This window comes from Dipodomys merriami, unplaced genomic scaffold (assembly GCF_024711535.1).
Source record: "Dipodomys merriami isolate MVZ:Mamm:240054 unplaced genomic scaffold, mDipMer1.0.p SCAF_384, whole genome shotgun sequence".
Lineage (NCBI taxonomy): Eukaryota > Metazoa > Chordata > Mammalia > Rodentia > Heteromyidae > Dipodomys > Dipodomys merriami.
In genome coordinates, this window is record NW_027205426.1 from 531,581 (window position 1) to 652,716 (window position 121,136).

Below are 121,136 nucleotides of genomic sequence, written 5' to 3' on the forward strand. Positions count from 1 at the left end.
CCGGATCCCCTCCTTCCCGGGACCCCCTCCTTCCAGGTACTAGCAGGGCTGGGCTGGGCCCAGCTGTTTCCTAGCTGAGAAGGGACAGGGCTGTGTTTGCAGTGTTTGGGGCTTGAGGTTGAGGTGGGCGGAGCACTGCCCACCCCCGCCCCGCCGGTGTCTTGGAAGTGTCAGCTCCTGGAAGCCGCTCGGACCCAGCAGGCCCAGCCGGCCCGGGGGCTCTTTCTTCCGTTATTTATTTTTATTTATTGTCAGTCCTGAGTCTTGAACTCGGGTCCTGGGCGTGGTCCCCGAGCCTTTCCATGCTCCAGGCTGGCACTCGACCGCACGAGCCGCAGCCCCACTCCAGGCTTTTTCTGTGTGTGGTGCTGAGGACTCGAACCCGGGGCTCCCTGTGCTCCAGGCAAGCGCTCTGCCGCCGAGCCGCCTTGGTCCTCCTGCCCAGGCTGGCTTCGAGCCGCGGGGACTCCCGCACCCCCAGCTTCCGCGCCCCGGAGCTCAGACGGTGCCGCGACAGTGGACAGAACCCGGGGACGCGCAGGCGCAGACGCGCGGGAACGCGCTCGAGAGCGCGCCCGCCGGGAGGGGCCTGGGGACGCGCGCGGCGGCGGCGCCTCGGGGCGTGCGGGGTGGTTACGCGAGCGCGCGCGCAAGCACGCACGGAGGCTCCCGGGGCCGGGGGCGCGCGCGGAGCCCGGTCCACCTTAAGCGCGCGGCTTGCGGGGCGGCGCCCGGCGCCGCAGCCAATGGCGCTCGGCCTCAGTTTAAATAGACGGGGCCGCCCGCGTCCGCCCGCGTCTCCGCCGTCAGCCGCCGTCCTCCGCCATGTTGGGGTGCTGAGGAAAACAAGCGCCGCTCGGCCCGGCTCGGCTCTCCCGCGGCGCCTCGTCCCGCGGCGCCTCGTCCCGCGCGCGGCCCGCACTCGGACGGGGCCAGGGTCGGCGCGCGGGCGGCCGATCGGAGCGCGGATCCGGGGCTGCCCCGCGCGCCCCGCGCCCTCCCGGGGCCCCGCAGCCCGTCCCGGGTCCCGGGCCCCGCGCCGGCCCCGCGGCCCCGGCGGCCATGTCGGACGTGCGGGTGTCCGGCGGTAGCCCGCGCCTGGAGCGCGCGGACGCGCGGACGCCCGCGCCGCCCAAGCCGTCGGCCTGCCGCAACCTGTTCGGCGCCGTGGACCACGAGGAGCTGCGCCGGGACCTGGAGCGGCACCGCCGGGAGCTGGAGGCCGCCGGCCGCCGCCGCTGGAACTTCGACTTCCGCAACCACCGCCCGCTGCACGGCCGCTTCGAGTGGCGCGCGGTGGAGCGCGGGGCGCTGCCCGACTTCTACCTGCGCCCGCCGCGCGCGCGCCCGCGCCCCGCGCCCGCGCCCGCCAGCCCGGGGGACGGCGCCGGGGAGCCCGCGCCCGACGCGCCCCAGCCCGCCGCCGCCCGCAAGCGGCCCGCCGGGGAAGGTGAGGCGCGGCCCGCGCCTCCGTGAGGGGCCCGTCCGTGCGGTGTCTTGTCTGTCCAGTGTCCGTCCGTCTGTCCGGTGCCGGTCCAGTGTCTGTCCGGTGTCCGTCCGTCTGTCCGGTGTCCGTCTGGCTGTCCGCTGTGCGGTGTGCGTCCAGTGATCGTCCGTCTACCCGCTGTCCGTGTGTCTGTCCGTCCCTGGGCGGACAGCGCTTGGCTGGAGAGACCCGGCTCTCCTGCCCTGGGTGCTGGTGGTGGTCGTGAGGTCGGATCCCAGCCGTCTCCGCCCCGTCCCCGCCTCCCCTCCCTCCTCTCCCTCCCTCATCCCCCCCCCTTCGGCCTCAGGTTCCTCGGCCCAGAACAAAAGAGCGCACCGGGAGGAGAGCGGGGCCGGGGCGGGCGGCGCCCCGAGCGCGGACGCGGGCCCCGCGGAGCGGACCCCGAGGAAGCCAGCGCCGCGCAGGCCCACGACGTAGACCGGGTAAGGGCGGGGGGAACCGATCCCGGGGCGCGCTGACCCTAGGGGGGTGCCCCTGGGGCATGCTGATCCCGGGGTGCGGTGATGGGGGGGTCGTCCTGACCCCAGAGGGGGGCGCTGACCCCGAGGCGCCGCCCGCCGGCCCCGGCCCCCGCGGGGCTCTGCGCCTCAGCCCTGGCGTCCCATGGAAACAGCCAGGCCCCCGTGAAACACGGGGTCCGGGGCGCCCCAGAGCTCGTGTTTGCAGAGTGAACCCCAGCATTTAGCCCGCAAGTGGGGGCAGGCGGGGCACCCGGTGAGCTGCAGTGCGGGGAAGGAAGGAATCTGCATTAAAATGGGAGAGGGAGAGCTGTCTGGGGAAGTTCCGCGCTTCTCCGGGTCGCCCTGGAGCTGCCAAGCAGAAAGACGTCGGACCGGCCAGCCCGGGGGTCGTCCCCCGGGAGGCCCCGCCGAGCGCGCCAGCCGGTCGCCGGGGGGAAATGATGGCAAAGGTGGGGACAGGCCCGTACCGAGGGAAGCTTTTCTTTAGCACCGGCAGAAGTCACTGGAATCATTCAGCCCCAAGTTGATGTGCCGTCGGAGGTGATCAGACCGAGGTGATCAGACCGAGGTCTGGGCAGCGTGTGAACCCCGTAGACCAGGCTGCGACCTGCTTTTCCCTTTCAGAGGGTCTCAGCAGCCTCTCGAGACTCCCAGTGAGGAGAGCGGCCGGAGACACGTGTAGACCCCGTCGTCCCTCCGGGAGTGCTGGGCTCTTGGGCTTCTTTGCCACCCACACCTGGCGGCTCTCAGCGCTGCTCCCAGTGCCCAGGGAGACCCTCCATCCCAACAGGAGGTCGGGCAAGAAGGTGGACCCCTGCCATCCTTGTTGACTTCTGCCACTTGTGGCCTGGCTGGCCAGAGCCGCGTCCCCTCCGGGTTTTAATGGCACTGTTGGAGATGTTTTTTAGTGGTGGTGCCAGTTGAAGAATACTAGAAACTAGAAACGGCCCTCAGGCCTGTGTAAAAACTTGCATGAGTATGCTGTGCACAGGAACAGGAAATTAGAATGTTTTTCAAGAAGGGAAGTTAGAATTTTCCTTCAGAGGTCTTTTATGGGTTATGTTTTTGAGCATTATTCAAAGTCAGGCAGTTAGACTACTTTAAAGTGTTAAGTATCTGAATTTTCTACCCAGATTTGGGGGGGGGGGTGTCAAGTTGGGCTTGAACTCAGGGTCTGGGCACTGTTCCTGAGCTCTTTTGCTCAAGGCTGGCACTCTACCACTTGACCCACAGCTGGCCTTCAAGTTTTTGGTGGTTTGTTGGAGGTGAGAGTCTCACAGGCTTTCCTGCCCAGCCTGGTTCTGGACGGGATCCTCAGATCTCAGCCTCCTGAGTAGGATTACAGGCGACAGCCCTGGGCACCAGACTCCAGATCCCAGATTCTTCAGGGGTCTTCCCCTCTGCACTCCCGTCCTTTGGAGAGGAATTGTTCTTGGTTGTGCCAGGCTGTCCTGTGGCTTAGGAATATTTTGACCATATCCCTGGCCTTTCCACAGCCAAGAAACGTCTTCCCCGCATCCCTGGACGTCCCCCTGTGGGGACAGGGCAGGACGGCCTGCCCGCCCAGCCACAGCTCAAGCAACACCCAGGAGAGAGAGAGAGAAAAAAAAAACCATGAAAGACTGGAAGATTTGAAATCGGACAAGTTTTAAAACAAACTCCCCAGTGGCAAAAAAAAAAAAAAAAAAAAAAGAATGTACTTGACTGGAAATGAAGGCTACTGTTGCAACCTCTCCCTGATTTCTTCCTCCTCTGTTTCTTTTGCAGAATCAAGAAATGTTTCCTTGTTAGAAACATGGCGGCTCAAGCCTGGAAGAGGCCTGTGAATGCTTTTTGAGACATATCGCTGACTCACAAATAAGCACTGAACAAGAGTGGACAGGGAACACTAAGTTACCGGCCTCTTCTGCCTTGAGAGGCTCTACCGCCGCCTCCAGCCTCAGATGTAGCATCATGCAATTAGGTTTTGCCTTATTTGCTTCTTTGTCCTACCTGTGTACATAGTTTTTACTTTTTATGTAGCACATAAAACTTTAGGGGGGGGGCGGGCGGGGTTGGGGGGGTGGAGATCTTGCTTCCATTTATAGCAAGGACAAAAAAACATTCTTGACTTGCAGAGAGGCAGTTTGGGGGAAGGGTCTGTTTTCCCTTAAAGATTTAATCATGTCCCTTTTGGGGTGAGAATCTGAGACTTTATTTAAAAAAAAAAAAACAAGATTTGAACACTGGCTTACAGAGAGTTGCTCTGTATTTGTATACAAATCCTGCTCTCATGTGGGACCTGGGAGGTTTTCCAGTCCTTTTACGTAGCAGCGAATGCCTGAAAACAACAAAAAGTCCGCCTTAGTGTGCCTTTAAAATTGGAAGTCACCCCTTCATTTTCCAGCAGTTTGGTAAGAAGCCAGGTAGTTGGAGGCATAAAATCTGGTTGGGGTGTGTGTGTGTGTATGTGGGATTTCTGAATGTTGACAACTGACCCTCTTTCTATACATTTGCCAAATTCGTTGGGGAAATTTTAGTTTCCTTTTCACTCTGGCTATCCTCAGTTTTTATAGCTCTGTACCTTTACACACACAAGAAAGAATCTTCCATTCCATGCTCCTGGTTCTGTTTGATTTGCCCACGGGCAGGTGGCTGTGTGGACGTTTTTCAGGAGGGCAGGGATGGCGCTCTCTATATGTGCCTTCATGTTTTTGTAGGAGACAAAATCATTTCATTCCCAGTGGACCTGTACATAACTGTAAAGACACTGAAAAATTATACTAACTTATTTATGTTACAAAGAGATCTCTTTAAAAAAAAAAAAAAAAGAATCTAACCAATATACAAGCCAAAGTGGCAAGTTGTGTGCATTTGTAAATGCTGTTCTGGGCAGACTAGGCCTACTCCCCATTTTTTTGTTAAATAATATGGCTGTGCTTAAAAGATTGCATACTGAGCCAAGTATAATTTTTTTGTAATATGTGAAAAAATGCCAATTACTGTTACACATCAAGCAATCAATAAAGAAAACTTCTGTAGCTACTTGAGTGGACAGCGAAGCACTTGCTTTCAAATGCACCCTGTCAGGTCAGACTCTGTTACACAAACAGGCGAACAACAACAAAAACGGGGGTCCGAAGATAATCAGCACTAGCTGCTTCCCTTACCTGCAGACAGAGCTCCTGAAGCAGAAAAGCCATAAGAACGCAGTGTGGAGTCTCCACTAGTTAGAATGCTTCTTAGCGCGCCAGGGCCACGGTGGACTGAAAATGAAAGTAAGTCGCTGACGTCTAGGGGTGTTGAGAACAGAACAGCCGGCGGGACCCTGCCTAGGCCCTGTCCCCCTGCCCCTCTACCCCCTCCCTGTCCAGGCCCTGCCCCCTATCCAGCCAGAGCACCCCCACCCCCCAGAAGCCGCCCTGGGCTGCCCACACTCACCTGGGGCCTCCTGGTCAAATGTCACCGGGTAAAAACCCCCATTTCTGGGTGTCCTGCTTAGATGTCGCCGTGTCCCCAAAAACCTAGTTGCTGAGAATATACCAAATCGTGCAGCCAAGATCATTTTTATTCATTTAAAGGGAAAAAGAAGCCACCAAGCTCCTTAAGGTTAGCTTTACCTGGCTGACCCCTGACCCCTGCCTTCTCTAGGGAAAAGATAGAAGTCGCCCTTGGGGAGGGCGGGGGTCACAGCCGGCCCCCTCTGGGGACCCCACTACCCCCCAGGTCATCCGGGGACCCCACGGCCCCCACGGATCCGGGCTAGGGAAGGGGAGGAGTTGGGGTGGGAGGGGGACACAGCCTTGTCCCGGGGCACCCGGACCCCCTCCCCGAAACCACCGCCCCGGCTCCGGGGCCCCACACGCCGTGATCCCCACCCGCGCGGCCCCGGATGATCGGGGAGCCCCGATGATCGAGGGGGGACGTGTTGGGTGCGGGAGCCCCGGATGATCGGGGAGATCATGTTGGGTCCGGGAGCCCCGGATGACCGGGGGTGGGGGGGTCGTGACGGGGCCGGGCCGGCCGGGCACTGTACCGCTGCAGCCCGCTCCCAGCGCTCGGCCGCGGCCAGCGAGGCCAGGCGGGCACTCGCTGCGCGTGCGCAGGCCTGGGGGCGGGGCTTCTCCGTTCCCCCTGGGGCGCGGGGCGGGGCCAGGGGCGGGGCCTCTCGGTTTCCCCAGGGGCCGAGTTGGGGGGGGTCGCAGCCCCGCCGGGGCCGCGCGGCGGCGGCCGCACTTAAGGTGGACCCGAGGCCCGGTCGAGGGCGGGAAGACGACGCGGGGGCGCGCGGCCCCGCCCCGCCCCGCCGCTCCCGGACCCGCGCGCGCGCTCGCGGTTTGAATTTTTTATTTTTTTGCCGCTGGTTTTCTTGTTTAAAAAACAAAACAAAAAACACACACCGCGCCCTGGACCACGTGACGAGTTCTTTGGCCTCCCAGGGGAGGGGAGGATGGGCGGGACTTCGACACCAGGCTCCGCCCTCGTTTCCTGGGATTGGGAGAAGGGCGGGGCTTCTGGCGCAGGCTCCGCCCCGCGCAGCCACGGGGACCTCGGGATTGGTGGGTGGGCGGGGCCTCGGCTGCCAGCCCCGCTGATTCGCTGGTTCTCGCCTAGCGCTTTGCTGCCCGGGCTGCTCGTCCACTTCGAACTTTCCTCTGGTTTGCAGGAGACGGAATCGCAGAGACGTTTGCGTGCAGGCTGGCTTCGAACTGCGGTCCTCCCCATCTCAGCCTCCTGAGGGGCTAGGAGTAACGATGCTAGCCACCGGTGCCTGCCAGCGTCACAAGTTCTGGATCCTGGGGCCCAGTTTTTCTTCAGGTCTCATGCTCTGCTTTTGCGGACATTCACCGCAGCAGCGAAGGAGCTACTGTTCATTTTCCTGCCTATTTCTATCCAGCCCCAGGCCTCACTAAGCCCTGTAGGACTTGGGAGGAGTGTGCACACGTGTGTGCATGTGTGTGCATATGAGCATGTGTATGTGTGCACATGTGTATGTGTGCACGCGTATGTGTGTGTGCGTGCTGTGTATGTGAATATGCATGTATTTGTGTGTGCATGTGTGTACATGCATGTGTGTGTGTACATGCGTGTGTCCCCAGCCACGGCCACAGCCACGAGGCGGGGCTCCTGGTCTCCATGGGGTATGGTGGGGGGGGGTGCTGTGAGCATCTGGGGGTGAATGCTGAGCTGTCTCTTCCTGGGGTTCAGAACTATCACCTTTCCCTTATATTGGCTGACCAGATTCAAGGGGCACAGAACTTTCAGCCAACAATTCCCGTCTTTTGTTTCTTGAAGTGCTGGGTTCAAACCCAGGGCCTGGCACATGCTAAACAAGTACTCCACTGTCCAGCCACATTCCAGTGCCTGCCTTCCCTCTCCTTCCTTCCCTCCTCTCTTTTTCCTTCCTTGCTTCCCTCTCTCTGTCTTGTTTTTTTCTTTTGAGCCCATGCTGACCCCAAACTTAGTCCTCCTGCTTCAGCCTCCTCCCAAGTGCTGGCATTACAGGATTGCAGGCATGCCCCACCACACCTGGGAAAATCATGAATTCTTCACCTTTGGAAGGAGACTTCAAAAGAGAGATAATAGCCAGGCACTGGTGGCTCACGCCTGTCATCCCCACCACTCAGGAGGTTGAGATCTGAGGATCACGGTTCAAAGTCAGGTGGGCAGGAAAAGCCCTGAGATTCTTATCTCCAATAAACCACCAGAAAACTGAAAGTGGTGCTGTGGCTCAAGCAGTAGAGCGCCAATTTTGAGCAAGAAAGCTCAGGGATGGCAACCCAGGCCCAGAGTTCAAGCCCCAGGACCAACCAAAAGAAAAAAGAAAAGAAGTATCTGGAGGATTTTTGTTGTTGTTTTGAAAACAGGATGGGGCACAAGCACCCTGTGCTGGCGGGTCTGGTCAGAGCGGGGAGGCTGGACTAGGCCCCCAGCCTTTGGTTGGCAGATTGTGGCCTGGGCGTCTTCTTTGGGTGGGCTTAGGCAGGCCCGGGAGCCTTCCCTCCCTGGGGGCCCTTGGGGGCCCTTAGTCCATCCCCCCCAACCCCCACTCTTTCCTCTTTGGTCTCCGCAGTCCCTCAGTGCTTCAGTGGTGCTTCTTGCTCCGGTGCTGCTCTTCCCTGGGCAAAACTGTCAGCATATGGCTGGGGGGTGGCTCAGTGGTAGAGTGCTCGCCTCATATGCTTAAGGCCCTGGGTTTGATTCCTCTGCACCACATAAGCAGAAAAAGCCGGAAGTGGCGCTGTGGCTCAAGTGGTAGAGCGCTCACCTTGAGCTGAAGAGCTGAGGGACAGCGCCCAGGCCCAGAGTTCAGGCCCCATGACTGGCCAAAAAAATAATAATAAAACAAAAAAATGTCAGCATGTGAAGGACTGAGAGCAACACTGAAACCTCACACGTGATATGGGGGGGGGGGCTGTGGGTGCCATGTGGCCAGCCAAGCCCAGGACCTGGGATGCCTGCGTTGTTTTTTGATTTTGGTCAGTCCTGGGGCTTGAACTCAGGGTCTGGGCTCTGTCCCTGAGCTATTTTGCTCAAGGCTGGCACTCTACCACTTGAGCCACAGCTCTACTTTTGGCTTTTACTGGGTAGCTTATTGGAGATAAGTCTCACAGACTTTCCTCCCCAGGCTGGCTTTGAACCTGGATCCTCAGATCTCAGACGCCCCAATAGCTGTGATGACAGATGTGAGTTACAGGCACCCGGCTCATAGCCACCTTTTTTTTTTTTTGCTTTAGTTACTATTATTGTTGTTGTTGTTGTTATTTGGATAGCGTTTACTTGGGCCGGCCTCAGCCCATGATCCTCCTACCTACAGCCTCCTGTATAGCTGGCGTGACAGACATGGACCACCATGCCAGGCTTGTTGGTCAAGACGGTGTCTCACTAACGTTTTAGAACCACAGTGCTCCAGATGTCCACCTCCTGGATAGCTGGAATTACAGGGGTGAGCCACTGTGGGTGGCCTTTTGACACCTCTCCCAGGTCTTTACACCTCCTTCTCCATACACCGGCAGCTGGGGGGGAGGGGCTTCTGTGACCTGCTGGGTCTGTGACCTCCCCCCCCCCAACAGCCCACATGCAGACCCGAGGGGGAACTGAACCGGAGGAGGAGGGGAACTGAAGATTGGATCCTGGCTTATCTCCACAACTCCCTTAACAACAACAACAGAACCCTCTGTGTGGTTTGAGTGTGGTCTGGGGGTGGGGTGATTGGGGGGGAGCGGGGCGCAGGAGATGAGGACAGGGATAAGGGGGAGGGCTGGACCCAGGGGAATTCCCCCTCCCCAGGACACAGTAGCTATTTGAATGGTAGGTGCTGAATGCTCAGTACCATGCATTTTCTGAGGTCTGGGGTAGAGGGGGAAAGGGGATCCATTACCGCCCCTCACCCCCGCAGGCCTCTGGAAGGAAAAGAACGTTTGTTACCTGCCAGGCCTAATCAGATGGGACTGAAATACAACTCACTGGGTACAGCAGCTGCAAGGTCTCCAGAAGAGTCCCAGGCTGACTGGCTGGCAGCAGGAACAAAGATCCCATCCACACAATCCCAAGGCCCGTCCTCCCCAGAGATCACACGGCCCCTCTCCCTCCTGTCACAGCAGAAGGATTTCATTATGGTTGAAGCAAGGAGCCCGGGGTGGCTCACGCCTGTCATCCCAGCTACTCAGGAGGCTGAGATCTGAGGATCACAGTTCAAAGCCAGCCCGGGCAGGAAAGACTGTGAGACTCTTATCTCCAGTGAGCCACCCAAAAGCCGCAAGTGAAACTGTGGCTCATGTGGTAGAATGCCATCATGGAGCAAATAAACTTAGGGTTATGAGTTCAAGTCGCAGTACTGACATAGACACCAAAACCCCCCTCATTTCCATGGCTACAGAATACAGCTGTGAAGCCGAACTTTAGTCATTTGTGGCAAACCTAACTCCGACTTCCCTGTCAATAACGTATTTATCACCCCGCGCAGTCCACAGACCAGGGCAGTGGTGACCACATTTATTATCTACAAAGTCTTGAATATTATCATATTATCTTCTCAGCTCCTCCTCCAGCTCTGTTGAAGAAAGGCCACAGGCAGCCGGTGGCTGCGTTATTTGGCTCAAATCTGCAACAATTTCCCTACCAATTCACTCTCTCCCCACCCCCATGTGTCCCCTGATTCCAAATACTGGGTTTGATTTTGAGTTCTTTTTTTCTTTTGTTTTTGTCTGTCCTGGGTCTTGAACTTGGGGCCTGGGCGCTGTCCCTGAGCTCTTTCACTCCAGACTTGTCTTCTACCACTTGAGCCACAGCGCTACTTCTGGTTTTCTGGTGGTTCATTGGAGATGAGAGTCTCATGGACTTTCCTGCCGAGGCTGGCTTTGAACCACGATCCTCAGATCTCAGCCTGAGTGGCTGGGATGACGGGCAGGAGCCACTGGCCCTGGCTTGAGTTGGAGTTCTCTGGAGTCCTGGGCTGCGTGATATTTACTGAGAAACCACCATCTTCCCAGCACAGCTTTTCTCCGTTTGAACAAGTCAGCTGCACACAGTTCCCAGAGCCCTGGAGCAGCTGTGTGGAGGACGGGCCTTGGGGCTGTGGAGCCAGGGCTGGGTTGGGGACTGTCACCGCTAATCTCAGGGGAGCCTGATCCTCCCCGGCTCTGTCTGGCGATGGAACGCGTCTGCCCCACTGTTTATTGAAACGTGATCCCCCATATCTTCCTTCACGGTGTCAGTCAACACAGAAGCCAGGCCAGCTCAGTCTGGAGGCGCCTCCTTATCGCTCCATGCCTCAGTTTCCCCCTCAGGCACGGCGGATGGGATGGTGTCACTTTCTGAAGGGGCCTGGGGAGAAGAGAAATGGCAGGAACCGCTTGGTGACTGGCAGTGGACTTTTTGTGTGTGTTTGGCGCTCTACTTCTTGAGCCACAGCTCCTCTTCTGGCTTTTGGTAATCGGCAATCAGTCTCATGGACTTTCCTGCCCAGGCTGGCTTTGAACCATGTTCCTCATATCTCAGCCTCCCGAGTGGCTGGGATGACAGGTGTGAGCCACGGGGGCCTGGCTCGGTAGATGCTTTCTGAGGGTGTTTGATGCTGAGGTGTGGGGGGGGGGGGGGGGGAGGAAGGGAGGCAGCGCCCAGGCCCAGAGTTCAAGACCAGGCAAAAAAGAAAAGAAAAGAAAAGAAAAGATGCATTTTCCTCATGGACATCTTGAATGGAAACCCCTTTGTACAACTACTTAATGATAGTAATAAAATAAATAACAAAAGGATCTTAAAAAGCAACTACTTAATGATAATAATAAAAATAATTTTATCCGGGTGCCAGTGGCTCACGCCTGTAATCCTAGCTACTCAGAAGGCTGAGATCTAAGGATCAGGGTTCAAAGCCAGTCCAGGCAGGAAACTCTGTGAGATTCTTATTTCCAATAAACCACTAGAAAACCAGAAGTGGCGCTGTGGCTCAAGCGGTAGAGCGTCAGCCTTGAGCTGAAAAGTTGCGGGACAGCGCCCAGGCCCAGAGTTCAAGCCCCACAACGGACAAAAATAAGTAAATAAATAATAAAAGTAAAAATAATTTAAAAAAACTAAAAAAACAACTTCCCAACTCCAGGAAGGTAAGGTGGGCAGCGCCCCCTGAGCGCCCTCTCCCGTGGATCCTCCACGTGGGGGGCAGGTGCTTTTGTTCTAGCACTTTCTGACTGAGGGGACTCTAGCCCGTTTTGGGCCCTGCTTTGTCTGCTTTTGAGACACTGGTGCTGGCCGGCTCACGCTTCATATTCTTTGATTCCTGATCAGGTGCCTAATCAGCTCGGGGTGAGATTAGCGTGGACAGTCTGGGGCTTGTTCCCGTCCCTGGCAGGAGAGAGTGTGCAGGAGGATTATGCCGTCCGGAGGCTTGGGAACCCCCTACATAAAGCCTTTCTGTCTCCCCAGACTCCCGCTATCCCCCTGTCTCCCCGGATTAGTGGATTAGTCATGTATGGTGCCCCTGGCCTTTCCCTGTTTCTTGTTTACTCTGTGTCCGGAGGTGGAGATAATGATTGCACCACTACCCCAGGACAAAGACCCAGGCACATGCAGGGGAGGGGGCTGGGGCCAGGGAAATGATGGGGAGCCATGGCAGGGTGGCGAGGAGAGGGGTGTGTGGTTCTCCAATGCTTTTATACCACAACATAATGTTTACAGACACCACTGCTTACACTCAACCCACACCTTGAGTTCAAGTCGTCAGTTTTAGGAATCACTGGGTCAGGGTTAGAATCTAGCTGTGTGACCTCGGCTGGCCTCCACCTCAAGTTCCTCCTGCCTCGGCCTCCTGAGGGCTGGCATTACAGATTCCTGGATAAGAAACCTCCTTCATAGAACTAGTCAAGGGGTTGGGCAGGTGGCTCAGTGGTAGAGTGCTCGCCTGGCATGCATGAAGCTCTGAGTTCAATTCCTCAGTTCCACTTACACAGAGAAAGTCAGAGGTGGTGCTGTGGCTCAAGTGGTAGAATGCTAGCCTTGAGCAAATGAAGCTTGGGGACAGCGCCCAGGCCCTGAGTTCAAGCCCCAGGACTGGCAAAAAAAAGAAAAGAAAAAAAAAGAAAAGAAAAGAATCTCATGGACTTTCCTGCCCAGGCTGGCTTTGAACTGCGATCCTCAGATCTCAGCCTCCTGAATAGCTGGGATGATAGGTGTGAACCCCTGAGCCTCTAGTGGGCCCTAAAAGGGCTTCTCGTGCTCCTCAGCTGAAACCCTGCTGCCTCAGCGAAGCCCCCAACCTGGCCCCTCCATTGTGTACTCCGTATACACGGTGTCCACTGTATACATGGTGCATACCGTGTGCACTGTATACACGGTGTACACTGTATACACGGTGTCCACTGTATACACTGTATACACGGTGCACAGTATTTACACATTATATACTGTGTACACTGTTTACATTGTATGCACGGCGCACACTGTGCACATTGTATACACGGTGTACACTGCACATTGTAGCCGTCGTCTCAGCCTCTCATTGGTCCGCACCTTTCCCCAGGCCCCGCCCTCCCGGCGCAGCTGCAAACCCCGGCGGGCCGGCAGAGGGCGCTCCCACACGGCTCCTCCCCCCCCCCCCCCCCCCCCGCCTCACAAGACTGAAACTACATCTCCCAGCGTCCCGCGGGCCGACATCCGCTTCCGGAGCTCGTGGACAAGATGGCTGCGTCCGAGGAGCGCGACTGCCCGGCCGAGGCCGCGGGGCCGGCGGTGGAGGAGGCGGAGGGGGAGACGGAGGGGGGCGCTCAGACGTTCAAAGATCTGGTGAGCACGGAGGCGGCTGGTGCGGGCGTCTCCCCCGCGCTCGGGGCGTAGCGTCCGCGGGAGGCGTGCGGGCCCCTTCGCGGCGCTCGCTGCGCATGCGCGTGTGCTGGGGCCGGGGCCGGGGCCGGGGCGGGATGGTGCGCGCGCGCCGGGTGTCGGGGTCCGGGACGCGAACCGTCCTCGCGGGTCCCGGCCCCGGCTGAAGGCGCGCCCCGCGTTCCCAGGGCGTGACCGACGTCCTGTGCGAGGCCTGCGACCAGCTGGGCTGGACCAAGCCCACCAGGATCCAGGTGGAAGCCATCCCCCTCGCCTTGCAAGGTGGGTGGACGTCCGGACCCCGCGGCCCTGCAGATCCCCGCCGAGCTGCCAGCTCGCCCGGCTCTCTTGGCGGAATAAACATCTGGAGATGAGGGTTCTGGAAAAGGCTCTCTCCAGTTTTTAACCCAGCCTACTTCCTGTCTTCCTCGTGGAAGGGATCTGTGGGTTTGCAGGGTGAGGGAAGTCCTGGTTAAAACACCCCAAAGGGAAAGGCACGGCAAACGATCCCTGCCGATCCACAGCTCACAGGCGTGGTGGCTCAGTCCTGCAATCCTCCTTGGGAGGCTGAGATCCAGAGGATCGTGGTTTGAGGCCAGCCCAGGGGAAAAGTTGTAAGACTCCAACCTCAACCGAGCTGGACGCTGTGGTACATGGCTGTCACCTCAGCTGTGTAGGAAGCTCAAGCAGGAGGATTATGGTTCAAATCCAGCCCAAGAAAATACCATGAGACTGAAAAATAACGGAGGAAAAAAGGGCTGAGTGGCTTAAGTGGTAATGCCGCTGGGCTTCCCATCCCGGAGTCCAAACCAGCGTGGCCCTTTCCTCCCCAGGGTGAGCCTCCCCATGGCTGGCCAGGGGTCCCCCCCCTTTGCCCCTCCTCCCCGCTCTTCCTCTGGCTGTGAGGCCCTTAGACCATCTTCCTTCTTCCTCCCTGTTTCCTTACCAGAGGTACTGCCCCCTTTTGCTTACTTGCGTGTTTAGTGCACCCTGCTTCTGTGACCCCTGCTCTTCTGGGCAGGAAGTCCCGCCTTCCTTTGCATTGGATTGGCCTGGAAGCCTTTGTCACTGTGTGTCTGTGCGTCCATCCATCCCAGTGTTCGATTCCCAGCTTGTCTAGGACAGATCAGGTTTTTTTTTTTAAAATTTTTTTTTGTCGATCATGGGGCTTGAACTCGGTCTGAACACTGTCCCTCAGCTCTTCAGCTCAAGGCTGGCGCTCTGCCACTTGAGCCACAGCACCACTTGGTAGTTTATTGGAGATGAGAGTCTCAGGCTTTCTTGCTTAGATTGGCAACCGCGATCCTTAGATGTCAGCCTCCCGAGCACCTGGGATTGCAGGCGTGAGCCGCCGAGCCGGCACAGCCACGTTTTAGCTGTGCAGCTGTTTCCCTGGCCCGGCAGAGGTTGGCTCCAGGGCTGTGCGCCCCGGTTGCACCCTGCAGACCCGGGGGTGTTGGTCTTCCAGGCCGGGACGTCATCGGTTTGGCGGAGACGGGCTCGGGAAAGACGGGCGCCTTCGCGCTGCCCATCCTGAACGCGCTGCTGGAGACGCCGCGGCGCCTGTTCGCCCTGGTGCTCACCCCCACCCGCGAGCTGGCCTTCCAGATCGCGGAGCAGTTCGAGGCCCTGGGCTCCTCTATTGGGGTGCAGTGCGGTGAGGACCAAGGAGGGCTGGAAGTGGTGGGGGACAGGGGGCACCCGTGGTCAGCCCTAAGGGCGGGCGTGGCTGGCTGCGGGCCATGGCTTCATGGAGTGGAGGATTGAGGCCCATGCACATCCTGTGTGTCCACAGCCGTGATCGTGGGCGGGATCGACTCCATGGCCCAGGCCCTGGCTTTGGCAAAGAAGCCACATGTGGTCATCGGTGAGTGGGGGAGGGTAACCATGCTCATCTGGGGGGGGGACGGAGGGGTCGCCCTCACTGGGACCCTGCGGTGCTCCCTCTGCCCTCCTGATGGGGCTTGGTCCTCCTCCTCTCGGGCAGCCACTCCTGGCCGGCTGATTGACCACCTGGAGAACACGAAAGGCTTCAACCTGAGGGCACTCAAGTACCTGGTGATGGACGAGGCGGACCGGATACTAAACATGGACTTCGAGACTGAGGTGAGTTCCGGAGCTGGGGCACCGCGGCCTGCCGCCTCCATACCCCCCTCCTCCCCCTGCCCCCTCGTGTCCCTGCCATTGTCACCGTCACCACCACTCAGGCTGGGGGAGGGGGGAGCTGGCCCTCCACGCCCGCCCTGGGACATGACCTCGAGCCCCGCGGCTGGGCGCACGGCCGGCATCCGCTGATGTCTCCACTGGCTCAGGTGGACAAGATCCTTAAAGTGATCCCCCGTGACCGGAGAACCTTTCTCTTCTCCGCCACCATGACCAAGAAGGTGAGCATTCTCTCCGGGGGCCCCGGATGTCGGGGGATAGGCTGGCCAAGCCCACGCCAGTGAGCGTGCACATGGGGCCCGTGCCAACCTCCTCGCCCCGCCCCTGCGCACAGGTGCAGAAGCTGCAGCGAGCGGCGCTGAAGAACCCCGTGAGGTGCGCCGTGTCGTCCAAGTACCACACGGTGGAGAAGCTGCAGCAGTTCTACCTGTTCATCCCCTCCAAGTTCAAGGCAAGCCCCCTCCCCTTCCTCCCTCCCTTCCCCCTTTCCTCTTTCCCTCCTTCCCCCCTTCTTTCCATCCTTCCTCTCCCATCGTGATCCCTGGGCTTCTCCAAGGCCCTGGATCTAGTGGTTGTCTGTAGCACACACGCACGCACACATGCACGCACGCACGCACACATGCACGCACGCATGCACACATGCACGCACGCACGCACGCACGCTGGGCCGGGCATCCCCGGGCGTGGTGATGAGGCGTTGGGGTCTGTGGCGCAGGACACCTACCTGGTTTACGTCCTCAACGAGCTGGCCGGCAACTCGTTCATGATCTTCTGCAGCACGTGCAACAACACGCAGAGAACCGCGCTGCTGCTGCGCAACCTGGGCTTCACCGCCATCCCGCTGCACGGGCAGATGAGCCAGGTGAGCGCGGCCGCGGGGAGGGCGTGTGGGGTCACGCGGGGGGGGGGGACCGGGTGCACCGCCATCCCGCTGCACGGGCAGATGAGCCAGGTGAGCGCGGCCGCGGGGAGGGCGTGTGGGGTCACGCGGGGGGGACCGGGTGCACCGCCATCCCGCTGCCCGGGCAGAGGAGCCAGGTGAGCGGGGGCCCGGGGTGTAGAGCCGGGCGCGAGGGCAGGTTCGCCGCTGCACACGGCCGTCTTGCCGCCAGTGCTGTCTGTGTACACTGGAGGCTTCGTGGCTTTGTGGTGTCCGTGTTTGCTTTGCTCCACGGCGCCCTGTCTAGACTCGACTTGCTTCTGATCCGAGTGTGGCGGCTCGGCGGTGTACAACTGACCCCTTCCCCCACTGTTCCTCTTCCCAGACCAAGCGCCTGGGGTCCCTCAATAAGTTCAAGGCCAAGGCCCGCTCCATCCTGCTCGCGACCGACGTGGCCAGCAGGGGGCTGGACATTCCCCACGTGGACGTGGTGGTCAACTTTGACATCCCCACCCACTCCAAGGTGAGTGGCCGCCCGCACCCTTTCCACCCGCCCAGTCTGCCCTCCTTCGTCGCCTCCAACCGTCCTGGGCGCTCCAAGCGCCCAGACCCACGAAAGGGCTACGCTCACGGCCACCAGCTCTGACGGCCGCATCTGGTGGAGGTCACTCGGGACAGAGGCATCCGGGGGAGTGCGGTCACCAGAGACCCTCGGTTAGGGCGTGTCAGGCTCTTCCCTGTAGAAATGACGCCTGTCATCCCAGCTACTCAGGAAGCTGAGATCTGAGGATCAGGGTTCAAAACCAGCCTGGGCAGGAAAAGTCTGTGAGACTGTGATCTCCAATGAATTTCCAGAAAGCCAGAAGTGGTAGAGCACCAGCCTTGAATGAAAAAAGCTCAGGCCCTGAGTCCTAGCCCCAGGACTGGCAGAAGGAAAAGCAGCAGCCGCTTGGGTCTCGGCGGGTCCTGGCGTTCCGGCCTGGCTCCCGTGGGTGCTGTGTGCGCCCTGCACCCTTGTGTCACCATCCCCCGCACCCCCAGGACACCCCCACATGAAGCCGGGCGCCCTGGGGAGGTAGAGCTGCCACCGTGGACCCCATGTCCCCTGTACCCCAAGCCCCCTGCGCCCCGCGGCTCAGCTCTGCTCGCTGGGTGGACAAGGCCGGCCGCTTGCTTCCCGCTGCCCCTCGTGCAGAGATGACGTCCTGTGACGCGCCTCGCAGCTCTGCTTCCTAGATGGGTCTGGCTCGGGTTGGTGGGAAAGGACACGGCGGCTTTGTCCTGTGGCCTGGGCTGCCCTCAGAGGGCTGGAGGCTGTGGTGGATTTGATTTCCCCTCGTTCCAGGATTACATCCATCGCGTGGGCCGGACAGCGAGGGCCGGGCGTTCGGGGAAAGCCATCACGTTCGTCACGCAGTGAGTGACCCCAGGACCCTCCTTGCCTGAGATGGTGGAGATGACGAGACCTCACGCGGGCGGGCGGGGCTGGGGGAAAGCCCCAGCAAAGCTAGTGCCAGGGCTCCTCCCTGTAGTCCTGGACCCAGGGGGCGGGGCCAGCCCGGGCTGCGCAGGGAGACCCGGCTGGGGTCCTGTGTCCCGCGTTCACAGCGTGGCTCCTGGGGCAGGGGGTACCGGCGTGGGGTGTGTGTGGCAGCCCGCTCCTCCCCTCCCCTCCCTGTCCTCTCCCTCCCCTTCCCAGGTACGACGTGGAGCTCTTCCAGCGCATTGAGCACCTGATCGGGAAGAAGCTGCCCGCCTTCCCCACACAGGATGAGGAGGTCATGCTGCTGGCGGAGCGCGTGACCGAGGCGCAGCGGTTTGCCAGGATGGTGCGTGCGTGTGTGTGCGTGTGCGTGTGTCTGTGTCTGTGTGCGCGCGCCCATCCGCGCTGAGTCCAGGGCCCCAGGCTGGTGGCGGTGTTGGCGGCCAGTCTGCCCGTCTTCTGGTCTCCTGCCAGGAGCCCCCGGCTCCCTGGCCTCCCTGAGCCAGGGCTTAGAGAGGGTGTGCGGTCACGCAGGGGCCTCAGGGTGCTGCTGGCTCTGAGGAAGGTTCCAGAAGCCCTGGGAGTGCAGAAGCTGCTCACAGGCTGCCCTCCCAGGAGCGAGGGTTCTTTATTATTTTTTTAATTTTTGTGCTGGTCCTGGGGCTTGAACTCAGGACCTGGCTGCTCCCTGTCCCTGCGCTTTCACACTCCAGGCGGGCGCTCTTCCACCTGAGCCACAGCTCCACTCCTGGCTCTTTGGAGATTCCTTGTGACGTCTCAGCTCTCCTGCCCCGGCTGGCTTCAAAGCGGGCTTGAGCTGCGCTTTCCTTACCCTAGAATAGCACACCCCGACACCCCAGCCAGTAGAGGCCCTTTGTTAAAGCTGGGGGGCTGGGGGGAGCAGCCACCACCCAACTAGGGGCTCTGGGCCCCAGCGCCCCCAGGGGAAGCTGAGTGGCTGGTTTGTTCAAAGGCAGAAGCGGCAGGGTTGATAGTGCGTGCGTGCGTGCGGGGCTCTTGGTGTTTTGCTCTCTTCGTTTACACAGAGGTTACCGTTGGGTTCAGGACCTACATACAGTTCAGCCCTTTGCCCCGGGTGTATTTACTCTGACTGCAGATTCTCTTTCCTAGTGCAGCTCTGCTGGGCCCTGGCTGTCTCCCCGCCGTGGGGTGCGGTGCAGTGGGGTGCGGGAGGGCTGGGCATCCACCAGCAGAGATCGGTGTCTTTTTGCTTTGAGGCAGGGTCTTGCTATGGTGGTCTAGGCTGGCCTTGAACTTTGGGACCTCCCTGCCTCCATCTCCCGAGGCGTGTGACGGCAGCCGGGGGCCCCACACTCCCTCTGCTCCGTCCTCCCAACTCCCCGTCCTTTGTGCCCCGACTGATCTTTTCTTTCTCATTCCCCAAGAACTCTGCCACGCATCCGTGGCGCGTGTGGCTCTGTGCCTGTCCCTTGGGTCCCGCGTGGCTGGGGCCCTGCCGTGGGGGAGGGCAGCCTGGGCAGTGACCGGTGCGGGGGACGGAGCCGGTGTGCAGCCGTGTCCTTCCGCTTCCTGTAGGAGCTGAGGGAACACGGGGAGAAGAAGAAGCGGGCCCGGGAGGAGGCGGGGGACAACGACGACACGGAGGCTGCCATTGGCGTCAGGAACAAGGTGGCTGGAGGGAAGATGAAGAAGCGGAAGGGCCGCTAGATTCTGGTGGATTCTGCGCAAGGACTGGGCCCTCAGCAGGCCCTCTGCCCGGTCTCCCAGGACCTGCGTGGGTGCCGGGTACCTGCCCAGCGCCCGTGCGTGGACTCGAGTCGGCGATCGGAGGCGTCGGTGCCCAGGGCCCGGCTCTGTGCTTGGGCCCCAGCGCAGAGCATCGCCCCGCCCTGTGCCAACCCCACCGGTACCCGAGGAATGCGGCAAGCACAGCTCTCCGGCCCCGGGCCTCGTGGGGCCGCGTGGAACAATAAACCCCAGCCGTTTCTCCACGGCGCGCGTCCTGCACTCTGTGCCAGGGCCTGAGCGCCGCTGGCCACCGGCGGCTCACGGTGACCGTGACGGCTCGTTGTTGGGCCTCAGTTTGGCCAAGGTGACCGTGATTTACCCTTTAGCATCCTCAGCAAAGGACAAGACGGTCTGGAGGGTCTTCCCGGCCCCTGTGCGGGCCGAGATGCGGGGATTGTGGCTCACAGCCAGCCCGGGTAGGAAGGTGCGTGAGGCTCTCCCAGCCGATGAACCACCCGAAAACCCAAAGTGGCGCTGTGGCTCGCGAGGTGGAGCGCCCGCCTGTCTGCAGGAAGCGCCCTGGGAGGAGATGTGGGGAGAGGGCGCTTGCGCTGTCGTTAGGGGTGCAGACACCCCCCGCTGTGGCCACCTGCGTCCAGGCCGGGCTGAGGGCGCGCAGGAGGAATTGGCCAGGTCTTGGGCTTCTGCAGGCTGGGCACCCAGTGAGGACGCCCCAGACCCACGGCCGTGGGAGCCCTGAGTGGGGCCTTGTAGACATCGTCCACCGCGGAGGAGAGGGACCGGGCCCCACGGATGGGGACAGCCCCCAGCGCCTCCCCTGCGCTCACGACCCCATCTCTGGTCCGGCTCCTCCACCGAGGCAAGCTGTGTGTAGTGCAGACCACGCAGGACCTGTGGCCTCCCGTGAAGTGCCGTTGTCCCTGTGCACACCGGACGCTCTGGGTGTGAACGACCCCACCCCAGCGGCCCGAGCGAGCACTGTGCAGGGAGCACTGTGCAGCCGAAGGAGGCAGTGTCTCAGTCTCAAAAATACAAAGAATGTTCCAGAACCCTGGCTCCCAGCCAAGCCCTTTCCCAGTGTGCTCTGTCTGCCACTGGGAAGCTGTGACCCCCACAGAAGCCCTGGGGCCTGGCATGGGGGTGAGCCACGCCCTTGGGCGGCAGGGCAAGGCGGGGGACATTCCTCCCGGCCTCACCTGGCCCAGGAATGCACCGAAACTGCACCAGACAACCAGCTTGTCCCCGGAGCTGCGCTGGCGGCCCTCCCGGGCCGGAGACGCCCGCCCGCCTCTGCCCCTAGCCCTGGACCCCTGTCAGCGCCATCAAGTGTCCAGCAGCCCGTAGGGAAGGCGTCTAGATGCCAGGCTCCTCGTGCTGTGTGGGCCTAAGTCAGTTGCTAAACGTCTCTGAACCGCTCATGCTGCTGGCCGACCAGCGCTTCAGTCCAGGCTGGCGCTGAGTCCCCAGCCTCCAGCCTTGGCTTCTGGAGGGCTTGGGTTACAGGTGTGCACTGCCCTGCCCGGCCTCAGCTTCTCTCCTCCCTCCTTCCTCGTCCTGGCCTCTGGGCCAGGGCCGGAAGCTGACACCGAGCGAGGCTGAGTGTGGTTGAAATCTCAGTGCGTGACCACTCGATGCTAACAAACCCTGAACATGACAGTGACCCGGGCTGTGTGGGGTCACTGGCCGCTCGGGCATGCATGCGTGTGAGGGTGGCCGAGCTGCGTGGAGCCGCCCGAGGGGCCCGGACTTCAAGCTCTGCCAGCTGGTCCGGGCGTCCAGGCCCAGGGGAAACGGACTGGAGCTGCGGTCGTGGGATGGCCTGCCGGCCTTGCTCCTGAGTGCTGGGATTACAGGTGAGCGCCGCCAGGCCCGGTGCACCCACACCAGCTGTGCAGGATGCCCACCCGAGGCCTTTGTGCCTCAGTGGTTTGTTTTTGTTTTTTTTTTGGTTGGTTCTGGGCCTTGAACTCAGGGCCTGGGCGCTGTCTCTGAGCTCTTCAGCTCAAGGCAAGTGCTCTACCCCTTGAGCCACAGCACCACTTCCGGCTTTCTGGTGGTTCATGGGAGATCAGAGTCTCACGGACTTTCCTGTCCGGGCTGGCTTTGAACCACGATCCTCAGATCTCAGCCTCCTGAGTCGCTGGGATGACAGGCGGGAGCCACTGGCGCCCGGCTTTTTTTTTAAACAGGTGGGATTTTGTTTTTCTGAGCCCGGGGTGGAGCTGAGGTCTCAGGTGAGAACTGCACTATTCGTAGAGATTTGGGGGGAGGGGGGGGGTCTTGTGAACTTTTCACCCAGGCTGGCCTTGAACCATGATCCTCCTGATCTCTGCCTCCAGAGAAGCTGGGACTACAGGCATGCACCAACTATGCCTTCATAACAGCCTGCGTTAGGGTGGCCGTGGAGGGGGTGCTCAGGTAACCCACGGGGGGAGGGGAGGGGAGGGGTTCTGCCCGTTGGCATCTCACAGAGTTTCTGGCAGCCATGTGGTGGTGATGGTGGTTGGAGATGATAGTTGGAACTCCTGGCAGGAGACGGGTGTCGTGGTGGTACTCTTTAGTCCCGGCACGGACCCGGGGACACTAGCTGCACACAGAGCGTGCACAGGCTTTTCCAAGCGTTTCCACGTGTGTGTGTGTGTGTGTGTGTGTGTGTGTGTGTGTGTGTGTGTGTGTGTGTGTGTGTGTGTGTGTGTGTGTGTGTGCAGGTGAGTGGCCAGCGGGGTGCCGGGCACCCCACGACCGTGTCCCCCCATGTCCCCCCGGCCTAGCTGCCACCGCGCTGCCGTCCGGGGCTCACTGGGAGTGTTTATTTGCTTTTTCTGGCTAAATTGTCCATCGAGTGGGATGGGTGACTGTGGGGCGGGGCTGGCCTTTCAAGTCGAGTTTCTGGAATGTTCTGTGAGGACCCAGGCTGGCCCTCTTCGCAGGCCGCGCAGGGCCAGCCTGGTGCTCTTCGTTTTGGTGTTCTTTTTGTCTTTTAAGTGGTATCGGGATTTGAACTCTGGTCCTGGTGCTTGCTAGGCAAGTACGCTTCCCCTTGAAGGCCTCCAGCCCTTGCAGCTCTGGTTATTTTGGGAGATAGAACTTCATTTTTCTTTGTTTTTATTTTTTTCTGGGCCAGCTTGGATGGTGGCATTCCTAAGGTACTACTTCCCACTCTAGCCGGGATGGCAGATGTACTCTACACCACCATATCCAAGGGTTTGTGTGGAGATGGGGTCTCTTACAGGTGTGAGCCGCAGTGCTGGGGATGGAACCCAGGCCTTGGAGCCTGCAAGGCCAGGCCAAACCCAGGTCTGGGTGGAGGATGGGGAGAGATTGGGGCTCTCTACCCCTGAAGTGGCCAGCTGGGGGGTGGGTGCCGGGGAGCAGGGCCGGGATTTCCCCCCAGAGTCCTGGTGGCTGTTGAGTTCTTCCTCAAGTGTCTCTGTCACCAGGACGGCGGCCTTGGAACGGGCTGGGTTTGGAGAGCAGCCATGACCCCTGGGCCCCGAGGGTCCTGGAAGAGCCCGAATCTCAGCTGTGAAACACGCCAGGCATCCTGCATGTCTGTCGCCATCCCTTCCCCTGACAACTTCTGGGCCTGGAACTCGGGGCCTGGGCGCTGTCCCGCTGCCCAGTCCTCTCCTGGGCAGAGAGGAGCTAGAGGGAGCAGAGGTGTCAGAGCCCCCCCACTTCCAGGCCGGGCCGGGAGGGGAGGCGCCTGCGGCTGGCTCTGTCAGAGTCAAGTCTGGGAACCAGTCTGAGCACTTTTTAGGGAGTCTGGGATCCAACCCTGGGCCTGGAGGCTTTGCGGCCTTGGCTCTAAGGATTTAACAGTCCGTCTGGAGGGGCAGGGGAGGAGGGGGAGGGGGAGGGAGGGTGGGGGAGGGGGAGGGCCCTGACCAATAGCTCTGCCATGGGGCCCCCAGTTCTTGGCCAACGCCCTCTCCCTTCCCAGCCCTCCCTCTCCTCCCCGTTCTTGTGGAGGGGGTAACACTTGCTCCCCCAGAAATGTACCCGTGGCCTTCCTCGTGTAACTTTACAACAAAATAAAATGTAAAAAAAGAATGAGTCTCAGCTGTCCTGCCCGGGCTGGCCTTGAACCGCGATCCTCAGCGCTCAGCCTCCTGAGCGGCTGGGATGGCAGTCGTGAGCCTGTCTTAGTGAGGCGATGGGATTTGTTCTGTGGGACCCTGGCCTCTGTGGCACTGGGGCCTCGGAGGGACATCATGAACGCCAGGCCCAGTCCCCCCACCCCTGCCTTGTTCCCCTTCCCCACCCCAGGCGCCCTGGCGCAGATGATCCCTGGCTCTGGGAAGGGCTGGCTGCGGTTTCTCTGTGGTGAAGAGGGCGCACCGGGCCTGGCCCGCTGGCTCCAAACCAGCGTGGGAGCGCAGGCCTGCAATCCCAGGAGAGGCAGTGGGGAGGGGGGTTCTCAGACGGGAGGGAGGGGCAGGTAAACAGAGCCTGGCTTCAGCAGGATGCAAATTCCCTCAACTCCTCACATTCCTTCTTATCTCGAGTGCTGGGGACCAGGAGGGGGGGGCGGGAGGGGTGGGGAGCACCATCCCAGGTTACCCCCCCTCGGAGACCTCCCCCTGGGAGACCCTCCTCCCAGGGAGGGGGGGCGTCTCTGACCTCCCGGCTTTGGCTGGGCGCCCTGCCCCTGGTCCCCCCTTTATCCTAAGCAGAGTGGGGGTACACCCCTCACCCCCCCCCACTTCCAGTGACCACATCAGGCACCCAGACTTTTTTTTCATAACTTTGCCCGGGCTGGGTGTGCCCTCCCCTCCTGTCCCGGGCACCCCTCCCCCTCCTCCCCTCCCCCTCCTCCCCCTCCTCTGGCGGGGTGACAGTGGCCTTTATAAACCGCTCCCACCCCATCAGCCCCAGGACACTCCCCGGAGGCTGTGCAGGGTTGCATTGCGGGTGAGTGCGGCTGGAGCACGCAGGACCTGCAGCTGTCCCCCCCCAGGAGGAGATGGGGTGGGGGAGACCCCCCCCGGGAGGTGCACCCCCCCTGCTTTCTGGGCTTGCTCTGCTGGCGGGTGTCCCTGGTCTGTCCTCCATCCTCTGTCCTCCGGACCCTGAGGTCCCACTGGGGTTCCCGGCAGGTGTACCCCAAAGCTCACACAAGGCCAAGGAGGCAGGCCCAGGGCTGGGAAGGGCTGCGCCCCCTCCAGGAGGGTCCTGGCCCTGGGGGGGGGCGCTGGCTGCTCCCACAGATGGACAGAGAGGAAGGGAGGGGAGTGGCGGGGGGGGGGCTGGGGTGTCTGCCCGCCCCCCTCTGTGTGTGCATGCAGCCCCTGGGGTAACGAGACAGCTGGGTGAGGCTCTGCTGGGCTTTGCTCTTCTTTACAGGCCCATGGCTCTTTTTTATTTCAATTAATTTCTTTTTGTCAGTCCTGGGTCTTGAACTCTGGGCCTGGGCGCTGTCCCTGAGCTTCTTTTGCTCAAGGCTAGCGCTCTACCACTTCAGCCACAGCGCCACTTCGAGTTTTCACAGACTGTCCAGGCTGGCTTTGAACCGTGATCCTCAGTCCTCAGCTTCCTGAGTTACTGGGATGACAGGCGTGAGCCACCGGTGCCTGGCTTTTACTTCTATTTTTTTGTCCTGGGGCCTGAATTCTGGGCCTGGGCACTGTCCTTCAGCTCTTCTGTTCAAGGCTAGCGCTCTACCACTTGAGCCACAGCACCACTTCCGGCTTTTTCTGCTTATGGGGTGCTGAGGAATCGAACCCAGGGCCTCGTGCATGTGAGGTGAGCGCTCTACCACTGAGCCACCTTCCCAGCCCTGCTCTTTTAAAGAAGAGATGGAGTGGAGGAAAGGTAGTGGAAGGAGCAGGAAACAGCTAAATAATAGTATTTTCTTTTGAGGGAGTCTGGTTTGGTTGAACTTGTGTACATTGTGGTCAGATTATACGGCCTACAGTCTCCCTCCCTTCCCTTCCCTTCCCTCCTGCCTTCCCTCCCCCTCCTTCCCTCCCTCCTCCTTCCCTTCCTCCCTTCTCCTCCTCCTTTCTCCCTCCTGCCTTCCCTTCTTCCCTTCCCTTCCCTCCCTCCTTCCCTCTCTCCTTTCCTCTCTCCTTCCCTCCCTTCTTCCTTCCCTTCCTCCCTCCCTCTCCCTCTCATTCCCTCCTTCCCTTCCCCTCCCTCCCTCCCTTCCTCCCTCCTGTTCCCTCCCTCCCTCCCCCTCCTCTCCCTTTCATTCCCTCCTTCCCTTCTTCCCTTCCTCCTTCCTTCCTTCCTTCCCTCCCTCCTTCCTTCCTTCCCTTCCTCCCTCTTTCCTTCCTTTCCTCCTTCCCTTCCTCCCTCCTCTTCCCTTCCTTCCTCCCTCCCCCTCCCTCATTCCCTTCTTCCCTTCCCCTCCCTCCCTCCTTCCTTCCTTCTATTCCTCCCTCCTTCCTTCCCTTCTTCCCTCTTTCTCCCTCCTTCCCTTCCTCCCTCCCTCCCCCTCCCTCCCTCCTTCCTTCCTTTCCTCCTTCCCTCCTTCCCTTCTTCCCTCTTTCTCCCTCCTTCCCTCCCTCCTTCCCTTCCTCCCTCCCTCCCCCTCGCTCCTTCCTTCCCTCCCTCCCTCCTTCTTTCCTTCCCTCCCTCCCTACTTCCTTCCTTCCCTCTCTCCCTCCTTCCTTCCTTTCCTCCTTCCCTTCTTCCCTCTTTCTCCCTCCTTCCCTCCCTCCTTCCCTCCCTCCCTCCTTCCCTCCTTTCCTCCTTCCCTTCTTCCCTCTTTCTCCCTCCTTCCCTCCCTCCTTCCTTCCTTCTCTTCCTCCCTCCTTCCTTCCCTCCCTCCTTCCTTCCCTCCCTCCCTCCTTCCTTCCTTCCCTCCTTCCCTTCTTCCCTCTTTCTCCCTCCTTCCCTCCCTCCTTCCCTCCCTCCTTCCCTCCCTCCTCTTCCCTTCCTCCCTCCCTCCCCCTCCCTCCTTCCTTCCCTCCCTCCGTCCTTCCTTCCCTCCCTCCCTCCTTCCTTCCCTCCCTCCTTCCCTCCCTCCTTCCCTCCCCCCCCTCCCTCTCCCTCTGGGCTCATTCTAGAAGTTGGCCACTGGTAGCCGAGGGTCGTGGCGGGTTTCGAGGTGACCGTGTCCCCCCCCCCTCCCGCAGGTGGGGATGGGCAAGGCCGTGGCCCCCCGCGGCTGCCGCTCGGACCTGGACGCGCGCTACCACCGGCTGTGCGACGTGGGCGTGGCGTGGGGCGTGGCGCTGGAGGCGTGCGCGGCGGCGGGCGCGGCGGCGGCGGCGTGCGCGGCGCTGTGGCTGGCGGGCGCGGCGGGCCGCGTGCAGGACCCGAGCCGGCGGCGCGCGCTGCCCACGCTGCTGCTGCTGCTGGCCGCGCTGCTGGCGCAGTTCGCGCTCACCTTCGCCTTCCTGCTGCCGCTGGACGGCGCCACGGGCCCCGCGCGCCTCGTGGGCTTCTCGGCGGCGGCGGGCACCGGCTTCGCGGCGCTGCTGGCGCTGGCGGTGCACGCGGCGCGCCTGGCGCGCGGCCGGCCCGCGCTGCCGGGCCTCGGGCTGCTGGCGCTGGCGCTGGGCCTCGGCCTGGTGCAGGACGCGCTGGCCGTGGAGTACGTGGTGCTGGCCATGAACCGCACGCGCGCCGACGTGTTCGCCGCCATGCCCGCGCCCCGGCGCAACGAGGACTTCGTGCTGCTGCTGCTGTTCGCCATGGCGCTGCTGGCCGCCACGCTGGCCGCCGCCGCGCTGGCCCTGCGCGGGCCCTTCCCCGCCTGGCGGCGCCTGGGCGCCCGCGCCGGCCTCACCGCGCTGCTGGCCGCCGCCCTCTGGGCCTCCTGGATCGCGCTGCTGCTGCGGCCCGAGCCCGGGCCCCAGTGGGACGACGCCGTGCTGGGCGCCGCGCTGGTGGCCAACGGCTGGCTGTTCCTGGCCGCCTTCGTGCTCCCCGAGTTCCTGCAGCTCACTAAGCAGCGCGACCCCCGAGACTACCCCGCCGAGGACGCGCCATGCCAGCCGCGGCTCCTCACGCCGCGCCTCGGCCTGCACAACCCGGCCTTCACCTCCGAGGAGGCCCAGACAGGTAACCCCCATCCTCCCAACCCCCCCCCCCCCCGGCCCGGGCTGCTGCGTGCGCCTCGGGGGCCGGAGGGAGACCCTGACCCGGACAGTAGCGCACGCCTGTAGTCCCTGCTGCGCTGGAAGCCAGGAGGTGAGGAGTGGCCGAGGGCCGGACGAGGCCCTTGGGTTCTGACCCCGAGATGGAAATGCAAAATGAAACAAACCAAAGAAAGGAGAGCTGCCCAGCGCCCACAGCTCACGCCGGTCATCCCAGCTCCTCCAGAGGCTGAGGTCTGAGGATCGCGGTTCAAAGCCAACCCCGGGCAGGAAAGTCCGTGAGACTCTGGTCTCCCATGAACCACCAGACAACCAGAAGTGGTGCTGTGGCTCAAGTGGTAGAGCGCCAGCCCTGAGTGAAAGAGCTCAGGGACAGTGCCCAGGCCCTGAGTTCAAGACCCAGGACCAATGAATACACACACACACTCTCTCTCATAGTCAATGCTGGCCTCTTGTGACTCTATCACCTCTCAGCACCCCTCCCCCTCGCTCTGTGTGAGAGCTGCTGGGATTGAGCTCTTGTGATTCTCCTCACCCCTCCCGGACAGCTGGGGTTACAGGCGTGAGCTGCCCTGCTCAGCCTGAGCGGACTTCTCCCATGCACCCTTGGAGTGGCCTTGTGGGCAGGCGGGTGCTGGAGTGGGCCTCCTCTGGGCCACGGGGGACGTGTCATTCATTCATTCATCCATTCACTCGGCTGTCACTCATTCATGCCGCTGGCATCACCCCCAGCCGAGACCCTATGCTTCATTCATTAGTCCAAGTGTCTGCTGTCATTCATTCATTCATTCCTGCAGCCGGCCTTGCTTCTGATTGCAGCCCTGAGGGCTGAACCTCCCGGTTTGCTGATGGACCTTGTATGTATGGGGTGGTCATGTGTGAGGAGTGACCGGCCGGGGCCGGGGTCCCATGCGTCTCCTCTCCCTCCGCAGGTCCGCCAGCGCCGGGCGCCTCGCCCCACGCCCCGTACTCCACCCACTTCCAGCTGCAGGTGACGGTCCATGCGCCCAGGAAGCCAGGCTGCCGTGGGGTGGGGTGGCCGGGCTGGGATTCCGTGGACACCCACGGAGGCCAGGGCTGGGCAGGATGAACCGTGTGGTCTCTTCCTTCTTAGGACCGGGCCCCTGCCCAGGAGTTCTCCATCCCCCGGGCCCAGGCCTGGCCCAGCAGCCCCTACACCGACTATGACGGCCGGAAGGGGGGCCGCTGAGCCCGCCGGCCACACAGCCGGCCTGTGTCCCGGGGTGCACATCGAGCCCTGGAGACCACTGTCACAGGGATGGCCCACCGTCCACGCGGGCGCTGGGCCGAGAGGCCTCACCCCAGATCCTCACCACACGGTGGTATCTGGGACTCAGGGCCAGACTCTCTGCACCGTTACCGATGACTGAAGGGTGTCCGGCGCCCACAAGCCTGCATGGTCAGTGCCAGGAGTGACCTCAGTTTGGCCACAGCACACCCAGCCGGGCCGAGCCTCCACCCGCCCGGCCTCCCTGCCTCCGCCAGGTCACACACTCACCCACGCGGTGCCGTCACCCTCCAGGTCTGCAATAAAGCATGGGGCGTGTTGCTGAGCCTCCGATCGCAGTGTGGATGCGTCAGGACCTGGCCCCATGTCCCTTGGGGGTGGGCAGGTTTCCCCACTGCGCACCTGTGTGTGTGTGCACACGCGTGTGTGCACGCGACGCACCTCATCCGGGTTTGAACTCACAGCCTCACCCTTGCCGGGAAGGTGTTCGACTGCTTGAGCCACACCCCCCACTCACATTTTTGCAGCGAGATCTCCTTTCTGGCTTGGCCGGCCACCCTCCCAGTGAGGCTGACTTCATTAGATGGGTTACAGGCGCTACCACAGTGCCCGGCTTCTTGTTGGTTGAGCTGGGATCTCACCCCACTCCTGCACCCCTCCACCCCCGGGCTCAAATAGTGATCCTCCCAGTCCCAGCCTCCCCAACAGAGCCTGGAGCGGTCAGGTAGTCTTTCTCTCCTCCAAGGTCTCAGATTTCCACCCGCCTCTGGGGTTGCTGTGCCTGACATGGCCGCCAGGTGGCGGTAAAGCCCAACCTTGAGCTTTACCCGATGGAAGCCGGCGCTGGTCCCAGCCCGCAGGCCTCTGTGGGGTGTGCAGGAGCCCTCCCTCCCGCCCTCCCTCCTACCCACCCACCCGCCTGCCCGCCCGCCGGCCCGTCCACAGGCAGTGCCTGTGCTTGTGAAATGAAGGCTCTGGTCTCCTTCATTTCTAGGGGTGCCCTAAGAGCTGGGAACCATCTGCCCCTCTCCTTCCTGCCCCCCTCCTTCCCACCTCCTGCCTCCTTTCTGGGATCAGGTAAAGCTCACGCCTGTCATCCCAGCCACTCAGGAGGCTGAGATCTGAGGGTCGAGGTTCAAAGCCAGCCGGGGCAGGACACTTGCCCGTGAGACTCTGGTCTTCCATGAACCACCAGAAAACTGGATGACACGCGCAGAAAAGTTTCAGAACGAACGCAAAACAGCCCTGGCTGAGCAGCGGGTGCAGCAGCTGGGCAGCGGCTGAGACCAGAGTTCTGAAGCCACTGTAACCGCACCAAGACGGCTCAGCCCCCCCCCCCAGCCCGGCCCAGCCCCTCCCTGCTGGTCCCCTGGGGGCTTTATTTGGGGGAGCATGGGGGGCTATGTGGACCCACTCTATTATTTTGGCTCCCCTTTTTCCAAGCCCCAGAGTCCGCCCAGCGGAGCCTGAGGTCCCAGCGCTGTGGTGGGTTGGGTAGAGCGTTGAGGGGCTGTGTCTGTGCATGAGCTCACATCCAGGGCTTTGGCCAAATGGGACAGGGGCCCTGTGTGCACGTGCGCATGTGCATGCACACACACACACACACACACACACACACACACACACACAGCCTGCTCAATCCTCCCACGTGCATTCTGTGCACCCGCTGTTGCTTCCTCCTTTCCTTCCTGTCCCACCATTGCCCTCAGTTGACTAAGTTTTGTGTGTGTGTGTGTGTGTGTGTGTGTGTGTGTGTGTGTGTGTGTGTGTGTCATGAGTCGAACTCAGGGCCTGAGCACTGTCCCTGAGCTCTTTCACTCAAGGCTGGTGCTCTACCACTTGAGCCACAGCTCCACTTCTGGTTTTCTGGTTGGAGATCAGAGTCTCACGGACTTTCCTGCCCAGGCTGGCTTTGAACCGCGATCCTCAGATCTCAGCCTCCTGAGTGGCTGGGATGCCAGGCGTGAGCACCAGTGCCCCTCAGTGGTCAACTTTTGTCACACACATATTTTCTGTGTGGTTAAAAGCTAACAGGAGGAGGGTCTGCTCATGTGGCCCCCATGTCACGGGGCTGTCACGTGGCGGTGTCCTCAGGCTGGGGCCCCACTACCTCCCCTGTTCCCCCCACACCACCTGCAAGCAACGTGGGTGAAGAAAGACGTAGAGCCGGGGCCAGGGCAGCAGGGTTGTAATTGGTGTGGGGGGCCGGGGTGGGGTGGGGGCTGGGGTCCGAGGGGCCTGGCTGGGTGGGGGTTGCCGGGGTCTGAGAGGCCAGGCCGGGTGGGGGTCGCCGGGGTCCGAGGGGCCTGGCCAGGCGGGGGTCCGTCTGGGGTCCGCGGGGCGGAGTCCGCTCACACGGCCGCGTCCACGCTCAGGTCGGTCCTGGGGAGGAGTTGGCCCTGCGAGGGCTCAGCAGTCTGCGGAGGAGGAAATGCACACGAGGTCAGCCCAGCCAGCGGAGGCCCACGTCCAGCGCGCATGCGCTCCCCGAGGGCTGTCCCTCTGTCTGTCCGCGGCCCGTCCCTGCCCCTCTGGCTCTGTCTGTCTGTCTGCCTGTCTCTCTTCCTCTGTCTCTCTCCCTTTCTCTGTCTGCCTGCCTGTCTGTCTCGTCACGTGTCCATGGGACTGTAAGAGGGGTTGGGAGAAAGGAAGAGAGTCATGGAAATCGATTGCATTGATGTATGAGGATAGGAAACTTCCAGAAGGCTTTGCTGAAGGCTGGCGTTTGGCGGGGAGGGAATGAAAACTATAGACGAGCTTATAGACTCCATGCACGCAGATCCTGTATACGGTCCACACGTGTGCACATGGACCCCATACACAGTCCACACACGTGTGCACACGGATCCTGTACAGGGTCCAGATGCATGTGCACACAGATTCTGTATGCAGCCCACATGCGTGTGCACACAGATTCTGTGCAAGTCCACATGCATGTGCACACAGATATTCTGTACGCAGTCCACATGCGTGTGCACACAGATCCCCCCACGTGTGCACTCGGATCCTGTACACAGTCCACACGTGCTGGTGGAACACAACACGGGGCCCAGGCACCGGCTCCACTGTGCAGTGGGCAGGGGCAGGACAAAGGTGACCGTTCACGTGGTGTGCACGTGTGCAAATAGGAAAACACCCGCTGACATTGTTTTAAGAAGTGGAGAGGGCCGGGAAGGCGGCTCAGTGGTAGAGCGCTCGCCTTGCATGCACGAAGACCTGGGTTCGATTCCTCAGCACCACATAAGCAGAAAGCTGGAAGTGGTGCTATGGCTCAAGTGGTAGAGCGCTAGAGCTGAAGAGCCCAGAGTTCAGGCCCCATGACTGGCAAGCAAAATAAACCAAAGAAGTGGGGACGAGAGGGAAGGGAGGGGAGGGGAGGGGGAGGGAGGGGAGAGGGGAGGGGGTTCGGATGGAGGTACACTCTGGGCATGTGTAGAAGTGTCCCTGCTATTGAGAAGCCTCTAGAATGCAGCACTCCCTCCCTGTCAGTCAATCCCCCGTGGGTTCCTGGGGTCTGGAGCCCAACGAACCCAACTGCTCATTAACAAGCTTCTTTTTTTGGGGGTGGTGGGGTTGGTTGTGGGGCTTGAACTCAGGGCCTGGGCGCCATCCCTGAGCTCTTTCACTCTAGGCTGGTGCTCTACCACTTGAGCCACAGCGCCACCTCTGGTTTTCTGGTGGTTCATTGGAGGTCAGAGGATCATGGACTTCCCTGCCTGGGCTGGCCTCCAACCTCGATCCTCAGATCTCAGCCTCCTGAGTGGCTAGGATGCCAGGCGGGAGTCCCCCCTCCCCCGCCCTGTGCCTCTGCATCAATGGAGGCATTGGAAAGCGTGGGGTTTGTGCCGGATGATGGTGGGGGGGGGGCCTTGTGTCTCATGGGGTTTGAGTTGGGATGGGTCAAGTACCGCAGGATCTGGGGGTGGAGCTGCCTTGCCTGTGCACTCTCTGTCTGTCTGTCTGTCTCTGGATCCTGAGGGCTATGGGAAGGGCGCTGGCTGGCCCCTCCTGGGAGGGCGAATGGGGGGCATTTACCTGCGGCTGGAGGGGGACGCCATGGGGGGTTAAGGCTACATCCTCCTCAGCTCCTTCGCTGTCTCGGGCTGCAAGCCAAAGCGGGGAGGAAGGCCTGGGTTAGTGTCGGGGATTGCGGGGTGTCGGCCTGAGCACGGGGCGGGCCAGGCGGTGGACGGGATAGCCTGGAACAATCAGGCCAGGTAGTGGACGGGATAGCCTGGAACACAGGCCGGGCGGTGGACGGGATAGCCTGGAACACAGGCCGGGCGGTGGACGGGATAGCCTGGAACATAGGCTGGGCAGTGATTTTTTTTTTTTTTTTTTTTGCTGGTCTTGGGCCTTGAACTTGGGGCCTGGGCGCTGTCCCTGAGCTCTTTTGTTCAAGGCTGGTGCTCTACTACTTGAGCCACAGCTCCACTTCTGGTTTTCTGGTGGTTCATTGGACATAAGAGTCTCACAGACTTTCCTGCCCTGGGCTGGCTTTGAACGGCGATCCTCAGATCTCAGCCTCCTGAGTCGCTGGGATTAGGTGTGAGCCACTGGTGCCCGGCTGTGACCACAGGCTCCTGGAGGCTGGGGTGCTGGGTCTGGCCGGGCGTTTGTGAGATGCATCGCTGAGCCTCAAAGCCCCAGCCCGCGGCCAGCTCTGCGCTCGCTGCTGCCGGCCCCCTCTTCCCTGGAACCACAACCGGCGGCCAGAAGCGAGGCTCAGGCACTAGGGCCTCCTGCCTGGCAAGCACTGGGCCCTGGGTTCGAATCTCATAGCCATCCAGTCACAGGTCAGCAGATGCGTCTCCAGATGTGTACACACACAAGGGGTGGAAATACACCCGTGTCTCCAGAAACCCACCGCTTCCTCATGGTGAAGGGATTCTAGATCCTTCCTTCCAGTGTCAGCACGCCACAGTGCCCTAGGCCTCCAGTAGCACAGCGCAGACCTGAGCCGAACTCTCCCACCTGCCTGGATCAGAACCACAACGCCCCCTCCTTGTCCCTGACCCTCCACATCCCGGCCTCCCAACCGCCATGGAGCCCACGGAATTCCAGAGAGTGACACAAGGGCTTCCAGGGGGAAAACGAGCTAGAGCCACACAGTGCCCTGAACCCAGGGCCCGCCTGCCTGCCTGCCTGCCTGCCTGCCTGCCTTCCTTCCTTCCTTCCTTCCTTCCTTCCTTCCTTCCTTCCTTCCTTCCTTCCTTCCTTCCCTCCTTCTCTCCTTCCTTTCCTTCTCTCCCTCCCTCCCTCTCCCCACCACCCCCAGACTAGGACTTGAACTTGCTACCTGACACTCAAGTTCAATGGCTGGCCCTCTACTGCCTGAACCACGCCTCTAGTCCCCCACTTGGGTCTCTTTGGTAAGGCCGAGGGGCCCTGAGGAAAACCAAACATGGAGAATCGGCAAGAAGTTGGTATTGGCTAGGAAACATGGTGGGAGGCTGAGCTGATTTTTTTTTTTTTGGCCAGTCCTGAGACTTGAACTCAGGGCCTGGGCGCTGTCCCTGAGCTGCTTTGGCTCATGGCTGGTGCTCTACTACTTGAGCCCTAGCGCCACTCCTGGCTTTTTCTGTGTATGTGGTGCTGAGGAATTGAACCCAGGGCTTCATGGGTGCTATAGAGATGCATGTCCGTCTGTCTGTCTGTGGCTGGAAATTCTGGGGCAGAGCAGCAGATCCAAGCCGCCCATGGTGTCTCGGGGGACCTTTCCACGCCGGGCCTGGGGTGTTCACCCCCGGCTGCTTGGTAGTGATGGCATTTATCTCCCTGGAACAGATGTTCCAATCTCTTAGGATTAAGTCCGTCAGCCGCTCCGGGGAGGGGCGGCTTAGATTTCTAGGAAATGGAAATCTTAATTGCCCAGCAGCGTTGTCCACCATCTCCCGATTACCCCAAGCCCCCCGCCCGGCAGGCGCCGTGACCCAGCTGGCCCAGGGTGGCCCAGGACGAGGCCTAGCCACTGTGACACGGCTAGACCAGGTGGGTCATGGGTGCCCATGGCATGCTGACAGAGTCGAATTCATCACAACACCGTGCGATCGGGGCAGGGCAAAGAGACAGACGGACAGACAGGCAGACAGACAGAAGACGCGGACGGTCTGCCCACCATGCCCTCCTGACCACGACGCAGTCCAAGCGGCTCGGCCCTGTCTGCTTAAGACCCACAGAACATTCCAGATGTTGCTAGGCCCAATTCTTATTTCCTAGCTATGTGTACATTTTGCTAACAAGGTGCAATTCTGCACATTATTATTATTATTATTGATATTGCCAGTCTTGGGACTTGAACTCAGGGCCTGGGAACCGCCCCTGAGCTTCTTTTGCTCCAAGCTAGCGCTCTACCACTTGAGCCACAGCACCATTTCCAGCTTTTTCTGTATATGTGGTACTGAAGAATTGAACCCAGGGCTTCGTGCATGCTAGGTGAGCACTGTACCACTGAGCCACCTGCCCAAGCCCTGCACCTTTTTATTAAGTGTATTTTTAAAATGTTGATACTGGGGCTTGAACTCGGCCTGGATGCTGTCCCTGAGCTTTTGTGCTCAAGGCTGGTGCTCTACCGCTTGAGCCACAGTTCCACTTTTGGCTTTTGGGTGGTTCACTGGAGATAAGGATCTCACAGACTTTTCTGTCCAGGCTAACTTCAAACTGAGATCCTCAGATCGCAGCCTTCCAAGTAGCTGGGAAGACAGGCGTGAGCCACAGGCACCCGGCTCTGTAACCAGCCCAATGCTGGTTACACTCAGCCACTTGGTCCTCTTTTCCAGCCAGAACTATGGAAAGAATTCTCAAGAAAGATGACTGACTTTCTGGCCGGCAAGCATGAGCACATCTTACAGGCAGGATACCAAGGTCCTGGGCCCTATCAACAAAATCAACAAGGACCAGTGACTGACTTTATCTAAACCAAACTTCACCTGGATAGGCGATTTGTTGTAGCATACGCTCGCTTATAAGGAAAGCTCATATGAAAATTTTGACTATGATGCGTGCCAAATACTAGGCAAAAGAAGATCGGGGCTAGCTGGTGGCTCCTGCCTGTCATCCCAGCTACTCAGGAGGCTGAGATCTAAGAATTGTGGTTCAAAGCCAGCCCGGACAGGAAAGTACATGAGACTCTTAACTCCAATGAACCACCAGAAAACTGAAAGTGGAGCTGTGGCTCAAGTAGTAGAGCACCAGCCTTGAGTGATAGAGCTCAGGGACAGCGCCCAGGTCCTGAGTTCAAGACCTAGGACCAAAAAATAAAAAAAAGAATACCAGAGCTGGGAATGTGGCTCAGTGGCTGAGTGCTTGCCTAGCATGCATGAAGCCCTGGGTTAGATTCCTCAGTGCTACATACACAAACTTAAAAAATTAAAGAGAAAAAATTATTGAAAAAAATATAAATAAATAAAAGAACATCGCCATTACACAGCAACGCTAAAATGCGAGACATCGTTCGCCTGTTACAGACCCTGAAAAGGACATAAACTACCACGCTGGCCTGAGGAAAATCCAGGAGGGGTTCAGAAAGTGTGTTAATGAGGTCTGATATATTCCCAGATAACTGAAATGAACTGATTTCACCCGGTTTGCAAGGTGCGGGCGGGGGAAGGGAGGCCCCAGCATCTGTGTCCATGAATAAGACATTCCCGAGCAAAATAGAGCCAGGTTAGTGTGGTCTTCCTCGTGGACAAAGGTGTGACCTGGAAATTCCCACGCATGCGTGGGCTGCGTTGCCTTGTGAGTCTCCATCATCCAACAGTCTGGGGCTTTCTCTGGGAATTTAGATGAGGGGGTTGCTTGTCGTTTAAAACCTTGAGCAAGATTGCCAACAGCAAAGCAAATCCCCTGCGAAGCAGAGCTGGGGGTGGTGGGCTGTGACCTCAGTTGGAGGTCAGACTCTCGCAAGCTGGTTTAAAGTGATGCTCGCTTAAATTAGCTTGGAGACTCCAAAAGTCTTTGGCTTTTGGGCTCCAAGGCCCAGCAGAGACACCCGGGCTGGGCTTTGATGTCTGATGACTGGACAGGCCAAGCCTAATTTGGGGCTGGGTTAGGCTCATTATTTTGTGGGTGCCTCTTTTTTTGGGGGGGAGGGTAGCTCGAGCACTTTAGAAGTCACGTCTTATTTATTCGGGGCCTTTGACTCATTTCTTTCTTGGCTTTTCTCCATAAAGCTTCTGTGCTTTGGAAAATGTCATTTATTTATTCATAAAAATTTAACCTTCATTCTGCACGTGCGTGTGTGTGTGTGTGTGTGTGTGTGTGTGTGTGTGTGTGTGTGTGCTGGTTCTGGGGCTTTGAACTCAGGGCCTGGGCACTGTCTCTGAGTTTTTTTTTTTTCTCAAGGCTCATGCTCTACCATTTGAACCACAGCTCCACTTCCACCTTAATTTATTTTGCCAGTCCTGGGCTTGAGCTCAGGACCTGGGCGCTGTCCCTGAGCTGCTTTTGTTCAAGACTTAGCACTCTACCATTTGAACCACAGTGCCACTTCTGGCTTTTTCTGTGTATGTGGTACTGAGGAATCGAACCCAGGAACTCATGCATATGAGGCAAGCACTCTACCACTGAGCCACCTTCCCAGACCATTATTATTATTATTTTGGGGGGGGGGCCCGAACTCTGGGCCTGGGCGCTGTCCCTCAGCTTTTCAGCTCAAGGCTGGTGCTCTACCACTTGAGCCACAGCACCACTTCCGGCTTTTTTCTTTTTGCTTATATGGTGCTGAGGAATCGAACCCAGGGCCTCATGCATGCAAGGCAAGCACTCTACCACTGAGCCACCTTCCCAGCCCCTATTATTATTATTATTATTATTATTTTGTGTGTCGGTCGTGGGGCCTGAACTCTGGGCCTGGGTGCTGTCCCTCAGCTCTTCAGCTCAAGGCTAGCATCTACCACTTGAGCCACAGCACCACTTCTGGCTTTTTCTGCTTATGTGATACTGAGAAATCAAACCCAGGGCCTCATGCATGTGAGGCGAGCACTCTACCACTGAGCCACCTGCCCAGCCCATTATTATTATTTTTTAATGGTCTATTGGAGATCAGAGTCTCCAGCACTTTCCCACAAGCCTGACTTTGAACGTTGGTCCTCAGCTTCCAAAGTAGCTGGGATTATAGCTGTGCCCACCAGTGCCCGGCTCCCCACTTGGACCATGAAGTTCCCCCAAAGCTGACCCTTCCTTTGTAGCCCATCCTGCTGTCCTGAGCCCTGTGTTTGCTCTCTGGTCTCTGCCCGCCCTTCTTTTCTGAATCTGGGGGGGGGGGGGGGCTCATTACCTCGGGATAGCTCCTGGTTATCCATCCGCAGGCCGCGCTGGTAGACCGGGGCTGGGCAGGCATGAGCCGGGGCGGGGCCGTCCTGGCGGCAGGCCCGGTAGAGCAGGCAGAGCTCCGGGATGATGTAGATGAAGAGGAAGGCCCAGGCATTGGTGACCAGGCCGATGCAGACGACAGCATCGTCCCAGTGCGGCTGCCGCTGCAGCTGCGGGTTCCCCCGGGTGAGCATGGCGATCCAGGTGGCCCAGATGACGGCGGACACGAGCGCCGTGGCGAAGATGAGCCGGCCGGGCCGCCGCCAGCGCTCACACGGCCCGCAGAAGGCCGCCTTGGCCACGAAGAGCGTGAGCGCCAGGAGCAGCAGCACGTAGACCGTGAGCGCCACGAAGTCCACGTTGAGCTGCTCGGGGGTCATGCGCTCGAAGGTGGGGCCGCGCGTGGTCACCAGGGTCACGTACTCGATGGCCAGCACCGTCTGCAGCAGGCTCAGCCCCACGGCGATGGCCAGCAGCGTGGGCCAGGAGAAAGAGCCGCAGCTGCGCGCCATGCGCACCAGGTTGGACGCGTGGGCCAAGAGGCAGGAGAAGCAGAGCGCGAAGAGGACGCCGAAGAGGAAGAAGCGCACGGGCGCCGTGCGGTGGCTGAGCGGCAGGATGAAGGCGAAGGCCAGGCCGAAGAGGCCCAGCACCCCCAGCAGGAAGAGGAACTGCGTGGGGAGCACGTTCCAGCGCGCGCACTCCTGCACGCGCCGCAGCAGGAACAGGACGGCCAGGAGGAGCAGGATGGTCACCACGATGCCGATGGCCGCCAGGGACTCCAGGACCACGGCCCAGGGCCCCTCATCGTCACAGAACAGGTAGTGCTCCTCGGCGGACTTCACGCAGTCCTCGAACATGGCGGCCGACGGGTGGGGCGCGCTCCGGTTCCCTGCGTAAAATGAATGCGCGGGGTGAGGCCCAGCCCGCGTCCAGGGGGGCCTGGTGCGGCCTGGGGTGGGGTGTGTGCCCAGGGCCTGGGCATCAGCTCTTCTCCCAACCTGGATGGAGACACCCGCATCTCAAAGGATCGGATGCCCCCGGGACACTGTGGCAGACGCACATCCTGCTTTCTTCTTTAACTCTTGAGTTTGATTTGGGCCTTGAACTCAGGGCCTGGGCGCTGTCGCTGAGCTCTTTCACTCAAGGCTGGCGCTCTACCACTTGAGCCACAGCACCCCTTCTGGTTTTCTAGTGGTTCACTGGAGATCAGAGTCTCACAGACTTTCGTGCCCAGGCTGGCTTTGAACCACGATCCTCAGATCTCCTGAATTGCTGGGACGACAGGCGTGAGCTACCGGCACCCAGCTTCAAGTTACATCTTGTTTGACTTCTGATATCTACTTGGTGCCAGTCCTGGGGCTTGAACTCAGGGCCTGGGCACTGTCCCTGAGCTGCTTTTGCTCAAGGCTAGCACTCTACCGCTTGAACCACAGCTCCACTTCTGGCTTTTTCCTGTGTATGTGGTGCTGAGGAATCGAACCCAGGTCTTCACACATGCTAGGTGAGCACTCTACCACTGAGCCACCTTCCCATCCCCAACTTATGGCTTTTTATAGTTTCTTGGAGATAAATCATACGGACTTTCTTGTCCAGGCTGGCTTTGAACTGAGCTCCTCAGATCTCAGCCTCCTGAGTAACTAGGATGACAGGCGTGAGCCACAAGTGCCTGGTAATACCTATTTATTTGTGCCAGTCCTGGGGCTTGAACTCAGGGCCTGGGCTCTGTCCCTGAGCCTTTGTGCTCAAGGCTGGCGCTCTACCACTTGAGCCACAGTTCTAGGTCTGGCTGTTTGTGGTTCCTTGGAGATCAGAGTCTCACAGACTTTCCCACCCGGGCTCAACCCTGATCCTCCGAGCTCGGCCTCCTGAGTAGCTGGGACGACAGGCGTGAGCACCGGTGCCCGGCTCTGATACCTGTTTAAATACCACGCTTCCTTAGGGCGCTGAGAAAACCAGAGACGCATACAGGTGGCCCTCAGAGAGGGGAATTGGCATTACAGGTAACCCCGACTTGTCAGCGGGCTGGAAGTTCACCTGTTTTCCCACCTGATTTTCTCCTCGGAAGGCAAACACACAGTATTGTGTACTCAGGAAGCTCGAGTGGCAGGCATTAAATGACCCTCAGCACCCAGAGGGGCAGCCTGGAGTCCAGCCGTCCCCCCTGCTTGGGTAACCCCAAACCAGCACTCAGAGCCGCATGCCGGCCCCCCTCCCCTGGCCTTCCTGACCCCTGCGCCCTGGCTCGGCGGCCCCTGCCTGGGAGCTGGCAAGGCCGGCACCCGACTCACCTGTGTCCACGCGAGGCGGAGGCTGCTCAGTGTGAGTGAGTGAGGAGCCGTGACTCCCCTTCTTTAATCTCTGCCCAAATGGGCGGAAGCGGTGCCAGCCTCACCCAGACCCGGCCCGGCCTATAAAAACGCCCGGAGGGGCCGAGGGACACGCCTAGCCCGATTCTTCAGCCATGGCTGCGTTTCGGGGTGAAAACGGGGATTTCTCATTCTCGTGTTGACCCAAGTGTGTGTGTGTGTGTGCACACGCCTGTGTGCACGTGTGTGTGAGCTTCAGGGTGTTTTTCCACCCATAGATTTCAATTCAAGCTACAAGAGGCCCACACCAGTGGTCCCATGCCCGGCAGGATGCTCTAAAAAAGCCATTTCAAGCCAGGCGCGGTGGCTCACGCCTGTCATCCCGGCTACCCAGGAGCCTGAGATCTGAGGATTGTGGTTCAAAACCAGCCCTGGGGGGGAGAGAGGGGAAGGACACCCTGTGAGATCCTTATCTCCAATGGACTACCAAAAAGGCAGAGGTGGAGCTGTGGCTCAAGTGGTAGAGCACCAGCCTTGAGTGAACTAAAAGCTCAGGGATGGCGCCCAGGCCCGGAGTTCAAGCTGCAGGATTGGCACGCATGTGTGTGACACACACACACACACACACACACATTTCCAGAGACTTCCTCAAGTTTGAGTTCTAAGGTTCAGGAGGATGCCTTCCAACAAAGTCGGCTGAGCTCTGCTGAGCAGGAAGGATCACACACAGGACTGGCTTTCCCTATTCTGTTATGCCTTGGGAAACCCTTCCTCGTGATGTCTGGCTGGGCGGGCTGGACAAGAGTCCCAGCACTGCGCTGCCCGAGGCTGTCGCCGGACATTGGAGCAGGCTTCCGGTTTATTCCCAGGCCCAGGAGGTGCTGGATAGATGATGCGTGCGGCCTGCCGTCCCCCTAGCCACCAGCTCCTCCTTGGTTCTTTTAATGAATATGAGATCCTCTTCTCTCCTTCCTCCTCCTGTTTTCCCTCTTTCTCTTCCTTTTTTTTTTGCTGGTCTTAAGACTTGAACTCAGGGCCCGGGTGCTGTCCCTGGGCTCTTTCACTTCAGGCTGGCGCTCTACCACTTGAACCACAGCACCACTTCCAGTTTTCTGCTGGATCATTGGAGATGAGAGTCTCATGGGCTTTGCTGCTGGGCTGCCTTTGAACCGTGATCTTCAGATCTCAGCCCCCTGAGTAGCTGGGGTGACAGGCGTGAGACACTGGTGCCTGGTGAAAAATCCAATTTTTCTACTTTGTTAATCTACCAATGGCATTGAGTAATAAACAAATAGAAATGGGCAATAATGGAAAAGAGATTTATTAATGTGTTTCATGAGCTTGGATCTTATCTCCTTGATTAGGTTTATAGGTTACAGGTGAGATTCCACTTATTTTGGGTGCTAGTCTTGGGGTTTGAAGTCAGGGCCTGCATGCTGTCTCTGAGCTTCTTTTGCTCCAGCCTGGTGCTCTACCACTTGGGCCAATCTCTACTTCTGGTCTCACAGACTTTCCTTCTCTGGGGTGGTTTTGAACCACGATCCTCAGATCTCCTGAGTAGCTGGGATGATGGGTGTGAGCCGCCAGCACCCGGCTAGATTTTGTTTTTGGAGGATTCCAGGTTCTCTGTGTGCTTTTGGTTGGGAGGCGTGGCTCGGGGGGTGGAGTGCCAGCCAATGAATGAAAGGAATTAGAGGGCGAGTTTGAGTCCTGGTCCTAGACACACACACACACACACACACACAGCCTAGTGAGTGTTGGAATTCTTTCTCCAACAAGGATGGGTTGGGTGGCCTTCCCCCCCCCCCAACTGTGTTAGTCACCGGCCTCACCCTTGACCTCTGACTTTGCTACAGCTTGAGGCGGGCAAATTAACCGGCTAATAACTCGCAAGCCTCTGAGCACCTGAGATAAAAGGGCCTGAGCTTAGGTACTAATTATCGCTATTGTAAAGTCAGGGTGACAGAATTCACCCGTCTTGCAGATACCTCCCCCTGCCCCCTTCCCCCCCTGACTCACCCCTGCGTGGCCGCGGGGACACACAGCACAGGGCACCTTTGATGAATCAAAAACATGCATCGGTGACAGGTGGTTCATGAAAGATGGAGATAAAACAGCCCAGAGGTCCTGATAGACTCCTCCGCATGCCAACATGGGATCCGGGAGGCGGCGTGGCCAAGCCCAGGCCCCGCAACCGCGCAGGGGGCGGAAACCCGGGTTCTAGACCCCAGGCTGCGAGCTGTGTTTGTCAGATGCCAATACACAGAGCTGGCGAAGGGCCGGGGAAGGAGGGGAACCGGCATCTCCGGGTGAACACGCTGGCTTTGGGCTATGCAGGGGGTGTAGAAGTGTCCCCACAAACCACTCTGAAGAGAGGGACGAGGCTCGGTAGTCTTCCTCCTCCTCCAGCCTTCCCACCCGCCCAGGGACCACGTGCCCCATTCTGTTCCTTCTTACTTTTTTTTTAGTTTGTGCTGGTCCTGGGGCCTGAACTCACGGCCTGGGCGCTGTCCCTCCCTGAGCTTTTGTGCTTGACGCTGTTGCTCTACCACTTGAACCACAGCTCTGATTCCAGCTTTTTGGTCGTTTATTGGGAAAGAAGAGTCTCATTGGACTTTTCCTGCCAGGGCTGACTTCAAACCACAATCCTCAAATCTCAACCTCCCGAGTAGCCAGGGTTACAGGCGTGAGCTCCTGGCGCCTGGCCTGTAGCTTTCTTTTTGAGGTGCCCCATCCTTCCATGGTGTCTAAACAGAATCTCTTATACACAATGGTGCTGGGGCTCCCTTCCCACACATTTACGCACCTGAGCGGTTGCTGAGTCAAACCACTCCTAAGCCTGGGTGGAGGTGGGGGAGAGGGTATGCTGAGCGCCCCATCCCAAATGACACCTTGGGTTCAAATCCCAGCGCCACCTCCCCAAAATGCATACGCACAAAATGGAAACAGGCCTCGTGTTCGGGGCTCACACCCATCACCCCAGCAGCTCAGGAGGCTGAGATCTGAGGCTCACAGTTCAAGGATCACAGTCAAGGCGGGAAAGGCCGAGACACTTACCATCAGTGAACTAGCAAAAAGCCAGAGCAGAGCTGTGGCTCAAGTGGAAGAGCGCTAGCCTGGAGCAACAAAGCTCAGGGATAGCAGGCCAGGCTCTTGAGTTCAAAGGCCCAGAACCACCACCACCACTACCACCAAATAAACAGGATTCCAGTCTCCGGGAAAAGCCCAGGGTTAATCAGAAAAATAAATTCAAAGCTCAAATTCATGACATTCAAGCATACACACACCCATGGCGGCGGCCTGCCAGGAAGCTTTAATGATGGCACTCCAGATCAAAGCCACTCTGTGGGGAGTGGAGAAGCCAGTGTAAACCGCAGGGCTCTTCCTTAAACAAGCGACCGGCTGCTGTGCACGGACCAGCTCCGTGGAATCATCCCCCCACCCACCCCTAACCCTGCAGCCGTGGGCGAGGAACACGGCCGTGGTCCAGTAAGGAGCCCTCCGGGTTCCATCCTCCAATGAGAACCCTGGGTCCTCCTGGATCCCCTGTAGATCCTCTCTAAGACTCCACATCCGGGACAATCGTGTCTGCTTAAGGCACAGGCTTTTATTTTGAAGACAACGGATTTCACGATTTCTTGGAAGTCGGCAGTGAGGGCTGGGCGCAAATCACGTTTCACCATCAAAACCACGATCCTTCACAGCCAGCCCCGGCGGGGAAGCCCGGAGACTCACCCCCAATGAACAGCCAAAAAGCCCGACGTGAAGCTGTGGCTCGAGTGGCAGAGTGCTAGCCCAGTAGGCCCTGAGTTCAAGCCCCAGGGCCGGCGTGCTCACACAAATACCATCTAGTAATGAGAAAACCAGGAGTTCTGCCACCCGGATGGATAAGGAAAGGCTGCTGGCGTACCACAGGACCTTCTTTTTTTTTGGTTGGTTGTGGGACTTGAACTCTGGGCTTGGGCGCTGTCCCTCAGCTCTTCAGCTCAAGGAGAGCGCTCTAGCGCTTAAGCCACAGCGCCACTTCTGGTTTTCTAGTGGTTCATTGGAGATAAGAGTCTCAAGGACTTTCCTGCCTGGGCTGGCTTTGAACCTCGATCCTCAGATCTCAGCCTCCTGAGCAGCTGGGATGACAGGCGGGAGCCACCAGCAGTCACATGATTTTCTTGCTTGGCCATTTCCAGCCCAGAAAAACGCAGGCATCATCTTTGAAGGACAAGGGTCAGGGGTCAGAGATCCACGGTGGAAGTCAGGGGTCACAGAGGTCCATGGTGGAGGTTGGGTGTCAGAGGTCCACGGCGGGGGGTCAGGGGTCACAGAGGTCAGGGGTCATGGAGGCCCAGCCGGGGCTCTCAGGCCCGTAGCAGCCAGACCTCGTTGCGGCGGCCGTAGGGCTTCATGGGCGGGTCGTAGCCGGCGCAGAAGTACACGTCACCCTGGCACGTGACCCGGCCCTCCAGGGCTGCCCGCAGCTGGCCAGCGTGCGCCACGTAGTCCGCCTCCTTGGCGTAGCCACTGAACTGCCTGTGCACACAGCAGAGACAGAGGTGAGCGGGGCGGGGGCTGCGGCCCCATCCCCTCCCTCCTCCAGGGGTCACGTGTACGTGCACATACCACCCCTGGGCCTCGAACTCAGGGCCTGGGCGCTGTCCCTGAGCCTTTTCCCCTCAAGGCTTGGTGCTCTACCACTTGACCCACAGCTTCCCTTCTGGGTTTTTGGTGGTGCATTGGAGAGAAGAGTCTCAAGGGCAAGCCGGTGCCCAGCCACCAAGCACAGATACCCGGGCTTCCCGCCAGGGCCGGGGGGACGGGGGTGGAGGGAAGCCCAGACAGTGGGGCATCCCTCCAGTGCCAGGACCCCGCCCCCCAGCTGGGTGGCAACCACTCCACAAACACACAGGGGGGGCAGATGCCAACTGCCCCCTCCAGCCCATGAGCTCCTAAGGCCAAGGGGAGGAGGTGAGGCTGGGGAGGAAGTGGGGGAGGGAGTGGGGGAGGGAGTGGGCCAGGGCTTCAGTGAAGCTGAGCTGGCAGAAGGTGTGTGAGCAGAGGAAGAAGATGCTGGAAGGACCAGCCTGCCCTCCCTCCCCCTCCCTCGGGAACCATGGCTGCACAGAGGATGGGCTCTCTCTTCTGGACTCCCCCCCACCCCAGCTGCCCCTGCACCGCCCCTCCCAGCAGGACTTCCCACCCCATGCTGCAGACGGGGAAACTGAGGCTGGGAGGACCCGCCACACAGGGCTGGACCTCATCAGAACCCCAGGCCCTTCCACCCATGGCCTGCGTTCTGAGGTGTGCAGCGACCCCCAGTGGCCACAAGAGGAACAGCCGTGAGAGGTGAGAGTCCAAGCCACAAAGCTGGGAGACCCAGGCCTCGCCCAAGCCTGTGGGCGGGGTCACAGCCATGGTCCCTGGGGGGGGGGGGGGGGACACAGGGGCCCCAGGGATGGAAGCGGGGACTCCCGGGGACGCTCTGGGGTTCAAGCCCCAGCATGGCCCAAACAGTCCACCAAACCCTTGGCCACAACCCACGCCTCTGCCTTCTACTGCGAGGTGGGCACATGGGTGGGCCCTGAAGATCTGTGTGTGTGTGTGTGTGTGTGTGTGTGTGTGTGTGTCTGTGATGGGTCTTGAACTCAGGGCCTGGGCGCTGTCCCCGAGCTTCTTTCACTCAAGGCTAGCACTCTCCCACTGAGCCACAGCGCCACTCCCGGCTTTTTCTGTGTATAGGGTACTGAGGAATCGAACCCAGGGCTTCCTGCATGCTAGGCGAGCACTCTACCACTGAGCCACCTTCCCAGCCCCAGTTTTTTCACTCAAAGCTGACACGCTATCACTTGAGCCACAGCTCCACTTTCTGTTTTCTGGTGGTTCACTGGAGATCAGAGTCTCACAGACTCTCCTGCCCGGGCTGGCTTTGAACCGTGATCCTCAGATCTCAGCCTCCTTAGTTGCTGGGATGACAGGCGTGAGCCACCTGGCGCCCGGCTTCCCTGAGCTAATTCAACAATAAAACACAAGGCCAAGGCTGGTGGAGAGGCCCAGGAGGGCTGTGGGGGACCACGCCCGGCCCCCCAGCACCCTGTCCTTACGTGGAGTAGACCGTGATGCCCTCTCTCTCCTCGATCCTCACCGCCTCGTCGCTCGGGGCCGGCGGGTCACTTTGGAACTGGTTGGGAATCCGGAACCAGACTTTCAGTCTCTTCTGCAGGGAGCCGTCGTCCGTGGGGAAGACGGCAAAGGAGATGGGAACCGTCATCCCCATTCCGATCCCTGGGAACACACAGAAAAGGAGGCGGCCTTCAGGTAGGGCTGGCTCAGGGTGGTGGAGCACGTACTCGTCTTTGTCCTACCGGAACATTTTATTTATTTATTTTTATTGTGGAAATACTGTACAGAGGGGTTACAATTACATGGGCAAGATAATGAGTACATTTCTTATCAAGCATTGTAGCCTCCTCCTTTGTTTCCCCTACCCATCCCTTCCCATCCTCCCCCCGTCCCTCCCACCCGATCCTCCCCGCAAACCACCCCCCCACCAAAGTTGTAAAGTTCATTTTCGACATAATGACTTGTACATCTCATTGTTGCAATGGGTCCACCTGTATCCCTATTGAAACGATTTGTTTTTCCCCTTCCCCTCCACAAATTATATCAACATCAAATACAGTGAAAGCAGGGGTTATACTGTGGGGGAGGGACATACAAAGCAACGAAGAAATAATCTTATAAATCTGTTAGAAACAATCACATGAAAGAAAAAACATTTGAATACATATCTTAGGGTTCGTTTCCCTAACATCATCTTATCTGACCTTTTCTGCTTGACTCAGACATATACTAGATATTGCAAATAAGGGAAACCATGGGACCTATGTTTCTTTGGGCCTGGCTTACTTCACTTAATTTTTTACAAGCCTTTCCATTTCCTAACAAATGGGGCAATGTCATTCTTTCTGATGGAGGCATAGAATTCCATTGTGTATATATACCACATTTTCTTGATCCATTCATTTACTGAGGGGCATCTGGGTTGGTTCCATATCTTAGCTATAGTAAATAATGCTGCAATAAACATAGTCGTGCTGGTAGCTTTAGTGTGGTCTTGTTTGTGATCATTTGGGTAAATGCCCAAAAGTGGGATTGCTGGGTCATAGGGGAGCTCTATGTGGAGTCTTTTGAGGAACCTCCATACTGCTTTCCAAAGTGGTTAACAAGTTTACACTCCCACCAACAATGCAGTAAGGTATAATTTATGCTTTTTTTTTTTTGGTCAGTCGTGGGCTTGAACTTTGGGCTTGAGCGCTGTCCCTCAGCTCTTCAGCTCAAGGCTAGTGTTCTACCACTTGAGCTACAGCGCCACTTCTCTACCGGAACATTTTTATTTAAACCACGGCAGCACTGGGTTTGAACTTGGGGCCTTATGCGGGCAGGGCAAGGGCTCTGACACTTTTTTTTTTGGTCAGTTGTGGAGCTTGAACTCTGGGCCTGGGCTCTGTCCCTGCGCTCTTCAGCTCAAGGTGAGCGCTCTACCACTTGAGCTACAGCGCCACTTCCAGTTTTATGGTGGTTTATTGGAGATAAGAGTTTCATGGACGGGGCTAGGAAGGTGGCTCAGTGGTAGAGCGCTTGCCTTGCATGCATGAGGCCCTGGGTTCGATTCCTCAGCACCACATAAGCAAAAAGAAAAAAGCCGGAAGTGGCACTGTGGCTCAAGTGGTAGAGTGCTAGCCTTGAGCTGAAGACCTGAGGGACAGTGCCCAGGCCAGAGTTCAGGCCCCACAACCGGACGCCCCCCCAAAAAAAAGAGTTTCATGGACTTTCCTGCCCGGGCTGGCTTTGAACCCCGGATCCTCAGATCTCAGCTTCCTAAGTAGCTAGGATTACAGGCGTGAGCCACCAGCGCCCGGCTGGCTCTGACCAGCCCCTTGGCTGCTACAGGGTCTCCCTCTCCCTGCCTGGACAGCCTCGGACACCAATCCTCCTACTTGGGCCTCTCACAGAAAGGATCCACCCCCACCTGCTTGTTTGTCAAGTTGGGTCTCACTAACTTTGCCCTGTCCTCTCCAACTCTCAAGTAGCTGGGATTACAGGCATGTGTCACCGCGGTACCCTGCCCCATGGTAATATATATATATATATATATATATATATATATATATATATATATATATATATTCATGAAATTAACTACAAAATTTTAAGCGTGCACGCACATGCATGCTTGCGAGACACACACACACACACACACACACACACACACACACACACACAATCTACAGTTACTGAGTGCTGGTGGCTCCCGCCTGTCATCCCAGCTACTCAGGAGGCTGAGATCTGAGGATCGCGGTTCAAAGCCAGCCCAGGGCAGGAAAGTCTATGAGACTCTTATGTCCAATAAACTACTCAGAAAATGCTGGAACTCTTGCCGTGGCTCAAGTGGTAGAGCGCCAGCCTAGAGCACAGAGAGGCTCAGGGACAGCGCCCAGGCCCAGGACTGGCAAAATAAACATCTACAGTTGAGCCACATGCAAATGCCAGCTGTATTTGCACAGAAGGTGGCAGCGGTGACACTTTGCTCACTGGCTGGCGATCTACCAACTGAGTCACGCCTCCAACCTCCATGTTTCCTATTGAAGGGATGTCCTGGCTCCCTTTAGACCTTGCTCGGGCTTGGGTCCCCGGCCACAGCCTAACTGTGCTCTCTTGTCCCCCACCTCCACGTCTCCTGGAGAGGCCACCCCCCAGCCTCACCCCTGTGCCCCCCGTGCAGGAAGTGAGACCCCACCCTACAAATAACGGGTGACAAGCGAACACCCATCAGGGTGCCCCTGATGAAGAGCGGCTGCCCCAGAGCTTCGTGGATGGGGTGCAGGAAGGAGGTGGGATTCAGGAACGGGGAGTTCCAGCTGCCTTGGTATGAGATGGGGCGGAACTCGGCCCTGAGACCTGCCCTGTCCTCTGGGGGCAAGGGGGTCCCTAGGTACTCACCCCGGTCATTGGAGCCACCCACATACTTCATGACCTTAGGCATGGCCTCCCGGAGTGCCTCGTCCACCGGCTTCTCTGTCACCTCCACCGTGGCGAACTTCCCGCCTTCGCAGGCCCGCTCCTCATAGGACAGATCCTCCTGGAGAAGGGGAGACACCATGGGAGAGAAGGGGTGAAGGCCTGGCCACCGCGGAGCTGGGCTTTGCAGGCAGCCATCTGCCTGTGGACCTGATCACAAACCAGCTCCTCCTTGGGTGGGAAGGTGGCTCAGTGGTAGAGTGCTTGCCTAGCCTGCAAGCCCCGGGTTCGAGTCCTCAGTACCACACACAGAGGAAAAAGCCAGAAGTGGCGCTGTGAAAGTAGAGTGGTAGAGCCCTAGCCTTGAGCTGAAGAACTCAGGGACAATGCCCAGGCCCTGAGTTCAAGCCTTACAACAGACAGGAAAAAGAAAAAGAAAAAGAAAAGAAAAGAAAAAGAAAGGCCAGCTCCTCCCTCAAGTAGCCAGACTGTGTCTCTGGGCAGACTTCCTCTCATCCTGGAAAGAATCTCAGGTCCCAAACCCCTGTAGTCCTTGGCAGATAGACAGTGCTCGGTGTTCAGGCCTCGGTGCCTGCTCCCTGGCTGGGGACAGGGCTGGACGGGTGGAGAGGCAGGGCTGATAGGAAACGCCAGTAGTCTTATCAAAGTGGCCCAGGTTGTGCAAATACGTGCAAACTAACACGGTCAGGGGGTGGATTCTGCTCCATGTGAGGTCAGGCTCCCCGGTTCCTCCCTAAAAGTGAGTGTTCAAGGCCCTGCTTCCCTCTCGAGGCAGGAGAGATGGGGTGAGCTGGCTGGGGTGTCAAGGAACTCCAGATAAGCAGAGAGCAGCTGCTGGCTCAGCAGGACGAGGGTCAGTGCGAGCCGGACGCAACAGGCTTCCCAAACCCACAGGCCGGCCCACCGCCCCGGTGACCCTGACGTGGAAGCCTGACCTTCCGCAGGCCATCTCCCACCCGCACCATGCCCTGGGGCTCACGCCTGCAGTCCAGGCGTCTGGGAGGTGGGGTCCAGGCTGGGGTCAGCGCCTGCCTCGCCTTGGGTGAGGGGCGCATGGAGCTGGACAGGGCTGGACGGAGCTGGACAGGACTCTTCCGGCCCCTGGTGGTGGCCCCTGCCCCACCCCGCACCCCAGGCCCGAGCCCTGCACCCCGCACCCTTGGCCCAGGCTCCCCCTCATCATTTGGCGACCACATGACCCGGAGAGCCGGGCGATGCAGGGCCCCAGGGCCCCCCAACTCCTCCTGCCCGCCCCCTCCCTGCCCTCCAGGCCCAGGATGCACGTTTCGGGGTTTGCCGCCCCTCGCGGACCGACCTTGCTTCCCGTGCTCAGGACCTGCCACGGCCACGTCTCCACGCTCCCGAACAGCGAGTTCCGGATGAGGCCCAACATGTCGCCGCAGGACGCGGGCGTGGGGCGGGCCCGGGGTCTGCGGGGCTCTGAGCGGCCTCGGCGGCCGGGAACGGGGGCTGCCTCGGAGACCACGCCCCCGTATGGGCGTGGCCTGAACAGGGGGCGTGGTATCCGGTGGGTCCTCTCACCCGAGAGGCTCAGAGAGGTGGTAGGGGCGTGACCTCTGTAGGCTCCGCCCACCGGAGCGTCCCTTTGGGAGGTAGCAGAGGCGGAAGCTCTCGGTGCAGCGGGGCGGGGGCTCCTTGGGCTCCGCTCACCGCAGAGGGAGCGCCGAGGCGGAAGCTCTTGGAGGGGCTGGGGCGGGGCCAGATAAAGCTCCGCCTCCAGAGGGCGTGGCCGAGCGGGTCGGGGCCGGCCCCGCCCCTAGCCCGGTGGGGACCGTGGGAAGTCTGATCAGCGCCCCGCCGCCTGGGGCTTGAACTGGGGATTCTGGGCACAGTCCACCCGAGCGCCCGGCCCAGCCGCTCCGGGAGAACGCGTCTGCAGCCGGAGCCGCTGGAGGCGGGCTCCCGCGAGTCTCCAGGCCTGGGGAATAAAGACTGTTATGCAACGGTGTTCCGGGCCAGGAGGGGTTCCCGGGGTCTGACCGCGCGACCCGGGAGCCGGGCCGGACCGCCCGCCAATCAGACACGGCCTCGTTCCCAGAAGCGCGGCCCCCGCCCCGCGTGCGTTGCGCCATCGAGGGAAAGGGAGGGGAGGAGGGCCGGGAGGCGGCGCGCATCTTCTTGGAAGGAGCAGCTCCGTCCGTGCAAACCGGGGATCCCTCCCACCCGGCCGGGGGAAGTCAAGTCCGCGCGGAGACTCGCAGCAGACCCGGGCAGGGTCCTGCGCTCCCGCTCCCGGGCTCGCAGACGCGGCCGCGTTCATCACCGCGCCGGGCACGGCAGCGGACCGGCCAGCCGCCGGGCACAGACTCGCGGGCCATCCTAGCGACTCAGGAGGCTGCGATCTGAGGATCGAGCTGGTAGGCCAGCCCAGGAGCGGAAAGCCCGTGAGGGGGGGGGAGGGAACAAGCTGGAACGGAAGGCAAGTCTCCAGCGGCACAGCTCCAGTCATGAAAGAAAAAGCGGACTGGCACAAAAGCAAAAAACACCTAAAAAGCCAATGCAGGTCTCTGGCTACAGAGTCCCCCCCCCCAAACCCCCAGTACCTGCCTGCACCTGCTAGCCCCAAGGCGGCCTCTCCGTAGGCCCCGCCCGACCAGGCCCCGCCCTCAAGACCACGCCCGCCCTCGGCCCCGCCCCTAAAAGTCCTGCCTCAGACAGCTCGGCCCCTCCCCTCCCTCCTGGCCCTGCCCCACGCGGCTCGGCCCCGCCCCTCCCATCCCTCCTGGCCCCGCCCACGTGGCTAGGCCCCGCCCCCACACCCCTAGCTTGTCCGTGTGGCTTGGCCACGCCCCTCCATCCCTCCTAGCCCTGCCCCTCGCGGCTCGGCACCGCCCTTCTCATTCCTCCTGGCCCCGCCCCACGCGGCTCGGCCCCACCCATCCTTCCTGGCTCCGCCCCGTGCGGCTCCGCCCCGCCCCTCCCATCCTCCTTGGCTCCGCCCTGTGCGGCTCGGCCCCGCCCCACCCATCCTTCCTGGCTCCGCCCCGTGCGGCTCCGCCCCGCCCCTCCCATCCTCCTTGGCTCCGCCCTGTGCGGCTCGGCCCCGCCCCGCGCAGCTCTGCCCCACGCCTCCCATCTCTCCTGACTCCGCCCCACGAGGCCCCGCCCCGCGCGGGCTCTGTCTCCCGCGGCGCGCGCAGGCGCACCGGGGCCTCCACCATGGCGACGGTGCTGTCCCGGGCGCTCAAGCTGCCGGGTAAGCAAGGGTCGCCGCGCGGCGCCTCCCGCCCCGCCGGGCCTGGGCGCCGGCCCACGCCCCACCGGGCCGGGGCGGCGAGGACCCGCGCAGGGGGCGCGGGGCGGGGCGGGACCGGCGGCGGTGGGCCCGGGTGATGGCGGCGGCGCTGTCAGTGACGACGGCCGGGCCGGCGGTGTCATCGCCGGGCCCCGCGGCCGCGGAGCAGCGCCGGGCCGAGCCTGCTCCCCGCTGCCCGGGAACCCGATGGACCCGGCCGGCCCGAGGGCCGAGGTGCTGGGGCGGGAGGGGACGGACCGGCGCCCGTGCCCGATCGATCAGTCAGGGTGACACGATGGACACCGTGTCTGATCAGTCAGGGTGACAGGATCGACACCTGTGCTCAGGGCTGGGTGACAGGATCCACACCTGTGCCCATGATGGGTGACATGCTCCACACCTGCGCTCAGAGCTGGGTGACATGATCCACACCTGTGCTCAGGGCTGGGTGACATGATGGACACCTGCGCTCAGAGCTGGGTGACATGATCCACACCTGTGCCCATGATGGGTGACAGGATCCACACCTGTGCTCAGAGCTGGGTGACATGATGGACACCTGTGCCCGTGATGGGTGACAGGATCCACACCTGTGCTCAGAGCTGGGTGACATGATCCACACCTGTGCCCATGATGGGTGACAGGATCCACACCTGTGCCCGTGATGGGTGACGGGATCAACACCTGTGCCTGTGATGGGTGACATGATCCACACCTGTGTTCAGGGCTGGGCGACATGATCCACACCTGTGCCCATGATGGGTGACATGATCCACACCTGTGCCCATGATGGGTGACAGGATCCACACCTGTGCTCAGGGCTGGGTGACATGATCCACACCTGTGCCGGTGATGGGTGACATGATCCACACCTGTGCCCATGATGGGTGACAGGATCCACACCTGTGCCCATGATGGGTGACAGGATCCACACCTGCGCTCAGAGCTGGGTGACATGATCCACACCTGTGCCGGTGATGGGTGACATGCTGGCCACCTGGGCTTTGGGCAAGTGTGCCCGCTGTGTCCAGGAGGTGGCAGCGCCAGGTTCTCTCTGTCCTTTTATCTTTGTCTGTCTCTCCTCTCTTTTTCCTGTCTGTCTTTGTGTGTGTGTCTGTCTCTGTCTCTGTGTGTCTGTCTCTGTCTCTGTTGTGTGTCTCTCTCTCACCTTCACCTAAAACTTCCCTGGCAGGTTCTCTGCCGCATTCCATGGAGAGCGTATTTCTTCTGCCCAGGTAGATTCTAAACGCTAAGGCTGTGGAAAGATTCGGGGTTCTATCAAAAATCCCCTTTTTTCCAATATCCCCTCATAAGCGTTTGTTTTGCAGATGGCTGTAAAATGGGGAGCAGTGGGGAGGGCTGGCGGGTCTGGCGGAACCTGGCCGGAGCCTGGGGACTGGACACCGCAGGCTGGTGCTGCCTGGCCCTGGGCCGACATGAATTTGAGTTCCTGTTACCAGGCCTCATGGCTCCAGCCAGGTTTCTTTTTCCTCATGGGCTCATTAGAACTTTCAAAGAACATTGATGCTATCTGTCTTCAGAGGTTTGTTTGGAAATGAGGTTAAGAGCTGGAGGTTGCTTTCCTTTGAGAGGAGGAGCAGCATTGGGCCTCCACGGCTGGCCTCCATGGTGGGCCTCCACGGTGGGCCCTCCCCGGCGGGCCTCCACAGCAGGCCTCAGAGTCAGGCAGTAGCTCCTCACAGGGGCCTTGAAATGTCCCTTATGTTTATCTTTCTTTCCTTCCTTCTTTCCTTCCTTCGTTCGTTCGTTCCTTCCTTCCTTCTCCCTCTTTCTCCTTCTTTCTTTTTTCCTTTTAGAACTATTCCTTTCAGCTTTAAGGATGATTTCTCTGAGAATAAAACCACAGGATTTGTGTGTGTGTGTGTGTGTGTGTGTGCGCGCGCGCGCGCTTGCCCGTATGTGCTCGCATGTGCCGGTCCCAGGGCTTGAACTCCGGACCTGTGCATTGTCCTTGACTCTTTTCTCTCAAGGCTGGCTCTCCACCACGTAAGCCACAGCGCCACCATTGGCTTTCAGTGGTTCATCAGAAATTAAGAGCTTTTCAACCATGATCTCAGCCTCTGGAGTAGCCGGGACTACAGGCGTGAGCCGCTGGCGCCTGGCAGGAGACTCAGCCTTTGGGCTGTGACGGAAGGTGAATGTGTTCACCCTGCGTTCTCTTGTGGGCACACAGTGGGCTGCTGTGGAGGGGTTGGCGCGTGGCCTCCTGGCCCGGGATTGTCTTCTCTATCTCTCTTCTCTAGGCCTTTCTCTTTTTTTCTCCCTCCCCCCCTCCCTTTCCCCCTTCTCTCCCTCCCCACCCCCTCTCTTTTGTTCCCCAGTCCTGGGGCTTGAACTCAGGGCCTGGGCGCTGTCCCTGAGCTTCTTTTGCTCCAGCCTGGCGTTCTACCACTTGAGCCACAGCGCCACTTCTGGCTTTTTCTGTGTATGTGGTACTGAGGAATCGAACCCAGGGCTTCGTGCATGCAAGGCGAGCGCTCTACCACTGAGCCACCTTCCCGGCCAGGCCTGTGGCGGGCTGTGGGGTACCTGGGTCACAGAGTGCGGTGAGCTCATCCAGCCCGGTCTCTGCTCCGGCTAGGAGCAGGCCTCCCAGTGTCCTCTGTCATGATAGTGCGATGCTAGAACATTCTCTACCACCCCATTACATGTTTGTTTAGAGCTGAAAAAGAGACAAAGGGATGGCTGGATGAACTTCTGACAAGTTGGCCATTGTGATCTCCATGAACCATGTCATTTCAAGAGTGACAGCTTCAGGATAGGTTCAATCCAGCAGCAGCCTGGTGATGAGACTCAGCTAGCCCGAGCTTGGGGAGCTCGAGCTCAGGAGCCAGGACCCTTTCCTGAGCTGGGGTTGGAAAGAACCCGGCCCTGACCACACTGTGAAGTTAATCAGTAACTCAGGATAACAATAGGGCCTCCTTGAAGCCTGTGGCCCGGCTTATCTCTTAGGTATATATTTTTCTTGAGGCCATTTTAAAGTTTGAAGGTCAAACATGCCTGGGGCTCTTAGAGCTCAGAGTTATTGTTGTGGTTTGTTTTACTACTTGAGTTGAGATTAGGGATTATGATTATATACTGTTTCTCTCTCTCTTTCTCTCTTGCGAGAGCACTCTCTCCCTCTCGCTCTCTTGCTCTCTCGCTCTGGCTCTCTTCCCTTTCCCCTCCCCTTCTCAAAGACATTTAATTTTGTCTTTTTTGTTTTTGTAAGTCCTGGGGCTTGAACTCAGGGCCTGGGCGCTGTCCCTGAGCTCTTTCACTCAAGGCTGGTGCTCTACCACTGGAGCCACAGCTCCACTTCCAGTTTTCTGGTGGTTTATTGGAGATAAGAGTCTCATAGACTTTCCTGCCATGGCTGGCTTTGAACCATGATCCTCAGATCTCAGTCTCCTGAGGAGCTGAGGTGACAGGCGTGAGCCATTAGCACCTGACTCTGATTTTTTTTTTAAAGGATGAAGATGCATTGTGTGTGTGTGTGTGTGTGTGTGTGTGTGTGTGTGTTGTTGGGCTATATCCTGGGGCCTGGGGCACCCCTCCCTGGCCTCCCGCCTTGGGGCTGGCTGTGGACGTCTGCATGTGGGGTGCACCAGTGACCCCTGCCGGCCTTGCAGGCAAGAAGAGCCCGGACCTGGGAGAGTATGACCCGCTCACGCAGGCGGACAGCGACGAGAGCGAGGATGACCTGGTGCTGGCCACCCCACAGAAGAATGGCGGCGTGAAGAACGGCCAGGGCCCCCGGGGAGAGGCCCCAGACTCGGATGTGGAGGGCGTGGGGCCCGCCCCACCCCGTGCCCCCGAGGCTGGCGCCCAGGGCTTCCCGGCCGAGCCCCCCGGGGGCCTGGAGCCCAAGGTGGCTGGCTCGCTGGCTGCCTGCGTGCGCACGGCCGTCTTCCTGCTCACCCTGCTCCTGTCCATGGTGCTGGTGCTGCTGTGCGCTTTCCTCATCCCCTGCCCGCCGCGAGACCTGCACAGCACCTGGATCCGACGCCTGGCTGCCGGTGCAGGTGAGCTCCGGGGCGGGGGGCACAGGTGAGCCCCGAGATGTGCGCCTGGCCATGGGCGCAGGTGAGCACCGAGACGCACGCCTGCCTGCGGGCACAGGTGAGCACCGAGACGCACGCCTGCCTGCGGGCGCAGGTGAGCACCGAGTCGCATGCCTGGCCATGGGCCCAGGTGAGCACCGAGACGCACGCCTGCCTGCGGGCACAGGTGAGCCCCGAGTCGCATGCCTGGCCATGGGCCCAGGTGAGCACCGAGACGCACGCCTGCCTGCGGGCACAGGTGAGCCCCGAGTCGCATGCCTGGCCATGGGCCCAGGTGAGCACCGAGACGCACGCCTGCCTGCGGGCGCAGGTGAGCCCCGAGTCGCATGCCTGGCCATGGGCCCAGGTGAGCACCGAGACGCACGCCTGCCTGCGGGCACAGGTGAGCCCCGAGTCGCATGCCTGGCCATGGGCCCAGGTGAGCACCGAGACGCACGCCTGCCTGCGGGCGCAGGTGAGCCCCGAGTCGCATGCCTGGCCATGGACGCAGGTGAGCACCGAGATGCACGCCTGGCCATGGGCGCAGGTGAGCACCGAGACTCAGACCTGCCCGTGGGTGCAGGTGACCTCAGGGGCACGGGGCACAGATGAGGCCCAAGTCGCACGCCTGGCCATGGGTGCAAGTAAGCCCCAAGACTCACCTGCCCATGGGTGCAGGTGAGCTCAGGGGCCCAGGGCACAGGTGAGCCCCAAGACGCATGTCTGGCCATGGACGCAGGTGAGCTCCAAGACCCACACCTGCCTGTGGGCACAGGTGAGCTCCGGGGCCTGGGGCACAGGTGAGCACCGAGATGCACACCTGGCCATGGGTGCAGGTGAGACCCGAGACGCACGCCTGTCTGTGGGCGCAGGTGAGCCCCGACACACACGCCTGCCCACAGGGCTCAGGTGCCCCAAGTCATACCTGCCCATGAGTGCAGGTGAGCTCTGGGGTGTGGGGCACAGGTGAGCCCCGAGATGGATGCCTGGCCGTGGGCTCAGGTGAGCCCTGAGATGCATGCTGGGTCCCAGGTCTTAGGCAGACGCTGGTGGGACAGGCCGAGTGTGGTGGGACGGTCTTCAGAGGAAGGCAGCTTTGAATCCCCGGGCTGCACCCGTGCCCAGGGCCCTTGGTGGACCCCAGGCCAGACCTCATGTCAGCTCCAAAATAATTCCATCTCACCTTTCTCGCCCAGAGGGGGGTGGCTGGGTGCCGTGACTCAGTCTCCCGGGATGCAGGGTTGTGGTGTTCCATCTCAGCTCACCAAGAAACTTACCAGGCTGTTCCCATACCCCCCAGACCATCTCGGGAAGAAGGGCATCGTGTCTGCCCTTTCCTCCGCTGGGGGACGGCGCTCGGATCCCCGGTTCTCCAATCCTCCCCCTCCTCCCCTTTCCTGAGGCAAATGGAAGTCACAGGTGTGGCTGCAGCTGTGGGTGGACAGGGAATCTTCCAAACATCATCTTATTATGTTTTCTTTTGCTCACACTGGCCTCAAATGACGATCCTCACAATCTCAGCCTCACAACCCTCAGCGAGGGTTACAGGTGTGTGGGACCAACACCCAGCCAGTTTGATTTGATTGATTGATTGATTGATTTCTGTGCCGGTCCTGGGGCTTGAACCCGAGACCTGGGCGCCGTCCCTGAGCTCTTTCACTCAAAGCTGGTGCTCTACCACTTGAGCCACGGCGTCACTTCAACCTTTGGCCCTCCACCCAGGGTCTCCCCGCTCCTCAGGGAACGTGAGGTGGATTCTGGGGAGCATGGTGGGGTGCGCCCCGCCTGTCCTCTGGGTCCTGGGGTGCTGAAGTCTCCCCCCTCCCCCCGCCCCAGCGGCTGCCCGGGGCTCCGCTCAGGCCCTTCTTCCCTTGTGTGCGCTCAGGAGGGGACCTGGCTCCTCTGGACCTGGCCGACGTGAACGGGGACGGCCTGCGGGACGTGCTGCTGGCCCTGGTGAGCCCTGGGAACCGCAGCGCGGGAGGTAAGAGCGGCGCCCAGGCCCCGAGTTCAAGCCCCAGGACTCCCCCTCCATGCATGCGCACATGCACACCCAGCTCTGACAGGGGCCTGAGGCCGGCCTGGGCACCCAGCCCTTGCCCAGCCCCCCTCCCCTCCCCTCCTCCCCCCTCCTCTCCCTCCCCCCTCCTTCCCTGTCTCCTCCTTGGTTTCTTTTTTTTTTTTTTTTTAGTGATTCTGGGATTTGAACTCAGGACTTGCCCCTCTCTCTCTCCCTCCTCCCCGTGTCTCACCCACCATGCCCCTTGTTCCCAGGTGGCCCGGGCTCCGGCCCCAGTGCTCATCTGCTGTGCCTGTCCGGCATGAACGGCAGCACGCTGTGGTCCACGCCCCTCCCGGAGGAGGCCCAGCACGTGGCTTGCGTGGACCTGGAGCCGGGGCGCGGGGCCGAGGCGCTCTGCCTGGTGACGGGATCGCGCCGGGCACTGGGGGCCTACAGGGCCGCGTCAGGTAAGATCAGAGGTTGCTCCCGCCTGTTTGGCCCAAAGATGGCGCCAGGCCGAGTTCTCCGGGCAGGAACAGCCCGGGGCCCCTTGGCTGCAAATCCTGGATGGAAGACAAAGAGCCTGCCCGGGCCTGCATGGCCGGGAAACCTCAGGCCGGGGGGAGGGGGGCCGGGGCCTGTGGCCGCTGCTGGTGGCTTCACATGGCCGAGCCCAGGCTTGCGATCCCAGGGACTGGGAGGCCCAGGGGAGGAGTACGGCGGTTGGAGGCCGGCCTCCACGCTGGGCCTCATCTGAGATGTGACTGAATCTGGGAAGGCCAGGGCTGAGGCTCAGCTCTCTGCAGGGGAACCGGCGCAGGGGCCGAGGGGAGGGGGGGTCCTCAGCCTCCCCCTCCCCCCTTCCCCCCCAACCCCCGCAGGTGAGGCCGTGTGGACGCTCCGCCCTGAGCACCTGGCCAATGGCACCCTGGCAGCGCCCGCGGCGCTCCTGCCGGACCTGGACGGGGACGGCGCCCGGGACCTGCTGCTGCTGGCCGTGGGGGACGCGCAGGTTCGGCCCTCGTGTGTGTGTGTGTGTGGGGGGTCGGCCACTTCCAGGGGCGCTGCCCCTCCACACGCGGCCGGCCCGCCGTCTGCCAGGCCCTGGCCCCGGGTGACTGCCCCACCGCGCTGTGCAGGCCTCTGCACGCCGCCCGGCCTCCGTCCCGGGGCCTCCAGGCCTCCCACCGGCTCCGTCGGCCCACTCGACCTCCTCCTCCCCCCAGCCCGACCTGTGCTTTCTGCTGGTCTCCGGCCGCGCGGGGACCCCCGTGGGGCGCGCCGTGTGCTACGACGGTGTGGGGGTGGGCAACCTCATCGGCCCGCAGCTCTACACCACCGCCAGCGGGGCCGTCTACGTCCTGTTCGGCTTCGGTAAGCGGCCCGGCCGGGCAGGGGGGACGGGACGGGGCGATAGTGTGAGGCCATGGGTAACACTGGCCTCCCTTCCTCAGCCTCCTGACAACCCAGCCTCCCTTCCTCAGTCTCCTGTCTCCTGACCTCCTTTAGCCTCCTGACCTCCCTTCCTCAGCCTCCTGTCTCCCGGCCTCCCTTCCTCGGCCTCCTGTCTCCCAGCCTCCCTTCCTCAGTCTCCTGTCTCCTGACCTCCTTTAGCTTCCTGACCTCCCTTCCTCAGCCTCCTGTCTCCCGGCCTCCCTTCCTCAGCCTCCTGTCTGCTGGCCTCCCTTCCTTAGCCTCCTGTCTCTTGACCTCCCTTCCTCAGCCTCCTGTCCCCCGGCCTCCCTTCCTCAGCCTCCTGTCTGCTGGCCTCCCTTCCTTAGCCTCCTGTCTCTTGACCTCCCTTCCTCAGCCTCCTGTCTCCCAGCCTCCCTTCCTCAGCCTCCTGTCTGCTGGCCTCCCTTCCTTAGCCTCCTGTCTCCTCACCTCCCTTAGCCTCCTGTCTCTTGACCTCCCTTCCTCAGCCTCCTGTCCCCCGGCCTCCCTTCCTCAGCCTCCTGTCTCCCGGCCTCCCTTCCTCAGCCTCCTGTCTCCTGACCTCCCTTCCTCAGCCTCCTGTCTCCCAGCCTCCCTTCCTCAGCCTCCTGTCTCCCGGCCTCCCTTCCTCGGCCTCCTGTCCCCCGGCCTCCCTTCCTCGGCCTCCTGTCCCCCGGCCTCCCTTCCTCAGCCTCCTGTCCCCCGGCCTCCCTTCCTCGGCCTCCTGTCTCCCGGCCTCCCTTCCTCGGCCTCCTGTCCCCCGGCCTCCCTTCCTCGGCCTCCTGTCCCCCGGCCTCCCTTCCTCGGCCTCCTGTCCCCCGGCCTCCCTTCCTCGGCCTCCTGTCCCCCGGCCTCCCTTCCTCGGCCTCCTGTCTCCCGGCCTCCCTTCCTCAGCCTCCTGTCTCCCGGCCTCCCTTCCTCGGCCTCCTGTCTCCCGGCCTCCCTTTCCTCCTGCTGAGTGCTGTTACCTCCCCGTGTGCATTCTGGCGTGGGTCCCGGGAGACCCCCCACCCAGGCCTCGCCGTGTCTTTCTTCCCGTGGCCCTAGGAAACATCCAGGCGGTGGCCCTGCGTGACCTGCTCCTGCAGGCCCAGAGCCCGGGGCCCCTGCCCGCGTCCCTGCAGGCGGCGGAGCCGGCCTGGGAGCGGCGGCGCGCGGGCAACGCGTCGGAGCTCATCCCCGTGCACAGGTATTTCGGCGGTGGCGATGGTGTTAGGCGTCCTGGGCTCAGAGCGGGAGCAGGAGGGGAAATGTGTGTGTGTGTGTGTGTCGTTTTGACATAACCAAGGTCAGTGTTGATGATGATGGTGTGTGTGTGTGTGTGTGTGTGTGTGTGTGTTTTCTTGAGCTGGCCCTGGGGCTTGAACTCGCAGCCGAGGCTCATGGCTGGTGCTCCACCATTTGCACTGCAGTTCCAGCTGTTCTGTGGTTCGTGGGATCTGAGAGCCTCACAGCCACTTTCCTGCCCGGCCTGGATTTGAACCGCCATCCTCAGATCTTTGCCTCCTAAGTCCTCAGAGAGAATAGCGGGCGCCGTGCTCACGCCTGTCATCCCAGCCGCTCAGGAGGCTGAGATCCGAGGATCATGGTTCAAAGCCAGCCCGGGCAGGAAAGTCCGTGAGACTCTGATCTCCAATGAACCAGCAGAAAACCGGATGTGGCGCTGTGGCTCAAGTGGTAGAGCGCCAGCCTGGAGTGAAAGAGCTCAGGGACGGCGCCCAGGCCCCAAGTAAAAAATAAAATGAAATAAAAGGCCCAGGGATGCGTGCGTGTCCGTGGACGCTCGGTCCTCCGTGGGCCTGTGGTCAGGCACGGGCTGCGGATGGCGCATACGCGCGGGCGTCCGGGAAGAACCGCCCACCACAGGCTCTTGTCCAATCAGCGACGGCGTGGAGCAGCTCCAGGTGGTGAAGGCCCTGGACTCCAACGGCAGCGACCTCCTCCTCACCACCAGGCAGGGCCTGGTCCTGCTGGCCGGGCAGAGCCTCGTGCCGCGCTGGATGCTGCGCCTCCCGGGCCTGCGCAGGTCTGTCCACCCCCCCGCCCCCCAAGTCTGCCTGTCCACCTGGGGCTCACACCTGCCATCCCCGCTACTCAGGAGGCTGAGGCCCGAGGATCACAGTTCGAGGCCAGCCTGGGCAGGAAAGTCCCTGAGACTCTGATCTCCAATGAACCACCAGAAAACCAGAAGTGGAGCTGTGGCTCAGGTGGTAGAGCACCAGCCTTGAGTGAAAGAGCTCAGGGACAGCACCCAGGCCCTGAGTTCAAGCCCTCTCCCCCTCCCAAAATACCTAGAACCTAGAACGTTGCCGCTTCTTTTTTTTGGGGGAGGGGTGAAGACCGGCCGTTCCTCGCCTGTCCCCCATCGTCCTGTGCTTTCTGCAGCCAGCCCACGCCCGGCTACTTCACCGACGACCAGACGCTGGACTTTCTCCTGCAGCTCAGCGACGGCACTGGGGTGCGCAAGGTGGGGCCCGGGGCGCGCACGCGCGGGTGGGGAGGAAGGAGGCCTTGTCCCCCGGGCCTCGGGGTCCGGCTGGACGCGCACAGACCACTGCTGACAGCTTGCCACAGACGCGTCCTGGGTGAATCTCCTTGCTATGTTCCTTCTAGAACCTTCTGCGTGGTTGGACAAGGAGAAGTCTCACCTGAAACCGGGCAGGGTTGGGCTGGGGGAGGGGGTGTGCGTGGGTAAACACACCAGCTCAGTGCACGCATCTGCCCTGGTGCCGCTGTGCGTGCGTGGCCAGTTCAAGGGCTGACTCTGTGTCTGATCTCCAAGGCTGCCATGATCCTGGGCGGTTCCCCCCCACCCCCGGGCGTGTCTCTGAGCAGCCCCCTCCCCGTAGAACGAGGTGTACATGCGGGTGTCACACCCCACACGCTCCACTTGTAAAGTTCCCAGACACTGCCAGATGCTGGTGGCTCACGCCTGTCATCCCAGCGACTCAGGAGGCTGAGATTCTAGAGGATCGTGGTTTGAGGCCAGCCCGGGCAGGAAAGTCCCTGAGACTCTGATCTCCCATGAACCACTAGAAAACTGGAAGTGGAGCTGTGGCTCAAGTGATAGAGCACCAGCCTTGAGTGAAAGAGCTCAGGAGACAGTGCCCAGGCCATGAGTTCAAGTCCCACGACTGACAACCCCTCCCAACCCCCCCAAAAAAACCCCAACAAAGTTCTCAGATGCTTCTGGAAGACCCAGAGCTGGGGAGATTTGGATGGCGGTTTCAGGCAGGGGCTTCAGCTGCCCTCAATGCCAGGCCAGAGCTCGGCCCGGGATTACAGGCAGGGCCTCCTTTTCCCTTCCAGCTGTGCGAGGAAAGCTCTGTCCCCTGGGGCTGGCCACGGGCGAGGCCACAGCTGCCCGGTCAGACCAGATTCCCCAGATAATTACAATAACAGAGAGATGAGTCAGGCATGGGAGGCCAGGCAGGGCGCACCGAGCCTGGGTGTGTGTGTGTGTGTGTGTGTGTGCGTGCCGGTCCTGGGGCTTGAACTCAGGGCCTGGGCACTGTCTCTGAGGTCTTTCACTCAAGGCTGGCGCTCTACCACTTGAAGTGCAGCGCCATTTCCTGTTTTCTGGTGGTTCCTTGGAGATCAGAGTCTCAGGAACTTTCTTGCCCTGGCTGGCTTTGAACTGTGGTCTCAGATCTCAGCCTCCTGAGTATTTCAGCCTCCTGAGTAGCTGGGATGACAGGCGCGAGCCACCGGAGCCGGGCCACTTCCGACTTTTTGTCTGTTCACTGGAGATGAGAGCCTCACAGACTTCCCCGCCTGGCCCGGGCCTCTAACCACCATCCTCAGATCTCAGCCTCCCGAGTAGCTGGGACGGCAGGCGTGCGCTGGGGCGCGGGGCTGCGTGTGAGCTGGTGGGCTGGCCTCTGTCCTGCACTGGCCACGCCCCGTCTTGTCCTCTGCAGATGCTGGTGGTGGACGGTCAGTCTGGCTCTGTCTCCTGGAACCACAGCGCCCCCTGCCGCATGGCGGAGACGCCCACCGCCGCTGCCCTGACCGCCGAGCTGAAGTCCGTCTTCCTCTTCTGGGCAGAGGCACCGGCCGCGCCTTCTCCCACCTCCGTGAGTGGCGGGGGCTGGGGGGTGGGGGGCGTGCCCTCTGTGGGGACCAGAGGAGGCCGGGGTTCCAGCCTGGGGCCTCCCTCTGCTGCCCCGCTCTGGTAGTTAGTCACCTAAGATCTGTGTGTGTGTGTGTGTGTGTGTGTGTGTGTGTGTGCGCGCGCGCACGTGTGCATGCGTGCTGATCTGGGGCTTGAACTCCGGGCTGGAGGGAGAGCGGGTGCGTGGGAGCCCGGGGTCCACGGGAAGCTCAGCCCCGCTCCTCCCTGTGTCTGTGCGTAGGGTGTGGGCCCCGGGGCGGAGGTCCCCCGGCCCCACCACCTGTACCTGCTGCACCCCGCCTTCCCCGCCCTCCTCCTGGACCTGGCCAACACCACGGACACCGTGACGGCCGCCGCCGGTGAGTCATGGCCCAGGGCGCGGGGGTGCGGGGGCTTCCCTGTCCACCCTGGGGCCTACATCCCGCAGAACCCCGCGAACCCACACCCTGGGGCCCACACCCTGCAGACCCACACCCCGCGGACCTGCGCCCCGCACCCCAGGGCCCACACCCGCAGACCTGCACCCCACAGACCCACACCCTGGGGCCCGCACCCCACAGACCCGCACCCCGCGGACTCACACCCTGGGGCCCGCACCCCGCAGACCTGTATCCCGCACCCTGGGGCCCTCACCCCACAGACCCGCACCCGCAGACCTGCGCCCCGCACCCCAGGGCCTGCACCCGCAGACCTGCACCCCACGGACCCACACCCCGCGGACCCACACCCTGGGGCCCGCACCCCACAGACCCGCACCCTGGGCTCTTACCCCACAGACCCACACCCCGGGGCCCTCACCCCGCAGACCTGCACCCTGGGGCCCCCACCCCACAGACCTGTACCCCGGGGCCCTCACCCTGCAGACCCACACCCCGCAGATGCCCCTGGCCCCCCCTCCTGCCAGGTGCCCCTCAAGTGCTTGGGCAGCCTCTTGGGTGAATGCAAGAGTGGATGAGTGGCCGGCCCGCCCCTCTCCTGTGTGAATGAATTAATGAACCGGCAAATGAATGCATGAGATGGATGACTAAGTGTGACCAGCCCCGCCCCTCTCCTGTGTGAATGAATGAATGGGTAAATGAATGAATGGGATGGATGGTTGAGGTGTGGCTGGCTCCGCCCCTCTCCTGTGTGAATGAATGAATGAATGAATGGGTGAACCAGTGAGCCAGGAGGCAGCATCCCCCTCTCATGCCGGCGGCCTCTCCCAGTGGGCGTCAACGACGTGTGGAAGGACGCCTTCTATGTGACCAGGGCTGCAGAGCTGCGCCCCGACGGCCGCCCGCGGGCCCTGGCGGTCAGCAAGCTGAGCCTGCGCTGGGCGCTCATGGAGGGCAGGGTGCTGCCGCTGCGTGACACCGCGCCCGGCACCGGCCGCGGGGAGCTGCGGAGGTTCCTGTCCCGCATCAAGTTTGTGGATTCTCCCCGGCAGGTGAGCCGCTCCCGAGAGGAGGTGCCGTGGCCCATCTGGGATGTGGGGTTCTTGTGGTCCAGGCTGCATTTGTGGGCTCAGGCCCCTGTGGTCAGCTCAGGCCATGCCTGTGAGCTCCAGGCCCAGGCTCAGACCCAGACCCAGGCCCAGACCTAGGCCCAGGCCCAGGCCCAGGCCCAGACCTAGGCCCAGGCCCAGGCCCAGACCCAGACCCAGACCCAGACCTAGGCCCAGGCTCAGACCCAGACCCAGGCCCAGGCCCAGACCCAGACCCAGACCCAGACCTCGGCCCAGGCTCAGGCCCAGACCCAGACCTAGGCCCAGGCTCAGGCCCAGACCTAGGCCCAGGCTCAGGCCCAGGCCCAGACCTACTCCCAGGCTCAGGCTCAGACCCAGGCTCAGGCCCAGGCCTAGACCCAGGCTCAGGCCTAGCTCAGGCCCAGACCCAGACCCATACCTAGGCCCAGGCTCAGGCCCAGACCCAGACCCAGACTCAGGCTCAGGTTTAGGCCCAGGCCCAGACCCAGGCCCAGGCTCAGGCCCAGACCCAGACCTAGGCCCAGGCTCAGGCCCAGGCCCAGACCTAGGCTCAGGCTCAAGCCCAGACCCAGGCCCAGACCCAGACCCAGACTCAGGCTCAGGTTTAGGCCCAGGCCCGGGCTTAGGCCCAGGCCCAGGCCCAGGCCCAGACCCAGACCCAGACCTAGGCCCAGGCTCAGGCCCAGACCCAGACCTACTCCCAGGCTCAGGCTCAGACCCAGGCTCAGGCCCAGACCCAGACCTAGGCCCAGGCTCAGGCTCAGGCTCAGGCCCAGACCCAGGCCCAGACCCAGACCCAGACTCAGGCTCAGGTTTAGGCCCAGGCCTGGGCTTAGGCCCAGGCCCAGGCCCAGACCCAGACCCAGGCCTAGGCCCAGGCTCAGGCTCAGACCCAGACCTACTCCCAGGCTCAGGCTCAGACCCAGACCCAGGCTCAGGCCCAGACCCAGACCTAGGCCCAGGCTCAGGCTCAGGCTCAGGCCCAGGCCCAGGCCCAGGCTCAGGCCCAGACTTAGGCTCAGGCTCAGGCTCAGGCTCAGGCTCAGGCCCAGGCCCAGGCTCAGGCCCAGACGCAGGCTCAGGACCAGGCTCAGGCCCAGACCCAGGCCTAGATTCAGGCTCAGGCCACGCCTGTGGGCTGCATGCTCAGGATCAGCCCAGGCTCAGGCTCAGGCTGGGCCATGGGCTCCACTCCTAGGTCTTACTGCAGCAGGCACTGAGCCCTGGGCCAGTCATGATGGCCACCAGCCCCACCCCGGGGTGATGGGGGCTCGTGGCTGAGTGGAGGCCCTGCTGGTGTTTTCTGGGTGGGGGTTAGTGACATGGTTTGTGCCCATCCTGGGGCCTGAACTCTGGGCCTGGGCGCTGTCCCTCAGCTCTTCAGCTCAAGGCTAGCGCTCTACCACTTGAGCCACAGCGCCACTTCCGGCTTTTTTCGTTTTGTTTATGTGGTGCTGAGGAATGGAACCCAGGGCCTCAGGCATGCAAGGCAAGCGCTCTACCACTGAACCACCTTCCCAGCCCTTCCATGGACTTTTCAGGCCAGGCTGGCTTTGAACCAAGATCCTCACATCTCAGCCTCCCATGTAGCTTGGGATGGCAGGCGTGAGCACCGATGCCCAGCTCTAGCACAGTCCCTGCGCCTTCCGTCCTGAGCTGCACATGGGCCTTGGTGGTGGTGGGGGGCTGCCCCTGCTCCCTGGGATGGAATGGAAGGAAAGGACAGGAGACGGGTGGCACTGGCTTGGGGTGTCCTCTGTGACTCTGGGGTTCTCTCCGTGGGGGTGGGAAGGAAGTCACACGCGTGTGCTTTTCCTGCAGGTCTAGCCAGATGGGCTGCAGTGGAGAGCCGAGCGGGTGGCCCCTGCTGGCATGAACACTGCTCTGGGAGCCCGGGCCTGTTCATCGCCCGGTCGGTGCACTCCAGCCCTGACCGGCTCCTTCCCGCGCGAGCCCCCAGGAACTTTGTGGACAGACTTGAGAAATGTGAATCTTACGGGGTTTTTATTTTATTTTATTTTCGATGTCTAATTTATAAGCTCTCCTGGGGATCTGGGGGGGGCTGGGACTCTGGGTACCTGCTCTGTGTGGTGCACGGCTCCGCAGGTGTGGCGGGGCGTCCTGCTCTGGGGACCACTTGAGAATTACCTCCGGCGTAGTCATACAGCAGCTTCTAGAAGCTTCCGGTGGCCAGCCTCCCACCCTGAGGGTCGCCACCGGTCGCCACCCCGTGTCCTTTCTCACCCGCAGTGTGGGGACAGTATGGGGGTGGGGACACACAGACCCCCTGGCTTTCCATCTGTCTGTCCAGCATCCTGCCTGTGGCCCTGCTCCCCGTGGCTGGCCCTGCCCGGCCCGGGGGCCCGAGGGCACGCCTGCCACACGCGTGTACAGCCCAGGCCCCCAGCACCCTGGCATGCCGTCCTTGTCAGCTCATTGGAAGGTGGGGTTCCCCCTCCACCCCCCAGCCTGGGGCCTGGTCCTGCTGCGCCCGTCCTCTGCCTCTCTGGTCCCCTTCCTCCCCTCCCCTTGTCTTCTATTCAGGGATGTGTTTCTAGGTGTTTCCTTCCACCACTTGAGTCCTGTGTGCAATCATTTTTGCTCTGTACTTCTTTCTCACAGGGCCTTTGTGCTCTGAGAAAGCTCTTATGTACATTTTTTTTCTGTGTGTTGTTTTGTGTGTGTGTTGGTCCTGGGGCTTGAACTCAGGGTCTGGGCGCTGTCCCTTTTCACTCAAGGCTAGCGCTCTACCACCTGAGCCACAGCACCACTGCTGGCTTTTTAGTGACTAATTGGAGATAAGCATCTCGAGGGCCTTCCTGCCCATGCTGACTTGGAACCTTGATCCTCCGAGCTCAGCCTCCTGAGTAGCTGGGATGACAGGTGTGAGGCACGGCGCCCGGCTCAACGCTAACGATGAATCTTTCTGGAATGATCTCTAGATGTTTCCTCTGTTAAGCTCAAGTCCCCCAAAGTTCTAGGCCGTGGTGTGTGGGGTAGAAAATCCCGTGATGGCTGATGGGAAACGCTTGTGAGATCAGGCAGAGGCTGGCACCTTGTCCCTAAGACAGCTTTCAACCCTGTAGACCTCACGTGTGGAAGTCAGAACCCCCCTCTCCCCCGCCAGAGAGCAGAGAAGATTCCAGACCCACTCCTAGGGGTCTGAGTGAACTTGTTTGTGCCTTTGGCTTGGATGCTGTCTAGTGTAGACTCTTCCCAGGACTAATCTGTGGGGGACCAAACCCCCCAAAGCGGTGGCCCCCCGTGGTGTTGGGCGTCCCGGGCAGCCGGCCGTGCGGTTCCGGAAGCCCGTGTGTCCACGCAGCGTGACTCTCAGAGGCAGCTTGAAGTGCACTGTCATGAATTCTGTTAGGAAGTTATTCCCCCTACTGGAGGTTTAAATCTGTCCAGACCACAAAAGTGATCTCTACTTTTTTTTTTTTTTGCCAGTCCTGGGGCTTGAACTCAGGGCCTGGGCGCTGTCCCTGAGCTGCTTTGTTTTTGCTCAAGGCTGGTGCTCTACCACTTGAGCCACAGCGCCACTTCCAGCTTTTTCCTCTGTGTGTGGTACATGAGGAATCGAACCTGGGGCTTCATGCATGCTAGGCCAAGCACTCTACCGCTGAGCCCCTGCCCAGCCCTCTAGCTCCTTCTGCAAGCCAGTGTAGAACACGTCAGCGACGGCTGGAGCTTGGACACACTGTCCTTTCCCAGGGCAAGTTAGTTCTGCCTGCAGTCCCAGCTCCGGGCTGCCAGCGAAGAACCACTGCTTACAAACAAGGCCTCCTCCCGGTCTCTCCCTCCCCTCACCCCCCCCAGCCACCCCTCCCCAATGTGAATGGCCCTCCCTCTCCCCCCCCCCCCCCGCCTCTCCTCATGGGAGTGAGCGCTCAACTGTGAACTGGAACCACAAAAATAAATGCTTCGAGCTGCAAGTGCAGGGCCGTGCTGGTCTTCCTGAGCGTTGGGGGTGTCGGGGGCCTGGCCCCGTGGGCAGCACCTGGCCCCCTTCCCCAGGGGCTCCCAGACTAGGGAGCCCTTATTGGTCCCTCTTACTGGTACCTGCCCTGTGGGATGTGGTGTGTGTGTGAGAGCTGGGGGGGGGTCTGCCACGTTCTTGGGTCTGCCACAGAGCAATCGGTCCATTTGTTGGGGTCACCCCTGTTCTCCCCATTTCTCAAGGCATCACTGGGTTCTTTGTTTTTGTTTCTGTCGGTCCTGGGGCTTGAACTCAGGGCCTGGGCACCCATCCGTCCCTGAGCTCTTTCACTCAAGGCTGGCGTTCTACCACTTGAGTCACAGCTCCACTTCCGGTTTTCTGGTGGTTCATGAAGAGTGTTCACAGGCTTTCCTGCCTGGGCTGGCCTTGAGCCAGGATCCTCAGATCTCAGCCTCCTGAGAAGCCTCAGTGCCCGGCCATCACTGGGTTTCTGAGACCCTTAGAAGGAGGAGGGGGCATTGATTGGGATTTTATGGGGGTTACTAGGATGTGAACTCAGGACTTGGGGGGCTTGCCAGGCAGGCGCCTGCCCCCCCTGAGCCCCGCCCCCAGCAGCCCCGGGGGGGACGGAGTCGGATGGCCCCCCCCCCCCCCCCCGGCCTTGCGGTGGTTACGACTCAAACAAATCACGCGTGCAAGACCGGCTTCGGCTTAAGCAGATGTTGGTAATGATCCAGCCTGCTCCCCACGCCCCGGAACCCTAGCACTGCTCCTCCTCCACGGAGGCCCCCGTGGGGTCCCCCGGGCCCCGGCTGCCGGCTTGCTGGGCGGCCACGAGGAAATCCACGCCGGCGGACACGGAGCGCACGGGCGGCTCGTGGCACAGGGGGCAGCCACGGGGGGGCCCCTCGGGCGGCGGCGCGCAGGGAGGCTGCCGGGGAAGGCAGGGGCGCGGCGCGGCGTGGAAGCCCCCGTGGAGCCCACCCGCAAACCCCAGCGCCGTCCTGGTGTAGGTGTTGAAGGTGGTCACGGCCGACGCCATGCAGCAGGTAAACGAGAGCCAGGCTGTGCTAGGGGCGGGAGCAGACGAGCGAGCGTGAGCACCCCGCTTCCTCCACAGACCAAGGTGTGGGGGGAGGGCTGCCTGGGTGGGGGGCGGGGATGGGGTGGGGCCGGGACGGCAGGCACTCACTAGAAGGCCCAGCCGTAAGTCCAAGCGTGGGGTCTCCAGTCCTCCGGACCTAGGTTGGCGGTTGCCTGGAAGACTTGGGAGTACATCATGTGGGCCACCATGCCCAGAAGGCCTGCAGTCAGGGGGTACGGGGGACAAGGAAAAGGAGGGAATGGGAGGATGAGCCTGAGAGACTGCTACCTGGAAGCTACCCGCCTTCATCCTGCGTGAAACTGGGCCTAGCATCCATCACCCTCCTCTTCCCCATTTCCCGGGGCCGGGGGGCAATCTAAAAGGGGGGGGCGTCTCCTTGCTGGCCACGGTGACCCCCCCGCCCCACCCGCCCTGGGCCCCTCACCCGACAGGACAGAGCAGACGGCGGCGAAGGCGCTGAGCTGCAGCCCGCAGCCCGCGCGGCGCACCAGCAGCAGATGGCTCAGCAGCAGGACCACGCTGAGGAGTTCAAGGCCGAGGTGGGCGGCCTGGGACCCCAGGGCGAGACAGAGGATGGCTGCGGGGGGGACACAGGGGACACGGCGCCCGCGGTCACGCGCCACGGACGCCGCAGCCACCGGGGAACCGCTTGTCTTTGCCCATGGCCGTGTGCAAACCAAGGGCCGTGTGCAAAACCTGGTGTTCACGGTTCACCTCCCCCTCCCGGGGGCTTTGCTCCCCCCACCTTTCCTCCTTTGTGCCCATGCTAGGGTTTGAATTCAGGGCCTGGCGCCATCCCCGAGCTCTTTCACTCAAGGCCGGCGCTCTACCACTCGAGCCATGGCTCCACACTGGATGGCTCCAGTTTGATTTTTGCTAGTTCACTGGAGATCAGAGTCTCATGGACTTTCCTGCCTGAGCTGGCTTTGACCTGAGATCCTCAGATCTCAGCCTCCTGAGTAGCTGGGATGACAGGCGGGAGCCACCGGCCCCCCCTTGGTTTGGTTTCATTTCTCTTTTCTTTCCACCTCCCCCCCTTCATTGCTTTCCTTTTTATTTTTATTAATTTTTGTCAGTCGTGGGGCTTGAACTCGGGGCCTGAGCGCTGTCCCTGAGCTCTTAGCTCAAAGCTGGCGCTCTACCACCTGAGCCACAGCGCCACTTCTGGTTTTCTGAGGGTTTTATTGGAGATCAGAGTCTCTTGGACTTTCCTGCCCGGGCTGGCTTTGAACCGTGATCCTCAGCTCTCAGCCTCCTGAGCAGCTGGGATGACAGGTGTGAGCCCAGCTTCCTTTTCATTTTTTTATTTGACAAAAGGAAAGCAATCGGCAGTATGTGGTGTGTGGGGTGGGGTGGGGTGGGGAGATTCTAGGCTTTTCCAAGGTGGCCCATTGGAGCTGGGGGTGGGCATTGCACCTGTGACCCTCCCTTCTCCCTGGTCCCCCCCTCCCCGCCACTGCTGGTTTGCATCTAGGAAACACTTCCCTCACGCCAAGGGAAGGAAGAGAGGAGAGGTGACAGGGCCACCTAGATCTGGAGAAGCCCACGCCACGGGTGGGCAGGCGGGGAGGGGGGAGGGCGGTGGGAGGGGGGGAGGGTGATGGGAGGGGGGAGGGTGGTGGGAACGGGGGGGTACATACTTGCCGGGCGCCCCAAGGGGGGGTGGGGGAGGAGGGACGTCTCCATTAACCGCTCCCCTCCAGGTCGGAGAGGGGCGTCACGTGGGCCTTGCACCGTGGAAGGTTCCAGTAATCCTTTCTCACCTCTCTGGGCTGGTGGTGTGAGTTCGGTGGAACTTCGGCATTTCTCCCCTGTAACACACGCGCGCGCGTGGGGCTTTGTCACCCGAGTCCGGCGCTCTGCCGCTCGGGCCACACCCCCAACGTCTAGCTTTGCGCCGGTTCATTGGAGACCATCGTCTCTCACCAGACTCCCCCGCCCGGGCTGGCTTCGAACCACAGTCCTCAAGATCTCAGCCTCCCCACACCCCGAGGGGCTGGGATGACAGGCGTGCGCCGCCGAGCCCGGCTCTCACGTCTGTGGAGTGGGGCCTTCTGGCCTGGTCTGAGCTGTCTGCGTGGATGCCTGCCCCCCGCCCCCCCCGCCAGGGGTTACCACCCGCACCTGGCCCTTCCACGGTCTCCTCACAGGATAGCCACAGGCCACTGTGGAAGGCAGGGAAGGCGAAGCCGTCATCCCCAGCCGCCCAGCTGAGTTGTACCACCGCCGCGGTGGATGCGTTGGCGACATCCCCGTCCAGGGGCACTGGCAGCTCAGGGCATTCGGCTGCCACACTTTTCCCGCACACGGGCTTGGGCACCTTCTGTGTGCCCACAAACCACCGGTCGCTGAGCAGGGATGCTGCGGAGAGGCCGAGTGATAGCAGGCTGAGGAGGGCAGGCAGGCGGGCGCGTTGGCCAGGGGGGCCCTGCGGGAGCTCCATCTGTGGGGGGAGCAGCGGTGAGGCTTGGCCCGGCCGTGGAGGCCCAGCCTCGCGGAGGCCCGGCCGTGGAGGCCCAGACCCCACAGACCTAGCCCCGTGGAGGCCCGACCCCGTAGGCCCAGACCCGAGGAGACCCGGACCCCAGAGGAGGCCCAGACCAGAGGAGACCTGGCCATGGAGGCCCGGACCAGAGGAGGCCCAGACCTGAGGAGTCACAGATGCGAGGAGGCTCACCCCTGGCCACATAATGAGGTGGTCACGGGAGTCTCTAGGTCCCCTGAGGTTCCACTGGCGCCCTCTACTGGGCACAGCTGGCAAGAGGGAGCAAGTGTGGTCAGCACCATGCTCCCGGCCAGGCTCAGCAGACAGATCCTCCATCCCCAGCCTCACTCCCAGCCCTAACCCCCCACCCCCACCCCGGCCCTGTGCAGCTCGGGCCGGAGCCTCCATGTATTAATATCCTGTTGGCACACTGTAACCGGGACGGCACTTGATGGGTCCATGGGTGAATCCGGAATGGATGGGAACAGAACCGGACAGAAGCTGGCGCCGGGCTGCTCACAGATGCTTCGTAAAACAAACCATCTGAGCTCTCAGGAGCCATGGGGGCTCCATCGGCTTAGCCTTGGAGATCAGGGTGCCTAAGACCGCAGCCGGTAATGAAGCCCACAAATCCCCCCGCCTCTCCCCCCCACGACCAGCGATCGGGGCTCAGCCTGGAGCCACAGCCCTCATCGTCGGGGATTAATGCGGTGCGCACCGGTCATCCAGCAGCCCAGACAGAAGCGCGGTCCCCAGAGCAACCCGAGACAGACGCCCACCGGCCAGCACCACCCCGACGCCCCACGCAGCACGCCCTGACCATGCCCCCCAACCCACAAATCTTATTTTGGTCCCTCCTGGGGCTTGAACTCAGGGCCTGGGCGCTGTCCCTGAGCTTTCTTGCTCAAGGCTGGTGCTCTACTGCTTGAGCCACAGCTCCACTTCTGGTTTTCTGGTGGTTCATTGGAGGTCAGAGTCTCATGGGCTTTCCTGCCCCGGGCTGGCTTTGAACCTCGATCCTCTGGATCTCAGCCTCCCAGGTGGCCCCCGCCCCTCCCCAGATCTTATGGGTCACACGTGCATCCATGGGCCACCTAGGACCCATGGTGTTTTTTTTTGGAGGGGGGGAAGCGGCAACTGCTATTCTGCAGAAGAACGAGCTCAGGATTTAAGGCAGGGCTGCGTTCCCCCCTCCCCGGCCCCCCACTGTCTGGAAATTTCTCTCCCACCAATCACATCAGATGTTAACTCCACACACTCGACCCATCACAAGTTACACCAAGTTAGGAAAGGGGGCGATTCCTCCGGAACTGGGGATAAAGGAGTTGGATAGCTCATACCGATTCCTTCTAGAAGCTTCTACCCCGACAGATGCCAGGAGGTCCTTCACCAATCATTGTCTCGAAAGATTAGCCCAGGCTGGCTTGAAGCTCACCAGGCCGGTGGCTCCCAGCAGCTCAGTCCTCCTGCTTTGCCTCCCTGGTGCTAGATTACAGGCGTGTACGCCAGTGCTCGGCCGACGACGGAATCTTGTGAAGTGGATCTCCCTCAAGAACTTTCCCAAGACCCATCAACACCCATTCCCTACATTGCCCAACTTGTTTCTTTTCTCTCTCTCTAAGGATCTAGATAGTTCTCCAATAAAAGAACACATCCCATTTCACAAAGAAAAATCCATCTTTGAACTCAGGGCCTGGGCGCTGTCCCTGAGCTATTTCACTCAAGGCTGGCGCTCTACCACTTGAGCCACAGTGCCACTTCCGGCTTTTTGGTGACTGCTAGACATAAGAGTCTCCCTAAGGCTTTGAACCGCGATCCTCAGACCTCAGCCTCCTGAGTAGCTGGGATGACAGGCGGGAGCCACTAGCGGGTGCCTGGCTGAAAAATCCTATCTTCATGAGTCCTGACACCCACCTTGGGCCTCTGCTCTATAGATCGTCAGAGAACCCGGAGCCTACACCACCCCTCGCCCTTCCTACCACGACTCTTCACAGCGAGACTACAACAGCCGGCGCCAGAACTCGGCCGCGTAGTTGACAGGGGGGCACACCTCCTAGTCTATCTGGAGTGTAATGGAAGGGGAAGAGGCTGGTTACCTTGGCCATGGTCTCCGTCCTGCGGCGGGAAGGAGGGAAGGAGGGAAGAATGCCGCCCGAGCCTCTGGTCCCTCTTGTTTTCACGTAGGGAGGGAGCCCAGCCGCCCGCCCACCCCACCCCTCCGGTGTCTTGATTAAAGGCTTCCAGAGGGCATTAAACAGATAATCGACCAAGCTATTCCAGCCCAGCTGCTTAGTGGCATTACTGCCAGTGAGCTGCCGGGGGGGGGGGGGGAGGGGGAAGATCTGGGATTAAAGGAGGAAGGGGCAGGTGTACAAGTGATGATTTAGCTGCTGAATCTCCTAGGGCTGGGCTGGACTGTCCAGCGACACACAAGTCCTCTCGATGGACCTCGGGGATCCCCCGCAATGTGAGTCCCCCAAGAGTCTGGGAGCCACAGCCCCCCCCCACTTCAAGGAGGGATAACCAAGGATTTCCCTCCACAGGGACAGCTGAAAGGGTTGGACTGGAGGCGTGGCTCAGTTGGTAGAGCACCTAGCCAAAGAGCAAAAAGAGTTAGGTACTGAGCTCGAGTCCCAATCTCGGACCTTGAAAGAAAAAAAGAAAGAGAGAAATGAAAGTGTTGGGCGGGCAAAGGAGGCCAAGTGGATGGAGGACCGGAAGGGGAGGCCCAGGGAGGCTGGCAGAGGCAGGATCTCACGACAGTCCAGTCCTAACTCCCAACCAGAGGAACGAAAGCTTTTCACACACACACACACACACACACACACACACACACACACACACACACACACACACACACACCCGTAGCCAAGATTTTCCACCCAAACCAACAAGGCTGCGCGGATCTAGCGGATCTAGCCACCGGTCACCAGGTCTTCCCACCTGGAACCGTGTTGATTTATGGGAGGGCGTTCTGTGCCCACCTGGCCGGACAGACACAGATGCCCCCATTGGCTGCCCACCCTTCCTTCCCCTCCCCTGAGAGAGGGGATTCCCACCCAAACAGCTGCTCCCTCCCTCCCTCCCCCTCCCCTCCCTCCCTCATGCCTGCCCTCCCTCCCTCCCTCCCTCCCTTCCTTCCTTCCTTCCTTCCTTCCTTCCTTCCTTCCTTCCTTCCTCCTTCCCTCCCTCCCTTCCTTCCTTCCCTCCCTCCCTCCCTCCTTTTGTTTCTCTCTTTCTGTTTTCTTTTCCTTGTGCCAGCACCAGGGCTTGAACTCAGGGCCTGAGTGTTTCTCCTTGGCTTTTCTCCCCGCTTTCTTCTATCTAACTCAAGGCTGGTGCTCTACCACTTGAGCCACAGCTCTGCATCTGGCTTTTGGGGGCTTCCATGGGAGATAAAGAAAGAGTCTCATGGAAAGCCGGGCACCAGTGGCTCATGCCTGTCACCCCAGCTACTCAGGAGGCCTGAGGATCGCGGTTCAAAGCCAGCCCGGGCAGGAAAGTCTGTGAGACTGATCTCCAATAAACCACCAAAAAGCCAGAATGGTGCTATGGCTCAAGTGGTAGAGCACCAGTCTTGAGCCAAGAGCTCAGGGACAGCACCCAGGCCCTGAGTTCAAGCCCCAGGACCTTAGTCCTCAGACCTCAGCCTCCTGAGTATTGAGCTCAGCGGGTGGCAGCCACCAGCACCTGGCTGCTGTTTTTTTCTTTAAAGGAAGCTCTCCATCCACATCTAGGGAATTCTCGTAAAATGGCACCAGCTGGCGCTCATCCCACAAAACCCTGAGGGCACCCTGCCCCGCCCCGTCCATCTGTGAGCCAATGGGGAGGTAAAGGCAGGGCTCCTGACTGCAGGGACTCCACAGGTCCGCTGGCCGCCCGGCCCGGACACTAGGGGGCGCTGTCCCCCTGCGTGTTCACGCTGTCCCCCTCTCCCGGAGCCGGGTGGAGGCTGCTGGCTGCTCCCAACTTTTCCCAGGGTAGGGGGACTCCCTTCCCAGGCCCTCATCGCCACCCCCCTGCACCAGAAAGACATGCACGCGTGTGTGTGTGTGTGTGTGTGTGTGTGTGTGTGTGAGCCTTGTGGAATTCAGGCCCCACCGTGGCCCCTCCTGGTCCGGCCCCTTTATTACAGTCTTATTTCCTGCCACACTTGTGTGTGCGCGCGTGCAATTGCGTCCACTCCTCAGCAGTGGGGCCTGACCCGTGTGCATTCCTCTCTCCTGAGTCTCGTCCTCCCTACTCCCACCCCACCCCACCCCACCCCACTGGGGACAGCAGGCAATTCTTTTCCCTCCCAATTCTCGCAGCCAAGCCTCACTTCCTGCCTGAGTCACGGGCTGGCGCGGCCTCTGCTGCGCTTTTACGGCCTGGGCCTATAAACCGCACCCCCCACCACACCCCTCCCGGCCCTCCCTGGGACAAAGGGGGGTGGCGGCCCTGAGCGAGGGGGCAGGGCACTGCCCGGATCCCCATGGAGCCAGCTCCGGCCCTGTGGGGTCCCCCCAACTTCCTGGGCCTGCTCTGAAGACCCTGTTACTGACTTTAAACAAGTCATTTTTGCATTATTATCATTATTATTATTATTGTAGGCCTCTGTGAAGTCTGGGTTCATGCCCCTCCCCCCCGGCCCGGCCCTTTTGGGGTGCATGGCCAGCCGTGGTTTATGACCAGCCTTGACTCCATCCCCCCCAATCCCCAGGACCCTGTCACCCCCCCCCCCCCCCGCCACTCCAGTGTCTAATTTCCTCTTTTTGACAGAACATGAATTTCTCGGCCCTCCACGCCCTGCTCACTTCCTTTTATTGTGCTCAGGGCAAGGGTTCGTTTTTTCTTTTCTTCCCTGGAGAGCAACAACAACAAAAAGTAATGGCTGGACAACCCAAAGGGCACGCGAGGGCTGGGGGTGCAGCTGGCAGCTTTCCGGAGTGGGCCCTGGGTGGGGGTGGGGGTGCAGAGACCCCCGTATCTGAGAAACCGCCCAGGGTACCAGGCAGGTGCCCATGGGGGTGTCCCGGGCTGCGGATAGGGGGTGCTTCAGCCCTTATGACGTCACAGAGCCAGGGGCTGGGCCTGCCTTGCGCTGAGAATGAATCTACTTTTTACCAGACGTGCATGGAGAAACCACGGCCGTGCAACATCCACACCCACACCCACCCGTGTGTGCTCTCTAGGAGTCAGCGGTGGTGAGCACCCCGCAGGGGTGATGCAAATCTAGAGCCAGGCCCAGGAAGCCTGGGGCGATGCTCTGCAGCAGGGTGTCTTTCTCCTTCCCAGCCCAATTCCAGTTCTAATCCCTGTCATCTGCCACCCTCTGAACTCACTCCTGCTGTCTAGGAGAAGGCTGGAGTGGCTCAGATGTGTGCCTGTGTCGGTCCTGGCTCTTGAACTCAGGGCCTGGGCGCTGTCCCTGAGCTCTTTCACTCAAGGCTGGTGCTCTACCCCTTGAGCCACAGCGCCACCTCTGGTTTTCTGGTGGTTCATGGGAGATCAGAGTGTCACGGACCTTCCTGCCCAGGCTGGCTTTGAACCACGATCCTCTGATCTCAGCCTCCTGAGTGGCTGGGATGCCAGGCCTGGCTTGGCTCACTTGGCTGTGGTTGTGTTTTAACCACCACCAAGACTCCAGAACATGACGGGGAAACTGAGGCTTGAGATGCAGCAAACAGAACCCAAACAGCCTGGGTGTGGAGCAGACAATTCTGTCTCTCTGTCTCTGTCTCTCTGTCTGTGTGTGTGTCTCTTTGTCTCTCTCTCTCTCTCTCTCTCACACACACACACACACACACACACACGCACACTCTCGAGGAACACTGCAGAGCCGCAGGCCCCGTTATCTTCACTCCCTGGGGCCGCGCCCAGTCCTTTTCCCAGCGGGGTGACTGCTCACCCGATGATCGCATCCAGAACCTTCCAGGTTTTGCTGGGCTCCTGACAGTTTCCACTGTAGGGTGGGGCTCAGGCCCCGTCCCATGGCCAGGCAAGGCCTTCCCACGGGGCACTGTGACCCTGCGGCGGGGAGGGGATGGGGGGGCGCCCGGGGCCCCCCGGGGGTGGGGGCCCCAGTTCACCCCAGCGGAGGGGAGGGGGCCCCAGTTCACCCCAGCGGAGGGGAGGGGGCCCCAGTTCACCCCAGCGGAGGGGAGGGGGCCCCAGTTCACCCCAGCGGAGGGGAGGGGGCCCCAGTTCACCCCAGTGGAGGGGAGGGGGCCCCAGTTCACCCCAGTGGAGGGGAGGGGAGGGGGCCCCAGTTCACCCCAGTGGAGGGGAGGGGAGGGGGCCCCAGTTCACCCCAGTGGAGGGGAGGGGGCCCCAGTTCACCCCAGCAGAGGGGAGGGGGCCCCAGTTCACCCCAGCGGAGGGGAGGGGAGGGGGCCCCAGTTCACCCCAGCGGAGGGGAGGGGGCCCCAGTTCACCCCAGCGGAGGGGAGGGGAGGGGGCCCCAGTTCACCCCAGCGGAGGGGAGGGGAGGGGGCCCCAGTTCACCCCAGCGGAGGGGAGGGGAGGGGGCCCCAGTTCACCCCAGCGGAGGGGAGGGGAGGGGGCCCCAGTTCACCCCAGCGGAGGGGAGGGGAGGGGGCCCCAGTTCACCCCAGTGGAGGGGAGGGGCCCCCAGTTCACCCCAGCGGAGGGGAGGGGAGGGGGCCCCAGTTCATCCCAATGGAGGGGAGGGGGCCCCAGTTCACCCCAGTGGAGGGGAGGGGACCCCAGTTCACCCCAGTGGAGGGGAGGGGCCCCCAGTTCACTCCAGTGGAGGGGAGGGGAGGGGGCCCCAGTTCACCCCAGCGGAGGGGAGGGGAGGGGGCTCCAGTTCACCCCATTGGAGGGGAGGGGGCCCCAGTTCACCCCAGTGGAGGGGAGGGGGCCCCAGTCCCCCCCAGCGCCGCACGGCCATCATCCCGCAGGCCGGCCCTGCCCAGGGGTTGCCGCCGCGCCGGAGGAGGCCAAGGAAGAACGGGGACCCCCCTTCCCTGGGACCCTCTTCCACCCCTCCCTCCCCCCCTTCTCCGGACCCTCTCCCGGGCCCCGCCTCCAACAAGGCCCCGCCCCTTCAACGGCCCCGCCCTTTCCACAAGACCCTCCCCTTCATCCGGGCCCCGCCCTCTCCACAATGCCCCCCCCTGGGCCCCACCCACCGGCAAGGCCCCGCCCCGCCCCTCCCCAGCCCCGCCCTAGCCTCACCTCCTGGCCACGCCCCCCTCACTGGGCAGTGGTTGCCATGGCGACGGTGGGGTGCGGAGGGACGACGCGGTTTTGAATTGTGAGATGGTTGGGGCTGCAGACGCGGCCCTGTGTTGCCGCCTGGGGGGGTCCCCTGGCCTCTGACCCCGACCCCTGACCCCGATCCAGGGTCCGTGACTGCCCAGGGTCCCCGTGGACCCCCCAAAGCCAGGCCCGACCTCCTCTAGTTCCCCTAAAGACGCCGGGGGGGGGCCCACGGGGCCCCAAATTCTTCCCTGGCCTCCCCCCGGGTGCACTGGATAAGGGGGTACATGAGGGGGCGCATGGAAGGAGGCCTACTGGGCCCTGGATGCCGGGGCAGGGTGCTGGGTGCTGGGTGCTGGATGCCGGGGCAGGGTGCTGGGTGCTGGGTGCTGGGTGCTGGGTGCCGGGGCTGGGTGCTGGGTGCTGGGTGCTGGGTGCCGGGGCTGGGTGCTGGGTGCTGGGTGCTGGGCCCTGGATGCCGGGGCAGGGTGCTGGGTGCTGGGCCGTGGATGCCGGGGCAGGGTGCTGGGTGCTGGGTACTGGGTGCCGGGGCAGGGTGCTGGGTGCTGGGTGTTGGGTGCCAGGGCAGGGTGCTGGGTGCTGGGTACTGGGTGCCGGGGCAGGGTGCTGGGTGCTGGGTGTTGGGTGCCGGGGCAGGGTGCTGGGTGCTGGGTGCTGGGTGCCGGGGCAGGGTGCTGGGTGTTGGGTGCCGGGGCAGGGTGCTGGGTGTTGGGTGCCGGGGCAGGGTGCTGGGTGCTGGGTGCTGGGTGCCGGGGCAGGGTGCTGGGTGCTGGGTACTGGGTGCCGGGGCAGGGTGCTGGGTGTTGGGTGCTGGGTGCTTGGGGCTCACCAACTACACTGTGATTCTCCCAGAAAACCAGTGGTCAAAGTCTACCCCTGCCCACGCCCAGCTTTGCTTCTGGAAGGTTCTCTCCATCCTAGCTCATCAGGATCTGGGAAGCCCTGGGTGGCTCTTCAATGACACCGGTTCTGCTCCAGCCCCACAAGGCCTCCTGAACATCCCACCTCCCCCTGCTCAACGCTGTGCTTCCTTGCTGCATGCGTGTGCGTGTGTGCATGCGTGTGTGTGTGTGTGTGTACACACGTGTGCGGGGCTCCTCAGCCAGGCTGAACTTCATGTTCCCGAAAGACATTGGAGAAAGGACGCATTGGCTGTCCTGGGGAGGCAGGTCAACCCTGCCCTGAACAAGGCTAGCCTCCTTTACTCTCTGGAAGGATCTAGAAAGATTCCTGAAGATCCAGATTCTCAGAGACCAAGGCCGGGTTCCCGCCAGCCGGCTCAGGGCAGGGACATGGGGTGGGTTGGTGATTCCCTGCTCTTTCTCTCTGCCAGCATCTTCCACGCTGGCCACCACGAGGGTCGTGGCCAGGGCCCGCGTGTGGCTGGGGACCGGGTCTGTGGCACGTGACCGCACACAGGAAAAAAGAGAAGAAAAGATCTGTGGCCAGGGGCACTGGGCAGAGAGGAAGAGGAGGAAAAAGAAGCAAAAGACACAGAAGCTTCTGGAAACTCGCCGTGGTAGGGACACAGTAAAGCTCACTGGAGGGGATGGTGGGGTGCTGGCGGTGGGGGGTCCTGGGTGTGTGTGTGGGGGGCTGTGGCTGTGTGGAGCTGGCGGGGTGATGGGGGGAGAGGGGGAGCTTACCTTCGGGGTGACACAAACATTTCGAGTCGGCTGGGAGGGCTGGTGCATACACGGGGAAGCGCTGTGGCGGGTTGTGCTGTGTGTCTGTCTGCCTGGGTCTTGCTCAGCTGAGGTAGACTGAGGCTGAGCGGCGGGGATGAGCAGGTTCCCCCCTTCTGCCCGCAGAGGAGTCAGATGGTGAATGGAGGCTGGCAGGGGCCGGGCAGGATGTCCCGCAGAGCTGGGCGGGCCGGCTCTGTGACGTCACAGTGCTGACATCACAGTGCTGACGTCACAGGGACCTTCCTGCCCCTCCCCTCCCCGCCCTCTCCTCCCTCCCCCCCATGCCCACCTGCCAGGGGCCCAGGTGTCCCCCTGCCAGCTCTCCATCTTTTGAGCCAGTCCTGGGCCTTGAACTCAGGGCCTGGGCGCTGTCCCTGAGCTGCTTTTGCTCAAGCCGGTGCTTTACCACTTGAGCCACAGCTCCATTTCTTGCTTTTTTTTCCCCATGGTTTCTTGGAGATAAGCGTCTTCCTGTCTCCTCTGGGGCTGGCTTTGAACCGCCATCCTCAGGTCTCAACCTCCACAGTAACTGGGATGACAGACGTGAACCACTCACACGGGCCGAGAGGGCTTTATTGTACTTAAGAACCAGCAGGAGCTTAAGTGTGTGTGTGTGTGTGTGTGTGTGTGTGTGTGTGAGAGAGAGCAGGTGGCTCTGTGGGACCTCCCCCTCCCCCAGTTGTAAATTCAAAGTGAGCCACATGGTCTGAAAATTGCCCACCAGCCACATTTCATAATGTGGAAGAACTTGACAGTTGTATCTCATTTAGTGCCTGGCGAAAATACAAAGGAAGATCCCCAGAAATGACCCGAGCATGGAGGGGCGGGGGGGGGGCGGGGAATGCATCCTGGCCATACAACATAAAGGAAGCAAAGCTTTCCCCTGAGCTGGGTGGTTTGATCTAGGATGGAAACCATCTCCTCCTCCTCCTCCTCCTCCTCCTCCTCCTCCTCCTCCTCCTCCTCCTCCTCCTCCTCCTCCTCCTCCTCCTCCTCCTCCTCCTCCTCCTCCTCCTCCTCCTCCTCCTCCTCCTCCTCCTCCTCCTCCTCCTCCTCCTCCTCCTCCTCCTCCTCCTCCTCCTCCTCCTCCTCCTCCTCCTCCTTCTTCTTTTTGAGACAGTCTGTGCAGCCCAGGCTGGCCTCAGACCCACGATCCTCCCTCAGCCCCCAGCAGGCTGGGATTGTGGGAGGGCACGGTGTGGCGGGTGGGTTCTAGGAGGGTCAGTCCATTTCTTTCACTGTAGTCTAAGCTGCTTGGGCAGAAAGCCGACCACAGGCGCACCAGAGGACAATGGGCGATCACTATGGGCAATTACATGGCCAGAAAGAGTCATGTAAACCTCTCAGCGGGGACCTTGGGTATTAGCCCCAGTAACGTGAGCAGAAGGGATTGGACGCCTCGTTCTTGGCCGGCCCGGTTATGCGACTGTGTCCTGTTCTCCCCGAATTCACCGATAAACCTCGCATAACAGGGACACAAAGGCCAACGGGCAGCTTTATTTTGTTATATTATTTTATATATTGTACTGGGGCTTGAACTCGGGTCCCTGAGCATTTTTTTTTCTTAAAGAGCTGCAGTTCCACTTCTAGTTTTTCTGGTGGTTTATTGGAGATCAGAGTCTCACAGACTTTCCTGCCTGAGCTGGCCTCAAACTGTGATCCTCAGATCTCAGCCTCCCAAGTCCTCCCGAGGACAGGCGTGAGCCCCTGGTACCTGGTTCAAAAAGATTTTCTTTTTTAATTTAACAGGAAGGAAAGGTCCAAATTCCTATAAAAAGGACAGAGGACAAAATAGCCATGACACATACACAGAAAGCCACTCGACCCCATCTATGACGCGTGGAGTGCGTTTCAATGTTCCCGAGAGGCGTGGCGGGTGATGGGCTCCGTCCCACGCAGCTTGGTGAAAATCACGTGTGCATTTTCCCACCAATCACATGTGCATTGTCCTCGAGTCAGAGTTTCATATCTTTGGGGAGAGACCCCCAAATACGACGTGTGTGTCAGCCTCCGACGTAAGGATGATCGAACCGGGAACTCCCGCCTGAGCACCGATCCTGAAGTTTACGGCCAGCTCAGAAAGTACAAAACACAGGCAACTTCTGTGAACAAACGTGCAAGGATTTCTAGGAGGCACGAAGTGGAAAAGTTCCAAGGACAGAAGAGCACACGTGGTGTTCTCTCTGGTGATCGAGGGACAAAGCAAGCAAGTGAGACCCACTGGAACTCCAAGGCAGGAGAGGTGGGGAAGCGTACTGTGAAGCTGCCAGCGTGGCGGCTCACGCCTGTAATCCCGGCTCCTCAGGAGGCCGCTGGGCCCTTGAGGTTTGAAGCCAGCCTAGGCAGGAGAGTCGATCAGGTTCTTTATCTCCAACTAAGGAGCAAAAAGATCCCCAGATCTCAGCCTCCTGAGTAGCTAGGCTTATAGTGAACCACTGGGCGACAACAAAGATACATTTATTTCCTTAGTGCCAGGCCTGGGGCTTGAACTCGGGGCCCGGGCACTGTCCCTGAGCTAGTTTGCTAAAGCCTGGCGCTCTACCACTTGAACCACAGCTCCGCTTTGGTTTTTTTTTGTTGTTATTGATGCCGTAGTTTAATTGGAGATAAGAGTCTCGTGGACTCTTGGGGTCTGGTTTAGAACGCCCCGTGAAGAGCTGGGATTACAGACGTGAGTCTCCCAGGCTGGGCCAGATCAAACTTGGAAAGGCAGGTGATGAAAGCGATGGAAAAGCAGATTAAAAAAAAAAACAACAAGAATCCGTCAGCCAGGTTGTTAGAGCCGGTTGAGGATGGCGCTGGTGCTGTTATCTTATGTGAATTTAGGATGACACAGGTGGGAAGGCTTTGGATCTGGGCCCATGTTCTTCCCCATCGTCCTCTCTCACCCCTCTGTCTCCCCCCTCCCCCCCTCCCATCATCCCCCGCTCCCCCAATCTCCCCCCTGAGCAGAGCCTCAGAGGACGCTCGCTTGAGTCAGGAGTCGGGCCCAGTGGAACTCCCTGACGTCCCGGAGTCCGACTCCTCGGGTTCCATTCCCGTCCCGTACCACTTGAAAAGGTCGCTCACCCTCTCTGGGCCTCAGTTTCCTTATTTAGAAAGTGCAGTCACTGCCAAGATTAAACGATGACTCCTGCGTTGGGCGCCAGTGGCTCACGGCCATTATCCCAGCCACTGGGGAGGCTGAGATCTGAGGATGGAGGTTCAAAGCTAGCCCGGGCAGGAAAGTCCGTGAGACTGTCATCTTCAACAAACCACCAAAAAGCCCGAAGTGGAGCTGTGGCTCAAGTGGTAGAGCACCAGCCGTTAGCAAACTAGCTCATGGACGGTGCCCGGGCCCCAAGTTCAAGCCCCAGGACCTGCTCCAAAATAAAGACACAAAGAAAAGACACGCGTGTTGACGGTGACCTTTGGGTACCCGAGGGCATCTTGTGACCCCCCGTCATTCCCCAGGCCCCGTCTGTGGGGTCTGGGTCGTTGGGAGGGGACATCCAGGCTGTACAGACTGGTCTTGGTGGCCGTCTCCCTTCGGGGTGCCTGTGGGGTGGGGGGTCCCACGCTTCTGGGCTTCTGGGCATTTGTCCCACAAGGCTGGACACAGAAACACAGATGCTCGTGTGGGAGGGACTCACGTGGGACGTGGCTCATTGCTGGGCTGCCTCCTGACACGTCCACAGAGCTCCCCCCCCCTCCCATGGCCTTCCCACACCTCTCCATCCTCCCCGGCTAGCTGGAGACAAAGGCGTGGCCTGAGCTTTCCCACTCCTGTTTCCTCAGCTGTGGAAATGGTGCGGGGGGGTGGGCATGGGGGAGGGACCAGAAACAAAGAGAAAGGGGCCAAAGCGCTCACTCCCATCAAACCCCATCTCGGGCAGCAGGAAGGGCACCGCCGGTCAGCTCAACATCCTGGCGATCTATACCGGCCCGGTGTCCATTACCAGTGTAATTGTGCTTCGTTGGAAGAATAGCACTTGATTGTCACCGCATGACAGAGTCCTCTCTCCGGTGTAGACACAGCCCTGGCCGATGGTTGGTAGACATGATCTGTTCATTCTTTCTCCCTGCCCCAGTTCTGGGACTTGAACTCAGGGCCTGGGTGCTGTCTCTTAGCTTTTTTGTGCAAAGCTGGTGCTCTACCATGTGAGCCACAGCTCCATTTCCGACCTTTTGGCGGTTCATTGGAGATCAGAGTCTCTCGGGCTTTCCTGGCCCAGGCTGGCTTTGAACCATCATCCTCACATCTCAGCCTCCTGAATAGCTGGGACAACAGGCGTGAGCCGCCAGTGCCTGGCTTCAAAATGAAATCTCTAACCTAGGAAGAGTTAGGGCTGTGTTCAGCCCTTCCCCTTTGACTTAGGAAAGTCTGGTCCGTGTAGAGCCCTGGTTGTGTGGAATTTGTTCGCGTGCGGGTGGAAGGAGGTGCCATGGGCGGGGTTCACAGACACGCGCGGCTCTGGGGATGGGCTGCGGCCTGGAACTGTTTCTCCAAAGGCAAATTCCAGAAGCACCATCGCTACGGTCAATAAAACTCCCTTGTACAAAGGACTTCAGGTAAAAGCAGAGCCCTGGGCGCCCCGAAGGCGTCCCTCTGAAGACACGGGCTTCTACAAGCCCCAGTCACCGGACTCCCACACCACGCCCTGCGTGGAGGGGTGCAGTCGTGGCTGATTTATTAAAGCTGGTGGACTGGGACCCGAGAGTACCCCTGGAGGCCGGGGCTGGCTGGGGGTGAGGCTCCGGGTCAGCCGGGCAGACCTGGCCTTCCGCTGGACCTGGGGGTCCAGGAACAGGGGCAGGAGGCGGAGTGTGCCAATGCCCCAGGTCCCCTTCCCCCCCCCGCCCCGTCCCCCAGTCTGGCTGGCTCTGTGTCAGCTGTGGACAAACCAGTTAATTCAGGTGTCAGAGTCTCGGATCAGAAGTAACCGTGGTGATGAATTCATTACGAGTTTTCTACTCACATGCAGGGAGGTGGGAGGGGGGTTGGGGAGGGAGGCCAGGGCCTGGTGTCTGTGTGTGTGTGTGTGTGTGTGTGTGTGTGTGTGTGTGTGTGTGTGTGTGTGTGTGTGTGTATGGGGGTTTCGAGTATCCAGCGGGAAGCTAGGGACCAAGGAGACAGAGGACTCAGAAAAATACAAATAAGAATGCAAAAAACAAAACAACAGTAATTCCAAGATAGGGTAAACGGCTCTCCTAAACCCCAAACCCAAGCAGCATCTGTTGATTTTCTCCACCTAAGTTCAAGATCAATACTGAGGGTGACATCCATTGGCTGTGACAAAAACCGTCTGGGGTGGGGAAGGAAGCTGGGCAGGTGGCTCAGTGGTAGAGTGCTCGCCTGGCACACATGAGGCCTTGGGTTCGATTCCTCAGCACCACAGACACAGAAAAAGCCAAAAGTGGAGCCGTGGCTCAAGGGGTAGAGCGCCAGCCTTGAGCAAAAGCAGCTCAGGGACAGCGCCCAGGCCCTGAGTTCAAGCCCCAGGATCAACACACATGCACGCACGCATGCGCACACACACGCGCATATCCTGAGTGGTGTGTGTGTGGGATTGCCGGGCCTCCTCCGCTTTCTTCTTCCCAGCCTGAATGGGAAGGGGGCAGGGGCAGGGCAGGGGTGGAGGCGGAGCAACACAGCTCTGCTCGCTGCCCAACTGGCAGAGCCAGTTGCCCGAAGGCAGGAGTCCCGCGAATGAATCTGGAGGTGACTCCGAGGCTGACCTGGGCCTCTGCCCTCCACGCCCCGCCCGGCCTCCTGCTCAGGAGTGACTCAAGCAAACCTGGGCCGGCAGGGAGCTGAGGGCGGAGGGGAGTCACACCCAGCCTGGGAGCATGGCAGAATGCGGACAGCTTCGGACAGGGTCACCTCTGGGTCACGGAACATTCTGGGCCCACAAGCCCAGGGTGAATGGAACAGCTGCTCCAGAGCCCAGACCAGGCCTAGAGCATCTTCTCTTCAGCTTACCAAGGCCTCTCCTGTGCGTTTCCTTGTCCTCCTCCTCTTCCTTCCTATCATAGCTCCTGGCAGGAGTGCCTCGCAGCACAGTTGAGTGGATGGAAGGATGGATGGATGGTGGATGGATGGATGGAGGATGGATGCATGGTGGATGGATGGATGGATGGATGGTGGATGGATGGGTGGATGGATGGATGGATGGAGGATGGATGGATGGAGGATGGATGGATGGTAGATGGATGGATGGATGGATGGATGGTGGATGGATGGATGGAGGATGGATGGATGGTGGATGGATGGATGGTGGATGGATGGATGGAGGATGGATGGATGGTGGATGGATGGATGGAGGATGGATGGATGGTGGATGGATGGATGGGTGGATGGATGGATGGGTGGATGGATAGATGGATGGGTGGTGGATGGATGGGTGGATGGATGGAGGGAGGATGGATGGATGGATGGTGGATGGATGGATGGGTGGATGGATGGAAGGAGGATGGATGGATGGATGGTGGATGGATGGATGGATGGTTGGATGGATGGAGAATGGGTGGATGGATGGATGGAGGATGGATGGGTGGATGGATGGAAAGAGGATGGATGGATGGATGGTGGATGGATGGATGGATGGTTGGATGGATGGAGAATGGGTGGATGGATGGATGGAGGATGGATGGGTGGATGGATGGAAAGAGGATGGATGGATGGATGGTGGATGGATGGATGGATGGTTGGATGGATGGAGAATGGGTGGATGGATGGATGGAGGATGGATGGGTGGATGGATGGAGGGAGGATGGGTGGATGGATGGTGGATGGATGGGATGGGTAGATAGATGGAGGGAGGATGGATGGATGGATGGTGGATGGATGGTATGGGTGGATGGATGGATGATGGATGGGAGGATGGATTGTTGGATGGATGGAAGGAAGGATGGATGGATGGAAGATTGATGGGTGGATGGATGGGTGGATGGGAGGATGGGAGGGTGGTGGATGGGTGGATGGAGGATGGATGGTTGGATGGATGGAGGATGGATGGAGGATGGATGGATGGATAGTGGATGGTTGGATGGATGGAGGTGGACAGTGAATAGTTGTATGGATGGATAGGTTGATGGAAGACAGATGGGTAAATGGTAGATGAAGGATGGACTAAGAAGATTTTACTATCTTCCCACAAATAACAATATATTTTTGGAGATGAATGTTTTTATGACGACAGGTATACACGTGCATGCATACGCATGCACTCGCACACCTGCACACGCTTACACCCCTAGCAAGCAAGCACACGGCCCCGCCCTGGCCTCCAACGGCTCCGGGGCAGATCTAGAACTAGGAGAAGCAGCGGCTGGGAGCTGTGGCGCCTGTCCCCGCCCAGGAATTCCCATAAAACAAAGCCCTGTGTTGTTTTCCTGCGGAGGGCCGGAGGTTCTGCTGATGACTTGATTTACCCTCTGGGATGGCACAATTGCTCAGCAGCTCAGGGCAAGGCACAGATAAGACAGGAGAAGTGAACACACACCACGGATGTCACTGGGCGGGTAGCGCCGTGTCCTGCGGCTGGGGCCAGCCGCGTGCTCTGAGGATGGAGGGCCGACGGAGCAGGGGCCGGGGCATCCATCCTACCCCACAGGCCCAGACGCAGCAAACCGCCTCCCGCTCCTCGTGTCACCTAAGTGTTTGCTGCAGCTCCGGCCATCACAACCACATTCTATTTTTTTGTTTTTTTTTTTTTTTTTTCAGGTCTAAGCGCAGGACTTGAACTCGGTACCTGCCATGTTTTGCTCGCTGGCTGGCGCTCTAGCAAGTGAGCCGGGCCTTCAGCCCCATAGCCACATTCTGACTAGCAGAAGGGAAGAGGAGGAGGAGAGGAGGAGGAGGAGGAGGAGGGCTCTGGGCCGCACACAAGCAGGCGGGCACAGACCCTTCCCTCCCTCCACACTCCCCGCGCCTCTCCCAGGCGAGGTCAACGTTCATTAGAAGACATGACCGTGGGACACACGTCACTAGAAAGCAGACAAACCGGGCTCCTATTCCAATTATTCTGTGACATTATAACAGGAAACCTTTAACTAGAACCTCTGAGTTTTACAAATATTTGTTTTATTGTATTTTTGTCAATCCTGGGTCTTGAACTCAGGGCCTGGGCGCTGTCCCTGAAATCTTTCACTCAAGGCTGGTGCTCTACCCCTTGAGCCATAGCTCCACTTCTGGTTTTCTGGTGGATCATTAGAGATCAGAGTCTCACGGACTTTCCTGCCCAGGCTAGCCTCGAACTGAGATCCTCGGATCTCAGCCTCCTGAGTAGCTGGGATGCCAGGTGTGAGCCACTGGCTCCCCACGCAAATATTTAGTAAGAGAATGGTACCTTGAGTATATAAAGCACACCTAACAATTCAATGGTTAAAATTAAATTTTAAAGGAAGATTGGCATGGACGCTTCTTCCTAGAAGAGACCCACAGAAAGAGTGGTTGACATCACGGATCGCCGTGGCAATGCAAATCAGTCCACCGAGACGGTGGGTCAGAAGGTGCCCGAGAGGCCCGCTCTGCTCCCGGCAGCGAGCCACCTCAGGGACTGGGCCGAGGTTCCTTCATACAGTACAAGAGCAACTTTACGACCCAGAGATCGGCTCCTGGGTGTCCACCCGTGAGGGGAGCGTTTATAGCCGCAGGGTTTGTGATTGCCCGAAGCTGGAAATGGCCCAAACAAAAGTGCAGGAGCGGGGGGATTAGCTGAATGAATGGTGTGTCTATACCGGGGAATATTACTCAGCCGTCATAAAGCCAGATTGAGCTCTGATTCATGCCACGCACGGCCCAGCCACTGGAAATACCCTGCCCTGTGCAATCAACCTCTCACACAGCCCCACAAACCCACTTGTCTGACATACCCCTGGCCGGGCCTGGGCACCGGGGGTGGCAGGAAGGGGGGGTGGGGGAGTGTGAGGGGCTCTTGGGTTTGGACCTCGTGGCAGGTCCGAGGACAGATGCGGCCCAGGAGGCCCGAGACCAGGTGAGGGCCACAGAGGCAGAGAGCCAGCGAGCGAGGGAGGGGCAGGAGGCGAGTTCTGGCCGGTGGTCCACAGGCCTGTGGGACACGTGTACACTCCACGGCATTCACACGTGGGGGGGGGGCTCTCCCACAGGGCCAGTGATCGCCCTGTCCCCCCCCTCCCACCCCAGGTCCCCCACAAGGAGGGGGAAGGTGACTGCTGTCAGGTCTCTTATGACCTAACACTGAGGCCCCACCCACCACCCCGCACTTCCCTATTGGCTGTCCGGGGCCCTGCCCCCTGTGGGCGTGGCCCTGCCCCCTCTCCCCACCAGGGGCCTCCAGATCTAACAGCATTGCATCAAAGGAGGGAAGATGCATCCAAATGCTGCCGGCTCCCACCCGCCCCACAGACACAGGAGCCATCCACGCCGTCCCCCGCACTGTCCACCCTTTCCAGGCCACGTGTTCCCTGCGTTCAGCGCTCTGGTAGCGCCCTGGCGTCCGGCTGTGGCCTGTGATATGGCGCCATGGTTCAGAGCTCAGGCCTTGGGCCTGCAGCAGGCAAAGAGGTGGGGGAAGGGGGCGGGCAGGGAGAAGGAAGGAGGCTGCCTGGAGGAGGCTGTCCCAGGCCCATCCAGTCCCAGCCTCGCCATCTCCCCGTGGCGGGGCCGGCTGGCTGGGATTCATCCTCATTGGTGTGGCCGGCTGGCTGGGATTCAGGGAGGCCCCTGGGGTACTATTCCAGACAGGATGGAGATGAGGGTGTGGTAGAACGTAGCCAGATGTCTACCCTTCCTCCAGCCCTCCCTCCGGGCTGTGTCCCAAGACCGAATCCTGCACGATTATGGGTTTTCTTTTTCACACGATTATGGGTTTTCTTTTTCACACGATTATGGGTTTTCTTTTTCACACGTGCAGGGCAGGGTGCTGTGCTGGGTGGTTTTCCTGTTCGGCACTGACGCCAGGGCCCCATCAATCAAGAATCTCGTCTCTGTCACTCAGTCCTGGCTTTCTCCCCCAGGCTGCCCCAGGGAGCTGTTTGTCATGCCTACCCGGTTACTCTGGCATACTTTTGTAGGCAGTCACTTGGGAAGGAAGCTTCTAGAGGGCCCAGGGCTGTCAACTCCGCCATCAGTGAGATCTGTGCTGTGAAAAGCGCTATAGTCATCCTTCTGAGACTGATGATTGAGATTCGATGGGCAGGAGAGTCTGGGGTTAGATTCCCAGGGCCCCTCTGGGCTTCCTCCCACTTCCGTTCCTTTGTGCCTCAATTTACCCCCACACAGTGGGCTCCAGATCCCTGCTCAGAAGGCAGGGAACCCACGGGGGTGGACTTAGGGTAGGTCGAGGCTGAGGTCTGGCCTGTGGGCCCCGAGGGGCCGTGCGCTGACCCGGAGGCCTACGCCAGGCAGAGCCCCGGGCACCTGGCCAAGGCTCCATCACCCACCGTGGGGCAGGACCCAGGGGGACCTCACGTCCACCCCCACGCCCAGGACTCCTCGGCATGCACTTCAAGCCTCCACGCGGGCTTTCTGATCGAATCACCACCAGGATTCTCTCCTATCATTTCCCCCGCTAAGAAATCTGTCCTACAAATGGAGCCTGTTTGAATGAAATTCTCCCTCCCATCCTCCCCATCCCGGGACTCCAGGAGCCTTTGTGGGACGATTTTTGGGGTGGTGGAAACATGTAGACAGTCTCTCCCCGTCTGCCCGGGCCCAGCCTGGTGTGCATCAGTGACACCGTCCCGCCTTCAGGCCCAGGCCGGGTGCCATTTTGTTTTTCTACTCATGCGCTAAGGAGCGTGGATGCGTGGCCCACCTCGTCCAGGAGGCCCTGGGGCAGATGCCACGGGCAACAGGCCACCGTCGGCACCCTCAGACTGGGGTCTGCACCCTGCCCCGCAGTGCTGTGCCCAGTGAATCCCTACCCCACCGTCCCCATTCTCCACCGCATGCTTTCTTCTTTCAAGTTCGTGTGTATGCATGCATGTGTGCATGTGTGTACATGTGTGTATGTGTGTGTATGTGTGTATGTGTGAGTCCTTGGGCTTGAACTCAGGGCCTGGGCGCCGTCCCTGAGCTCTTTCATTCCAGGCTGGCGCTCTACCACTTGAGCCACAGCGCCACTTCTAGCTTTTCAGTGGTACATTGGAGATCAAAGTCTCATGGACTTTCCTGCCCAGGCTGGTTTAGAACCTTGATCCTCAGATCTCAGCCTCCTGAGTAGCTGGAGTGAAGGCAGGAGCCATTAGAGCCTGGTTCCTTTAAAAACATTTCTTTTTTTGGGGGGGGGGGTCCAGTCGTGGGGCCTGATCTCTGGGCCTGGGATCTGTCCCTCAGCTCTTCAGCTCAAGGCTAGCGCTCTACCACTTGAGCCACAGCGCCACTTCCGGCTTTTTTCTTTTTGCTTATGTGGTGCTGAGGAATCGAACCCAGGGCCTCAGGCTGCAAGGCAAGCGCTCTACCACTGAGCCACCTTTCCAGCCCCAAAACCATTTCATTAGCACATATTTATTGTACAAAGCAATGGCGTTCTTAGGGCTTAATCTGTATTTTCAATTTTTGGAGGAGCAGGGTAGGGATTCGAACTCGGGGCTTTCTGATGGTGGGACAGATGCTCCATTGTGAGCTGCAGCAGGACTACTCTCTCTAGAAGGAGGCGGACGGGGCCAGTGGAGGACCCATGGGGTGGTGGACAGTTGCGTGGAGACGGGCCCAGGGCTCCGTCCTCCCTTGGCCTGGGCTATGGACCGGACGCGTGGCCCCTGACAGCCAATCGGGTCTCTCGGGACTCCCAGCGACATTCCTCCTTCCGGGCAGCCCCTGAGTCAGCCATTCCAAAGAAATGGAAACTGCTAGATCAGGAAAACTTTCTTCCCCTTCCAGAACTTCCCTTCCGGGAACTTCCGTTCCAGGGTGCTTCCCCAGCTCCTCAGGGGACTGTGGGCGAGGTTTTCAATGACAGATCATCGCTTTCTCGGGAAGCAGGCTGCGTCCTGTGCTGTATGCAAAGGCCGGGTGCCTTGGCTCAGATCTGTCATCCCAGGTACTCAGGAGGCTGAGACCTGAGGATCGCAGTTCAAGGCCAGCCTGGGCAGGAAAGTCCATGAGACTCTTATCTCCAATGAACCACCAGAAAACCAGAAGTAGTGCTGTGGCTCAAGGGGTAGAGCGCCAGCCTTGAGCACAAACAGCTCAGGGACAGCACCTAGGTCCTGAGTTCAAGTCCCAGGACTGCCCAAAAAGAAAAACAGCTCATTCCCCAGCCAATTCTTCACTTAACCAACCCACAGGCAACCACCCGTGAGCAGGCTCCGTGCCAGCCCCTCTGTGGGAACAGTGGGAGGAGGCTCAGGTGGTCAGCGGGCACCCAGTGACCAACCCCTCCAAGCCGTGACCACCAGGCCTCGGGCCATTTCCACGCAGGAATCTCCTTTCAGCTCGGTGGGCTGGCCGCCAGCCCAGGCCGGGCAACGGGCTGGCACCGGCCATCCGACGCTGGGCCCGTGGTGACCAGAGTTTCGGGAGCCCCTGCCAGGCGTGGATGGAGGCCCTGTGCACTCTCAGTCACGTGAGCCGTGACTCAGGCCTGGGAATGATCGGGCGACAGGTGAGCAGATGCAGAACTGTGATTTGGTTTTTCTTTTTTTTTAATTTTCTGGGTGGGGCCCCCCGGGGCTGGGCCCCACCAACGCCCCGTTCTCTGGGCTTCCCTGACCCTGTAATGTGAGTAATAAAAAGCTGTAAAATCTGCCCTTGTGTCTCCCCCTGGGCTCCAGGGTCCCAGAGACTGGTTGCCCGAGCCGGAGAAAGGAAAGAAGAGAGAAAAACGGCCATCCCTCCACTTCCTCTAACGACCCCGCTTGGTGTCCGCTCCACCCAGCTCTGCTAGACAGAGCGGAAAATTCCCTCCCCACTGCAGGAATGTGGAAGGGATGGACTGGGAGGGGAGGGAGGCCTGGCCTGTGTTTCCGTTCCTCCTCTGCCAGCCTCCGCCCCTGGCTTTCCCAAGCAGGAGTTCAGGCGTTATTTCCTTTGCAGGGGTGCTGGTGGTGGTGGAGAGGGGTGCGGGCTGCCCAGCCCCCCCCGCCCGCCCCACCCCACTTTCCACAAAAGAGCCAGGCATGCAGCGGCTGCTGGGAGTCTTTGCCCCACGCCTCTGTTTCCTCTGGACCCGTGACCTGGCAGATGTTCAAGTCTGTGCCAGGGCGAGGAGTTCTGTAGTTACAGACAGGGAGTCCTGGACACCGGCGTTGGGGATCCGGCGGGGGGAGGGGGATGGGGTTCTCTGTTAGTTTGATGTCTGAGAGGTTTCTCTACTCCGAGACCAGTAGTTATTTGGAAGGGAAATAAATGTATTCAAAAGTGCAGAAAATAATGGTTACATACTTTCAAGAAGGGGTTTGTAACTTCTGTTCCCCTAGGTTTTTTGTTTTTGTTTTTTTGGCAATCCTCAGGCTTGAACTCTGGGCCTGGGCGCTGTCACTGAGCTTCTTTTGCTCAAGGCTAGCACTCTACCACTTGAGCACAGCACCACTTCTGGCTTTTTCTGTGTCTGTGGTGCTGAGGAATCGAACCCAGGGCTTCGTGCATGCTAGGTGAGCGCTCTACCACTGAACCACCTTCCCAGCCCCTCCCCTAATTTTTCAAAGTGGTATGTGTGTGCATGCGTGCATATATGTGCATGTGTGTCAGTATATACACACATATGTGCATGTGTGATATGTATATGAGCATGTGTGTGTGTGCACGTACATGTGTGTGATTCTGGGGTTTGAATTCAGGGCCTCATACTCACCAGGCTGGTCGGTGCTCCACCTCTTCAGCCATGCCCTCAGCACGGGCTTTAGCTGCTTTTTCTGGATAGATAGGGCTTCATGCTTTGCTGTGTTTTGTTTCCCCAGCCAGTCTTGGGCTGTGATCTTCTCACACAGTGAGGGGTTTACAGTCGTGAACTACCCTGCCCTTCAAGCTTGTTTCTGGAGATGGGGTCTCCCCACTGAATTTTGGTCCCCGCTGGCCTGCAAATGGGGTCCTCCTGATCTCCACTTCCTGGGTAGCTGGGATGACAAGCAGGAGCCACCTCTCCTGGATTCCTGCGTTCCCTCCCCCCACCCTGTTTGGCTGTCTTTGTGCTGGCCAGGATCGAACCCAAGGCACTGTGGACAGCAAGCTGGGCTAGGCCTAGGTCCTGACTCGGTCTTGCGGGCATCACGTATTCATAAGCTTTGGAAAATAAAAGTACAAATAAGGCTGGGAAGGTGGCTCAGCGGTAGAGCGCTTGCCTCACACACATGAGGCCCGGGGTTCGATTCCTCAGCACCAGATAAACAGAAAAGCCCAAAGTGGCATTCTGGCTCAAGGGGTAGAGCGCCAGCCTTGAGCTGAAGAGCTGAGGGACAGCACCCAGGCCCTGAGTTCAAGCCCCATGACCACCACCACCAACAACAAAAGTACAAATTAAACTCCAACATCAAACCAAGAGTCTGTCCCTTGCAGGGTGTCATGAGGCCTCCCTGTAATCCCGGCTGCTTGGGAGCTGTCAGTCAGAGGCTGGACACAAAGAAACAGTGCAAGATCCTGTCTGAAAACTAACCTGAAGAGCAGGCAGAGCCCTGGCAGAGCGGCTCAGGCGGTAGAGGACTTGTCAAGCTCCAAGACCTGGGTTCAAATCTCGGTACCGGAAAGAAAACAAAAAGCAAAAGTCCGTCCCTGGCAAAGGCACCTGCTTGGGAAGTCCCCCCTAGAAGCTGAATGGCTTTGCTGATCAGCCAGGGCTGCCCTCCTGTCCCGTCCCCTGCCATCCCTCCCCCCCTCCCCCCGCGGGGCCGAGGTCCAGTCCGGCTCTGGGGCGTGCCGGTGACGTGTGGGGACACAGGTCTAGTTTGGGGTGCAGAGGGCAGGAGTTCTGGGCCAGAGGCAGGGAAGAGGCTGCAGCCCTGCAGGGCTGGGTCGGGCTGGGCTGCAGCAGGGTGGGGCGGGCAGGCGGGGCTCTGCCTGACCCAGGACTCGGGTGACAAGGCTCGGGGTCAGGCAGAGGCAGGGAGACCTCTTGGGGTGGGGGGGAGGCTCTTGTCTGCCCTCTGCCTCCCAGGCCTGAGCCCCCCTGCCCCTGACCGTCCCTGAGACACTGTGTCTGAGGCTGGCCCTCTACCACGTGAGCCACAGCTCCACATCCAGTTTTCTGGTGGTTCACTGGAGATCAGAGGCTCATGGACTTTCCTGCTTGGGCTGGCTTTGAACCACGATCCTCAGATCTCAGCCTCCTGAGTAGCCGGGATGACAGGCGTGAGCCACGGCGCCCGGCAGAGAAGAGAGCTCACAAGCGCCAGCTGAGGGCATGACATGCACCAGAGGCCCATGGGGGGCTCTGTGAGCAGCACCCCTAGCCCGGGAGGGGGCAGAGGGGTCGCTGTTTTTGCCAAAGGTGTAGAGAGAGACGGGCCAGTCGGGGTTTTGTAGAGGGGAGAAGCGCTGGTTTAGACGCTGATCAGTTTTGGATGAGAGAGCCAGGACTGTGCAGGAGACACAGAACTCAGCCCCGGGAAGGAATGGGGACCGGGGGGGGGGGGGGAAATCCAGGAGCTAGCTCTTCAACCCCAAAGTTTAAGGTTTGTTCTGCAGAGCCGCGGGATCATGATAGAGACAAAAGCCTGTGGTCGCTTGAAATGACCGTAGAGGACCAACAATGCCAAACTCAGCACAGCGACTCAGATAGGGAAGGACAGACAAACCCCTGGCTCTCCCCTTCCCCCCCCGCCCCGCCCTCTCTGAGCGCCTTCGAAGGAAAATCCATCCTACCTTGCTAAATACTCACCAGACGAAATATGCCGAAGATGCCATGTGATATTGCTACACCTACGGCCGTGGTAGCTCACACCTGTAATCCCAGCTGCTCTGGAGGCTGAGTTCTGAGGATCGTGGTTTCGGTGGGAAAGACCCTTGTGTCCAATTATCTACCCAAAAGCCAGATGTGGAGCTGTGGCTCAAATGGTGGAGCGCCAGCCCTGAGTGATACAGCTCAGCCATGGCACCCAGGCCCCGAGTTCAAGCCCTGGAACCAGCACAAGTGCACACGAAATGATAATAAGACAGAAGAGTGGGTGCGTGTACACCCTGGCCACCTCGGAGCCTCGACCTATTGAACCTTGTGCCCCAGCCCCAGCCGGTCTCCCCTGTCACCCTGTCTGCTCCCTGCCTTCCTCCTAGTTTCCATCCCTCCCTGTGGTTGCTAGGCAACGCGGCCCGGGTGGTACCCAGCCTGGAGAGCCGCCCAGCTCGCCCTCCTCTGGTGGCCTGGCTGGGAATTGGGCAACAGGTTGAAGGTCAAAGGCAGCCTTGTGTCTCCCATGGCGTTGTCTCTCCGAGGTGTGAGGCTGACTCAGGAAGAAAGCATCTGACAGCAGGGTTGGGGTGAAGTGAGCCTTCATGGGGCCCAGGCTCCACATGGTCCCCTCCCTCGGGCTGGGCAGGGCGGGGCGGGGCGGGGGAGCCGGCCCAGCTTTGTGCAGCTCAGGATTGTCCACCTCCCCCCTCCTGGGGGGCTGGGGAATGCACCCCACATTGGAGGTCATCATGGGAGGCGGGTTGTTGTGGACTTGGGGTTCATTTTCCTGGGGTTTTTAGACACCCCCCCAAAGATGAAGAGTCCCCGGGGTAGGCCTGGCCCGGCTTGGTCTCTGCAGGCACAGGGCTGGAGCCAGGCCCACTCCAGAAGTGTCAGCTGCTCCCCTAAAATGATGAGCCCCCCTGCTCCCGCCCATCACCCCAGCTCCTCAGGAGGCTGGGATCTGAGGATCGCAGTTCAAAGCCAGCCCGGGCAGGAAGGTCCGAGATTCTCCGATTTCCAAGGAACCATCAGAAAACCAGAAGTGGTGCTGTGGCTCAAGTGGTAGAGCGCCAGCCTTGATCACTGAGTGTTCTCTTTCCTGGAGCCCTTAGTGATGGCAAAGGTACTGTGGCAGGGAGGGGCTCAGGCATGGGGCGTGGACAGAGTACACGCACGAGACCGAGTGACAGCGTGGTGCGTGTTGTCTTCCTCGGGACCAGCAGCACAGACCTCCTCCGGGTGGTTGGTAGACACAAACATGCTAAGTTGGGCATCAATGGCTCACGCTTGTGGTCCTAACTACTTGGGAGGCTGAGATGGGAAGAATTCAGGTTAGAGGCTAGCCTGGGTCTACATGAGAGAGCCCCCCCCCTTCTCAGTCCACAGCTGGGCTCAATCCTCAGCTCGAGGCTGAGCTCGAGAGGTCATGGGTCATGCTGGGTCCAGGCCCAAGAGCCCTCAGGACTCCATCTCTGTGGAAGAAAGCTGGGTGTGGTGGCGCATGCCTGTCATCCTAGCTACAGCGGGAAGTGAAAAGTAGGAGGATCACGTTCCTGGAGCCTGTGTGGGCAGGAAGTGAGACTCTATCTAAAAAAACAACCAGTACCGAGCAAAGCTCTGTGGTAGAGCAAGTATGAGTTTCCTGAGCTGTAAACCAAACACCGGGGGTGGGGGGGGGGAGGAAGAAAAGAAGGTGGGAAGGAAGGAGAGAGGAAGGGAAGGAAGAAGGAGGAAAGGAAGGTAAGAAGGAAGGAGGGAAAGAAGGAAGGAAGGAGGGAAGGAAGAAAGGAAAGAGGGAAGGAAGGAAGGAGAATGTAAGCAGTCTTTCAGTACTAGATTGGCCCCGTCCTGTTAGAATGTTGGGGTTCTCATGTTCCCCACATTTCAGAACCACCAGAACCACCAGTCCCACCGCCTGCCATCTACTCGGTGAGAGCCTGGGGCTGTGGGCAAACTCCTGAGTTCCAGAAACTTCTACCTTTCTCTGCTCTGCAGTGCATCTAGGAACCGTAGCCTGGAGTCTTTCCTGGCCAGCCTCCTCCCGGGCCTCTGGCCCCTCCCCTCGTGTGCACACATCCCAGATCCCAGATGACCTTGTCTTCTTCAAGGTCACCGGCCCCTCATTGGACTTCACCTCAACGTGAATGCTCGTTTTTCGTGGTTTTTAGTTTTGCTCGTGGTGAGGTCTAGGGCCTTCAATCTGTGAAACACGAGCTGAAGAAAATAAAAAATTCTTAAAAGGAAGAAAGAGCCATGAAGAAGCCAAGTGTCGGGGCGCGGGCGGGGCGCAGCGAGCGTCCCCGAGAGGCCCCACCAGAAAGAGGGGGCCCGCGGGCCTCGGGTTTCAAAGACAAGAATGTGGGCAGACAGACGTCTTCCCGGGGAGAATGACCTCCAGATGTGGGCCTCGCTGGCTCATTCCTCCAGATGTGGGGGCATGGGGGCGGGGAGGCGGCAGAGCGCGAGACGCCTGGCCTGGCTGCAAAACCAAGTGGAAAAACCTCCCTCATCCACGGGGGGGGGGATAGGGGGGTGGGGGGGAAGGGGGGGAGAGCGGGCTAAGCCAGAACAAGAGCAAGCCTTCAGTGTAGGCGCGGGCAGAGAGAGGCCCGCACAGGGGAGGCTGGTGGAGGGGAGGCCGGTGGAGGGAAAGGCCACACCTCTCAGGCGCCGCACCCCAGGGCCCCCTCCCCCAGGCCACAAGCCCCAGGGACTCACCCTTCTTCCCCCAGCCCCTCCATGCTGGGCAGAGGGAGGGAAGGGGCCGGGGTAGGGCCGGCTGAGCCCCCCCCCCCTCCGTTCTCTCCCACCGTAAATGAGTTCGGCTCCTCACCATGGTCCAGTGCTCCTCCCGGGCTCTTACCACCGGTCAGCTCCCCATACCAAAGCCAGACTTTTTTTGGGGGGAGGGGGTCAGTCCTGGGGCTTGAACTCCGGGCCTGGGTGCTGTCCCTGAGCGCTTTCACTCAAGGCTGGCGCTCTACCACTTGAGCCACAGCGCCACTTGCGGTTTTCTGGTGGGTCACTGGAGCTCAGAGTCTCGTGGATGTTCCTACCCTGGAGTTGGCTTTGGACCTCGATCCTCAGACCTCAGCCTCCCGAGTAGCTGGGGTGACAGGCGTGAGCCACGGCGTCCAGTAAAGGCCCTTCAGTTTGTTTCCCCCTGCCTCCCCTGCCCCCCAGTCTTCCTGACCCTTTGAGGGGCGACTCCTCCCAGGTCGGTCCCTTCACACAGAGCGGATGTGTGGGGCAAGCACCCCACACCCCTTTCTGCCTCCTTCTGGAAGTGACTGCAGAGCCACCAGCGGGTCCCCTCCCCCAGCTGACCTCATCACCTTCCTGGGACCCCCGCAACTCCAGGGCGGTCCCCAGGGGATATCCTGAGCCCACCCCTCACCTTCCCCCAAAGATCAGGAAGAATGGAATGTTCTAGAAGTTTCTTGGGGTAGGGGCATCCAGAAGACTCCCCCTGCAGCTCCACGCCATGCGTGTCGGGGCCTCGGTGCTCCCCTCCCTGTGTGCAGCAAGAAGGACAGAAAGCGGGGACAGCCATGGGTTCAGCCACCCACCCCGTGGACCAGGATCTGTTGTCCGGACACCAAGTTGGGGGCCGTGATCTACAGCGGGGAGAGGACGCAGGGTGGGGTGGGGGGGCTCAGATTCAGGGCATCTACACCCTCACTGGTCACCAACTCTGTATGGGGTCATCCGAGAGACACCAGGAGGGCGTGGTGGTCAGGAGACCGGCTGGCCCCGCGATCGGAGAGCCAACTGGCCAGCCGGCTGCTGAACTGGCTCTTTTCCAGAATGTACCATGGTGGCCTGGTCCACCCAGCCAAGATTCACATCCTGGTCACACACCCTGGTGAACCTGTGGCGCGTTAGTCAAACACCAGTTTCCCGCCTGGCTTTCTGTTGATAAAAATGAAAAGAAAGAAACAGTCAAAACGAAGAACCTTTCCCACCTAAGACACGTGTGTTAGCGCCGGGCGTGGTGGCTTATGTCCGTGACTGCGATCTCAGGACAGCGGTTCAAAGCCAGCGGGGCCAGACAGGTCTGTGAGACTCCTATCTCCAATAAACTACCAGGGAAAGACAGAAATGGAGCTGTGGCTCAAGAGGTCGAGCGCCAGCCTTGAGCACAAATTCGCAGGGACAGGGTCTGGGCCTGGAGTTCAAGCCCCAAGATTGGCGAATGCATGCACACATGTGTGCACACATACACAAACCACAAAAACAACATGGTTGGTGTTGTGATACACAGACCTGTGAGCCCTGGCCCTGAGACTCCTCCCATGGAGGCCGAGGCTGTCACACCTGGTGCACAGGTGTGCATGCGTGCACACGAGTGTCGGCTGGTGTCAGGAGGATGGCCTCCAGTAAACCACCAAAAAGCTGGAAGTGGAGCTATGGTTCAAGTGGTAGAGCACCCAAGCAGAGGGCGGAGGGTGGAGGGATAGCAATTCAATCCTCTTCAGCCAATCCCTAACTTTGCCCCCAGCTTCACCTCCAAATGAAGGATGTAACTTTTGTTCCCCCACCCCTTTTTTATTTGATGGTACCAGGGACCAAACTCAGCCTTGCACCTGCTAGGCATGTCCTCTACCGCTTGAGCCACGCCTCCAGCCCTGCTTTGTGTTCATCTCACTTTGTGTCCAGGCCAGTCCGGCCTGCGAGTCTTCTGTCTCCCTGATCGCTGACATTACAGGCATGTACCGCCATGCTGTCATCTCTGGATGTTGCTGGACATGGAGCCTCATGAGCCTTTCATGCCCGGGCTGGCTTTGAACCTCGGTCTTCTCGTCTCTGAGGAGGGAGGTGTACCGGCTTGGGCCACTGAGGCAGGCCTGCTTTTTGTTTTCCGTTTTCTTTTTATTTAACCAGGGCTGTTTGTAGGCACAGATGCGGCTCCAGGCTAGTGATTCTCATCGCTGCCATTGCCTCTCGCGATCCCATAACCCCATAAATGAAGCTGGTCACCCCGAGGTTGTGAAAGTCTCATCTGGCTGGGAAGGACGTGGGCACTGGTCAGCGTGGAAACTCCAGTGGGGGGGGTGTGCGTGACTAAATGGCCGGGTCATCAGCATGTTGGGCTCCGGTGTTGCTCAGGGTGGGCTGGGGAGGTCCTGATGGGTTCCTTCCTCCCCCCTCCCTCCCTCCCTCCCTCCCTCTCCCCCTCCCTCCCTCCCTCCCTCCCGGCCGCCTGGGACCTCAGGCGTGCGCGTGGGTGAATGACCGGCTTGGGTTTCAGCTCATTCACGCTGCGTGGCACAGGCCTGCGTGGTTTCAGCGTGGTGACTCTCCCGGCTCTCTCCTGGTGAAGTTTCACGCTTCACCCACTCAACATGACTTTTGTTTGTTTGGCAGGACCTGGGCCTTGAACTCAGGGCCTGGGCGCTGTCTCTGAGCTCTTTCACTCCAGGTGGGCGCTCTACCACTTGAGCCACAGCACCACTTCTGGTTTTCTGGTGGTTCGGGCGGGCTTGGAGCAACCATCCTCAGATCTCAGCCTCCTGAGTGGCTGGGATGGCAGGCGGGAGCCCTGGGCACCTGGCTTGGTGTTTTTCTTTTAAAAAGTATTTGCACCGTACACGTGGCTTTACATGTGGCCCGCGGAGTGTGCGTGCGTGTGCATGTGGAGGTATGTGTGTGTGAGCATGTGTGTGAACTTGTGCGTGTTAGTGTGTGTGCGTGCATGCATATGTGTGTGTGTGTGTATTTATGTGTGCGTGCATGTGTGAGATCTGGGCACTCCTCTCCTGATTCCTTCCCCCCTCCAGACGACAGGAGATGACCACAGGGAACTTGGGCCCCAGAGCCTCCCTCTGTCCAACCACAGTCGGCTTGTCCTTGGGCAGGGGCAGCTGTGGGAGAGAGGGGAGAGGGAGGGAGGGAGGGAGGAAGTGGGGAGAGAGGGGGAAGAGAGGGAGGGGGGGATGGAGGAGGGAGGGAGGGAGAGAGGTAGGGGGGATGGAGGGGGGAGGGAGGGTAAAGGGGATGGAGGGGGAGAGAGGGAGGGGGGATGGAGGGGGGAGAGAGGGTAAGGAGGATGGAGGGGGGTGGAGGGAGGGAGGGGGTAGGGAGGGGGGCCATTTGTTCTCCGCCCAGGTGCCTGGCTCCAGGTTTCTCTGTAAAAAATGCAGCCAGACCACATAGTTGTCAGGCAGGCAGGTAGAGGCCTGGGCTGGGGGTGGGGTGGGGGTGGGCAGGGGTGTGTGTGGGGGAGAGCCGGAGGACTAAGAGAGGGGTGGGGGTCCTCGTGACCCCTCCATAGCGCCCCCTCCTGGGGCCTGGGCTGTGCCAGAGGGAGGGGCAGGGGAGGGGGATGGGGAGAGTAGAGGGGGAGAGGTGAGGAGAGGGGGAGAGGGGAGGGAAAGAGAGCCGAGGGGGAGGGGGCAGGGCAGGGGGAGGGACGGGGGAGGGGGAGAACTCCTGTCATCATGGTTTTTAATGGAAAAAAAAAAATTTCAACTCTGTTCTGTTTGTAGAGATCCAGTCTGGTTCTCAGGGTCTTGGGCAGGCTGGGTCTGATCACTGTGTGTGTGTGTGTGTGTGTGTGTGTGTGTGTGTGTGTGTGTGTGTGTGCGCACACCTGCGTGACTGTGTGATGTATGTTTGTCCTGTCACCCCGTTGAGAAAACATTCTCAGCCAGGCGCCGGTGGCTCCCGCCTGTCATCCCAGCAACTCAGGAGGCTGAGATCTGAGGATGGCAGTTCAAGGCCAGCCTAGGCAGGAGAGTCCCTGAGACTCTGATCTTCCAAGAACCACCAGAAAACTGGAAGTGGCGCTGTGGCTCAAGTAGTAGAGCACCAGCCTTGAGCTGCAGAGCTGAGGGATGGCGCCCAGGCCCTGAGTTCCAGGCCTAGGACAGCGTGCGCGTGCACGAGTGTGTGAGCGTGTACACACACACACACACACACACACACACACACACACACACGGTGGCCATCCTGGAGGGAGGCCCGGGCTGCAGGCCCTGTGGGGTCCGGGGACGCGGGTGGGGATGTGGCTCCAGCAGGCCGGCCCTGCCCTCAGGTGTGAGCAAAGTCCAGGCAGATGATCACGAGATCAGACGGCAAAGTTCTCGCAGGCTGGGGACTTCCGGCTAGGGCCCTGGGCCGGCGGGGCAGGCGGGGCTGGGCCTCTGGGTCCCCCGTGTGAGAATAGAGAGTGGCCAGATGGTCCAGGAAGGGGGAGAGCAGGGAGGGAGGGCGGGAGGGGTGAGTGGACCGGCCGACACGTCAGAAGGGACCCTCCCTTGCTGCTGATTGAAACTAATAACAAAACGTAGGAGGAAATTTAAAAAAAAGGCTCCCACCTGTGACCTCCCAGCTGGGATTTTAGCCGCGAGGATGGCCGGTCCAGCTCAGCCCGGGAGACACATTCCTGAAACCACCCAAAAGCAGGAAGTGGAACTGTGACTCAAGGGGTTGAGCACCAGCCTGGAGTTCAACCCCCAGTACTGACACACACAATAATAATAATATTAATATGAATACGATCATAATAAATCCGGTAATATGCAGCATGGAAGGAGAATCATCTGAGTGGCTGACTAGCTAGGTTTTTTGTTTGGTTTTTGTCAGTCCTGGAGCTTGAACTCAGGGCCTGGGCGCCGGCCCTGAGCTCTTTCACTCAACGCTGGCGCTCTACCACTTGAGCCACAGCGCCACTCCCGGTTTTCTGGTGGTTCCTTGGAGCTCAGAGTCTCCAGGCCTTTCCTGCCTGGGCTGGCCTTGACCAGCGATCCTCAGCTCTCAGCCTCCCTGAGTATCTGGGGTGATGGACGTGAGCCAACCCCATGTCACCAGGGTTTGAATGAATGGGATACAAGGGGGTGCTCTCCTGCTCCCTTTAGGGATGGGAACCTGACCCGTGGCTGCTGCCTGCAGTCACGGCTACGGGGGACTTCGGTAAACATCTATTTTGGTGTCTCCTGTTACTCAGGGTGTCACGCCCTTTTCCACTGCGGTCTGTGGGTGTGAGTCACAGGCTGGGGCGGGGAGGGGGCGGTGCACGCTCACCCCGCCGTGCACGGCCAGCCGCCAGCTCCACAGGGCGTAGCTCACCAACAAATCTTGCTTTTTTTTTTTTTTTTTTTCAAGCCAGCCTGATTCACAGAAGCTCCTTTAAAACCCGGGGAGAAAGGGCCGGCCCTGCACACACCCAGCCAGCAGCTCTGCCTGGGGAACCCTTCCCGTCCCGCCGTCCCTACAACCCAGAGCTGCAGCCTCCGGCCCTCCCTGAGTTCCCCGGGCCTCCAGACTGCAGCCTCCGCGCCTCGGGCCTCCGCAGCCTCAGGTAGGAGAGCGATCGCTCCTTTGGGGGGGAGAGCACTTGGGTCTGAGGACTTCTAAACCTCGCCTTTCTCCCCTACTTCTTTCTCTCCTTGGCTTTGATTTATTTTTCTTCCCTACCTGTGACTCAAAAGAATCAAGTCCTTGAAACTTGTAGTTGGGAGGGCAGCCGAGGAGATCTGTCCTGAGCAGGGTTGGGTTGGGGGGGGTGGGGACGGATGGAGGGACAGGGGGCCCCCAGGGCTGGCATCTGGTCTCGGGGCTGTGGCTCCCAGTGGCTGGGTGGTGGCGGAGGGGACTTTGGAGTGGACTTGGACAGCGAGTGTTTTTATGTAGGGAACGGCTTCTCCGGGCCCAGGGTGGGTACCGTCCCCTGCAAACCACGCCAATCCCTCCTTTTGCCTGCGGGTGGGTGGGTGGCAGAGTTTGGGGGGGGGTTGGGGGGCATGGGGGAGCGGAGGAAATGCTAGTGGAGAAACATCTGGCTTTCCCTCTCTTCCCATTCACTTCTGCAGAAGTGATGTCGCTGGTTTCTTGTGGAGGGAAGCAGAGAAGAGATTGGCTGGTTTAAAGAAAACCGTTAGGGGAAATGGGGGGGGGGAGAGGGAGGGAGGGAGGGCGGGAAGGTGGGGGGGAGCAGCTGGGGTTTGGAATAAAACGTGGGAGGGCTGCACCAGGAGGAGGTGGACGGCCGTGTGGATTCCGGGCTCCGGTTCTTGGCCAGATGTGGCGTCCAGGAGGGGAGGGCGGGGCTCATGGATTCCAGAACCCTGGAGAAGCTCTGAGCCCTCCCTTTAGCCCACCCACTGCCAAGAACCCCCCCTCCTCCCCCCAAGGGCTAAAAGGAACTCCCGGAGCTGGGAATCCTTGAGTCGGTTGACTGCTTGTGTCCTGTCTAATTCCCCACAGGAGGAGACCGGGGTCTGGGGGAGGGAGGGTGGTGTGGTCTTCATCCCCCCCCCCATCTGCCTCCTGCTGGACCCCACCCCTGGCCCTCCTGTGGGTCACCCCGAGACACAGCCCCTCCCAGCTCAGGTGGAGTGGGCTGGGGAGCTTCGTGGAGGGCGTGAGCTCCCTGGCCGCCCTGGGGAGAAGTTCAAGCGGCTTCCCCCTCCCCCCTATCCCCACCCCATAGACCCACCGGGGGCCACAGAACAAACTCTGTCCTTCATGTCCTCTGTCCCTTCCACAGGGAGGATGAACGAGTACGTTCCTTCCCTTCCTACTGGCAGGACTGGGATCTGCACCCGGGCCTGGGCACCTGGCAAGCTCTTAACAAACCCCAGGCCAGGGGAGTCAGGGCCTGGGGTGGGGGCCAGGCGTCCATGCCCGCCCCTCCGCTGGACAGCACTAGCCTTCCGTGTCCCCCATGCTAGCAGCACCGGTGGACGCCCCTGTACCCCCCCAGGACTGTGGCGGCCTGGGCATTGAATCTGTCCTGGTGGTCACTGCGCCCTCGACAAACCCTGACGCTAGCCCAGGCTAGCCCCAAAGCCACGGGCCTCCTCTGTCAGCCTCTGGAGGGCCGGGATTGCAGGCATGCGCCACAAGGCCAGCTCCTGGCTTCATGTTTAATTAGCACAGATGAGTAGAGCTGGGAGAAACAGCCCTTCATCCCTCCCCCCGCCCCTCGTCTCTGAAATAGTACTTGGGGGTCTTTGAAGCCACGTAGGTCGCTGGCTACATCCTGAAGTGTTTCACTTTGTTTTTTGTGCCAGTCCTGGGACTTGAACTCGGGGCCTGGGCGCTGTCCCTGAGCTGCTTTTACACGAGGCTGGCGCTCTACCACTTGAGCCACAGCGCCATGTCCGGTTTTTTTTCTGTGTGGTCCTGAGGACTCAAACCCAGGACTTTGGGCATGCTAGGCAAATGCTCTCCCCCCTGAGCCGCTGCCCAGCCGGGCTTCATCTTCCAGATGCATCCGCAAGTTCTTTGTGAGTGTGGCTCACACGAGTGTGCGCTCACACCGCTCCTGAGAGCACAACGGAGACTCTCAGCTGGGCAGACAGCCACACCAGAAACATGGGCTTCTAACCAGCCCTTTTGGGGTGTGGCCCATCCCTGGGGCCCACGCCCGCCCGTCCTCTAACACCATCCGGGAGAGGGAGGAGGGCGAGGAGGGCGAGGAGGGAGAGGAGGAGGGAGGCCGTGGCTTTGCCCGGCAACCAGACATCAAGGCCCAGCCATGGCCCTCACTAGTTTTGAACTGCAGCCTTAGATCACGAGCCTCCCTCCTCCCCTCCTCCCCTCCTCCCCTCCTCTTTTCCCTTCTGCCCCTGAGGCTGGGGTTTCTAGACTGTTCTTGCCATCTGGGCATCCCGGAGGCCAACACACAGGTAGATCCAGTGAGGAGTTAACTTGAGTTTTCTTTTTGGGAGCGTGCATCGGTCCTGGGGCTCGAACTCCGGGCCTGGGCACGGTCCCTGAGCCAGAAAACCAGTTCAAGGCTGGCGCTTCCATTTTCTGGCTTCGAACCGTGATCCTCCACGCTCAGCCTCCCGGGGTGAGACCAGGCCGGGCGGGGTCCGGGAAGATGGGCTGGCTGCTCCACTCTGGGGGGCGTTGAGCGTGTGAGGTCTGCAGGATCGCAGTTCGGGGTCAGCCCTGGGTGGAATGCGCCAGCCGGAGGTGGCGGCCCTGAGGGGGCGGGCGGCACCCAGACACGGAGCCCTGAGCGGGAAAAGATCCACCGCTGGGGCCGGACGCGCGGTTCCAGCGGTGAAGCGCCTTGTCTCGCAAGAATGAGGTTCTGAGTTCAAACTCTGGTACAAGGAGAGAGAGAGAAAAAAGAGTGAGAGAGCACAAAGGAGGGAGGGAGGGAGGGACAGAAGAAGGGAGGGAGGAAAGAAGAAAGAAAAGAAGGAAAGAAGGAAGGAAGGAAGGAAGAGGGGAGGAATGAAGGAAAGGAGGAAGGGAGGAAGGGAGGAAGGGAGGGAGGAAGGAAAGGAGGAAGGAAGGAAGGAAGGGAGGAAAGAAAGGAAGGAAAGAAGGGAGGAAAGGAGGAAGGAAGGAGGAAGGAGGAAGGAGGAAAGAGGAGGAAGAAGGGAGGGAGGGAGGGAGGGAGGGAGGGGGAAGGAGGAAGATGGCCTTAGCTCCCTCTGGGGGGAGCTGTTGGGGCCTCACCCTGGCCGGGCTCAGGGCATGGAGCCCCTAGGAGCCCATTGGGGAGAGCGAGCAGAGCTGCAGCCCCCCTAATTTACCTGGGGCGCCCAGTGCGGCAGGCCGGCCCACGCCTCCATTTTCTCCCTGCACTTAGTCATTATCTCCAGGATCTCTGGCCCTGGCCCCTCTTCCGAGCTGACGTCAGAGGGAACCCCAGCTGGAACCCCAGCTCCCTCTTTGCCCCGGGGGTGGGGGGGGGCCTGGCCTCAGCCTCCTTCCGAGGGGGAGGTTGGGGTGCAGGAGAGCGTTCAGAGCTCATGAGAGCCGAGGGCGGTGCTGAGGCTAGCCCGGGGCGGCCGTGCTAATGCTCAGGGGTAAATAAACACCACCCAGACGGGGAAAGAGCAGGCCAAAGCAGCCCGGGTGGGATTTGAACCCAGAACCTGTGCTAGAGACTGTTAGCAGCCAGTACCGCCTCTCTGGGCCCCCAAGGCCGACTATGGAAGTCTGGATCTGTACTAGTTATTGGTCCCCTCCCTCCCTCCCCCCCCCCCGTCCTCCTCCCTTCCTCCTCCCCCCTCCCTTTCCCAACCTCACCTGGCCAAGTCTGCACAAGTCCTGCGCAAGTCCACACCAGCACCAGATAAGCAATGCTTTTCATCCTCACCCCCTCCCGCCATTTTTGGGGTGTGGGGTGTGTCTACCTGGCCCAGGGAGAGGGAAGCCAGTGGCTCCTTTTGCATCCGCTGCTCCTCTGGGCGTGAGCCCTGGCGTGGCCATGGTCTGACCAGCATGCGCCCCCCTTTAATCCCGGCCTCACCCTCCCGCCTGGGCTGCTGGTGGTGCTGGTGACTTGCCTTTCTGCTCTTGTCCACCACCTTGTCCACCAACACACAGGGGGCCCTGTGCCGTGCGAGCCCTTGGGGAAACGAAGTGGCAGCAGCAAACCGATCTTGAGGTCGGGAGGCGTGGGTCAAGCCCGGGGTGCTGGCCGGAAGGTGGGCCCAGGGACCCCCGAGAGGAGCTGACCTCAGTGCCACCGGGCCCAGAGAGTGTTTTTAGCAAGCCCTCCTTCTGTCCCCAGATTCTGTAATTATATCCGTGCATTCATTCATTCATTCATTCATTCTCAAACAGAGATCAGTCCAGGAGCTCAGGCCTCTGGAGAGGGGGGAGGGAGGGAGGAAGGGGAGGGCTTCTCGTCCACGTGTAACCGTCCAGCCACCGTCCACTAGCAGGCCACGTCGGGCCTGTGGGCTAGGAAGGGGGGACATGACCTCTGGTAGGAGTCCAGGAGGGCTTCCTGGAGGAGGAGGAGGCCGGGCACCCAATTGAAAACACACTCAATACGCAGGGACTGGAGGAGGGACGCGTGCATGCGGAGCTTTTATGCTTAGCAGTCACGTTCCTGTAGTCCGAGGTGCACAGTGGACAGTTGGGACCTGGTTCCGGGTCATCGGTGTTGGTGTGCACGCCCATGTGCGTGTGTGTGCATGTGTGTGGTATAGATGATGTGTGCACAGACAATCTGATGGCTGGACAGCGGAGGGAGAGGAGGGGGTGGCAAAGAGGATGATGGGAGGAGATGATGTCTGGACAGAGGAGGGAGCAGAGAGGATCATGGGAAGAGATGATGTCTGGACAGAGAGGATCATAAGAGATGATATCTGGACAGAAGGGAGGGTGGGTTTCCTGGCGGGCCTGCACATGTCCCCTGGCCCTGCTGTGTGGTGGGGTCTCCACCGCAGAGACGCTAAACGGGGCTGGACATGGAGAAGGAGCTGAGCATCTGCCATCCAGCGCGCGGGATTGGAAGACAGCCCGACAGACTCGGGGTGGGGAAAAGCCAGAGCCGGGTGCACCGTGCAGCCTCTGTTTCTGGCCTGGCACAGCAGCCTATGGGAGCTGGGGGGCGCTGGGCACCCCCTATAGCAGGGACCATGACACCGGCCGATCGGAGACTCGCCTCCAATGAACCACCCCAAAGCCCGCAGTGGAGCTGTGGCTCAAGTGGTCGAGCGCCAGCCTTGAGCACCAGAGCTCCGCAGGCCCAGGGCCCAGGCTCCCCCAACTCCCAAGTTCAAATCCCAGTAACTAACTAGTACAAAACCAAAATAACCAAAATACCAAACTCCCAGGCATGAAACGCAGACCACTGTGGACGTAACACAGGAACCTTCAGTCTATCTAGCGTAGTTAGATGGTGCTAGAATGTGCATGTCTAGCGGGAAGTGCATTTTTGTTGTCTCTCCCTCCCTTCCTTCATTCCTTCTTCCTTTCTTTCTTTCTTGTCCTGGATCTCGAACCCAGGACACTGCGCTCGCTAGGCAAGCGCTTTGTCACTGAGCTCCATCCCAGCCCCCTGATGACTGCTGAACACCAAGGGTTATGAATAATCTCTCTCCCCTGAGATCTGCTGCCCAACTGCTGAACTAATAGCAGGTTTTTGTTGTTGTTGGTTGTGGGGCTTGAACTCAGGGCCTGGGCGCTGTCCCTCAGCTCTTCAGCTCAAGGCTGTCACTCTACCACTTGAGCCACAGCTCGACTTCTGGTTTTCTGGTCGCTTACTGGAGATGTGAGTCTCATGGACTTTCCTGCCCAGGCTGGCTTTGAACTGCGATCCTCAGATCTCAGCCTCCTGGTGGCTGGGATGACAGGTGTGAGCCACCGGCGCGTGGATAGAACTTGATTTGTGTTTTGGATGGCGTACGCGTGTCACGATAGATATGAAATCAGACACTTTCCTAACCAACTCTGGGCTTGCACACCTTGATTATGAAACTAGCAGTTGTCAGGACACCCAGTTTAGCCGCTTTTTTGGGGGGGGGACGGGAAAAATGTCCTCTTTTTAAAAAACTTTTCCTGCTGGGGAGAGATGGTTACATTAGAGGAGTGAGTATATAAATCTTGGTTCTGAAAGGGAGGGAATTGCGTTTGATCAAGATGGATGGGCATAGAAGCACACAGGGGTCTCCAGAATTTTCTGATGGAGGTGGAACTTTGTTGTCTTTTTTTGTTATTGCGACTTCTCATTTCGGCTGAGACCTCAGAGGTGGGGAAGCGGAGCCGTCCCACTAAATCTGATGTTAACCTTTTCTTCTCCTCTCCTCCTCCGTTCTTTCCAGAAACTTCTCTTGGCTCACTTGTCCGCAGAAAGGCCAAGATGTTGGTGCTCCTGGCCAGTATCTTCGTGGTGCACAATGCCTGCCTCATCATGCTGTTTGTCTCCACCATCGCCAACGTGAGTCCGGGCCTCCCGTGTGGAGCTCTGGTGTGGATGCTGAGGTGGAGGTGGGGGAGGAGGGTGGGTTAACTTCAGTGCCTGCAGGGTGGTCGAGGGACTGGGAGGGATGGACAGCGGGAGCCGGGCCGGGCTGAGCCCTCCTGGATCTCAGTGACAGGGGAGGTGGAGGGGGCAGGCCCCCCAGATTCAAGCCTGGAGCCCTGAATATGGTGGGGACAGGGCCAGAGATGTGCAGCCAGATGGCAACCGGGCTCTGCTGTCCCCGGGCCCCGCCGCCACTTCCTCCGGTGGTCGTTTGTTGTTGTTTGTTAGTGGAAGCGTCCAGTTTGCTCCGATCGTGCTCAGGAAGGTCAGGCTGGTTGCTCCACGCCGGGCCCTGCTGACCCCTTCGGTCCACCCTAACTTGGTGGAGTTGTTTCCTTCACCTGGGAGTCGGTGGTGGGTCTTGAACTCGGGGCCCCGGCGCTGTCCTGGGAGGGCGCTCTACCGCTTGAGCCGCAGTGCCCCTTCCGGCTTTGGGGTTCACTGGGGATCAGTGTCTCTCACAGCCTTGGCTGCCTCGGTGGGCTTCGAACCGCGGTCCTCAGTGAGGATCACCTCCCTCGTGGTGACCTCCGCCATCCGCCCTCTGCCCTCCGCCAGGTCTGGGTGGTGTCTGACCACGTGAACGCCTCCGTGGGCCTCTGGCGGAACTGCACCGGTGGGGACTGCAGTGGCGGGCTGAGCTACGGCGACCAAGGTGCGTGCGGGGCGTGGCCAGCCCTGCCCCAATAGAGACCAATCCCTGTCCTCAGGGGGCGTGGCCCTGGCCCTGCCCCAATAGAGACCAATCACTGTCCTCAGGGGGCGTGGCCCTGGCCCTGCCCCAATAGAGACCAATCACTGTCCTCAGTGGGGCGTGGCCCTGGCCCTGTCCCAATAGAGACTAATCACTGTCCTCAGGGGGCGTGGCCAGTCCTGCCCCAATAGAGACCAATCCCCATCCTCAGGGGGCGTGGCCCTGGCCCAATAGAGACCAATCACTGTCCTCAGGGGGCGTGGCCAGTCCTGCCCCAATAGAGACCAATCCCCATCCTCAGGGGGCGTGGCCCTGGCCCTGCCCCAATAGAGACCAATCACTGTCCTCAGGGGGCGTGGCCAGCCCTGCCCCAATAGAGACCAATCCCCATCCTCAGTGGGGCGTGGCTCTGGACCAGCCCCCACTAGAGACCAATCCCAGTCTTCAGAGGGCGTGGCCCGGGGCCAGTCCCCAATAGACATTAATCCTTGCCCATAGTGGGTGTGGCCCTGGGCCAGCCCCAGAAGAGGCCAGGCCCCGCCCACAGAGGCATGGCCCCAGCCCAATCCCAATAGAGACCAATCCTTGCCCATGGTGGGCGTGGCCATGGGAAATAGCAGGGATAGAGTCAGTCCCCGCCCACAGGGGGCAGGGCCACGGAGCAGCCCCAATGGGGATGGAGCCCCGCCCGCCGTGGGCGTGGCCACACCCATGGGCGTGGTCTGACGCGGCTCTTCCCGCCCGTGTCCGCAGACGCCCTCAAGGCTGTGCAGGCCTTCATGATCCTGTCCATTATCTTCTCCGTCATCTCCCTGGTGGTCTTCGTGTTCCAGCTCTTCACTATGGAGAAGGGGAACCGCTTCTTCCTCTCCGGGGCCACCATGCTGGTGTGCTGTGAGTATCCCCGCCCGGGGCCGCCCGCGGCTGGTGGGCCGACCTCCGGGGCATGGCTCCGGGGGCTGTCAGCCGGCATCCCGGGCCTGGGGGCGGGTGTTGAGCGCGCCTGACCCCCACGCGCCCCGTCCCGCAGGGCTGTGCATCCTGGTCGGCGTGTCCATCTACACCCACCACTACGCCAACAGCAGCGTGCACTTCGAGACGTCCACGCACCACGGCTACTGCTTCATCCTCACCTGGATCTGCTTCTGCTTCAGCCTGGTCATCGGCATCCTCTACCTGGTCCTGAGGAAGAAGTGAGGCCGACCCCGTGCGCACGCGCGTGTGCGTGGGCTGGGGAGGGGGTGGGGAGGCCCGAGCCTTGGATGCGGGAGGAGGGACGCGAGCCGCAGGGCGGGAAGACGGACACACACAGACACACATGCACACACATAAACACACGCACACACATGCACACACAAACACATACACATGTGCAACACATGCACATGCATGCACACACAAACACATGTGCACACGCAACACACATGCACACACACAAACACATGCACACAATGCACATACAAACGCATGCACACACAAACACACATGTGCAACACATGCACATGCATGCACACACGAACACACGTGCACATGCAACACACAAACACATGCACATACATGCACACACACAAACACATGCACACATGCACATGCACACATGTAAACACACGCACACACGAAGAAAAAGGCTGAGGGGGGTCCCGTCAGCCGCTTGCTCTCGGGAGGGTGGCGCTGGCATGGCCAGGTGTGGACCAGACGGGCCTGCCCTTGGCCACGAGGCGCAGCCTCGGTGACACCCGTGGCTGACACCACCCGGGCCAGCCCTGGATGCCACACTGGGTCCCCCACCCACCTCCAGGCAGGGGGATCAATCCAGCCGAGAGCGGCCCCGCCCTGCATCCCACCCTGTGTGGCCTGGAAGTCCCCTGCCCTCCGATCCCACATCAAGCGCCCCACGGGGGGCTGATGGTGGGGGGGGGCTGGTGTGGTGAGTTACTGCCCGGACATGGACAGATATCTGGCCCCAAGTAGCCCCGTGGTGGAGGGACAAAGCGGAGGAAGGGCGCCCTGGAAGGCCCTGGAGAGGGGTGGAGCCCAGGTTAGACCCCCCCGCCCCTGCAGCTGACCCTCATGGGGTTTTCCTCCTGCCCACTCGGTCCAGTGGTCACTAAAGGGCAAGGTAGCCCTTTGGGCATCTGTGAGATGTCCCGACCATCCTGCCTTCCAGATGAAGCCTGATTCACAAACACATGCACACACACACACACACACACACACACACACACACATACACACACACACACACACCAAACCACAAGCTCTGGGCTGGGGCAGGGTGGCGGCGTATTCAGCACGCTAATGGTAGCCAATGGTGGGGACCGGGCACCCCGCTCTCCAGGAAGGGAAGGGAGACTCTTGCGGTGAATAGAATCGCAGGTGACGGGCAGATGTTTACTTGTTCTGAAATAAAGCGAACACACTTGGCGCTCCCAGACAGAACACCCGTTGGGGTGTCTGTGGCCGCCTGAGATTTTCCACGGAGGATTGAGAAATAGGAGGCCCTGGATTCCGGGCTCTCCGGCCGGGGCTCTGCCCCCCCCTCCCCCCAGCCCGTCTCAGAGTCTTTCGGCCATGTCTGCAGATCGACCCTGGGGAGAAGTCCAAACTGGTTCTGGCCTACTTTCTTCTGCTCCTCTATGTACATTTGCGCGTGGGGCCTTTCTCTTTTTTTGGGGGGGGGGGGTGGATTACTATGCTATCATTGCTGGTATTTATATAAAGGGTCTGTTCCTCTGTGTTCATTGTGGCTAAGGGAGAGTTGCAGGCCAGGCTGGCCGAGGGACCCCCAAGACGCCTTTAAGGTGCTGTCCAGGCCGATGTGACAATCACAGAGACTTCCCTTGCTTTTTAACCCCCCCACCCCCCATGGCATTTACGTCTCGTGTAATCTGCATGGCTCTAGCGGGGTTTTCTTCTTTGTGCTGTACGCACCGGCTTGTTCCCAGCAGCTATCATTGTAAATATTTTGATACAAAAAATGTTGATAACTCGGTGGAAGATAAAAACAGATTCCAACGCCCTTCGCCCCGTGTGACTGTTTTCTTTCTACCACACATAAATAAATACAAGATGGGATCTATTAAGCTAATGGATGAAGAGGGATGGGTGTCAGCCTGATCACCTTTGTGGAAAAGAGCAATGTTCTGTCCACACGAGCTAAATGCACGGCCCAGTGCGGCCTCAGCCGCTACTGGCCGGGACGGAGATCAGGACCTGTCCACAAACATGGGGGACATCGGTTCGATGTCCTCTCAGGAGCACACAGAGGTGGGGAGGCCTGGTCCCAGCTTGTTTGCTGACATGGGGTCTTGCTCACTTTTGGTCTCTACTGAATAGCTGAGCACTTGGACATCTCTTAGTTTTTTCCCAGTCCTGGGTCTTGAACTCAGGGCCTGGTCGCTGTCCCCGAGCTTCTTTTGCTCCAGGCTAGCGCTCTACCACTTGAGCCACAGCACCACTTCTGGCTTTTTCTGTGTATGTGGGATTGAGGAATTGAACCCAGGGCTTCCTGCATGCTAGGCGAGCACTCTACCACTGAGCCACCTGCCCAGCCCTGGTTTTTATTATTGTTTTTCTGAGCTGATGGTGTGGGAGGCGTAGGCCAGATGGGGAGCAAAGTGGGGCTCCAAGCTGGGCCCATGTGGGGTCACCCCACATGCCCGGGACAGCCAGGAACCCAGGGCCACACAACCCCACGTGCCACCGGTTTCCTAAAGCCAGAAGAATTCCGGGCCTCAGTTTCCCCTCCCTGTCCCCTGGCCTGGTCTGCCCCTTGGAGGGAGCTGGGCCCTGCCACGTCCCTGAGGTGTGACCACACTGCCCCCTGGTGGCCAGCTCAGGACATGATGGGGTGGATACACAAGTCCAGACCAGGGGATTGCAACCCATTCACCCCTGAATACTGCGCCCCTCCGTGGCCCGGCCCCCCACCTGGACCCAGCGTCACCTCTGATCGACCCCCCAGTGCCCTTACTCAAATAGATGCCCCTATTCCCTTCTTTTTTCGTGGGGCTTGAACTCAGGGCCTGGGAGCTGTCTCTGAGCTCCAAGTCTGTTTCTTTGTGTGGTTCACTGGAGATCAGTCTCACAGGTTTCCTGCCCAGGGTCAAAGGCAGTCCAGCTTTTGGAGGGATCCCCGGCAGGGTGGGGTTGGGTGGTGAGTGGAGACCCAGGGCGGAGGCCCAAAGATGGAGGCCCAGGGTGGAGGCCCGTCGATCCCTGCACTCACGTCCTACCACAACAAAGGACTGGGAAAGTCACAACTAGAACTCCACATAGTGTTAACAGTATGGCTGTCAGAAGGTGTCTGAGCCCGGGTCACTGAGAAAGCCTGTCTAGTCTGAAGAATCCCAGAACCATATGGAGTCAGACGTCACACGTGTTTCTCAGAGAAGCGGCTGAGGTGCAGAGGGTGGATGCAGGCCGCACAGCGTCTCCGGGGGCCGGCTGGAAGGCGTGGTTGTCATGGTTACCGGCCACGCGGAGGCCGGGGTCGGTCCACTGCTCATCTGCACTGCCCATAGGTCTGGACTTGGCACACGGTGTCCGGTCTGGGCCTGAAGAGCACTGTGCGCTGAGCTGGAGTTTTTTTTTTTTTCTGCACTGACATCATCGGCTGCATCAAAATTGCCATCCTATTTTTGGAAAAAAATTAGATGGCTTCACATAAACGATTTTTCTTTTCTCTTAGCAGTTTTTTTTTCTTTTTTTGGGCGACTGAGGCACGGCACGCAGTCAGGAAGGACAGATTAGCATGAATAACGACGCCGCGCGAACACAGGAACAGACTTTGAACTCTTCTGAGCCTCCTGTTCCCTTTTCTAAAAGATATTTATTTATTTATTGAGTGACTGTTAATTCCCAGTAGATTTCCACTGTGGGGAGAGTTGGCCACAAGCTGCGAGGCTCTGAGAAAGTGAGTCTTTTTTCTTTTTCTTTTTGTGTCAGTCTTGGGCCTTGAACTCTGGGCCTGGGCACTCTTCCTTGAGCTCTTTTTCATGCAAGGCTGGTGCTCTACCACGTGAGCCACAGCACCACTTCTGGTTTTCTGGTGGTTCCTGGGAGATCAGAGTCTCACGGACTTTCCTGCCCAGGCTGGCTTTAATCCTCAATCCTTAGATCTCAGCCTCCTGAGTGGCAGGGATGACAGGCGTGAGCCCCAGGGCCCGGCCGCTCCCCTGTCTTCTGGGCTGTGCTGAGCCCTGGATGCCTGGCTTGTCTGAGGCCTGCTGGCTGTGAAGTGATCTTGGTTCACAGCCGTCCTCTGGAGTCCTTCCACGGGAGGCCGGGGCGGTGAGGCCGCATCTGAATAAAAACTTCTGCACCTCTCTGTGCTGGCTGTATTCTCTGTTCTCCCTGACCCCCTTCTTGTCCTCCCCATTCCCCCTCCCCCTCCTCCCTCCCCATCCTCCCCGACCCCCTCCTCGTCCTCTCCATTCTCCTCCCCCTCCCCTCTGTCCTCTCTCTACTCCCTCCCCTCTTCCCTCCTCATCCTCTCTGTCCTCTCCCTCCCTATCCTCCCCGACCCCCCTCCCTGTCCCCCTCCCTATCCCCCTCCCCTTCCTCCTCCCTTCCCTCCTCTCCTCCATCCCCCTTCTAGTCTGAGGCTCCCGGGCTGCCAGCGCAGGGCGCGGAGCGGCCGCTGGGAGGCGCGCGCGGACCGCCGTCCCCGCCGCCGCCGCCGCCGCCGCCGTGGCCGCCGCAGTGCAGCGCGTGCTGGGGCAGAGCTGGGGACGGAGGCCCGGGACGGAGGCCGGGGGGGGGCAGAGGCTGACTCGGCCTGGGGCCGCGCACTGGACTTCTTCCCGCCCTCCATGTGCCCTGCCTCCCCTCCTCTCCCCCTCCCTCCCCCCGTCCTCCCTCCTCTCCCCCCTCCCTCCCCTGTCCTCCCTCCCTCCCTCCCTCCCCTCCTCTCCCCCTCCCTCCCCTGTCCTCCTTCCCCTCCCCTCCTCCCCCTCTGTCCTCTCCTTCCCTCCCTTCCCCTCCCCTCCTCCCTGCCCTCCCTCCCCTGTCCTACCCTCCCCCATCTCCCTCCCTCCCTCCCCTCCTCTCCCCCTCCCTCCCCTGTCCTCCTTCCCCTCCCCTCCTCCCCCTCTGTCCTCTCCTTCCCTCCCTTCCCCTCCCCTCCTCCCCTGCCCTCCCTCCCCTGTCCTCCCCCGTCCTCCCTCCCCTCCTCTCCCCCTCCCTCCCCTGTCCTCCTTCCCCTCCCCTCCTCCCCCTCTGTCCTCTCCTTCCCTCCCTTCCCCTCCCCTCCTCCCCTGCCCTCCCTCCCCTGTCCTCCCCCGTCCTCCCTCCCCTCCTCTCCCCCCTCCCTCCCCTGTCCTCCTTCCCCTCCCCTCCTCCCCCTCTGTCCTCTCCTTCCCTCCCTTCCCCTCCCCTCCTCCCTGCCCTCCCTCCCCTGTCCTACCCTCCCCCATCTCCCTCCCTCCCTCCCCTCCTCTCCCCCTCCCTCCCCTGTCCTCCTTCCCCTCCCCTCCTCCCCCTCTGTCCTCTCCTTCCCTCCCTTCCCCTCCCCTCCTCCCCTGCCCTCCCTCCCCTGTCCTACCCTCCCCCCATCTCCCTCCCTCCCTCCCTCCCCACCTCTCCCCCTCCCTCCCGCACAACCACAGCCCCCTCCGTGGCCTCCTCCCCCGGGGCCCCCAGCCTCCATTTCTCAGCCTTCCTCAGAGCCATGTAAATTTGGAAATGTCTAGAAGAAAGCTGTTAATTCCCACCTGAACCCAGCTGCCCCGCTCCCCCCAGTCCTCTTCCAGAAAGTTCTGACAGCTGGTGTACCCCGCACCTGGCCTCACTGCCTTCCTCTGCCTCCTACTTGGCTCTCAGCCGGCCTCCTCTCAGCCGGCCTCCTCTGCTGGCTTCCTCTGCCAGCCTCCTCTGCAGACCTCCTCTGAGCCGGCCTCCTCTCTGCCAGCCTCCTCTGCAGGCCTCCTCTCTGCCAGCCTCCTCTGAGCTGGCCTCCTCTGTGCTGGCCTCCTTTCCCTGCAACAATTCACTTTTCACAAATCAGTGAAATGGGAAACACGAATCAGCTTGTGTGTGTGCACCGGTCCTGCCTGGGACTTGAACTTGGGGCCTGCGTGCCGTCCCTGAGCTCTTCAAGGCTGGCGCTCTGCCACTTGAACCACAGCGCCACTCCCAGTTTTCTGGTGGTTCATTGGAGATCAGAGTCTCACGGACTTTTCTACTTGGGCTGGCTTTGAACCACGATCCTTAGATCTCAGCCTCCTGAGTCGCTGGGGTGACAGGCGTGAGCCGTGGGCGCAAGCTGGCTTAATCTTTCTGAGGTTCAATTTGCTTTCCAAAGGCCACTTCCAGACACCACTGGTCGGATGCTGATTGTCTTGATAGGAAGACACAAGAAGAAAGAAAAGGAAAAACAGGATGACCAGCCCCTGGGGCGGGAGGCATGGCTCAGCAGGTAGAGTGCCGGCTGGAGTGTCGGGATGGAGTTCAAATCCTGGCCTTGGCCCTACAAACAGCAAGGACAGAAAGCCCCGTCCCCGGGGGCCACCGCCCTCCCGCCTGGCAGAAGTCAGGACGGCGGGGACTCAGGCTGGCGTGGGTCAGGATGGCGGGGACTCAGGCTGGCGTGGACTCAGGCTGGCGTGGGAGTCTGGGCACGGGTGGGAGACTCAGCCAGGCCCGCCCCTGCCCACAGGGACGTGAGACTCAGAGGCGGCCAGGGCGCACCGCAGAAACC

At 60.3% G+C, this 121,136-nt stretch overlaps 9 protein-coding genes and 1 long non-coding RNA gene across 11 annotated transcripts; 6 read left to right on the forward strand and 4 right to left on the reverse strand.

The window, feature by feature from the left end:
• Nucleotides 1-815: 815 nt before the first annotated feature.
• On the forward strand, nt 816-4,992 carry LOC138805070 (cyclin-dependent kinase inhibitor 1B-like). The gene is made up of 3 exons (XM_069989647.1): nt 816-1,450; nt 1,794-1,929; nt 3,736-4,992. Exons 1-2 carry the CDS (start codon nt 1,063-1,065, stop codon nt 1,922-1,924), a joined length of 519 nt encoding a protein of 172 aa, XP_069845748.1. The 5' UTR covers nt 816-1,062; the 3' UTR covers nt 1,925-1,929; nt 3,736-4,992.
• A 133-nt stretch (nt 4,993-5,125) lies between these two features.
• LOC138805071 (uncharacterized) lies at nt 5,126-6,034 on the reverse strand. 2 transcript variants are annotated; one of them, XR_011365434.1, is made up of 3 exons: nt 5,984-6,034; nt 5,389-5,478; nt 5,126-5,213 (listed from the first exon to the last, which is right to left on the reverse strand). It is a non-coding gene; the product is annotated as an uncharacterized lncRNA (long non-coding RNA). The 2 variants fall into 2 exon arrangements; XR_011365433.1 differs by lacking the exon at nt 5,984-6,034 and adding an exon at nt 5,826-5,950.
• Nucleotides 6,035-13,113: 7,079 nt separating this feature from the next.
• Nucleotides 13,114-19,744, forward strand: LOC138805072 (probable ATP-dependent RNA helicase DDX47). Its single transcript, XM_069989648.1, has 12 exons — nt 13,114-13,221; nt 13,446-13,539; nt 14,726-14,914; nt 15,053-15,124; nt 15,245-15,363; nt 15,570-15,641; nt 15,755-15,871; nt 16,136-16,282; nt 16,686-16,823; nt 17,646-17,716; nt 18,000-18,129; nt 19,341-19,744. The coding sequence occupies exons 1-12, from the start codon at nt 13,117-13,119 to the stop codon at nt 19,470-19,472; spliced, it is 1,386 nt and encodes a 461-aa protein (XP_069845749.1). The 5' UTR covers nt 13,114-13,116; the 3' UTR covers nt 19,473-19,744.
• A 142-nt stretch (nt 19,745-19,886) lies between these two features.
• On the forward strand, nt 19,887-23,523 carry LOC138805073 (uncharacterized). The gene is made up of 2 exons (XM_069989649.1): nt 19,887-21,932; nt 22,955-23,523. Exon 1 carries the CDS (start codon nt 20,000-20,002, stop codon nt 20,900-20,902), a length of 903 nt encoding a protein of 300 aa, XP_069845750.1. The 5' UTR covers nt 19,887-19,999; the 3' UTR covers nt 20,903-21,932; nt 22,955-23,523.
• An 870-nt stretch (nt 23,524-24,393) lies between these two features.
• LOC138805087 (retinoic acid-induced protein 3-like) lies at nt 24,394-29,144 on the forward strand. The gene is made up of 4 exons (XM_069989671.1): nt 24,394-24,428; nt 26,597-27,527; nt 28,495-28,553; nt 28,677-29,144. The coding sequence occupies exons 2-4, from the start codon at nt 26,603-26,605 to the stop codon at nt 28,770-28,772; spliced, it is 1,080 nt and encodes a 359-aa protein (XP_069845772.1). The 5' UTR covers nt 24,394-24,428; nt 26,597-26,602; the 3' UTR covers nt 28,773-29,144.
• A 2,018-nt stretch (nt 29,145-31,162) lies between these two features.
• On the reverse strand, nt 31,163-38,983 carry LOC138805089 (G-protein coupled receptor family C group 5 member D-like). The gene is made up of 3 exons (XM_069989672.1): nt 38,089-38,983; nt 32,847-32,914; nt 31,163-31,228 (listed from the first exon to the last, which is right to left on the reverse strand). Exons 1-3 carry the CDS (start codon nt 38,981-38,983, stop codon nt 31,163-31,165), a joined length of 1,029 nt encoding a protein of 342 aa, XP_069845773.1.
• Nucleotides 38,984-44,019: 5,036 nt separating this feature from the next.
• Nucleotides 44,020-50,971, reverse strand: LOC138805074 (heme-binding protein 1). Its single transcript, XM_069989650.1, has 4 exons — nt 50,778-50,971; nt 49,424-49,562; nt 46,525-46,705; nt 44,020-44,956 (listed from the first exon to the last, which is right to left on the reverse strand). Exons 1-4 carry the CDS (start codon nt 50,853-50,855, stop codon nt 44,785-44,787), a joined length of 570 nt encoding a protein of 189 aa, XP_069845751.1. The 5' UTR covers nt 50,856-50,971; the 3' UTR covers nt 44,020-44,784.
• Nucleotides 50,972-52,605: 1,634 nt separating this feature from the next.
• Nucleotides 52,606-69,719, forward strand: LOC138805075 (protein FAM234B-like). Its single transcript, XM_069989651.1, has 13 exons — nt 52,606-52,679; nt 56,351-56,743; nt 58,647-58,745; nt 59,036-59,230; nt 59,645-59,775; nt 59,990-60,137; nt 61,245-61,386; nt 62,080-62,223; nt 62,583-62,664; nt 64,118-64,273; nt 64,553-64,670; nt 65,520-65,740; nt 67,601-69,719. The coding sequence occupies exons 1-13, from the start codon at nt 52,643-52,645 to the stop codon at nt 67,604-67,606; spliced, it is 1,872 nt and encodes a 623-aa protein (XP_069845752.1). The 5' UTR covers nt 52,606-52,642; the 3' UTR covers nt 67,607-69,719.
• Nucleotides 69,720-70,424: 705 nt separating this feature from the next.
• LOC138805096 (germ cell-specific gene 1 protein-like) lies at nt 70,425-82,392 on the reverse strand. Its single transcript, XM_069989678.1, has 6 exons — nt 82,183-82,392; nt 72,949-73,267; nt 72,465-72,635; nt 71,249-71,401; nt 70,912-71,023; nt 70,425-70,789 (listed from the first exon to the last, which is right to left on the reverse strand). Exons 1-6 carry the CDS (start codon nt 82,228-82,230, stop codon nt 70,480-70,482), a joined length of 1,113 nt encoding a protein of 370 aa, XP_069845779.1. The 5' UTR covers nt 82,231-82,392; the 3' UTR covers nt 70,425-70,479.
• Nucleotides 82,393-106,099: 23,707 nt separating this feature from the next.
• Nucleotides 106,100-116,456, forward strand: LOC138805076 (epithelial membrane protein 1-like). The gene is made up of 5 exons (XM_069989653.1): nt 106,100-106,317; nt 112,541-112,656; nt 113,302-113,398; nt 114,191-114,331; nt 114,468-116,456. The coding sequence occupies exons 2-5, from the start codon at nt 112,579-112,581 to the stop codon at nt 114,632-114,634; spliced, it is 483 nt and encodes a 160-aa protein (XP_069845754.1). The 5' UTR covers nt 106,100-106,317; nt 112,541-112,578; the 3' UTR covers nt 114,635-116,456.
• The last annotated feature ends 4,680 nt before the right edge of the window (nt 116,457-121,136 follow it).

What these genes read in the sequence shown, in the direction of transcription:
- LOC138805073 (XM_069989649.1), top strand. Translation starts at nt 20,000, where the DNA reads ATGAACCACCCGAAAACCCAAAGTGGCGCTGTGGCTCGCGAGGTGGAG.
- LOC138805076 (XM_069989653.1), top strand. Translation starts at nt 112,579, where the DNA reads ATGTTGGTGCTCCTGGCCAGTATCTTCGTGGTGCACAATGCCTGCCTC. An exon ending in GCTGAGCTACGGCGACCAAG is followed by an intron (nt 113,399 to 114,190) that starts GTGCGTGCGGGG and finishes CCGTGTCCGCAG; the next exon opens with ACGCCCTCAAGGCTGTGCAG. An exon ending in GGCCACCATGCTGGTGTGCT is followed by an intron (nt 114,332 to 114,467) that starts GTGAGTATCCCC and finishes CCCGTCCCGCAG; the next exon opens with GGCTGTGCATCCTGGTCGGC.
- LOC138805087 (XM_069989671.1), top strand. Translation starts at nt 26,603, where the DNA reads ATGGGCAAGGCCGTGGCCCCCCGCGGCTGCCGCTCGGACCTGGACGCG. An exon ending in CTCCGAGGAGGCCCAGACAG is followed by an intron (nt 27,528 to 28,494) that starts GTAACCCCCATC and finishes CTCCCTCCGCAG; the next exon opens with GTCCGCCAGCGCCGGGCGCC. An exon ending in CCACCCACTTCCAGCTGCAG is followed by an intron (nt 28,554 to 28,676) that starts GTGACGGTCCAT and finishes CTTCCTTCTTAG; the next exon opens with GACCGGGCCCCTGCCCAGGA.
- LOC138805089 (XM_069989672.1), bottom strand. Translation starts at nt 38,983, where the DNA reads ATGTTCGAGGACTGCGTGAAGTCCGCCGAGGAGCACTACCTGTTCTGT. An exon ending in TAACCAGGAGCTATCCCGAG is followed by an intron (nt 32,915 to 38,088) that starts GTAATGAGCCCC and finishes TTTGGCTTGCAG; the next exon opens with CCCGAGACAGCGAAGGAGCT. An exon ending in GCGTCCCCCTCCAGCCGCAG is followed by an intron (nt 31,229 to 32,846) that starts GTAAATGCCCCC and finishes CCTCCTCCGCAG; the next exon opens with ACTGCTGAGCCCTCGCAGGG.
- LOC138805074 (XM_069989650.1), bottom strand. Translation starts at nt 50,855, where the DNA reads ATGTTGGGCCTCATCCGGAACTCGCTGTTCGGGAGCGTGGAGACGTGG. An exon ending in TCCTGAGCACGGGAAGCAAG is followed by an intron (nt 49,563 to 50,777) that starts GTCGGTCCGCGA and finishes CCCCTTCTCCAG; the next exon opens with GAGGATCTGTCCTATGAGGA. An exon ending in GGCATCACGGTCTACTCCAC is followed by an intron (nt 44,957 to 46,524) that starts GTAAGGACAGGG and finishes CTGTGTGCACAG; the next exon opens with GCAGTTCAGTGGCTACGCCA.
- LOC138805070 (XM_069989647.1), top strand. Translation starts at nt 1,063, where the DNA reads ATGTCGGACGTGCGGGTGTCCGGCGGTAGCCCGCGCCTGGAGCGCGCG. An exon ending in CAAGCGGCCCGCCGGGGAAG is followed by an intron (nt 1,451 to 1,793) that starts GTGAGGCGCGGC and finishes CTTCGGCCTCAG; the next exon opens with GTTCCTCGGCCCAGAACAAA.
- LOC138805075 (XM_069989651.1), top strand. Translation starts at nt 52,643, where the DNA reads ATGGCGACGGTGCTGTCCCGGGCGCTCAAGCTGCCGG. An exon ending in CCGGGCGCTCAAGCTGCCGG is followed by an intron (nt 52,680 to 56,350) that starts GTAAGCAAGGGT and finishes CCGGCCTTGCAG; the next exon opens with GCAAGAAGAGCCCGGACCTG. An exon ending in CGCCTCCCGGGCCTGCGCAG is followed by an intron (nt 62,224 to 62,582) that starts GTCTGTCCACCC and finishes TGCTTTCTGCAG; the next exon opens with CCAGCCCACGCCCGGCTACT.
- LOC138805072 (XM_069989648.1), top strand. Translation starts at nt 13,117, where the DNA reads ATGGCTGCGTCCGAGGAGCGCGACTGCCCGGCCGAGGCCGCGGGGCCG. An exon ending in CTCAGACGTTCAAAGATCTG is followed by an intron (nt 13,222 to 13,445) that starts GTGAGCACGGAG and finishes CCGCGTTCCCAG; the next exon opens with GGCGTGACCGACGTCCTGTG. An exon ending in TCATCCCCTCCAAGTTCAAG is followed by an intron (nt 15,872 to 16,135) that starts GCAAGCCCCCTC and finishes TCTGTGGCGCAG; the next exon opens with GACACCTACCTGGTTTACGT.
- LOC138805096 (XM_069989678.1), bottom strand. Translation starts at nt 82,230, where the DNA reads ATGCACCAGCCCTCCCAGCCGACTCGAAATGTTTGTGTCACCCCGAAG. An exon ending in GGAGACCGTGGAAGGGCCAG is followed by an intron (nt 72,636 to 72,948) that starts GTGCGGGTGGTA and finishes CGTGTGTTACAG; the next exon opens with GGGAGAAATGCCGAAGTTCC. An exon ending in CCCCTTGGGGCGCCCGGCAA is followed by an intron (nt 71,402 to 72,464) that starts GTATGTACCCCC and finishes TCCCCCCCGCAG; the next exon opens with CCATCCTCTGTCTCGCCCTG.